This window comes from Cydia strobilella, chromosome 10 (assembly GCF_947568885.1).
Source record: "Cydia strobilella chromosome 10, ilCydStro3.1, whole genome shotgun sequence".
NCBI classification, from domain to species: domain Eukaryota; kingdom Metazoa; phylum Arthropoda; class Insecta; order Lepidoptera; family Tortricidae; genus Cydia; species Cydia strobilella.
Window position 1 is genome coordinate 11,850,854 of NC_086050.1, and position 121,253 is coordinate 11,972,106.

The 121,253-nt window shown below is 37.8% G+C and overlaps 4 protein-coding genes and 1 pseudogene across 7 annotated transcripts; 3 read left to right on the forward strand and 2 right to left on the reverse strand.

Moving 5' to 3' along the window:
* Nucleotides 1-3,460: 3,460 nt before the first annotated feature.
* LOC134744542 (glutamate receptor ionotropic, kainate 2) lies at nt 3,461-33,457 on the forward strand. Of its 3 annotated transcripts, XM_063678361.1 has the most exons (19): nt 3,461-3,762; nt 11,296-11,372; nt 13,869-14,024; nt 15,067-15,251; nt 15,548-15,705; nt 16,259-16,400; nt 17,708-17,875; nt 18,325-18,345; nt 19,566-19,718; nt 21,026-21,244; nt 21,902-22,152; nt 22,245-22,424; nt 22,533-22,664; nt 23,244-23,381; nt 24,205-24,403; nt 25,786-26,017; nt 26,851-26,966; nt 30,540-30,695; nt 32,378-33,457. In XM_063678361.1, exons 2-19 carry the CDS (start codon nt 11,297-11,299, stop codon nt 32,525-32,527), a joined length of 2,832 nt encoding a protein of 943 aa, XP_063534431.1. In that variant the 5' UTR covers nt 3,461-3,762; nt 11,296; the 3' UTR covers nt 32,528-33,457. The 3 variants fall into 3 exon arrangements, with proteins under 3 accessions (XP_063534431.1, XP_063534433.1, XP_063534432.1); XM_063678363.1 differs by lacking the exon at nt 23,244-23,381; XM_063678362.1 differs by lacking the exon at nt 22,533-22,664.
* Nucleotides 33,458-37,438: 3,981 nt separating this feature from the next.
* Nucleotides 37,439-41,921, forward strand: LOC134744944 (uncharacterized protein K02A2.6-like; annotated as a pseudogene).
* An 805-nt stretch (nt 41,922-42,726) lies between these two features.
* On the reverse strand, nt 42,727-55,610 carry LOC134744640 (procathepsin L-like). The gene is made up of 7 exons (XM_063678529.1): nt 55,593-55,610; nt 55,034-55,127; nt 54,651-54,853; nt 54,354-54,501; nt 53,509-53,714; nt 53,049-53,241; nt 42,727-42,962 (listed from the first exon to the last, which is right to left on the reverse strand). The coding sequence occupies exons 2-7, from the start codon at nt 55,118-55,120 to the stop codon at nt 42,801-42,803; spliced, it is 999 nt and encodes a 332-aa protein (XP_063534599.1). The 5' UTR covers nt 55,121-55,127; nt 55,593-55,610; the 3' UTR covers nt 42,727-42,800.
* LOC134744573 (uncharacterized protein K02A2.6-like) lies at nt 47,765-50,035 on the forward strand. The gene has a single exon (XM_063678420.1). The coding sequence runs from the start codon at nt 47,817-47,819 to the stop codon at nt 49,647-49,649; it is 1,833 nt and encodes a 610-aa protein (XP_063534490.1). The 5' UTR covers nt 47,765-47,816; the 3' UTR covers nt 49,650-50,035.
* Nucleotides 55,611-57,101: 1,491 nt separating the features above from the next.
* On the reverse strand, nt 57,102-61,777 carry LOC134744639 (procathepsin L-like). Of its 2 annotated transcripts, none has more exons than XM_063678527.1 (7): nt 61,643-61,777; nt 61,021-61,126; nt 60,325-60,527; nt 58,833-58,971; nt 58,331-58,536; nt 57,678-57,870; nt 57,102-57,280 (listed from the first exon to the last, which is right to left on the reverse strand). In XM_063678527.1, exons 2-7 carry the CDS (start codon nt 61,120-61,122, stop codon nt 57,116-57,118), a joined length of 1,008 nt encoding a protein of 335 aa, XP_063534597.1. In that variant the 5' UTR covers nt 61,123-61,126; nt 61,643-61,777; the 3' UTR covers nt 57,102-57,115. The 2 variants fall into 2 exon arrangements, with proteins under 2 accessions (XP_063534597.1, XP_063534598.1); XM_063678528.1 differs by having other exon boundaries at nt 61,666-61,695.
* Nucleotides 61,778-121,253: the final 59,476 nt, after the last annotated feature.

The following is a 121,253-nucleotide window of genomic DNA, read 5'->3' on the forward strand; positions in this document are numbered from 1 at the left end:
AGAATGGACTTTATACTGTTCTCGTAGTCCTAGTTCTCCGTCTAGTTTAACACAAAGTCAACGCACAGCAGCAACTGCGGGCTACGAAATGGTCGCAGAAATATGTTGAATTTGCTTTGAATTAAAATGATTCTTTTTATTACATCTATTTACTGTAAAAGTAAGACATTGGATATATTAAAGTAATTTAATAATTATCTTTACCTATAATATACAAGAATATTCCGTGCTCAAACATTTATTTTATTTTTTATTTCCCATTACAACGTACTATTCCATTTTTTTATATAATTTAGAAACAATTATCACTCAACATCTGTATCATCTATCTTCTATATATATATTACGCGAGGCCGATTTTTGTTCATCCCATCAGATCTACAGTTATGGTTCGATTTTAATAAATTATAATATAACATGACACGAATCTAATGACATATTATGTCATTAGATTCGTCTCATGCTACAGATTTGCAATAAGCTCTTAGTTTTTTGATTTTTTCCCGAAAAAGTACTAAAATGTTAATTTTAAAAAATGTAACACGTGACCTTTGTTCCGACTTGAGATTGAATTGAATTCAAACCTATATCCAATGTATGTAAGGTATCCAATCCATTCAAATATTTGTTTTGAGACTGTAACATGCATACACCACACTGTCCACACTAAATATTATATTAAAACACCATAAAATTTTATTATTGTGTTTGACAACATGTCAGACATGTGTCATCCACATCGTACTCATCAAAATGACACATGTTTATTTTATTGTTGCTTTGGCACATAGAAGGTAGGATCCTTTAGAAGTAGCGTACCGCGTGCGCCCGTGAGGGACAGAATTTGTAGCCCACCAGGCCACCATAAACCATACAAATCGGTGGGGAAAAGCATCTATATTTACTTCAAAAAGCACGTACGGCGAGGTTTGTTCTTATGAGGATGTTAAATGATGTCGGATCTTTAAGGTAAACGGTCAGCCAATGGGGTTGGCAACTGTCAAAGGTTTGCAGAGATGGCGCCATCATAGCTTGCCCCTTTTTCTATAAGATTTGGCTTAAAGGGCTGGCATCCAGGGCATTAAAAAAACAAAAATTTGACACAATTCTAGGGATTGACAGCTATCTGTTAATTATTTCGACCGGCCAACCCCATTTTCCGCATCGGTCCGCGCCCTTGGTACAGTGCGGCGTGTGTGCTCGATCGTGTGTAAAAGCCGTAACAGACTACCGCACGGCACCGCGATCTTGGTGCGCTACACCCATAAGTGAGAGCGAGAAAGAGAATATCTCGAAAAACCGTATTGGTGCGGTCAAAATATCTCTTTCTCGCTCTAACTTATAGCTGCGTCCTTAACGTATGTACAGTGACAACCTTGCACACTATCGATACGTGCGCCGCACCGCACCAAGGCTGCGGTGAGGTGTGGTAGTCTCTAACGGCTTTTAAGATAGTCTGTTAAATACGGCTATAAAGCGGCTAACACATTACCGCACCGCACCAAGGTCATTGTGTGACGCACCCATAAGTAAGAACGAGAAAGCAATATCTCTTTCTCGCTCTTACTTATAGGTGCATCGCACAATGACCAGTGCGGTGCGGTAATGTGTTAGGCGCTTAAGGTGGGCTGCCGTACGCCGAGAGCGAGAAAGAGATATTTTGACGGTACCAAGGTCGCGGTCCAGTCGTTGTACATACTTTCAAAAAAGTAAATTAAAAAAAAACTAAATTAGGTTCAAGGGCCTGGCACTCTTTAATAGAGAAAGATAGTCTTATTGCGATTCCTATAAGAAAAAAGAGAAAATAGTGCCATGCTTTATCTTTATCACCGACCGGGCATTTTTTCATGGTCGGGTTTGCTATGATGGCATAACCCGACCATGAAAAAATGCCGAATGAAATGGAGGCGATGGCGAAATACCGAAATTTATAAGAGTGAAAGAGAAAAAACCAGCTAAGTGCGAGTCGGACTCGCCCACCGAGGGTTCCGTACTTTTTAGTATTTGTTGTTATAGCGGCAACATAAATACATCATCTGTGAAAATTCAACTGTCTAGCTCACGGTTCGTGAGATACAGCCTGGTGACAGACAGACGGATAGCGGAGTCTTAGTAATAGGGTCCCGTTATTACCCTTTGGGTACGGAACCCTAAAAAGGATTATGCTGCCATACATGAAACTGTCAATACATGAATATGTCTTTCTCTTACTCCTGGTCGCTCGGTTTCATGTCTATAACTACGTGTATTTATATACTAAGTCTATTATTAGGTCAGAGGGTCTACCGCGAAAACCGAAATTCGCAAATTGCGGGGATCTTTCTCTTTTACTCCAATGGAGGCGTAATTAGAGTGACAGAGAAAGATGCCCGCAATTTAATTGAACTTCGATTTTCGCGGTATAGCCCAGACACGGAATGTCACGGAATGTTTGTAAAATGTTTGTAAACTTCTGTCTCATGAATAATAGGAAAAAGAGAATTAAATATAAATTATACTCTAGCCCTATGAAATTTTAGGCATGAGAGCCAAATGACAAGAAGGCATCCTATCCACGAAATCTTGATTTACCGTATCATATCGCGGTCGCGTATCATGATTTTTAGTTTAGAAAGATGCGAAAAGATTTTGCATCAAAACTAACGATCACAAAACATGCTGGTAGGTGCTACGCGACCGAAATATAATACGCTAAAATTATACAAACGTGTCGCCATTTTATAAGAAACTAGCTTTTGCCCGCGACTTCGTCTGCGTGGAATTAGTAATTTGGGTATCTTAATTCTTAAACAAATCTGCTTTTTAATCCATCCTTTTTTCACCCCCAAATTGGTCCACACTATACATTTCCACCCCATTTTTTACACCCTTAAGGGATGATTTATTGATAGTGACAGCCAGTGATTCATCTGAAGACGTCACATTTCCTGATTTCATTAAGCGTTCAGTCTTAGGCTGCCTGTCCACAGGAGCGGAGCGAGGTGGCGGAGCGATGAGCGAGGAAAAATCTCCGCTCTGAAATTTTAATGAAATTCTATTGCTGGATTTTTTCCCGCTTACCGCTCCGCTCCAGTGGACAGGCAACCTAACTTTTAGAACCATACTCTAGCGGCGTGTTGACGCCGCAACGGGTCTCTAGTATTATTATATTACCACTTCATCCACACTTTTACATCACACTCATCACGCGATCTGGGTTCCGGCAAAATATCAGTGTGCCTTGCTCGAAAGAGTGAAGCGTATAGCTGACACGGCACCCTTTTGCTGTTGCTACAATGCACACAGTGCAAGTCATTCCACTATTCCTGTTGGTGTTATGTCTCTAATATTTATAAGATTTTGTATTATATTTTAATCTATTGTGTATTTTGTTAATTGGGTCTGTTTGACTATATTTCTAAATTATGTGTATTTGCAGCAATAAAATAAACGCTTTATCATATATCTATCTATCTATTTGGAAATAATATTTAGTTCCCATGGATGGTGCGCTATAAAGCGTAGGGATCGTACGCAGGCGCGCTAAGGCTTCAGCCCCCGCCCGCCCAGCCAACGCCAGAACTCGCGCGCGGGCGGCCGCCCCACACCGGCCTCGAGCGCACATGAATCGATACCTAACAATCGAGTGCCAGTGTCAAAACACTCAGCGATTCCTCAAAATTCTCAACTGACATTAAAGGATTCTGCCATAATGACCACGAATTATTTTTAATTTTTTTTATTGTGACCAGTGCGTGTTTACAAGTGTTTGCTGAGTTTTAAGTGAGTATTGTTGTAATGGGATTTGTTTTCAATATTTTGAGATCACATTTGATTCTATTAGACTTATCTCTGAATGAAAAATGGAAGGGATGATGCTAACGACGAGACGACGTGACGTATGCATAATATGTTGGAACGTGTATGAAATAAGATCTGGATTTATTTGAATATTCGTTATTGTCATTTACGTTTTCTAAACATTGAAGTATTATACCATTTTATAATACTTGTAACCTTTTGTACTAAATATTAACTTAGATAATAATAATATTAGTAAAGAGCATGTGCCCTACTTAGCAAATCTAACGGTTTGATAATAACATTAATAACAATTAAACTAGTTTTCATAATATTATCTTCGGTTACCGCGATAGTTACTCATGAAATAAAACTATGAAAACGGATTATATCGCGTATATTGAATTTATAATACATCCCGACGTTTCGAACCCTTTACAGCGTTCGTGGTCAACGGGTGACTCCCACTCTCCAGACTGACTCTCCGGGTGGGTCACCCGTTGACCACGAACGCTGTAAAGGGTTCGAAACGTCGGGATGTATTATAAATTCAATATACGCGATATAATCCGTTTTCATAGTTTTATTTCATAAACTAGTTTTCATTTAAAAAAATATAATGTTTATGGACAAACTAGCTTTTGCCCGCGACTTCGTCGTCTGCGTAGAGTTAGTAATATGGGTAGGTTATTTTTTGTCCAATTTGCTTTTTATCGATTTCCCATACAATCTTCCACCCCCCTTTTCACCCTTAAAGGATGATTTCTGGGATAAGAACTACCCTATGTACCCCTACCCCGGGGCTTAAACTGTACCAAATTCCAACTAAATTGTTTCAGCGGTTTAAGCGTGAAGAGGTAACAGACAGACAGACACATTTTCGCATTTATAATATTATTATGGATTACGCTACTTCTGAATCGAATATTATTCGTTTGTTTCTACTGTCATTATTAAAACGGAGCTTTAAATGAATTAGACATTAATTGATAACGCGTTCATTTTTGTGTTATTAAAAGGCAGTTTAAGCGGGAAAATAAAAGAACAACTGATTTGTGTTATGTACTGTTCAGACAGCGCCTATCAACCACAATGGAGTCACGAATTTGGCCTTCTTCGGCCATGTATCTCGTCGTGGTAATGACTCCATAGAGCGTATATTAGTGCGTGAAAAAGTTGAAGGCACCAGGCCATGTGGTAGATTACCAATGAGATGGACAGACCAGATCAAGGCCACAATTAAGGGCTCGGTTCACGAATGTACTCGGAAAGCTACAGTCCGCGACGAATGGCGCCGTAACCAAGATCATCACTCATCGTGAGTCACAATGATGACCACGCCCACTCTCGCAAGAGTGCACCGACTAAGAAGAAGATGTACTGTTAAAAAGTTATTCATTAGGTACAAAAAAAGTCCAGCTGCTCAAACATCTACATATACACTCTTACGCCTTGACAATAGAGTTGCGTTTAGATTATTGAATACCCTGTTCGAATCATTATATGAAGGCAACTGTCATAATCTTAAACATACTGTCCCATTTAATTTGTCAAACTGGAACACCAGTCACAACGCAATGCGCAATGCAACGCCTGACTAGAATGTCTGGAATACCTTGAGAATATTATTGTAGTAAATAAAAGCTTGTATAGACCTGTAGCCATTATAAATATACTATAATAGCAGAGAATATGGAACAATGACCGCAAAAGTTATGCTCTTTTGATAATATGTTATGGTATTAGGCTGCAAATGACGCGTAACAAAAATAGATTAACATAAGCGCTTCCCAACTTACGAAGTTGTGTGTAGTCTTCGAGCAACACCGGCTTCCTACGTACACGTCGGAAGGGAGGAGCCCAAGCGATATCTTAATTAATACTTACCGTACAAATTGTTTTGACATTTTTGCGGGGGGGAAACGTGCACACAGTCGCACTTTTCACTCACTATATACAAAATCCTATTTGTAATGATGATACAAATACAAAGAAAATGACAAACGTCAAAGACAAATCTTGCACACCTTGATCTCTTTTGGTATATGGATGAGTCACAACACACACCGCACTAGTTGTGTGCAAGCCCAGTTGGGCATGTGCTTCGGCAGAGGGGAAATAGTGCGATTGCCGACTCCCTTCCCTGTGTTGCTCGAAGTGTGTAGTATATAAGTCTGTAGTAGAATATCTTCAAACAATTTATTTAGATTTACCTTAGCAAAGCTCTTCAGTTCAAAAATTACTTTGTATCATATGTAAACATATAGCATTAATAATAAGGACACTACAAACATGACTATATATTTGATTTGGTGTGACTTCGATTTGGGTTTCACCAATCATTTACAAATCCGTAGGCTAGGGCTCCCTTTGCACGGGTCAAAAAGGTTTGTGCCCAATTGCTCACAGACTGCCTCCCACAGACTACGCATGCATGCATGGATCGTTAAAGAAAACTTGTATAACCGCGCATAACAACCCTATATTCCATCCGGAAAGCTATTCTAACTTAGGTACAGATGTACGTGATTGCACAAGAATACAGTGTATAATAAAAGGTACCACAGGGTTGTTAAGAATGGTCGGTAGGGGAACGAGATTAGTAATTATAAGACATATTACTTCTATACAAAGCGATTTTGTTATGTTTGACCATACTCTGAGGGTTGAATACGCAAAAAAAAGCTGCTGAGTCATAGTACCTTTCGGCGAAACACATTTCAATGTTTTCTGTGGAACAGCAGATTTTTTGGTTTGCTTTGTAGTAAAAAGCACCTGTTCCACCATCAAAATTTCCAAACAAAAGTTCCAAATCACATGTTCACTATGACATGACCTATGTATTCACTCAGAGTACGTATGGTCGCTGGTCGCCGCATGCAAATAATGTCGATTTCCTGGCAACCTCATACTTTGCATTCTACGAGCGACCCGGAGAGCCGGCAGTGTGTTATTGCGCCACAAGAATCTCTATTAATGTCTCTAATCGATGCGCCGTCTAGAAGGTAATCTGTGGTTGTGCCCGACGTAGATTGATGATCATTGATCGTATTATTACCACCGTACGTTATTATCACCGAGAACAACAATCTTGTTTCCATAATGAAAACAACAGTTCTCTTTATGTCTTGGACTGAATATTTTCTTAAATTACTTTCAGAGGCCGAGCTTTATTTCTATTTATGAAAAGTACATGCTAAATTACATAAGTAGTTTAAAAAATAAATAGATTAGAACACATTCACTGCCAGCGACCCGCCAGGTGGGTTCTCTGTCCGTAGGCGCTTTTCATTATATACGGGTTTTCCCGTATTATCGCCTACGCTACTTAGCTCGCACTGGCATTGAATCCTAAGGCGCTGTCAACGCCCAATGTCCTTGAAATTGATGTTACTTAAGCAGTTTTTAAGAAACACTGTTTTAGTAAAGCAAAAAAAAATGTAAATATTCACTATATTTCAAATGCCGTGGCCGTACTCGATACATGATTGAACGGAATCGACTCGATGGAAAATAATTGCAAAGATTTGTCTTAAAATCACCATTAAACAGTGAGTATATGTCTTTATTTTTAGGGTTCCCTACCCAAAGGGTAAAAACGGGACCCTATTACTAAGACTCCGCTGTCTGTCTGTCACCAGGCTTCTCATAAACCGTTGAAATTTACCTAGACAGTTGAGTAGAAATAATATGAAAATTCCCATTTCTAACACAAAACTAGGGAGTACTTTAAATAGAAATACCCGAATGTCGTATAAAGTAAATACGTGGTAATCTTAAAATATTAGAATCCTACTTTTATATTGGATTTGAGTTTAATAATCACCTTATTGTCTTCAAGGAGCGAATCTTTCTTCTTTGTTTCTGATTACAATTATTTTTGTCTTAAAAACCTACCTATTTACGTTTTGCGAGTGACTGCACTTGATATATGACACCGTAAGATTGTAAACCGTTCAAACTGTTAGTTTACACTCTAACGATGGTTAGGTTACGTTAGTTTGTAATCTTTCTACTGCCAGTTTATAATTTAACTATCTAGCGAGATTGTAAACTGATGGGCGCTTGCAATTTTACGGTGACATACATATAGGTACACAAATGCAACGGAAATTGCTCGAAAATTAAATCTTTCTCTCTTCAGTCAACATCCGTCTCCTCCGCTATTGCGATATAGCAAATTATATTTTCGAAGCTACGCTTACGAGATCTGACCAGTGATACCGGACGATATCGGCCTGTCAGGTGTTCGGAACTGTCAAATTTTTGTTCTAACTCACAGGCTGATATCGTCCGGCGGACTGATAATCAGTGGGCCTCTGTACTTATATTATACCTACAGAACTAGGTTGAGAAAACCACTATCAAAGTATTAAACTATCCGATTTCAGAGCGCATTCAAACTATAAAAACGTACTTATTATTGATTTGTTATCTATTTGTTATGACTCGCAGCTCGCAGCGCATCTCACTCGCAACGGGGTCCCTTTGTTTGACATAATTATTGAAAGTTATAATGTAATGATTGTCATATTATCATTAGTCATAATTCTGAAACCGTTAACTTTTCAGGATTTTCCTCGGGTTATCCTATAGATAGGTTAGGTTAGGTTTGTTTTATGGCAATCCTGAAAAGTTACGCTTTTCTGAGAAAAACCAAATTATGACTAATGATAATATGACAATCATTACATTATGACTCAATAATTATGTCAAACAATAGAGACCCCACTCGCAACAATACAATATAAGCGCAGCTGAACAATGTCAAAAGAAGATCAAATTGATACCAATCTGAAAGTTCGAACCGGCCTCCTAACCTAGCGAAAGTATTCGATATAAAAACAATCGTAACCAAGTAAAAAGAGGGTAAGACATGTCTCTCTTTACGCCTCTCTCGTGTACCTGGTTTTGTATAAAAATTACTGTTTAGGGAGGCAACTATCCCCCGACAGAAACAAAACTACTCATTGAACCATATTATCGAAGTTATCATATTTTATAATTTATAATCATTTATACGGGATTTTTTTTTTTGGGTTCCGTACTCAAAGGGTAAAAACGGGACCCTTTTAATAAGACTCCGCTGCCTGTCTGTCCGTCTGTCACCAGGTTGTATCTCATGAACCGTGATAGTTAGAGAGTTGATATTTTTCACAGATTATGTACTTCTGTTGCCGCTATAACAACAAATACTTACTAAAAACAGAATAAAATAAATATTTAAGTGGGGCTCCCATACAACAAACGTTATTTTTTTGCCGTCTTTTTGCGTAATGGTACAGAACCCTTCGTGCGCAAGTCCGACTCGCACTTGGCCGGTTTTTTCAACCCTAAGCCAAATTTGGCGAGGTGAATATATAGGTCATGCTAACCAACTTTTACTGGGACCAACCCTGAAACGCGAAAAATATTTTGGCTCTCAGACAAAATGTATGAAACAGCGATTCATGAAATCGTTTCTCCCATAGTAAAAATTGCTCAAGTACAAGTATGACTTATATATTCACATCGCAGAATATGGCTGAGGGTTGAAAAAACACCCTGTAAATGATAAACCCATCAAAAACATTACATGTAAAAAGATGCAAGTCTCGCAACGCAGTTCTTCTACTACAAAAAAGTTTTGAGATGTAATGTGAAACCAAGTCGGTTATTTTAGTCAGTGCCAGGGGGTGTTAAAACCGTAACAATATTAGATACCTTTATATTTTTAATACACACATATAATGACTTGGCAATCGCACACAATGCTTTACTTGTACTCGTATGTGTATTGCTCAAACTGCATGTCATTAGGGCTAGCGCTATTGTCAATTAGGATTATTTTAAATCGTTGACGAATTATCCTTATGTCATGGACTATGTAGTCATGCGAGACGTATCAGAGTGGCGACTTAGGAGTGACCGTCCATGTTAGAAACGTACACCAAATGCGCGCCACGCCATCTGGACGCACTCCAAACGCTCCGTGATTGTGCAAAACTACGTCCATTTTTATTCAGTTTGCATGGTGCTGCAACCATAACTATGCCCCTATGTTTGATTTTTTTGTATGAAATATGTTTTCCGCTCCTAATTTTTACAATAATCAAAAAATGTCAAAAAGTATGTAAAAATATTTTCCATAATGTCAATACCCAGGGAGGAAAATGGGGACTACGTCTGTATGGAGAAACGGCCGTCTTCTTTCCTCTTAATGCCGTCAGTCCTTTAAAATGATTTATTTTGTAGTCACGTTCTTGAGACATGACTACGTACGTATTCATGGATAAATAATGTGCAATAATTACTCTGTACAAGTAATGAGAAGCTCTTGAAATGCGCCAACGGTGGATGCTCAATTGCCCTACATTCCCCACCCGACCACAAGTATGCCGCGGCATTTCTAATTGATTTCCTTGAGCACGTGCCGGAGTATTGTACAAGGTACTGCTTTTACGTAGTTCGAAAAAAAACGTAATGTCAAGGAATTTGATTTCTTCACGCGCTTCTATGTTATTTTTAACTGACACGTTCAATAAAGTTGGGCGATAGATAGGTAGATAGACCAAGACAGGGAAACACTATTCATGAGTCTGTTAATGTTGATTTGCCATGCCACCATTATCTACTGACAAAACTGGTTTGTAAGACTAATAAATCACTGGGTACCTCGTCACGTGTAAGACTCCGTGTTGTAAATCCCCCCTTTAGCCTTCAGAGTTCTTCACTGAATTGTATGCCTAAGTGTTTATATAAAAAAACCGGCCAAGTGCGAGTCGGACTCGTGTTCCAAGGGTTCCGTACATTACACAATTTAAATAATGTATATTTTATGTGAAACATGAGTGAAATGTCTTTAAAAAACCCGTAGGGGTCGGATCAAAAACTATGTAATTAAGTCCGACTCACGCTTGACTGCACATTTTTAATGGGTTTTCCTGTGATCTATAGGTACCCCCCAAAAGTTTTCCCGTGTTTAAAATTCATTTGTTTACGTTACATATCTTGTTTTTGGGTCCCTTGTCTTTGGGTCATAAACTTACATATGTATACCAAATTTTAACTTAATTGGTCCAGTAGTTTCGGAGAAAATAGGCTGTGACAGACGGACAGACAGACAGACAGACGCACGAGTGATCCTATAAGGGTTCCGTTTTTTCCTTTTGAGGTACGGAACCCTAAAAATGATTGTTAGATATAGGTACTTTTATCGCATTGGGTTCATCCTGCAATGTTAATTGTATGTGAGGAAACGAAATTAAAAAAATACAGATTATATAGGATATAGAAATTATATAGGATACAGGATTTTCTAACCATACTTCGCAAACTGGCTCATTTGCATTACGCATTTTTTAGACAATAAAAAAGGGCAAATCTAAATTAGGTATATGGCCAACCGATATCATATATCATAGTCTGATTTATGTTTTGTCTAAATTACCCGTTGCCCTCTAAAAGTTAGATCGAGGTGACCATAACTATTGAAAACTATAAGAAATTGAAAAAAATATTACTTTTTTGTTTCAGGATGAGAGGAGCCAAGGCAATTTATCTGATCCTATTTTTTGGTCACCTTTCTGCGTTACCGGATACGATAAGGATTGGTAAGGATTTGACTTGGATATTTCTAGCACGTAGGTATGTTATTAACTTTATACCAGTGTGGCTACCACCAGTCTTATTGGCAATTGTAATGTAATTTGTTCATCAACTGACCGAAAGTAAGTATCTTTTAAATTTGAATAAAACAATATAGGTATATCAATCAAGAAATCAGGCCTGTAATGTTGTAAAATACGTGGGTAGGTACACCAAAAATACTCGATTCATAATTATTACTTCGAGGAACAATAAATCCTTTTATTTAAACACCCTAAAGTAGATGTGATATTCATGAAATACTGTCAAAATTAATTCTTAGAATAAGTACCTAATATAGGTGTAGGTATCCTAATGGTCGATGCTGACATCTGCAATAACGATATGCTGAGATTTCTGTTATGTAGGTCATAGTTATGGTACTTATGGTATAGATGCGCTAGCAACAATATCAACAAATATAGCAATCTCACATCTATGCCGTATATCGACGTGATTGCATACTGTGGCCTAGTTCAATTAAGGGTTTCACCTCGGAATGAGAGATAATAAGCTAGAAACTTGTATATATCTTCGTTATGACGTATTAAAGGTTCTCTTAAAAGTCGACGCATATATCGTGTGTGCGTCAGTAGTTATCATAAGATCATAAGTCATAAAAATCGGGTTTTCGCGGATATCTGAAATACATCATCTGTGAAAATTTCAACTGTCTAGATATCACGGTTCATGAAATACAGCCTGGTGACAGACGGACAGACGGTCGGACAGCGGAGTCTTAGTAATAGGGGTTTTTACCCTTTGGGTACGGAACCCTAATAAAACATGCAAAGCTTTGAAAAATCAGGTCTTTTCTGAAAGTCTATTTCAAATGAACGAAACTTCACAAAAAAGATATGGCTTCCTAGTTAGCGTCCTTGGATAGAGAGATAAATGTATACGTTTTTTTTGGTTAAAAAAGTTATAGATATTCATCCAAACCAAGGTTTACCTAGATTAGGTACCTAGATATTTCCTCTTGTAAATGATCTTGGTTGAGAGCAGACTAAAGTTATGTTAAGTGAATTAGTGAAATAAAAATGCGTTTTTAATATTTTCGTGGCGTAGTATTTTTCAAGTGTTATACTACGACAATGCGAATGCAATTGGGTACCTGTGATCAATGTGGAACTGTAAAAGCTAGTTTGTGTTATGTCGTCTGACAATATTTATTCTTTTTCATATCTCATGCTCTGAAAGTGGGTCGTTGTTGTTCTAAAAAGTGCGCAGAAAGTAATACGTTTCTGCTCTAGTGCAGAAAAGTGGTGTACTCCTCTGCGTCCCCGTCCCCCGAGCAACTGGGTGGAAACAAAATTGAAAAATAGTGTCTTTATTCCCCGCCTGTAATTGTAATGCCGGTAATTGTTCTAATTTTACTAATCCCGCATTAAATCGTTTTTTATCAAAAATTATGTAAGCAGATTGTTAAAATAAATTATTCTTGATTTCTTTTGTTGAATTGTATTTACTCGATTTTATAAGGGGGGAACCAAAAGGAATACACTAAAAATATTTTTTTAAACCTTACGCTTCCGTAAATGAGCAAAGGCAGAATCTTATACAGCCACAGTTAAACGTTTGTACGATATTAAATGGGGTTTTAAAGTTATTTAGCACTGAATATATATTCATGAAAATAAAATAAAATATAAATTAAAATTGCTTATTTTATTCATTAAATTGTTATTTAATATTTAAATTTCTTTAAAAAATACTTTTATTATGTTGCCTAAATGACTGGGATGCCATTGACTATTGGAAGTTTTAGAACTAAAAAATAAAAAATTAAAAAGCTAGAGTCAATCCCGCTGATTTTGATACTAATATAATGAACAAATCATTTTAAAATTACTGCAGTTTGTTGAAATATGTGTGTTTTTATAAATATTGCAATTTAAATGTTTTTCGCTAGGGGTTATTTATCTTCACATATGAAATGTTTATTAGGTACTAAAATTACTGATTTAGCAAAATTGCCTTGTCTTGTTTGGGTTCCTCGCATTCGATATGAAAAGTAGAGTGTTTAACTCGGGTGAAAGGCACCATTTCCGTCTCGGACTATTGGCGCTCTCACTACGTTCGAGCGCCAAACTACCTCGGCAGAAATGGGTGCCTTTCAACCCTTGGTTAACAATCTACTATTACGTATTCTAGCCATCGATTTTGAATCGATGATTCTAGCACAGTCGCGCAGTAGTGAGCACATTAGCGTTATACTAGATCTAGTGATAGTGAGTGATGTTAAATTGAGATTGAATTGACATTTATTTATGTAATTGTAATTGGCTTAAAACTTTGGGCGAAGGTAAGCCAATTTGAAGGACGTTAGCAATGCGCTGAAACGAGATGGTCTTATGCATTTTAACTGAATCCATTAGATGGCTTAACGCATCGCGCGACGCGTCGCTTTGTTACGTTCCCATTAATTAGGATTACGATCATGGTTAACCTATGTGTGGCAGGTGGCCTGTTCCATCCTGAAGATGACAAGCAGGAGGTAGCGTTCCGCTACGCCGTGGAGCGCGTCAACGCAGACCGTGCTATTCTGCCGCGGGCCAAACTGCTTGCGCAGGTTGAGACCATCTCGCCGCAGGACAGCTTCCACGCTTCCAAGAGAGGTAAGTTAGAACCATTTACATATTTAAATACATAACTAATTTTTGTGTGTCGATAATTGCTCGACACGTTGATCTCTATACCGAAGAGCATCAGAGCCGTATGTATTAGCTATCGAAGCAGACAACTGTAGTCGGCTTAGGTACGAGTTTTAATTTTTGTTCAATTACTGGAACAAATAGAACTTAGAGTAAAAATAAATTAGACAATTTTGGTAGGTACGAAACAGAAACATTTACTGTACCTACTTCGTACATATCTAACGAATACCTAGGTATATAAATTGAAAATAATAGAATGAGGGAAATACTCGTAAAATATTGCCACACTTAACGTATAGTGGCCCTTCTATAACTCAGTTATTATGGCAAACGCCATTTCGAGAAGAAAGGTCTAAATATATTTTTCGTTTGAAGGATAGTTTACTCGGGTTTTTCTAAAACGATTGAGGTGCGGGAAAACCGTTTAGCGTAGAAGTAAATTATCTTTGAGACATATCTCTCCCTTAAACATAAAATATAATTTTATGGTATTCTGCTCAGGTTAAACAGGTATTTAGCACAGCAAAACAGATCTAGAATATTTTTGATATACATATATAAAAACCAGGTAAACCCCTACAAGTACTGTTGTTTGTAGGTAAGCATCCAATTTAGCGAGAGGGGTTGACGGGATGACCAACTCTTTCTTTTGAATACAAAGTAGCTCGGGAAACTTTTTATGAGCCTATTTCTTATACAGAAATTTCTGACTAGGTATTTACTCTTTTGCAAAAAGTTATTTCGAGACTTAAGCTCGTCCAATCCAACAGCGAGATTATGAATAAATATATTTTCCGCCATATCATACTTCAATAGGTATCTTCCGAGTTGTTTCACACATTTCATCATTATAATTATAGTTTTTATCAAATATAAATATCAAGAGAAAGAAGTCTGAGTGTAAAAAAGTATCTCCTCATAAGTGATGGCAAAATATACATCCATCATCCAATTTTCTTGAAACTGATCAGCTTATACGCATAAATTAACTTCTTGCTCGCAGTATGTCACCTGCTCCGAAGCGGGGTGGCGGCCATCTTTGGTCCGCAAAGCGCCCCGGCGGCAGCGCACGTGCAGTCTATCTGCGACACCATGGAGCTGCCCCATCTAGAGACCCGATGGGATTATCGCACTCGCCGCGAGTCTTGTCTCGTCAACCTCTATCCGCATCCTGCTGCCTTGAGCCGGGTATGTATGCTCTACACATTCCTGGGACACATGGTGCTACGCCCCTGACCTGGTGGGACTACCGTACGCACCACGAGTCGTGTCTCGTCAACTTCTATCCTCTTCCTGTTACCTTGAGCCTAGTATATATGTCACGTGATGTATGCAACAAATAAATTACTATAGACACAATGTATATGTAGATGCTTAATTGAGATAAGGCGGTGCTTATAATCAGTTTACATCATGATTAGGTATTTTAATTGTAAGATGCCGGACATGATTTTTTCTCATTTCATTTTACTTGTCACTAACAGGCTTATGTGGACCTGGTAAGAGCGTGGGGTTGGAAGTCGTTTACAATCGTGTACGAAAATAGCGACGGTCTAGTTCGGCTTCAGGAGCTACTGAAAGCCCATGGGCCTTTGGAGCTGCCGGTCGCTGTGAGGCAACTGCCGGACTCACATGACTACAGGTACGTAATTAGTTTTTTTTTTACAAATTTGTGACGAACGTATAGACAGATACCAAGGCAATCTGTTTTCGATTATGGAACACTAAAATCTTTCATACGTCAATAACAAACGATTCATATAGGTATTCAGGTAGGTTACAAATAAATATGTATGTGTAATTATTCGGGTAACAAAATTAACTCCGTGAACTGCCAAATAAGTTCAGTAAATGTTGGAACTATGTTAGTTGAAAGTTTTATTACCCCGTGTTTAAGTTGCATATTTCATTAAATAACTATAATTCCTGATAAATTTACGAGCATATTAACTTTATTGCTATAACGACAAAGATAAGTACATGAAACGAAACAACGATTTTGGCATGGTTTTATATAGTATTCTGGATAATTTTCGTGCAAATAATGCGAAATAATTGTGTTTCTGCTATTAAATACTTAAACGGACTTTCGACTCGGATTTTCGACTTTCTTTTTATTTATTATAAAAAATACTACTTATGATTTTTGTTTGCATATTCCTACGAAACTTGAAGTCAATCGTTTATCCAACCAGGCCTCTACTAAAGCAAATCAAGAACTCGGCGGAGTCGCACATAGTGCTAGACTGTGCGACAGACAGGATTCGAGATGTCTTACAGCAAGCACAGCAAATCGGGATGATGTCGGACTACCACAGCTATCTCATCACCTCTCTGGTAATACAGACTGTATTTAAAATAAATTATTTTACACCATGCATGAAATAAAGCACCAAAAGATTAATAGAGAAACGTAGACAGCAGTTATTTTTAGACACCATTTCTATTTTAAAACCCGTATAGAACTATAAAGAGTAGATAATTTGATTGTTACGTCACATGCTAGTGTTTCATATAAATTTCATAGTAGCAAAATCGTGACAGCTTGAAAAAAGAAACTTATTTGACTGGTAGTCAAATACCCTATTGTTTTAACACAATAACTATATACGGGTGACCTAACTAAATACTCATTACACACTCGTGTTTGAAGTATACCTATATGTAGCTTTCCATCAGAGAAGGGTGCTTATGCTTTATCTACAATATGGACGTTTCTATCAGAATTATAACATTTAAAACTTTCGCGTTTTGAACACATATTAAATCACATTTAAAATGGGTCTATCGCGAATTTATTTTCATCATAAACCAAAAGTTGTCTCCACTGAACGCCATTATTATCCTCGAGTTATGCGAGAAGCGATTGAAATCAAGAAGCACCCCAAAAATTTTAATAGGGAAGATGGTTTTAACTTATCGGCAACTTGGGGACCAGTGATCCAAAAGTTAAAGCCAAGGGATCTATCTTCGGATGTGTGCGCGGATGTTGTGTGTTGCGTGTCGGACTATTGACAATAATTAACATTTATGTGTAGTGGGTGGTTTGAAAATGTGATGTCTACCCCAAACTTTTCGTCGGGTAGTCACACAAATCTCTGTTTTGACATTTTGCTGGGACATCAGTTATCCGCGGCCACGACCAGTGAAACCCGGTGTCAGCATGGTTGCATTATTATCACCTGTCACTATGCCTGTCACTTTCGCACTTACATACTTGTTAGAACGTGACAGGCATGGTGACAGGCGATAAAAATGCGACCGTGCTGAGCCCGCTGTGTCGAAACGTCGGTAAATAAAGGTAACAAAATAAATTCGCGATAGACCCGATTTTAAATGTGATTTAATATGTCTATCAGAATTTCTGTTGGAATTTCAGATGGAAACGTCCTGATCCTCCAAGAAGTATTATAGGAAAAATCTCGCCTTACGCTACTCAACGCTGGGGGCGGGATAGCTGACACTTAGCTTAAAACTTTAGTTATCCTATTCACTTCCCAAAAATTGGCGCTACGAGCAAAGTTTTTGGGAAGGAATTTAATTAATTTTAATTTAATTTATTTTTAATTTAATTTTTAATTTAAAAATCCTCTCATATGGGAGAGTAGCTTACAAAATGTTGATACCTTTTATTATTTTAACAGGACTTACATAGCGTTGATTTAGAAGAATTCAAGTACGGTGGAACTAATATAACCTCACTGAGATTGCTAGACCCCGAAAGGGCGGACGTGCAAAGAGTAGTCAGAGACTGGGTCTATGATGAGGCAAGGAAAGGAAGGAAATTGCAACTAGGACATACCTCTGCTAAGGTACATTTCAAAGTTGCTTACTAGCATACATATGAAATAATACATACTGCCCTACCACACACAATAGGTCATTGACAAACTAGTTTTATTTTGGAAGTTGCTGTGCGGTAATATTATAAACAATTGAATAAGCTTTCCGTCCCACTTACTACACTATCAATAAAAATTATGTCAATTTTACTTATAGGTACATACATATAATCACGCCTATTTCCCGGAGGGGTAGGCAGAGACCAATCAATTCAATCAATCAATTTTAATCTCAATTCAATTTAAATCAAATCAATTTAAATCAAGTCAATTTTATTTTATTTTATTTTATTAAATTTACTGAGAGTGTTTGGCCCGCAAATATCAAAGTTAACGGCGTAATAATAAACATGAGCAATTCCTAAAATGAAGCAGACTAAACTTGTTTGGAATAATAATGATACTTGTTCTGTTTACAGGAAAACATGACCTTTACAAAGGTGAGTATACAAGTTCACATGATTATTGTTATTATTCAGAGCCCACTGTGTCCCACTGCTGGGCAAAGGCCTCCTACCTATGAAGGGAGACCTACCTCTGTCACTCAAGCGTAGGCTCATGGATATGTCCGTGCGTGCGGGTTGTCGGCCGCGTATCCCTATCCTATGTTTATCTACTTGGTCTGCAACCCTTCGTTTCCCGGCCTCTATAGTAATGTACTAAGGGCCACTTGCACCATTTACTAACCCGGGGTCAACCGGTTAAACCTTTTTTTTTTTGACGCAGGGGTAAATGCATTTACGCATCTTGCCCCCCGGGAAATGGAGAAGCCCATTTGGGGGGCGGTATGTGGGACTCGCTCCTCCCAAGGCTCCCTCTGCTAGTCAGAGGGAGAGGAGGAGAATACCCACTATCATACCCTGCGGAGTTTCCGTCACCTGCCGTTGACGGGAGGCGCCATGTGATCGCTAGCATTCCACGACGCCTGGTTAAATCTGGAGTTGCCATGGTTACCAGTACAATTTGACACTGGATTAACGGTTTAAATGGTTAACCCCGGATTAGTGGGATGGTGCAAGTGGAGCTAACAAGTTAATTTGTTGTCATCACGGTTGCTCGAAAAAGATCTTACTTCATGCAGGGGCTGTCGTGAATGAATACTCTCGTTTCCAATATTTCACTTACTTCCCCCCTTCTTGCACAATGTACTATTGCCAACCTCAACTCTTTGAAGTAATGTAAAATTATAATTCAACTATGCCCTACTTCCACTCGCTCGCTCGCACGTTCGATTATACTGTTAAATACAAAAAACTCAAATACAAATACAAAAAATTCAAATTTAATATAAAGAAGTACAAAAACATACTTTTTTTCATTATTTTTGCCTACGGCGCGCCGTTTAGTTGGTATAAAATTAAATACTATATTAAAATATTGTAATATTGGGTTTATTTTGCAATGTTATTTTATTCAATGCATATTTTGATCATATAAAAATATCAGAATAAGCAAACCACACATTTGAAATTTAGGTTTGTATGGAGTTTTCAAAACTTCAAGGCCATTGAGCGAGCTGAAAGTGACATCTGAAGTAGATATTTTGAATAGGTACAGATCGTAATTATACGATTATACTAGGCAACTAACACTTGAAATTTGATTTTTTTTTTAGAAAATGACACACCCTAACTAAGTCGAAACGTTTTTTTTTACACAGACGGAGACAGCATTAATGTACGACGCCGTACATTTATTCGCGAAGGCCCTGCACGACTTGGATACGTCACAGCAAATCGACGTGCGACCTCTGTCGTGCGAAGCTGAAGACACATGGCCCCATGGTTACAGTCTCATCAATTATATGAAGATCGTGAGTACCTATTTTTTCTGTATAATTTATATTATTTTTTGTATCAATGAATTATATTAAATATACAACAATGAACGTGAGCTGCCTTTAATTAGGTTTATTTGTAATCATTTTGCTGATTTAACTTTCACTTAGGTATTTTTTCCTCAAACAAGAAACTAAGAATAAATTTACATGGGTCTGTTAGTATTTATGACCGACTTAAAACTTTCAGAACAATTTTATTTCTAACTCGAACATTTCTTCTCGGAAATCAATACCTAGTTGGTTCTCCTAGCTTTCAAATTAAGCATTTAACCGATAAAACGTGCAATTGTACTCAATCTCGTTTCTTTTCATCGTTCAGCAAAATAAATATTCATCCTCGCTATGTAAATGTAACCAAATGGACAGTCTGGTATAGAAAAATGGTACAGTGTGCTTGTTAAATAGTAACTACTAAAACAAACCGCACCGGCAGAAAAGTATAATTAGCACCAGCAATTAAAGTTTTCCACCTACATTTGTACTCGCTTTCGTCTGAATATTAGGCTCCTAAATACCGAATAAAAGCCGGCTAAACAGTGAGATTAAGCATTACTTAGAGTAGAAATTAATTCAACATAAGCTACCTCACTCATGGGCAGTATAAAGGAGACAGGATATATAATTCTCGTTTCGAGTTGAGAATGTAGGGCGGATTAAATAGTGGGTACTAGGATTAGTTGTCCGCATTGTTAGCGAGCTTAGCGACTGTCTGTGTTCTAACGGGGCTACTGGTCATTCATAAATGAGTATCTATACGTTAAAGCTAGAAGATAATAACATACACTGAGCCCACACATTATCATAATATTCATATTTATTACCATGAAACTCGATACTTCACATGTTTAATATAGAAACACCAGTTTTATTGTGCCATCAAAGTTAAACAAAAAAGAATAGCAATGAATAAATATTAACAAAGTATATGCACTGAGATTTAGTGAACCAAGTAGGTTTTAAGACAACCGGCGGACAACACACGCACAAAAACCTACCTAAATTTGTCTTCGGCTTTGTTTAAACCAACCTGCGGCCGTAGCACGGTCGCATTTTTATCACCTGTCAGCTGTCACGTTCTAACAAGCAGGTATGTAAGTGCGAGAGTGACAGGCATGCTGCCACTGCTCGTAACAGCAGTCTACAACCTATTCGCTAGAACGGTATTCACATAAACGTGCAGCGCGAACACAATCCAAAGTTAGTTCAACCAAGTCCGCAACTAAATAGTTGAACAGGCTGCTTAGGCAAGTTTCACAACGCTCGTTTGTTTCAATACACAGGTAGAGATGAAGGGCTTAACCGGAGTTATAAAGTTTGACCATCAAGGATTCAGGAGCGACTTCACTCTCGACATAATAGAACTCACAAGGGACGGCCTCCAGAAAGCCGGTATTTGGAACTCCTCAGAAGGCGTAAACTATACACGATCTTACGGCGAAAATCAGAAGCAGATTGTCGAGATCCTGCAAAACAAAACTCTAATAGTGACGACGATTTTGGTAAGCACGCACCGACATCTATCTTTTGGTAACATTTTAACTACTCTCCTGAGTCCCACAAAACCTAAATTAGCGCACACAACATTTGTGCACACATAGTTGTTAAATCTTAATCGGGCTCCAAGTTTTGCGCGGCGCGCCATATCTTTCATTCTCTTCTAATTTCCTAGCTTTACGCCCCTCTCTTAGGTACAAATGTAGTGCATAATTATTTTCCATCGTATTTTCTCGGAAACGTACGAACGTGTCTTGCTATTTCAGTCAGTCTCGGTACAAAAAGTACTGAGGTTGACTGAAGTAGCATGACAAATACGAACGTTTCCGAGAAAATACGATGGAAAATAATTATGCACTACATCTGTACGTATGTATTTGTCGCAGTAGGATTATTTTCTCGTGCTTACTGATATTTTCTCGTTTAAATACTCAGAAAATATGTACATATTTGCTACACACAAGAATAAAGCTACTTTTAAGGTCGACATATTTACATTGATAACAAAATATTACTTACATTATTTGGTTTCACATTTACATACCTATTCAATATTTATGGTGTAAAGCTACTTTTAAAGTCGACATATTTACTTTGACAACAAAATATTACTTACATTATTTGGTTTCACATTTACATATACTTATTCAATATTTCCATAGAGTTCTCCATATTGTATGCGGAAGGAAGCAAGCGAGAAGTTGACAGGCAATGCGCAATTCGAAGGGTATGCAATCGATCTCATTCATGAGATATCTAAAATTCTGGGCTTCAATTACACATTCAAGCTCGCCCCTGATGGCAGATACGGGTCCTTCAACCGGGAGACTAAAGAATGGGATGGAATGATAAGAGAATTGTTAGAACAACGTGCTGACGTAGCCATTGCGGATCTAACCATTACATACGACAGGTACGTACACGAACATTTACAAAATGTTTGGTACTTTATTCTCACAAAGAAAATATACATTCTACGTTTTACAACCTTTTTTTTTTGAACAGGGAGCAAGTGGTCGACTTCACAATGCCTTTCATGAACCTCGGAATTTCGGTTCTCTACCGCAAACCTATAAAACAACCACCGAACCTGTTTTCGTTTCTCTCGCCATTGTCTCTAGACGTCTGGATTTATATGGCCACCGCATACTTGGGTGTTTCAGTGTTACTGTTTATTTTGGCAAGGTACGTTCTTTCGTTCATGCTAATGCAGTCATTGAATGTATTGTGGAAAACCCCTCTCGTGTAAAGTAACCCTTTTTTATTCGTGTGCTAAATGCGCTAATCCAATAGGTTTACTCCGTACGAATGGCATCAAACGCGGTCGCCGGACGGAGAGAAAATGGAAAATATATTTTCACTCGCTAACTGTCTGTGGTTTGCCATTGGATCTCTAATGCAGCAGAGTTGTGACTTTTTACCCAAGTAAGATAAAAATAACTAATAGAAGAATTGCGCAAAGGCGATTTTGAAAACACATTTGGCACTAAAATGTTTCAAATGTGGTTTTAGTGTCGCTGGAGAATAGTGACCTCAGCGAAATCAATACAGTCTGAATTACGATAAGCTAGGACGGTCGAGAATGACTCGTCCTTTTCCGAGGACTGTTAGGAACATCGGTAACATTTGGGTACTTTTTCAGAGCCCTATTTTGCTATAAAATACGCTCAAACCATCAACAAGATAAGCGAAAGAAAGCTTTGTCATTTGTCAAAGTTGTAAAATGTTAACATGCCAATTTTCTCTAAATCGTAAACTGTACATAACTTGGAATTATGTCTTGAACCAATTGATTCGTAAAAAAAATTCGTAATAGTAAAAGAATGATGCTTCAAGATACAACTTACGTAATTATTTAATTATTGGCTATTTTACGATTTGGACATAATTTTGAACACTTAGCAATTTTACGCCTTTTTCAAATAAATGACGAAGAGGATGAAGAGCAATTGATGGTGAGCGTGAGTAGTGGATAGTCATTAAATGGGCGGTATTTGGGCGCAGGTTCAGCCCGTACGAGTGGGACAGCCCGAGGAACTGTCTTGACGAGCCGCAGGTGCTGGAGAATCAATTCACTCTGTTGAACTCGCTGTGGTTCACTATCGGCTCCTTGATGCAGCAAGGTTCGGATATCGCACCGAAGTAAGTCCCATCTACTACTAACGGTTGGCTACAATTCTGCACCCACAATTTTCAAGTTTCGCATACTGGCACCAAAGGTTTCTAAAGGCATTTCATTCGGTCTTATTCTTGAAAATGATCTAGACGATAACGCAAATCTTCTTTCGTCTTTGTAAATACGGAAATGTAGCCTTCGGTTTCTTCAAAGCTTGGATGAAGAACTCCTTTTCACTAATTAGTTTCAAACCGACCACAAACCCTTTGTGAATTTCAAGCATCGGTAGTCACTGAGTAAGTAAACCTACACCGTCCGATTTAAATAGAGATGTTTCGGTACTTTCGATGAGCTTTGGATTCACAATAGTTAGCTATGGTTTTGAGAATTCAGTTTTTGGATATGGCTCTCCGATAACAGTGCACCAGACAAGATTTCTCTGTGCTTGTGTAGTATCCATAGCTTGCTGCATCAAAATTTAAAGTTAAGTCATAGATAAGTTCGAAGGAACGATGTTACAAGTCTTCAAATTATTTGTTTTAAATTAATGTACCTACCTACATACCTACAACCCATTGCCTTATGAAATATGTAACATCGATCTCAGAAGCTACTGATATTGATTGAGTTTTGAAACTGATTGAAAACACACTTAAGTAATTAGTAGATAAGCTACAAAGATTTTCATTTGAAAGTACACTTCACTACACTTTCAATTCAAGTAGATGCCCAACATGTTCAGACGTTAGTTTAGTGATTTCAGCTGCTATGAACACTTGATTTGATGTAGCGGCACTTAGAAACTTGATAAATCAAAGACTAACTTGTGTTATGTGAATGTATTGCCAGAGCGGTTTCAACAAGAATGGTCGCTGGAATGTGGTGGTTCTTCACTTTGATCATGATATCATCGTATACCGCGAACTTGGCCGCTTTTCTTACCGTCGAGCGAATGGACTCGCCTATTGAGAGCGCGGAGGATCTCGCAAAACAGACAAAAATCAAGTATGGCGCTTTGAAAGGAGGCTCCACCGCTGCTTTCTTCAGGGTAAGATTATTTTTAGCCTACTAGTGAAAAAAATAAAGCTGTACGGCAAAATTAAGTATTTTGCATAATAACTTTTCTTAGTTACGCACCTATTCAACCCGAGTGAAGAATGAGTACTCGTAGAAGCGAGCGTTAATGAAATGTAAACTAGAATTTGCGAAATTTGTTTTTGGCGACTCTTATTCAAATTTACGCGTCTTTGTTCCTGGAGTGACTAGATGATGGATTCTTTAGATAAATCAAGTTACTACTCTTTTAACCCTTTTCTTGGCAAGGCTCAAAATATTTTAAATGTTAATATTTTTTTAGTTTTTGTCACCTACTGACCATAAATGAAAAATTAAAAAATGAAATTTTATTATGTAATAACAATCGTTACAAGTCTGTTTAGTACCATTCTAGACTATAAAAAAAAACATCCAGGGTTTTCTAGCTTCGGAAAATCATATGTATCATATTTAATACAATGCCAATCCCTCGACAAACTAGTTTACTTTTTGGAAGAAAAATGTGGATTTTAATAAAAATATAACATGTTATGCATCGTCATTTAATGTTATTAAACCGCAATGTAAATCATAAAATGACTATATACCGATCTCACAGTCGGTTTGGAACCTCTTAGCCTTCGGAGGGACGTTGGTTCTCGTGCTTGTTCTACCGTCTGTACAATGAGGAATGTTCTAAAGAACTTTTTGATTTGGCGCCAACGTCACGTTTTTGCCACCGCACCTCCCGTCAAAGAAACAAAGCTCAGCCTCACTTTCTTGCCACATGGCAAACCAAAAACAAGCGGGCATCTCGCTCGTTTTTGCCCAGAACGTGCAAGTTGTGGAATGCGCTACCTTCTGAGGTGTGTGCCTTGCACTATGACTTCTGCGCTATGGGTTCTTCAAGAAGCAGGTATTTAGGGTTCTCAAAGGTGGGCAACGCATAAGTGGCTCCTCTGATGTTGCTTATGTCCATGGGCGGCGATGACTGCTTCCCATCAAGCGGCTCGTCTGCTCGTTTGCTTCCTATTACTTAATAAATAAATAAAATATATACCTGTAAAAATAAATTATATCTACGAATACCTGATCACATGGTAGACAATTTTTATCCCGTAGAGATTCAATAAATACGTTAACAAAAATTTGTGTAAAATAGAGAAAGTAAACAAATAATAATAATAAAAAAACTAATAAGGTGTATAGCAGAAATAAAAAAACTTTTTTCCTAGGGAGCATTTTTTGGCATCAATAAAATTTGCCGCGCTACGGTCTACGGCTTAGCAATAAGGCTACAGCGTACGAATATACAGTTTAAATAATATCTATTAGGTACTTTAAAAACAAAGTTCAGTTGCTGATAAATCCCATAATTTAATTTAACTTCAACAGGATTCAAACTTCTCGACTTACCAGCGCATGTGGTCGTTTATGGAGTCTGCGAGGCCGTCAGTGTTCGCGATCACCAACAAGGAGGGTGAGGAGCGTGTGATGCGTGGCAAGGGCGCGTACGCGTATCTGATGGAATCCACGACCATCGAGTACGTGGTCGAGCGCAACTGCGACCTTACGCAGGTCGGCGGCATGCTCGACTCCAAAGGCTACGGGATAGCGATGCCACCTAGTAAGTTTGTGTTCTAAATGGCACTTATCTTATTCCGTGCTTAATTAGCTCCATGCATGAATTTATTTTTATTTTTGGATTCATAATTTATATCGTTGGAACACCGGAAATGATAAAAATACTTTTGTAAACCTTAACATTATTTTATTAAAAAATATTTAAAATGTTGAAAATTTTTGAGCGGTTGAAACGCTTATAATTTTTGGCGCGAATTCGACAGAGCGTGATGACGTCACACGTTGGGCGGCCCAACTGACGTTTGCTACTAATGACACTAATCTGTCGAACGCGTGACGTCACGTGGCGTTTCGAGCGTTTCGCTCACTAGCTTTTCGCGGGCAAATTTTTGTACTTTTTATTTATAATTTTAAGCAATTAAATGGTAATTTAAAAACGGAAATGCATTTGTAACATGATATAACGGTAACAAACATCCGAATAAAACATATTTCTTTCAAATATAAACTTCATGCATGAGGCTAATTATATTTTTCGATATTAAAGCCTAAATGTAATTTATAAAGTACAAGGATAAAATTGTTTCTTATCTCATGATATCATGAATGAAAATCTTGTCATTTCAGCTTTCTGATGCGTTCATGATATTCCAAAGTTTTGGCAAAAATTCGCACTTCATCACTTACATTGGTATTAAATTATCTAGCTATCAAAAATTCTAGTACTTACCTACTATATTTAAATGAAATTAATGGATAGTTTTATTTCATGAAATTAATGGAATTGATTTGTTATATTTCATATTTTCACAAAGGGGCTATCATTAAATTCCATGTTTAAAATTCAAAATAATTTATCTTTGTGTTATTGTCTAGATTCCCCATACCGCACTGCTATCAGTGGTGCTGTTTTAAAACTGCAAGAGGAAGGCAAATTGCATATTCTGAAAACGAAATGGTGGAAAGAAAAACGAGGCGGGGGATCTTGTAGGGTAAGTCGAAACGGTAACTAGGTATAGCTTGAATCTTCTTAAATGATTTTTACGCCAAAGACCCTAATCTGTTAAACTAAAGCCATAGTTTCTTTTGTATGAGCGCGTGGCCATTGTATTTGAGCGCGTGGCCATTGTGTCTCAGCGCATGACGCGGATTCAAACTATAAATTGGGTAAATTATTGGAATTCTAATATCAAATCGAAGTGTGTTTATACTGCAACTGTCATTGGTTTAATTGAGTTTGTAGTTAGAATTGAGTAGATCCAGTTTACACTGCGTCGCCGTCGGCGGAGAGTGCTCTTGCAATTTGAAACTTTGTATCCAAGTCACAAACCCTGGCAACCAGCCTGGTAAAATATCTCCATGTTCAGACTTTTGTAAGCTTTTTGTGCATTTTGATGAATGAATATATATGAATCACATATGGTGATTTTAAAGTATAGGAAACAAAAAACTACTGTGTTATATTATATTTTCCGTGTTTTAAGGTGATGTGCAGAGCAATCATGCTATAGCGCTGCACAAAGAAGCCGTCGCTGCGCGTACAAAAGTCGCCATGTGTTTTTAACCTACTTTACAGGAGACACAAAAAACTGTTTATTTCGATAATTATTGGACATACATGAATCAATATTTTTGTGACAAAAGTATTTGTACTTTAACATACATTAAGGAATTACATGAAAAAATATTTCAGTTTTAATAATATGAAAAAAAAAACTTTTTCATAAATATGTCACATAGCGGGTTTTGTTTGCGTCATAAATAACCTCTAAGTGTCTTACCATTACATGGTTAGGTTTAATTGTTAAGGACCCTATACATTTTTTGTTCTTTATCGTCACATGGCTATTTAATAATATGATGTGAGCGTTCAATAAAACAGAAATAAATGCTATGTAAGTCAATATAATTGAATTTTAATCGTTAATCAATAATCTACGTACTTTTTTATTATAACTATTACTTTATGATCAATTTGTTTCAGTCAATATTTTTTAACTAAATATGTTTACCTAGGTAACTCATTTAAATTGGTTTGATAATTATTTGCCAGCCCAATAACTAATGAAATAATATACATATATACGAAGCAAGGAGAAAAACGATAAAAAACTATTTTTTCTAGTTTTGTAATCAAAATGTTGCCTTTAAAATCTTGAAATGTAAAAAGTCTTATCTCTTTAAGGACTCTCTTCTTCCTGCCCTTATCCCACGTTATGTGGGGTTGGCACAACAAGTTTTTCTCTTCCATTCTCCTCTACCTGTGTCGGCACAACAAGTTTTTCTCTTCCATTCTATCTATCTGGTCACCTCAGCACTCACTCCTTTCTTTCTCATATCCTCTTTCACACAATCCATCCATCGTTTTTTGGGTCTACCATCCGCTCTCCGTCCATCAGCATTCATCCCTAACATTGTTTTGCCTATGTGACATTCATCTTTCCTCATTACATGCCCATACCACGGCGCGAACCTATATACTACTCCTCATCTTCTCCGTTACCGGTGCTACTTTCAAACTTCCCCTTATATACTTATTCAACAGTCAAATATCAGATGACAGTCTTATAATGGACTGTCATTGGTTTTCTCCCGCATTGCTATATTAAGTAAGTAATCACAGTGAAGTTAGGTTGTTTTCAAGATTCAAGTTGTCGAAAATGGGTGATAATTAGAGGCTCTGGTACTCGAAGATGCGCACAGGGAGAGGATCAGGTGCAGGGCCCTAAATGAATTCCCTGCACCCGAAGAACTGCCGAGGACGCGTAAACAAGGGCACGAACGGATGCAGCAAAGCTAGAAGGACGACCTGGAGGACTTTCGCTATGTATCTCATACCATAGAGGCACACTGCAGTCAAGAATGCAATCGTTGGGCCGTAGAGTGTCGCACCATGACGGCGGCTCTTGGATTAGGGAACGTTTCGCTGCGCAACGTATTAATGACTATGTTGGGCAGCGAAAGGAAATGGAACGCAGTTGCCTTGTTCTGCTACACCGTCATTTCAAGGAAGGAGGCCGCGGAAACAGAGCGTAGGAGCTGAAGACGCGCACCCGAAACGGCGCAGACGGCGGTGAAGAAGATGGGCACAATTTGCTGTCCGCCTAAACCCCTAGTAGGGCCAGCGGGCTGTAGGGGTCCGCACTACACGGCGCTACACGATTGGCAGTGGGTCAAGCGTCAATGACTCTCCTTTCCAGCGGTGTGGGTACTCCGGAGTAAGATAAGCCAGGGCCGCTGGAAGGAGTAGAATCTCAGGCATCCCGCACCTCCTTGAAAACGGCCAGAAGGGTGAGCGCCGGAGTGGCTTTTAGTGAGTATATCTCCTTTTCTCCTCTTACTAGGAGAAGATGGTTGCAGGAGGGAGTCCCACATATCCAAATGCCTCCCCAAGCCGGAGGGCCTTTGTCAACAAAAAAAAAGATTATTAAGGAATTTCAAAAAGTTGAGTTTTAAATAATTTCCGAAATAAACCTGCAATCAATTAAAAGTCGGGCTTTTGAAAATATAGGCAAAAATAATTAGCGCGTACTCTTCTTCCTCGCATTATCCAGGCATTTTGCCACGGTTCATGGGACCCTGGGGTCTGCTTGACAACAAAACTAATCCCTAGTTTTTACGAAAGCGACTGCCATCTGACCTTCCAACCCAGATGGGAAACTAGGCCTTATTTGGGATTAGTCCGGTTTCCTCACTATGTTTTCCTTCACCGAAAAGCGACTGGTAAATATCAAATGATACTTCGTACATAAGTTCCGAAAAACTCATTGGTACGAGCGTGGGTTTGAACCTGCGACCTCCGGATTGAAAGTCGCACGCTCTTACAGCTAGGCCACTAGCGCTTCACATGAAATAATCATGTTTAGTAGGGACCTGTATACAACTTGAGGGTAGATAATAGTTTAATATATGGTAGACTCGATTGTTATAAGAAAATCCCGCTATGTATAGTAAAACGCACAGTCTAGAAACATAACATCGACTGCAACTAGTATAAATATATCGCTATGTGCGAGAAACTACATATCGGGAGCAAGCGCATCTAATCATTTTTAAATAAACTTGTAGAAAATATCGCTATGTGTCAAGCATCACATAGCGAGCACACGTCTGTAATTGCTGTTCAAATAAGCTAATGTAGTTATGTGATTTATTCCAGTTAGCGATTATAGGAAGAGCATTCATTGTATGGGCGTCACATACCTACATTTGATAAATCCTTAAATATTGAAATAAGCGCCACGTTGTTTTTGGAGCATATGCGTATAGAAATAAGGTTCAAAATGGCATTAAAACCGAAAAATCGTTAAAAATCACATAGCGACTTTTGTACGCGCAGCGACGAAGCGCTTATTACCGCAAAATATCTTGTTTTTGCTTAATAAAAGTAAAAAAAATGTGTCCATGCACTCACCTGGTACTACTGATTTGTTTTAAAGAAATTAAAAAAATGTATAAATATTTCTTAAATATACTAGATAAAGCGACTACAACAAAAATATGAAACAGAGCATAAGAGCTAGGAAGCTTAACTAGCTAGCTAACAAATCTCTTTCATTTCCTAGGACGAGACATCAAAGTCGTCGTCGACAGCAAACGAGCTGGGTCTCGCTAACGTCGGCGGCGTGTTCGTGGTGCTGATGGGCGGCATGGGAGTGGCGTGTGTCATCGCCGTCTGTGAATTCGTGTGGAAGAGTCGCAAAGTTGCTGTGGATGAACGGGTGAGTTTACGCCGTAATGATCACTTTATGGTATGGTAATGATCACATCAAGGCATGGTGGAACTGGGGAAGTAAGTACCCCCATAATAGCCCCCATATACTACAGCCATAGTAAATTGACACTATAGGTATTTTTAGAAGTGACGTAAATGGCCGAGAATCCAGAGATTGAAACTTGTCTTCGGCATAGTAAATGAGTGCATGGTACCTGTTAAATGTCAGCATCGCACAAGTGACACTGCAAAAGTTACAAGCACCCAAAGTTTACGGTGCTCAGAACAATGCACAGAGCATTCCGAACTGTGGAAATAATAAACAAAAGCACAATTAAGTTAAATTTCGCATTGACACACACGTTACAAACAAGTTATTTTTAACAAGCACGTTACAAATAGGTGTGTTCTAATATAGTTTTACGTTATTGATGTTAGAACTAACATTAACGACTTTTATGGAATTAGGTTAATAATAGGAACTGCGATGTTACGTTTGATTAACTGATAGGCAAATTTTAGGTAGGTACATAGGTGGGTAGGTATTGTTTCTGTAGAAGTATTTTCAGGAAACTAGTATGACTCGTCGTAAAAATATCAAGATGAAGAGAAGATGTTGATGCGTCTAAATCATGCCAAGCCTATCTTTGTATTATACTGATAATGATAATCAACTGTCAATGTCATAATAATATTTACCAACATGTTTGTTTGTTTATTTTAGTTTTACTTTTTAAATTATTTTTCATCGTTAACTTTATTTTGTTTTAGGTTTACTTTTAGTCAGCACATGGGTATATCTTTATGATTTGATAATGGTCTTTGGCTAGCATCTGTGGTTGTGACACCAGTAGAGTAGATTAAGTAGGTATTTTTGTAAATATCTTTTAGTAATATACACGTATGAGCAAGTCAAGTTGCGCTCGAACTTTTTTTATCAGTATACTGTGAAACTTGACACCCAGAGATGGGTAGCACTTTCGACAGGTACTTTTTGGATAGTACGCACTAAAGCAGTATTAGCTAGGTATGCAGTCGTGGTTAATGCTATTTAAGATGTAGTACTTAGTAATATCTGATAATACAGGGTGGAAAAAATTAATGGGCTCTGGAGGGAAAGTGCCTTAAAACCTTAAGTAATATGAGCTATCATTTTACTTAAATGAAACATTCTATTATTTTTAAAAAGAAACAAAACTGCATTTAAAGAATTTTAATGTTTTTTCAATTTCGCTTGTCTAAAAATGTTCTTGTACTAAATATTCGATATTATGAATATTTTTTACGACAGACGAGTGTAAGACCTAATGTTTCTTAGAGAAATGTTATCATTAACATGAACTATATCGACTAGTACAATAAAATAGCGAGTGTTTATTTTTTGGAATTTTTAGTCGGTTCGATTCCCGGGCGAGACAAGCTAATTTAAAAAAATCTTTAAATGGCGTTTTGTTTCTTTTTAAAATTAAAATAATGTTTCCTTTAAGTACAACGAGCTAACTTAAGGCATTTCCCCTCCAAGGCCCATATTTTTTTTCAACACTATATGTATTTTAATATATTATTTATTTCTTTTCCTAATGCCGCCTTACATCGGAACTACAGAAAGAAGAGGTACAATTTTTCTAACTAATATAAATGAGTTTTTTGTAATACATTTGAAACTGTACCGTGGCTTTGTGTGGTCAGGCTTCACTGTGTTCGGAAATGGCTTCGGAGCTGCGGTCGGCGCTCAAGTGTCCAAGCGGCGCGGCGGGGGGCAACTCCTCAGGCCCAAGGGATGGGGCCTCCTCTCCATATCTGCACTATGGCTTTAGCACCAAGAGCCAGCTTCACTAGCGGCCAACATCCGCCTCCTCGTCCCCCAGCGATGTGTAGGCGATCAAGGACTTGCGACAGTGACTGTGACCACCTGATGAGCTAGCACCGTTCTAGTGTGACATAAATGATTCCTTTCTAACTAGCAAGTGTAAGAGGGCATGCTTTATATCAGACACAAATACGGTGTTAATTCGTCTGAATCTTGTAAATATCTAACTCATATCTCGATAGTACGTATTGAATAGCCGTAAGGGTGTAATCAATGTTAACGTGACAATTTTTTTAGCAGAATTGAGAGTCAGACTTTATCATCGTGTAAAAAGTGAAGTAGTTTAATTGAATATGAACTCGTTTGAAACGTTGGTTGTTTTATTTTAGAACGTTAATTTATTGAAATGTTTATAAATGGTTTTTGACTTTTATACGCCAGCGTGGGTAGTAGCGCCTTATAAGGCAAGACCATTTTCACATCCTACAACTTTTGTGTTCGTGTTTAGTGTTTTCTCTAGAGAAAATTGTATTGCTTTCTGTCGGGAAAAGATTCTAAGTAAAATGATATAAACACAAATGTTCTAGCATGTAGACGATCTTGCCTGATTAGAAAATGTTCCTCTATTGATTTAATCGAAATGTTTGAATAAGATTTTGTCTTCAGATAAAGATAATAATGATGTTAGAAGGTCAAGTAAAGTTTTTTTTTATAAAGTGTTGTAAATAGATACAATAATACTGCCATTTTTTGTGAAAATATTTGATACTATAAATGTGGTGTGGATTACACATTAAAAATATGGAATAATGCTCTTTCATCGACTTGTGATAATTAATGTTTATTTACTTATCTTTGCAGATAATAACATTACCTATACGGTTTGTCAGAAAATGACATGCTATAATCTTGATGATAAAATATAATCATAGAGCTATATTTGCCAAAACTTAGGCCAAAAATACGTATGTATTTGCACATTTTTTCACTTTATTGCTTTATAAGTCGATAAAAAACTGTACAGGACTTCACCAAATGTTGGAGTTGAAATAGTAAATAATTATGTGAATTGTTTAAAGTAATTTCATAATCAAACAATTTTGAATTGTATAAATAAACTTCATACCAAATCTTTTTTGTAATTTGGCTTAACTCAGTGCTACGTCGCCATCCGTATGTCGCGGCGGTACACACCTATTCAACTACGGAACCCTAAAAAAGATTGGTGATATGATTATGATACTACATTTATTCATAAATGGTCATACTGGGTTCTAACAAAATTTTTGTCTGAAATTTTATTTTTATTTTCAAAACAGTTTTTTAAGAATTATTATGCTGCCACGATTCATACATTTTACCGGCCATCACAAATCGGACATTGGTGTCGCTCTGAATTAGACCCAAATTAGAAGTAACTTTAGAGATACGTGTATAAAAGGAGCAATATATATATGATTACACATACAATAAAATGACCACTAAATTGAAATAATGTAATAAATTATTAGTGTTACCCGACTTATTAATAAAAGACAGGTTGCGGTTTGAGACTTGATTGAATGAGCAGATAATATTGTAGGTCAATGTACATAAAGAATATAAAGATATAGGTATAAATAACGATTGAGATAAAACAATTTGTAACGAACACACTTAAATCTAACTACCACTACGCAGTTGTCATTAAACTTTAGCCTAATAATTGTGAAACTTTAAAATGAACGCCTAATCAAACAGACGGATCGCAAAGATTTGGTCAATATGGGAAAGTGGTAAAAGCAATTTGATGATCTGCTTAAATTGTGCCAAAAAAACTCTTTGACTAAATTTACTATGTATAATAATAAGTTTGTAAGTTTACGTTTCAACCTCAATTTTAAATTAATAAATACTTTTAATAATGTTTTTAGTTTCATTTTATAATAATAACGATTGAGATAAAACAATTTGTAATGAACAAAAATTGTTTTAGCAACGATAAAACATTTTATACGTCAAATTATCGAATAATTATAATCGTAAAATGAATGTATGTTTATAAAAAAATATATAAAGTAAAGTTGATTGTTGTTGATTACGACCTTACGAGAATATACTACAAAAACAAAACAAAGTTTAGAAAGTTTATCACATGACAATGACAGCTTAATCCCTAGTCTCATAACCAAGAAAATGTGTCTACCTTTTAAACGTTTATACAGCAAACACAAATATTACCAGTAACAGCAAAACACCCTGAAAGTAATTCATAAAGATAATTACTCCCAGATTTCTCTAGTACGCTTGTAACGGCTGAACTAATAAAACTCCTGAATATAAAAATAAGAAATCAGGTAAAGCTAACCCAAGTTTATAGCGCTTTTACTACTTTTATACGATGTAGGTGCGCAAAACTTGTTTCTGTGTTCATTTATACGAGCTCGTAAAAGGTTACCTATCAAATATTGCCTTGTCATGATATAAACAGCCTTTTACTTTATTTTAAGTGCACTGCTACAGGTCGTTACTGTGCTGTTACGTACTGGAAATGCTGTATGAAACCTTTAATTGTTATTTCATTTATTGGTACAGTAAACAATCTAACTGCAAAAAAAGTCACATTACGTTTTGGTTTTCGTGCCATTAAAATATTGTGTCATGTCTACTTCAGCTTTCTCTGTACGAAAAATACGTGATTCATTTTGAATAGTGAAACTTGTCACTACGCCAGTTTGCATAATATATAAATAATCGCCATGTAACTAATGCGGTCTTGTAAGTAGGTACTCTTAATATAGTTAGGTCCACAGAAAAAAACACCAGAAACAAACAGCACAACAAACATCAAACAAAAAAAAACAACAACAAAAAACATACATGATACACATTTTTCCCTATTCGGCACTGTACTGTATTCTGTCTGCAAATACTCGCATTATGTATTTTTCGTACAAAAACTAGATGCAAATTTAAAAACAAAGCTTGCAATGTTTTAATTTGAGCATTGTCTGTAAGGTCCCAGGGGCACAATAGAAGCCCACGTCCCGCCTGAACTGATACGAATGTATGATAGCCCCGGGTGAGAGTGTTCGTTACACTTAGTGATGTGCGTGGAAATATTCCCCTGATTCATCGAAAAGTGGAACATTGAGCATTTTATGCAAGGTCTCAGGGGCACAATAGAAGCATACGTCGCTGAACATGAGAACTACGGGTTCGAGTGTTTATTAACTTCGTAAGTAGTTAAACTAGGGAACAAATCAATTTACTTTATTTAACATTTTTGATTTGTGTTTTTAAGTTTATACCTATGAATTACAAATAGAAATAGATGCCTTCCGGTGACCGAGGCCGGAATCGAACCGGCTTCTTCAACTTACACGGCTAATGTCCTGACCACTAGCCTCGTCCTGCTCAATGTGATTCCTAAAGGACGTATTCCATTTTTAACAAGTTATGAATGAAAAGAGGTTAAAGGTTGAGGTTACATCGAAATTTCTATTTTTTTTTTACTTAAAACGTGAGACAAAGGAAAATCAACTTTACTTTCCAAATCATTATGTACTGTCCGCGCGCGAATTCCGTGCACGGCTGAGGAATGTTAGGAGTCATGACAGAGTGATGGTGACTGGTGTCATTTTGTACTCGTAAGTACGGGCGCGGCGCACACTCCCCCACTTCCTCGACCTCCGAATGCACGGAATTGGCGCGCGGACAGTATGTATAGTATGATGGGCAGGAAGAGGCTACAGGGACACAGGGACAGTACCTGTCCCAAATTCTCGAGTAAGTATGTATTCCTATGCAATCTTTAAAAGGCTAGGCGACTTTGACCAACTCTAAAGGGCGAGCCGTACACGCTTGCCCCTTATATACGAATCCCTTAGGGGCTGCAGTCTATACAACCAGGGAACAAATCAAAATATTTTAATGAATATTATTTGATTTGTGGGCACGTGTGTTTTGTTTTAAGAGCCGTACGATGGGAATATCTTCCCTGGTCTGTAGAATATTCTTGTAGTTTGTAACAATTAAGTAGTCAATGTTCATGACCGTATTCCCAAAAACATATTTTGCAAGATACTAGGAATAGCAAAGTTGCCAAAAATAATACAATACAATACAAATACTCTTTATTGAACACCTCAATGCAGAAAACAATATAATGAGAATACAGTAACAACTCAAGAAGAGGTAAAACAGAGGTAACTCATAACTTTTAGAGACGAATAATTATAATTGTGTTACAAAACAATCCAAAATACTGACCTTTCAAACAAACATTTGAAGCATGAACGTTTAGAAAATTAAGGTCCTCAACAATCGTTCGAGTTGCATAGGTATTCCGGGAACGGCACAGCACTAGTTACACTTCGTATATTTGGTGGGACAAAGGCGTATCTGGCTAGAATGGTCATAGTTAGGCCATTGTCCCACCAAGTTACTACATGTTGTTTTGTCTGAACAGTGTGCTTCATTACACAAGCGTGGATGTTACTCCAATCTCTCATCCAGTCGCAGTTTCAGTGAAACCTGTGATGAGTGTGGTCTCCAATTACGAAGGATTATCCGGGGGCACGCCGTGCCCCCGCCAAGTCGAGTATTATTTATTAATCGTAGGTCTCGCTACTCTGCTTTCAGTTTTAGGGAATTTAAATTTAGATTAAGGTGACAGTCCATTTCCAACTGCCGTTGCGACGTTACTGGTGCGACATTACTACAGCGCGGACTGCTGCTGTTGCGGCGTGCAGTCGCAGCAGCGTTTGTTAGTTGTTTGTCAATGTCATATTGATATATATGCGTCTAGCGTATGCTTGCATGTGTGCGTGGCTGCGCCCACCACGATACCTATACGACAATAAAGCAGTGCATAACTAGCTACCGGTTGTTTCACTTGTGTCCTCGTCTACGTATCTAACAGTGGCGACGAATACCCACATAAAAAAAAAAAAAAAAAGTAACATGTCGACTGGATTATTTGGAATTTTGACCAGTTTTGACCACAATGGACAGGAGTGGAAGACATACAAAAGTCGCCTGACACAGTGGTTTGTGGCAAACGACATCACCGATGTGACAGACGCGACTAAAACAAAGCGGAGAGCTATATTGCTAAGTGCACTCACGGAGGGTACGTACAGACTCGCTGCAGATTTGGTTTTACCTAAGGATGTACAAACGGTGCCCTACGACGATATCATAAATAGTTTGGATACCCATTTCAACCCTAAACAAGTTGGGTTCAGCGAGAGGCATAATTTCTACGCAGCGGTACAACGAGAAGGCGAATCTCACTCGCAGTGGGCCGCGAGACTTCGTGGTCTGACGTCGCTTTGTGCCTTCAATAATGTGGAAGAAACGCTACTCGATCGCTTTATTATGGGAATGAGGGCTTGTTACGAAAAAGAAAAGCTCTACGCGCAAGATTTGGCTGGCCTTACACTTAGCAAAGCTGTGCAGTACGCCGAGAATGTTAGCACAGCGCGTGCAGCTGCCGCCGCCAGCGCGAGCGGAGCTGGCGCATCTGCCGCGGGCGCCGCGGCGCGGGACCCGCTATTAAAGATTTCACGCAGTGCTAGTGCCAAGGGATCGGCCGCTACAAAGAGTAGCCTGTAGAAAAGCCTAAGTGTACCATATGCGGGTATACCAACCACAAGACCGCGGAGTGTCAGTATAGTGATTATGTGTGTAAGAAGTGTAACGTTAAAGGCCATCTACGTAGGGTGTGTCCATCAAAAGTGAATTACGTAGACAATGGAGCCGGAGACGAGGACTTCGGGGACGATGGTGAGGTATTTACTATACGTTCCTTGCGGGGAGAGCCAATGGTAGGCACTGTAACTGTTCGCGGATCAAAATTAAATTTTGAGATAGATACCGGTGCCGCCGTAACTGTAATTTCAAATAATATTTATAAATTATACTTTAAAGATGTGCCATTGGGTCCGTTGCGAAGAAGGCTGGTTACTTATAATGGCGATAACATCGCATGTGTAGGCGTTGTGCGGTTGCCTGTGTGCTACGATGACTACACACATTCGTTAGACATACATGTCGTACGAGACGACGGAGTGTCTCTTCTAGGTAGGGATTTTATATCAGCCTTTCAATTGGAACTTGTACGAGTTAATCACTGTCACCAATTGTCTTCAGTTGAACAGCTACAAAAAAAATTTCCTAGATTATTTTCAAATTCATTAGGCTGTTTCAATAAACACAAAGTCAGGCTGAGACTCAAAGATAACGCGAAACCGGTTTTTATTAAAGCGCGGCCGATCGCATTTGCAATGCGCGATAAGGTAAACAAAGAAATCGACCGGCTAGTACAATTAGGCATTTTAAAACCCGTAGACCATGCCGAGTATGCTTCGCCAATAGTCCCAGTGTTAAAACGGAATGGCAGTGTACGACTGTTTGCGGATTATTCTGTTACTTTAAATAAGCAATTGATAGTCGACCAGTACCCCTTGCCAACAGCAAAAGAATTATTTGCAAAATTATATGGTGGCATTAAATTTACTAAACTCGACTTATCAATGGCTTACAACCAATTTGTTTTAGATGATGAGTCACAGCCGTACACTTGCATAAATACATCTCGGGGACTATATATGTATACTCGTTTGGTGTTGGCCAGCGCGCCGGCCGTGTTCCAGCGCGCCATGGAGGGCGTGCTAGCCGGCATGGAGGGCGTGCTGTGCTTGCTCGACGACGTGCTCGTCACGGGCCACGACGACGCCGAGCACGCGCGCAGGTTAAACGCCGTGCTCAATAGGTTGCAAGACGCAGGATTGACGTTACAACAAGAAAAGTGTGATTTCTATAAAGATGAAGTTAGTTATTTAGGCTATGTTATAGACAAAAACGGCTTACATAAGTCACCCGATAAGGTCGAAGCGATAGTAAAGGCTCCCATTCCGAATAATGTTAGCGAGCTCCAATCATTTTTGGGGTTAGTAAATTATTACAGGAACTTTGTACCAAATGCGTCGTCAATCTTGTGTCCTCTTTATGACCTTTTAAAAAAGGGGTCTAAATGGCAATGGAAGGATGCACACCATACCGCTTACATGGAGATAAAAAAATGTATGGCATCAGATCAGGTTTTGGCTCACTTCAATCCGGGGGCTAAGCTATTTTTGACAGTCGATGCTGGACCCCGGGGCCTTGGTGCGATTTTATCACAACTGGACCCCGGAGGCCAAGAGAGGCCGATTTCTTTTGCCTCAAGGACATTGTCGGTAGCCGAAACACGATACTCACAGCTTCAAAAGGAAGCTACTGCTATTATTTTTGGTGTGCGTCGCTTCCACCAATATTTGTATGGAAAATCAGAGCCGTTCGTCCTTCGCACAGACCATAAACCCCTTGTATCGATTTTTGGACCATATAAGGGTATTCCAGAAGTGACAGCAAATCGCCTCCAAAGATACGCAATATTTTTAAGTGCGTATAATTATTGCATTGAGTATGTGCGAAGTGCTGACAACAGCGCTGATTTTTTGTCTCGCGCTAGTCTCCCGGCGCCGGCGCCGGCACCTGCGCCGACAGACGAGCGCGCGGCCTGCGCGGGCGCGCGGGGCGCGGCGCAGGAATGTGCTGATGATGTCGGCGCGGAACCGTGCGATCGCGCCGCTTATGTACATTTCGTTCTAAGTGGTAGTCTGCCTGTCACCTTCTCGGACGTATGCAAAGAAACCAGTAATGACGTTATTTTAGTTAAGGTACGTAAATATATAATGGAGGGATGGCCAAACAAAGTTAACGATTTACAAATTAAACCTTACCACTTATGTCGAACACAGCTATCATACGAAAACGGATGCATTATGAGGGGTCATAAGGTTGTAATTCCAGACACGTTACGTGAAAAAGTGTTGTCGGAGCTCCATAAATCGCATCTAGGTATAGTGAAGACTAAGGCGGAGGTAAGGTCTAGATTTTGGTTTCCGGGCGTGGACGAAGCAGTAGAACGAATGATAGGGTCTTGCAATATTTGCATACAGATGCGACCAGCGCCAGCCCGAGTCAAGCCCGTTCCGTGGACACCGCCTAAGGAAGCTTGTAGTCGTGTCCATGCCGACTTCCTCGGCCCAATAAATGGTCGAATGTACCTAGTGCTGGTCGACGCGTTTTCCAAGTGGCCAGAAGTGTACGACATGGCCAACACAACTACATCCACCGCCACTATCGATAAATTGTATGAATTTATGTCCAGATTCGGTATACCGCTAACTTTGGTAACGGACAATGGCACAGCTTTTTGTTCCCAAGAATTTCAATCTTTTTGTATCCTTAATGGAATTAAGCATGTCACGTCACCGCCGTACCATGCTGCAAGCAACGGCCAAGCCGAATCATATGTGAAAATAGTTAAAAAAGGAATACGGTCTAGTCTTATGTCGAGCAGTAACGTTAAACAAGCGAAAATGGAACTTTTAAAATATTTGTTTGATTACCGTAATTCGAAACACACTACCACTGGGTTCTCCCCCGCGCAATTAGTCTACGGACGTAAAATGAGGTCACGTATAGATCTATTATCCCCACCCTCACCGCTGCCCTCGTCTGCGGCTCCAAAGTCTGATAAGCCCGATGTTCAGTGCTCACAGGATAATAATAATGTAACTAACCGGAAACAATTCGCAATTGGCACCTTTGTACTCTATACGAAAAATGTAAACAATAATAAAATTACGTGGAGTAAAGGAACGGTAGAAAAGCGAATAGGAAAAGTTATGTATTTAATTAAAGACTGGGATTCTCAAATAAGTTATCGAAAACATGTAAACCAACTAGCATTGTATAAAGGTTACCTGGGAGATGCTAATGTATGGGACTATGACGATCACGATATACTTACGCACTCACCGCCTGCGCCAATTTCTATTTCGTCGTCGCCGCCGCCGCCGCCGCCGCCACCGCCACCGCCGCCGCCGCCGCCGCCGCCGCCGCCAACGCCGCCAACGCCGCCGCCGCCAACGCCACCGCCGCCGCCAACGCCGCCGCCACCGCCGCCTCAACCGTTGATGTTGCCATCGCCTCACCAGAATGAGTCAAGCCATACTCACCCCGTAGAGGAAGACGAGGAAGAGTTTTATGAGGCAGAATCCGACAATAGGCCGCCAACAGGCGAGACACGGAGAGTGAGGCGTCCCCGTCCCAAAATAGATTTTAAAAAATATTACTAAATATTTGAAATTAGGTTAAAATATTAATAGTTTAATAGGTGGAGGGATGATATATATGCGTCTAGCGTATGCTTGCATGTGTGCGTGGCTGCGCCCACCACGATACCTATACGACAATAAAGCAGTGCATAACTAGCTACCGGTTGTTTCACTTGTGTCCTCGTCTACGTATCTAACACATATTATGAATAATGTCAGTGTCAGACGTATAAACAAAAATACTAATTTACATTTGACTCTTAGAAAGTAATTCACTGCAGGATGACAAAGATAAAAGCAAACTTGGCTGTGAGTTGCAAACTATTTTCACGTAGAGGTTGCTTACTTACCCTTTCGATATAATTTTTGAAATGTGGGTACTGGGTGCGGTATACTAACATGTTCCATAATTGAAGACCTTGACCTCCGCGATACAGGCCATGCCTAGTGCGGGGTTCACTGCAATGTGCCTCTGTGAAATTGTGTTCATTGTTAAATAAAGATATTTTTTTAATTCATGAGTTTTGTTGCTAAGTATTTTTTTATCACATCAAATTTCTCATCTAGCCCCGTTTTCCTCTAGGAATATTGATATGGAATCTTTTAAAAGAGATGCGTAATAACCTAATTTAATTAAATTGTTCGACAACGAAACGAGGATAAAACTTTCTGCTATGTTACCAGTTTTTGTGAAGTACGTTTCAGAAAATGCTTGAATGATATTTTGGTATGTTTTGGTTAAGGATGACACGCTAAACCGGGACGGGCCCGGGTCGAGGCGTCCGACATGTTATTTTCTATGACGGTTGATCGGTGATCACGTGGTGCTTTCCATAGAAAACAAGGCGCCGGAAGCTCTGGCCCGGCGCCGGCCCGGTCTAGCGTGAGCCATCCTTTATGGATTGGTTTTTAGTTAAAAAGGCATTTATATTATCTATATTATTGCTGCTCCTACTTACATTGTAATTCATGTAGGAAAATAGTGTGAGTATTTAAATTCATAACATAATTATTTCAAAATTCCAAATTCAATTTTAGACAACTTAAATACGATTAAATAAAACTAAGATTTTTCTGTGATAAGTGATCTTCTAAACTCCATTTGACGGAATTTAGGGGTTAGCAATGTTAGCCGACGATGCTTTTGAAATCAGACAAGGGGATACGAGGCACTGCTGGCTATACCGCAGTTGTTGTCCCGGTTCCGTGCCATCTTGATATATCCATTGCGACCCCATCTCTTGCCCCAGGAGTTCTTCACGATCCAGTAGTCACCTCCGTTCGCGTCCGTGCCGTATCCCACAACTAGAACCTGTGGACATGGGTTAAATTTAATGTGCCATTATCAATTTTGTCACCCTTAAAAAAATCTCCATTGTCTATAGTATCTATCTTTCTATCAGCCAACAATGTCCTTCCTCCTAGGGACTTTCATGTGGTCATATTTGTTCAACTTTGGGTTTCTATCAAGTAGTACTTTGCTGTCGATACATATATTATTATGTGGATTGAAGGGGGCAAAAATGTAAAAACCCAATTTACGTGTAAGGGAGGTATAATAAACTAAATTAAATTCTGAGCCCCTTTGTACCTTGTAACAGAGATTTAAGTGTATGAAATTATAAACTGAAACCGATGCCGTATACTAAAGAAAAAATCACCAAGTCCTCCGGTGGCTTCCCGTAGTTTGACTACCTACTTTAAAAAAGCACAAATGAAAATATTAAATATTAAATGATATTACATTACCGCGAGGTGAAGATTTAAGTGGAAAGTAATAAGTGCTTCGTGAGTGCGGGCCAAGTTATGTTTAATCTACCCACCTATTAAAAAAAAAAAAGTGTTGTTTGGGCATCGAGATGGGGGATTCAAATGATGACGAAGCAGACGTTTATCGGCAGTTTATGATGGAAGTAACAGAGATACACGAACAACCCCAAAATTCGGAGCTGGTATGGGATACCAGTGATATGGGACTGGAAAATACTTTGTTTCCTGAAGAGAACCAAGGGAATAGTGCTGCAGCAAAGAGAGGCCGATCTAGTTCAAAAGAAGAAGATGAGAATGGATTTAGGTTGGTGGAAAAGAGGGGGAAAAGGTTAAGAGTGTTAACATCGCCACCAAAAGATGTAAGGTCAGATAAGGAACAAACACAAAACAATGAAATATATTTTGAGGTTGCAATTACAGCCAAAGAAGCTTTGCCAAAACAGATCGGAATCGCGAGGATTTTGAATAAGGAAAACATCACCGATATAACAAAAGTGATTTATAAGAGTCCCTACAAGATCCTGGTTCGCAGCACAAATGAAATATCTGTGTCAAAACTTATCTCATCTGAGACTTTTAAAGAAAAAGGATGGACGTGCCGGAAAACCGATGAAATAATACAAAATCATGGCATTATCAAGGAAATAGATTTGGATGAAAAAGAAGAGAGTTTAAAAGATATTGTGCAAAGTGAAGTAGAAATTATGGGCATAAAAAGACTGAAGAAGAAAAATCAAGAAGGAAAATGGATTGATAGTGAAACAATTAAAATAACCTTCAAAGGCAAAACTTCACCCCCATATGTATACGTGTATGGGACAAGGATGAAAGTGGAGCCATTTATTTTTCCCGTAACGCAGTGTTCAAAGTGCTGGAAATACGGACATATGAGAGTATTCTGCCCATCAAAAAAAGATGTATGCCCAAAATGTGGTCAAAACCATGAAAATTGTGACACAACAGAGTATACGTGCGTAAACTGCAAAGGTAATCACATGGCGATGTTTAAAAGGTATTGCCCAACATACGAAAGAGAAAGATCAATTAGGGATATTATGTATGAACAAAAATGCTCATATAAAATAGCGCTGTTGAAATATAGTGCGAAAACTCAAAATATCAAATCAACCGAGAGTTATCAGGAAGAACGAGACAAAAACAAAAGTGATGTTAGTAAAAAATCTAGTTAATAAAATAGAAGGTTATTCCGATTCAGTTAAGCAAAGTAATATAACAAAAACCAAGGAAGATGCTGAATCATCGGCCAAACTGACTGGAAAAGGACAAGAAACAAATATTGACACCAAAAGACCTAAAAGGAAAATAGTGAAATCCAATACTAAAGAAAATGGAACTAAAATAACGAACAATGAAGAAAAAGTCATGGAGGTAGATGAGGAAAAAGATAAGGTTACTAGACAGGGAAACAGTACGAAAGATCGAGATAAGAAGCTTCTAGTAAGATTATGGGAAAAGATAAAAGAAATTATATTTGCGGATTGTGAAATTGGAGAGAAGATACAAAACATAATACAGTTAATAGTTATTGAAGCTTTAGATTATTTACGAAAGTATATAAATATGGGTATCCTGATGAAGTTTTTAGGTTCGAATCATAATGGATAGTTACAAACAAAAAACAAACCTGTTAAACATTATACAATGGAACGCAAATAGTCTACGACCGAAAATACACGATTTACAGTTGTTACTAAATAAAGACAGAATACACATAGCTCTTATAAGTGAGACGTGGTTAAGCGAAGAAGACGTTATTAAAGTCAGCGGGTATAACATTGTGAGATTCGACAGGGATGATTCGTACGGCGGTGTCTGTATGTTAATACATAAATCAGTAAAGATTATAGTCACTAACGTGTTCTTACACAATAAAGATATAGAAGTAATAGGAGTTAAGATCCTAAATGTACCAGGCCTTCAATATATTGTTAATTTATACTGCCCACCTCGAATTAACATGACCCAAAATGATTGGGATCAAATTTTTAGTTTGCATAGTACAGAGACTTTGGTTACTGGGGATATCAATGCTCACCATTTATCATGGTCATATAAGACTGATCGAAAAGGAGAAATTGTTTACAAATCAATGTTTGAACATGAATACATATGCATGAACGACGGAAGTCCTACTAGGATCCGATTAGCTAATGGTATCCTACAGCAGTCTTCTCCTGACACAACGTTTGCTTCCCAAGATATTGCTGTTAAAATAAACTGGAAAGCAACCAACGAAACTCTTGGAAGTGACCATATAGTTATTAAAGTAACGTTTGGTTTTAACAGATCTGGAAGCTATAATAAAAAGCGTAATCTTAAGGAAGCGAAGTGGAAGGACTACAGTGAAGACTTAGAAGTAGCTTTTGATAATCCTGGCGAATTTGATACTGTCCAGCTATGTTACGACTATTTCTTGCATAACATAAATGCGGCGGCTGAAAAAGCAATCCCATGGATCAAATACTGTACTGAGCCTAATAGAAAATTTATACCGAAACCATACTGGGACTCTTCTATCTCTAAAGTAGTTGCCGAAAGACGTCTAGCGTTAGCTCAATTAAGGCGAAACCCAACTCCAGACAATTACAATAGATTACAAAACAAAGTGATACAGGCCAAACAAATAATCCAACGTGCACGCTCCAAGAATTGGTCGGAATTTTGCTCGAGCATAGACGAAGAAAGCTCTCCAACTGAAATGTGGCGAAGGATGAGATGGATGAAGGGTAGCCGATCTTCCGGTAGTGGTGTGGATCCCGAAAGAGCCCAAGAACTTCTTCGCTCTCTTACTCCTGATTCAGCTCAAGAAGCACCTCCAGAATTTTCTGAGTGTTCAAATGGAAATTTGGACAGAGAAATTACTTTGGCTGAGCTAGAAAACGTCTTAAGGAAAAAGGACACCGCTCCGGGAATGGATAATATATCCTACTCTATGTTATTTCATCTTCCGACAAAAGCAAAACTATTTTTAGTTCGATTATATAACTGGATTTTACGTGTAGGAGAAGTTCCTAATCAATGGCAACAAGTGAGAGTGTTACCCATAGCAAAACCGGGTCGAGATCCAAACCTTTCTTCTTCTTTACGTCCGATATCGCTTATATCCTGCCCATGTAAAATTTTTCATTTAATTATTATGAGAAGGTTGGAATGGCATTTTGAAAGTAAGTCATTATTTCCGCGTGGTACTACCGGTTTTCGACGTGCACATTCGTGCTTAGATAATTTATCTAGTTTAATAAGTCACATCCAAATTGGATTTTCAAAACAAATTCCAACCTTAGCTTGTTTTGTAGACATTGATAGTGCGTACAATAACGTGAATGTTAAAACTTTAGTTCAGATGTTACATAGTTTAGGCATTGATCGAAGTCTCTGCGTTTACATTTGGAACTTTTTGTCTAATCGTCAATTAGAAATGGCAGGAACTTGTAATCAAGTAAATGTTAGATCCACGAGAATAGGTTTAGCCCAAGAAGATCCTTTGTCGCCTTTACTGTTTAATATTGCCACTATAAATATATGTAGAAATATTCCTAATGTAGCGGTTTCGCAATACGAAGATGATTTTGTGCTGTATACATACCTTGATAACAGTGAAGCAGAGAAAAACTGACTAACCTTTCCACAGATTTAGATAATATTGGCTTGTCACTCTCGGAAGAAAAAACTAAAACATGTATTTTTAAAAGAGGAAGGAAAAGAAAAGAGTTTAAGATAAAAGTGAAAGATAAAATCATCCAAAATGTTAACAAAATTAAGTACCTAGGACTTTGGCTTGATACAGGGTTAAGATGGACTAGTCATATTAGAGAAACTTGCAGTAAAATATACAAATTTCTTAACATTCTAAAGGTTCTGGCTGGAGCATCTTGGGGAGTTCACCAGAAACATCTTCGTAGATTATACATTTCTTTGATTAGAAGCAGGATTGATTACGGGAGCTTTTTGTATGGTACTAGCGCTAAGACCAATTTAATGAAATTGGATGTTCTTCAAAATCAAGCTATGAGAATATGTGGTGGTTTCATTCGAACTACGCCCATTCACGTGATGGAGAGTGAGCTATGCCTACCTCCATTAAATATCCGAAGAGAATGGTTAGCGTTTAGATATGTACTTAAAATTTCTACCATAGATGAAATTAATTTAAAAGGTAAATTACACGAACTAAGTGTGATATATGTACTTGGGGGTAGACGCAACTAGGTATGCAAATATTATGTGGGTAATTGGGCAAGAAAACCAGTTCTGAAATAAACGCCGTTTGAACAACACCGTGTTCCGTTTCTTCACCCTAAACAACCCCTATATACCATATTGGCGACGATTTCGAGTCTACGCGAAGTGTTACAGTGTCATTCCCAACGTAAATATGACCATCGGTAAATTAGAAGTGTTTAATGTTGAGTCGGACAGTTGGTCGACTTACGTGGAGCGGTTGGAACAGTATTTCATTGTCAACGAAACAAAGGAAGAACACAAAGTGCCTACGTTGATAACAGTTATGGGAAATCAAGCCTACGAACTATTAGTAACCCTGTGTACACCCGATAAACCGGCAAGTAAAAAGTTCGCAGATTTAGTGAAAGTGATGAGCGGCCATTTGCAACCAAAACCGAGTTTGTTAGCAGAGCGATACCGGTTTCGTAACAGGAAACAAAGGACGGGCGAATCGGTGGCGGATTTTGTTGCAGAGCTCAAAAAGTTAGCAAAGCATTGCGTCTTTGGGAATGGGCTGACAGAAAGTTTGAGAGATCAGCTAGTGTGTGGGCTTGGTGATGAAACAATACGGCAACGGTTGTTCACCGTAGATGATATTTCGTTTGACCGGGCATTACAAATGGCGGTAGCGATGGAGGCAGCGCAGGCAAACGCAGCAGCAGTAGTGGCGGATGGTCGGGCAAAAGGCTTGGAAGGCAGCCCGAGTACGTCGAGTGGTTGTCATGCGGTATCGGCACAATCATGGCGCGGCAAGAGAGCGATGACGTCATACCGGGCGACAAACAACAACGAGAAGCGGCCGCCTGGCAACAGCGCGTCACAACTTTTGGGGCCCAGGCGCCCGGGCCAGGCACCTCGAGATTGGCGCCGTACCGAACAAACAGCACTACGCACTTCATCGGGGGCGGAATGTAGTGTTTGTGGTAGGCCGCATGACTCATCGAGTTGTAAATTCGCAAACTATGTTTGTCGCGTGTGCAATCAGTCGGGGCACTTGAAAAAGATGTGTCCTAGGTTACAGATAGGCGTTAGTACGCACAAGAATGACGTACGAGACGAAGCAGACAGCGATTACAGCGATGAGGTACAGTTCAATGTTTTCAATGTAAACGATATTTTCCAGTGTAAGCCGTTCATGTTGCCAATAAAATTAGAGGGAAATTTAGTCGAAATGGAAGTTGATACAGGGAGTGCCATTTCTTGTATAAATGGGGACTTGTATTTAAAATTGTTTTCCCATTTACCTTTGCACAGAAGTAATATTGTTATGTGTTATTATACGAATGAGAAAAAGCAACCCTTAGGAAAAATCGTAGTAAATGTCATGTTTAAAAAGGTATGCAAGCCATTGGAATTGTATGTAGTGGATCAAGGCAAAGAACCGTTATTAGGGAGGATGTGGCTACGCGAGTTAGGGTTCAAATTGGATGAGTTGGCATGTCATGACGTCGAGGTCACTGCACGATTTGATTTGAATGAACTTAATTCCAGATACCGTGAAGTATTTGAGGAGGGGCTCGGGCGGTACACGGGTGGCGAGGTGAGTCTGCGGGTGCGTGAGGGCGCGAGGCCCGTGTTCCTGCGCGCGCGACCGCTGGCGTACGCGCTGCGCGAGCCCGTGGAGCGCGCGCTCGATCAGCTGGAGCGCGACGGCGTCATCACGCCGGTGGACTCGTCGGACTGGGCCACGCCGATCGTACCCGTCGTCAAGACGGACGGAACCATTAGGGTATGTGGAGATTTTAAGTCTACGCTTAATAAATGCCTAGAGGTAGATCGTTTTCCATTACCTAGAGTAGAGGATTTGTTAACCAAGCTAAACGGAGGGGAAAAGTTCACCAAAATCGACTTGTCCCAGGCATATGCCCAGTTTGTCCTGGATGAACACTCTAGAGCTTATACCGTTATCAACACGCACCGAGGGTTGTATAGATATAATAGGTTAATTTATGGGTTGTCCTCGAGTCCTGGCATTTTCCAGTGAAGACTGGAACAGATGTTTGCCGATCTTCCCAGAGTAGGGGTGTTCTTAGATGACGTTATCTTAACGGGGACGAACGATCAAGAGCACATAGAAACATTGCATAAAGTGCTAGATAGGTTGCGAAAGTTTGGCTTAAAAATTAAAAAAGAAAAATGCAAATTTTTCGCCTCGTCGGTCACTTATTTAGGGTATGTAGTGGATAAAGAGGGCATCCATACAAATCCGGACAAAATAAAAGCTATCGAGCAAGTACCTACGCCTACTGGTGTAACAGAGTTGCGAGCGTTTTTAGGTATGGTCATGTATTATGCCAAATTCGTTAAAAATATAAGTTCCAGGTTGGCACCTCTTTATGCTTTACTAAGGAAGGGAGTAAAATTTGAGTGGTCCGATAACCAACCACGGAAATACCAGTCAAAATGGCGCCGATGCATTGTCGAGGTTGCCGCGCAAAGGAGATGTTGGGGAGAAACAACCGGAGTGTACTTACATAAATTTTGTTAATGACTTTTTACCTATCACTCACAAACAAGTTTGTGAGGAGGTAAAAAAAGATATATTGTTGAGCAAAATCGTTTTATATTTACAGTCAGGGTGGCCTTCTCACAACTTACATGCCGATTTGCAACCCTATTTCATAAGAAAGAACGAGTTATACTTAGACTCTGGTTGCGTTATGTGGGGTTATAGAATTATTATTCCCCCGGTGCTTAGGGAACAAATCCTTCAGGAACTACATGTAGGACACTTAGGGATAGTAAAAATGAAGGCCGTGGCCCGAAGCTACGTGTGGTGGCCCGGTATCGATGCCGACATCGAGGCGTGCTGCGCGGGGTGTCACACGTGCGCAGCGGAGGCGCCGGCGCCGCCGCGCGCGCCGGTCAAGCCGTGGGAGTACCCCGGGGAGGTATGGACGCGGGTGCATATCGATTTTTTGGGTCCGTGTCATGGTAAAACTTTTTTGATTTTAATAGATGCGTCTTCTAAGTGGATAGAAGCTTTCTTAATGACTACCACTACGGGAGCAGCGGTTTTAAAAGTGCTAAGGGAGATATTTGCACGTTTTGGCGTTCCTAAACAGGTAGTTTCGGACAACGGGCCTCCATTTACTAGCAGGGAGGTGGATACCTTCATGCGATATTATGGTATTACTCATACTTTTACACCAGCGTACCATCCCGCGTCAAATGGAGCCGCCGAGACGGCTGTGAAGTTATGCAAAAGGGCGCTCAAAAAGGCGGTTAGAGATCAAGTAGACGTGGAAGAAGCTCTTCACGAATATTTGATGGCGTATAGGAATACTCCCCACAGCACCACGGGACAAACACCGGCCATGCTTCTCCAAAGGCGGGCATTGCGTTGCCGTTTGGACATGTTACGGCCCGGGCGCGGCCTCGAGCAGCGTGTGGAGGCGGCACAAGAACGGCAGGTGCAGCAGGCGGGGGGTAGAGATAGGGCATTTCGGATAGGAGATCTCGTGTGGTTTAGGGATTACAGCTCGGGGGAGAAATGGCTTAAAGGGAAGGTGGATAGCTTAATAGGTTCTAGGGCGGTGTTAGTGGTAAAGGAAAGCGATTTATCAACTAAGTTTAAGAGGCATGTAGATCAAATTAGAGCGCGATCCCCAGTTTCCGCGTTGGCGTGGCCTTGTCCGATGGACCATCCTGGAATCTCCCAACCACCGATACCACCCGGGCCGTCGTCCGTGCAGAGGCCTCGTCGAAATATACCACCTGTCGATCACTACGGTGATCCTCTTTTATATTAGTGGGTCTGCCACTATTTATTTTTGTATAAGTACTTACCTACCGATTGTATTAAATAACAGTGTAAAATAAATTAAGTATTTAGGTATAGCATAATTTAAGTGTAAGGGTGTGATATATGTACTTGGGGGTAGACGCAACTAGGTATGCAAATATTATGTGGGTAATTGGGCAAGAAAACCAGTTCTGAAATAAACGCCGTATGAACAACACCGTGTTCCGTTTCTTCACCCTAAACAACCCCTGTATACCATACTAAGTAATTTATGTGAAAATAGATATTGGACCAATAAAACCAAACCAATACTAGTAAATGTCAATAATCAACTGGCTCGTGAAGATATTCAAGGATCCCAAAATAATATTCTAGATATGTTCGAGTTAAACATATGGGTATCATATATAAACATTAAATCATGTATTGAATGTCACTTGACAGATATGGATATCCCAAAAAAGATTAATAATAGTGTACTGCTAAGACAGAAGGCATTAGAGGTAATAGGCTTAAAATATAATTCCTTTTATAAATTGTATACAGATGGGTCCAAAACCTCGGTAGGTGTTGGTAGTGCATTCTTCGATCCACAAAGGAAAGTTAATAGACAATTTAAGTTAGCTAAGGAGTCTTGCATAATGAGAGCAGAACTATTGGCAATCGCAAAAGCATTAGTTTATTACAATGAACTTTTGAACCCTCAAGATGTGGTTATTTTATCAGATTCGAGGAGTGCACTACAACACCTGGCTCGATGTGTCTCGGGCAACCGAGGAATGTCGATTGCCTACCAAGCACTGAAAATGATAAACGAGCTGCAACATAAAAATATATGTGTCAAAATTCAATGGATTCCATCACACGTAGGTATTAGAGGTAACGAAATTGTTGATAGTTTTGCACATGAATCCATTCATAAAGGAACAGACCTTGCATGTAAGCCCTATGCAACAGAATTAATACCGAAAATAAGGAACTTATGTTTAGAAAAGTGGAATAAGAAATTCGTAGAAGTTTCTGTTGTAAAGGGTATATGGTATAGTAGTGTTCAAGGACGACCCGGTTGGGTTCCATGGTTTGATGGTGCCAGACTTGCTAGAGGGACGGTAACGTGTGCACTACGTCTGCGTTCGGGACATATTCCGTGTAATACATTTTATCACCTCATGAAAAAAAGAGATACAAACCTGTGTGAGCATTGTAACAGAATAGAAGACCTAGTCCACATATTTATAGAATGCACTAGAGGCCAAGTCGAGCGGAAAAACATTTTAGGAAATATTTTGGACAGCGCATTATCCTTGAATAGCTTGCTTTCTCAACCGCTATCAGAAGGTGCTGAGAAAATGTTTACATATTATAAAAAATATCTGGAACTTAGGTCTGAAGGTTAGTTACACACGTGAACTCCCCTATGAGGCTGGCATCGTCACCACGAGTGTACGGAAGCCTCTATAAAAATTAAGAATAAAAAAAAAAAAAAAAATATTAAATGATTTTGATTTGTTCTCTAAAAGAATATAAAATGTATACGAGTATGTAGGTATGCCATAGCGGATGCGCCGCGAATGAACGATAGGACAGGCCACGGCGAAACTATAAATGTTCCTTTGGATATTCTATGCTTAAGCTTACCGCATGGTTGTGCTTGTTAGGATTGCAATCCTTTTCATAGTATACCCCGTCTCCGTAATGGTGGATTGACGGCAAAGAATTAATGGTTGCTGATATAGGGCCAATAGTTGCCACCGCCTCCTTTAACTTGTTTTCGTCCCTTGGAATTTTTACGTATCCTTTGTTGGTTGCGCCTAAGTTCATGGGGTCATATCTGTAAAGATTAAATATAGGATTTTAATAGTTCTCATGAGTTATGAAGAGTGAGGATAACGCTACTTATATAGCACTATTCTTTAGTATGTGTTTCCTCATGAAAGGAGCAGTTATTCGCAAAGACTAAAGATATCATGGAAACGTTTCTGATACGTTATAATACACCCTCCGGCATTTAGCACCCATTGTTGTGACAGTGGAGGTTGCATCGCTACAGGATAGATGGAATTGGTATGTTGTTAATACAGCCCAAGTATTATTTTACCTGCACTGGCCATTATTCGCTTCATATGGATATGAAGCTTCAGTATTGATCCCGCCATTGTCCTTAATGTACTGGAAAGCATTATTCATCCATCCGCCTCCGCACCCACGACATCTGTAGTTACTCGTGCAATCGATCAAGTTTTGCTCTGATAGAGATATCAAACGATTAGTCTTGATAAAAACTTGGCCCTCAAGAGCCCCCGTCTGTTAAGCAGAAAATATTACATTTGTAAAATACACTTGAATAAATCTGGCAAAAATTAAATTAAGTAGTGTACACCAAAAAAAAAAAAATTGAATTATGATGATAATAATAATGATTCCTTTTAAACTTCCTCATTAGGGTTATATAGTACTTGCAAAACCGTTTTGCATTTGTGTCGATTTTGAGCGCTAGATTGTTTGCAACCGAGAGAAGTTGAAACAATCTTTTTCTCAGTTGACCGCCTTCTATTGTAAGGAAGCTTCGGCCGCAAAATAAAAATATAGTATTTTATACCTCGGCAGTAGGTAGACGCTACTGCTTGTACTCGTATATCATATCAACGCCTCTGCCTCAAAACTCACGCTCCGAGCATGCACGCTCGTAGCTGACGACGACGACCGTCATACATTGGTTAAAATAATTGAGCGTGCATTCCGTGGCCCTCGGGCAGCAGGGGAGACAAAGTACAGGCCTAGCCAAGATGACAGTCGTACATTGACAAACGCCATACGAAAAGAAGAAATGCATTGGGACAACAGATACCACATAATGGAGTCTCAATTACTACAATACTACAATTACTGATCATCCTGGCTGATGGTTAGGCTTCGACACGTCGAAAAAAAACTGGTACTTACGGCGCTGAAGGCCCAGCAGGAGCCGCAGTGTCCCTGCGTCTTAACCGCAGTTACTGCTCCCCTCTCTCGCCAGTCCACGTAATCGGGAAGGTTCGCAAATGATGACATACGAAGGTTGAAAGCTGGTTCGTGTTGTATAAAATTGTCACTAAGGAGAAATCATTAAAATATTATTTGACACCCAGAGGCACATTTTATACAAGTAATAGCTGTTTATCTATCGTTTTTACAATTGCAAAATTCAATTCAAATTGAAAACCTCCTTTTTTGAAGTCCGTTAAAAATACCTCAACTTACTCGATATCGGGGAGAACACCGTACATATTATGCTCAAACTCGTCGTCATCCAAGTCAGAGTACTGGTTCAGCTTGAGTTTGTAGGAAACGAGTCCTTGCTCGAAGCGCATGTTGTGCTGCATAATCTTCAACTGATTTTGAACGTAAATTTGCAAGCGACGCACTTCTTCTACCGCAGACTTATAGCGTTTCTTGTGCTCTAACTAAAATTATAACAGGAGTTCATAAAAGCGATCCAAAACTCTATCTGCGCTATTCTGCGTTGCAATGGAATAAATATCGATATTTTTAGATTTAAAAAATCAAACATGCCAACACATAGACAGATAATCTTGATTTAAGATTTCGTTGGGTATTCACAGTAATTATGAATATTAATTTACCTTGAAATTCCCAAATGATTTCAAGTCATCTAGAAAGACCGCCATCGCCGAGGCCATTACAAATACAAGCAAGAAGGCACACTTCATTGTATTGCTGAAATAATATAATAATTTGAAGCATATTGACAATGTCCAAGACTCGACAATATAATAATAATATATGTTTAAAATATAATAGGTATGTACCAGTAACAAGACGAAAAGTATATACCTACCGTATATATTGAGCTGTAGTGGAATTATGTTATTAGATATGTATCGAATGTAGGTACCTCTTAATGTACTTATTTAGCAAATCACAAGGAAACAGCAATTACCCTAAAAATAATGTGTGAATCTAATGGGTAAGTTAGGTAATTAATAATTAAAATAAAGACCATTTATTTCAACTAATGGTTAGAGACATACCAGGGGTCTCCGCATTAGGCAACGCCTGTATCGCGGGAAACCAATTACAATTTTAATATCAAAACTATAAGTTACAATCAAGTCTAACATTTAGTAAGAAACTACTTACGGTACGGCTAGTACTATGTTATAGACAATTTTCTATACCTACCTACTTGAGTAGTTGTGCCCTCTGACACTGAAATAGTGACCGCTTCGTATCACAACCTACTTATATACATGTTTATTTTAAGTAGGTTCTTATTTGTCTTGTGTTCAGATAAAACACTTATCTTTGGCATTTAAGATTTAGATAATGCATTTGTTTCAAGCATGTGATTTACGATGAATGGAATGACGTGTGAACTGCCAGGCTTTACGTATTGACACTGATTTAGAATGTTAGCAGATTCATAATGTATAAGGAAAATTGTTTGTCTCGTAACGTCTACGTGGAAATGAACTAAAACTGAAACTAATCTATTATATATTTGGCTTGCGGTAGTTGTAAGACAAAAGTCCATTACTAATTTAATATAAATAAGTATGTATATTTTTACACAGATTGACGAGGCTTGGAATCTTTTCTGAAATTTATGGTTTTGTACAAGATTAAAGAATGACACTTCGTTTTCTATGACAAGTGACCGGTGATCACGTGATGACTTCTATAGGAAACGAAGTGTGGGATGCCTCGGCCCGGGCCCCGGGCCATTCTCACGTGATTCATCCTTAAAGGATGAAAAAGGTCCAGGGCCGAGCCGAGGCGATCGACACTTCGTTTTCTATAGAAATCATCACATGATGATCACCCATCGTAAACAATGAAGTGTAAGACTCCCCGGCTTGGACCCGGACCGTTCTAACGTGAGTCATCCTTAAATCGACCAAAATAGCTTAGACTTATATTGACCGTGATACAAAAGGTAATCACGGTCTGTATTCCGATCAATATAAGTCTAGTGAAACTAACCGTGAATCATTCAAAACTCAAAATAGCTTATGAAATATTATCTTCGATCCCCACTTTCATGTTAAATTCTCCATAACCGAATCATCTCAACAACTTTATTTTCGTTTCGATTGATTTACATTCAATTGTAGGCATTTGATGATGACTGTCTTGGGAAGTAGTTGCAGTGGTTTCCCGTTGCCTTCTGCTCCAGGCTTTTCTGGGGTTTATTGGGACCCCAAGGCCGCTGTTGCCTTCCGATCAGTTGCCCGATCGGGTGTGTGGTTATACCGCCGGAGACGCGATTTGGACAGGCACCGATGGACCTCCATCACAAAAACTAGGTGTGGAGCATCCACATCCGCTGATGACCACGATCCTCAGTCATGAGGGAGCGACCACAAAGATAATGATTAATACTAATGTTATAAATAACTATGTAGTTACTCCAAGTCATACCTACTCGCTATAGTGTGCAGCTAGGAAAATGAGGCATAAATACGATATGAATAACTAGTTACATTTTATTCAAGTATTACAAATTGGAATACCAATTTTTTGGTTTTTCGCCTTGTTTCCCAGGGATCTTTTTCCAACAAAAACATCACGTTGAGGTTATATTTAGAATGGAATTGATGTCGCATCCGTGAGACTAAAGTAAATATTTGTCGTACAGAAAAAAAAAAAAGATTTGGCGTAGGTAAAAGGTCGTCCATGAACTACATATTAACTTCCACATAACATTATACAACAGTTGGATAAGAAGCGGCACTAGCGATGCCGCAGTTGTTATTACGGTTGCGCGCCATCTTGATGTAGCCGTCTTTACCCCACCCCTTACTCCAGGAGTTCTTCACGAGCCAATAGTCCCCGCCGTTCGTGTCCGTGCCGTAGCCCACAATCAGGACCTGTCAAAGTTACTCGCGTTAACTTCGCGAGATACTTAAAGGTAACATTTTGATTCAGACTGCACCAGCGTTACGGCTGCAGCAAATGTCAAAAATCAGGATATCAACATTGACTTTGACATTTTCTGCAGCAATGTCGCGCCGCAATACTGAAGCACTGCAATAATGTTGCCGACTTCATTGTTATTCAAAAATCATGAACATTGAAAAGCAACTTCTCTCAAAATGTCTAAATTACAGTATTTATGTACAATGGTGTTACGAGTACCTAAGTAAAGTAGGGCTTCCATTGGGTAATTACGTAATTTCGTAATAACATAATTCCGGATAGCTATTGATCTTTTAATAATTACGTAACTAAAACGAACAATTCCGTAATTAACACTGTTAAGCTTACCCCGTGATTGAGTTTCGAAGACGAGCAATCCTTTTCATAGTACACTCCATCTGCGTAGTGCTGGAATGCGTGGCCTGCGTCTATGGCTACTGCCATAGGTCCAATATTTGCTACGGCCTCCTTCAGTTTGTCTTCATCATTCGGGATCGTCTGGTATCCATTGTTAGTAGCGCCCGAGTTCTTAGCATTATACCTATGGAATCATATTTTTCAATTATTGGTCAACGAAGAACTGAGTGAATGTTGCTAGGTTTTAGGCGGTTGGCCAGCCAGCTCTGCCGTAGAGCTAATAACCGCTGATGTTAATCTGAGGGCCTACTGCGAATATCGAAAAATCGAAAATCATTATCTGCCTTTCTATCGCTCTTGCATATTATATTCGAGCGATAGAGAGGCGGAAAATTCGATGTTGGTGGCAGGCTTTCTGTTTCTCTGGTTCTATAATCTGGAACAAATTCACGAAAAAAAAAACGAAAAGGATCACTTGATCACCGACAAGATGACGCTGGAAATAATGGAAATGAATGAGTACCTACGCTCCTACCTTTAATATATATTTTATTTTAGTGTCGATATTGTACACTTGTACAGTCTATAAGTATTGTAGACTGATAATATAGGCCGCCTTGTTTAATGCATGCTTAGTCTCTTACCTGCATTGGTCATTCTTCGCTTGATAGGGATATGAATCCTCAGTGTCAATCCCACCATTATCCTTAATAAACGAGAAGGCGCTGTTCATCCAACCGCCCTGGCAGCCATGGCATCCATATTTGCCCGCACAGTCGAGTAAGTTTTGCTCCGATAGGGATATCAAGCGATTGTGTTTGATGTAAACCTGGCCTTCGAGAGCGCCCGTCTGTTAACCCAGGAAATTATTTACATGAAGGTAGAAGGCGGACTTTATCGGTACAGATGATACTATCCGACCCAGGATCCGTTAGAGTTTCAAACTTTATATTAAAGTTTTTTTCATAAGACTCCAACTAGACAAAGTCAATGGTAGCTGATCACGAGCTCGTTCTCCTAAGAGTACTATAGGCGGGTAAAAGGATTGAAACATACATCAGAAAGGTGAAGGGTGAAGATAACTGTCATATATTTATTGGATACACTATATACCCACGACTATCAGTACAATTAGGTTTGACTCACGGTACTGAAGGCCCAGCAGGATCCACAACTTCCCTGGTCCTTCACGGCCGTTACTGCCCCCTTTATACGCCAGTCCACGTGATCGGGAAGGTTCGTAGCTGCTCTTGTAACACGGGAACCGTGACTTGTGGAATTGTCGCTAAGGGTTGAACATATATATAGTATAATTAGATTTATTAGGTATTAGTAAATTATACCCACTTGCATAGCTTATCTTTTCACCCAAGTTAAATCAAGATAATATAACTGCTTTAAAAAAGGATTGCGCGAGGTTTCTACAAATTTTAACTTGGGGAAAATATCAATGTATATTTTCGTTAGATTATACTTAAGGGAAGCGCATTTGTCTTGAAAATATATAACGTGACTCGTGAGTCAACTGTTCAGCAGTCATATAATCTGATGTGATGTATTCATAATTACCTAATGTCATTACCGGGTCTAACGGTTTAGATTTGTTTACCAATATCTCAATTGACATTTTGCTGGGACTGACAGCCTTCCGTGACCACAGCTAGTTAATTGCAACCTAGCTGAAACGTCGGAAAAAAGGTCGAAAGAATTAATCGCGTTAGACCCGGTATAACATTAATTACGTGTACAAAACGCGAGAGTTTAAAGTGTTATAATCTGATGTATTGCCAAATAGTCAATCGCCATTAATCAATGTAACGGAAACTTGAACGTGGGTTCACTTTAAACGTAGGTACAAAAATAGATAAACCAGGAAATGTATTAAGAAAACAGCTTGAAATAAGATAAGATAAGTGTATAGTTACTTTTGAGTGATTTGGCGAGCGATCGAAAACTTCTGTATGTCGAGTTTCACATTCGAACTTATCCATATTTGGTGGTTTATCCATATACAATGATTTAAATTTACACGATTTTCACACATTATTATCTACTTTAATGAGACTTAATCGCGTATAATTCTACAGTGTGGAAAAAAAATTATGGGCCCTGGAGAGAAAGTGCCTTAAAACCTTAAGTTAGCTTATTTTACTTATAAAGGAAACATTCTTTTATTTTTAAAAAGAAACAAAACTGCATTCAATTTTTTTTTAATTCGTATAAGACAAAAAATTCAAAAAAATAAACACTCGCTGTTTTATTCTACTAGTCGATACAGTTAATGATAGCATTTCTCCACAAAACATTAGGTCTTCCACTCGTCTGTCGTATAAAATATCCGAATATCATAAATATAATAAAATCATATATTTAGGACAAGAATATTTTTAGATAAGCTAAATTGAAAAAAAAAAAAACTGTGAGTGCAGTTTTGTTTCTTTTTAAAAATAAAAAAATGTTTCCTTTAAGTGAAATGAGCTAACTTAAGATTTTAAGGCAGTTGCCCTCCAGGGCGCATACATTTTTACCACCCTGTATACTTAAGCTTTAAAATTACCTCCAACCCAACGTTTAAGGCATTGTCCCAGTCTCGGAGAAAAATTCAAGTTTTAATGACATTATCGGCAATTTAACTCACTCAGCATGGTAGATGAGACCATTCATGATATTGCTAAATTCTTCATGCTCCATGTCAGAATACTTGTTCACTTTAAGCTTAAAGGTAACCTGTTCTTGATCAAAGAGCTCGTTGTGTTGGACTATCTTGTATTTGTTCAGAGCGTATATTTCCATGCGACGCATTTCTTCTGCCACTGACTTGTAAATCTTATTGTGCGTTAGCTAAAGCAAAATATAAAGTGAAATTTCAATGTTTGAATTTAAAGAATAGGTAAAAAACTCCTTATTAATAAAAATAAGTATACTTTTTTCAAATATTAAGATATAAAGATGGGCCAAATCTTGGAGCCGTCGGGTATAATGCATATGAGATGATTTAAATTAGATTGAATGTACAGCGAGCTGCAAAAGTGCAGCTGTGTGTTTATAAATATCTACTATAATACCTATACTTTTTCATTTCCGAACCAGCACCTGTTTAGGAAAAATACTTTCAACGTAGCAAAATACATTCCTACTTTCACAAATGTAATATTTAGAATTTACTAATGTGAAACAGGAAACATGAAATGATTGGTGGAATACGGCAAGATATCAGTTATACGACATCGGCATCAAGAGTAAAACTGGATATAAGTAAGATGCCTACATATAGAGTTTAGTCCTTAGCACTAAGAGTTCCTGAAGAAATCCATAATATAACAAAAAAAGTTACCTTGAAACCTTCCCACTCCTTTTTGAATAAATCTACCAAGGATATCATAGCCGACGCTGTCGCGATCACAAACAGAAGCAGGGGCAGGATACCACACTTCATTTTGCTTTTAAACAGACATAAAATTAAAGTAGGTAGTTACCTAACTGTAACCTTTAGGAAACCTGAATTTAATCGAAATGACATTTGGAAATGCTTCAGACTACCGTATTTAACAAAGTTAAAAAACAAAGAAGTGAAAATGATCGGTCACCAGAACGATTTTATAAAGATTCCAAAGAAAAAAGACAAGTGAGTACGGCTAAAATAACTTCATTATAATAAATCTTGATTGCAAACTTAGCTGTCCCACTGCCGTTTGTCTAGCTAGATGCTTCGGAAATATACGTATTTGACAATTTAAGTGTGACATAATTACCTAACTACAAGGCGAAAAAAGTTATGTGTAGCGTTGAATGTTAGGTAAAAAATACAGATAAACTAAACACGCTTCTTTCCGTTAAATTATTCTTAAAGTTTAAGTCTCAAGCTAGTGAACTTGCCAATTTTAGTCGCTACATGATTTTCAAGTTCACTCGATAGAAAAACAAATTGAAGCTTCAATTATTTTATATGTACTTACCTAAATAATTGTAAATTACAGACCTGGAGACTTGTGTGGAGTTACACTCCTAAAAGTAATTAATGTATTTGACCACAAGAGTGACCAGTCGGATTCACAGGCAACTTATATATGTTTACCTTTGCCTATTTATCTTTACAACCTAAGCCTAGACAATACTAGTGCAGTTGTATTTATACAATGCCTTGGATAAAGCATTTGCAAATCGTTTGTGATAAATGGTATGACGTGTGAACTCCTACTTAGGCTTCACGTGTTCGTGTAATTTTAATATTTTTGCCAATATTTATTCCTCACGTATAAATCGGGTTCGGACAGCAAATGAAAATAAACGGAATAAACATATTTTTTAGTGGATCACTCAGCTTTCAAGTCGAATATCTGCAACATATTGAGAAATGTTTCACGAGTCTTCGCAATGGCTGCTCAATGAAGAAAGCTCTTCTATAAAACATTAAAAACGTGATTATTAGCCTATATTAAATTGATATGTCGAAACTTCATAGAAAGTACGGAAAATGTATATAAAAAAGATATCAAATATATTTATTTCAAGAAAAAAAAAGTGCTTTAATCTATGTATTTTATTTACATTTGTGTGCAAAATCTCTAACATGAGATTATACTGTGCGCGGTCACTAAACTCGCGTTTTGTTGTTAACATTGAGTAATTTAAAATATAATTACAACTATATTAATTTAGCTAATGGTTATTATTTAAGTTTTTGCCAGTATATTTCCTAGATCCTTTAATAATAAGTATTCTTTAAGAATTTTATTGACTTGCGATGTTTTTCTATTTTCTAATATTTGTAACTAATTCCTTAGGTAATCTATTTAATATATCTGGGAGAATATACCAACAAGTTCTTTTGCCATATACATTATTTGCTTTGGGCATGGAGTACAGTGGTAAGTTCTGGAGTTGACGCAACTTATTAGATCTCTAATTTTTACTGGTGAGTTATTTGGTGAGATTGTTCTTTAATTATTGCTGCGTCAACTTTATCAAATACATTCATGACTTTGCAATAGTCAAACAATAGGGCATCTTCATAGTTCTCTTTGTACTTAATTTTTAGGGTAAAAACGGTTTACCCAAAGGGTAAAAACGGGACCCTATTACTAAGACTCCGCTGTCCGTCTGTCCGTCTGTCTGTCTGTCACCAGGCTGTATCTCATGAACCGTGATAGCTAGACAGTTGAAATTTTCACAGATGATGTATTTCTGTTGCCGCTATAACAACAAATACTAAAAACAGAATAATATAAATATTTAAATGGGGCTCCCATACAACAAACGTGATTTTTTTGCTGTTTTTTCCGTAATGGCACGGAACCCTTCGTGCGCGAGTCCGACTCGCACTTGGCCGGTTTTAATTATTTTATATGGTACTTTGGTTTTAGTTGGATGTCATATATCCTTTGAAGGTAAGTTTTATACGTTCTACCATAACTTGATAATCCATAGCTAATTATCATCGAGTCTGCCAACGCCATATACAGTAGTCTTATTATATTATGCTTAATTTGGCTAGGATTGATCTTAATTTATTACAGACTTTATCTATATGTGGTTCCCAGTTGCATTTGTTGTCAACTGTAAGACCTAAGTATGTATGTTCGTTGACAATTTGCAGGCTTTTGGCAGGCACAGTTTAATATATTTTGTGTTATCGCGCTGAAATGGAAGCAGATGAGTTGTGGCGTGGAAAAATGAGCGTGCGACACATGGCTGGGTAAAACTATTGGCAGTAGGATCGAGTAATGTGGCGTAAAATAGAAGGAGACATTTATAAATTTCAAGAACTCCGTACAGACAACTTGGTCATTTGTTGCATCAATTGCATGATTAGACTTACAACCATATCGGATGGAATATTTAGCACGACTTACAACAATTAACAACAAACGAACCATTTACAAAAGGCTTCTACAATCTACGTATTTGTGTGACTGCGTCCGCGTGTACACGATCTCGCAAACATATTTGTATAGCTAACGCAGCTAGGAAGGAAGGTACAGTGAAACATCGCTAAGTCGATACCCTCTATAAGACGAACACTCGTTAACAGGAACTTACTGACGTTTCCCTTCAGATTCGTGCTACCGAGGTTCCACGAGATTGTGTGAACTCAATCTAAAGATTCTCGATACAAACTGTCAATCTCCTCTCTACCCCCTTACAGGAAGAATTTTCCAAAACTCACTTAAAAACATTTTCGTTCTCGATAAAAAGTTTCTATACTTTTTAACCTCCCTTAGAATTAGAATTATATGAATTTTGAAAAACATTGAAATCACACTTATTTTCTAACGGTGTACCATTCCCAGGAGTTTCAAGTCCCTCCAACAATTTTTGTTCCTGATACAAACTTTTAACCCCTTTACAACCCTATTAGGAGATGAATTTTCAATAGAACTGAAATTACTTTCCTGATTTTTAATTTTGTGTCATCCTACGAATCCCCCTTTTGAACCCTCTTAGGGAAATATTTTTTAATAACGCTGAAATCTCTTTTATGTGTTGTAATATTGTGTCTTCCTACGAAGTTTCAAGTCTTTAACTCACAAAAATGTTCGATCCTGCAACAAATTTTCAGCCCCTTTTTCACATCCTTTTAAAAACGCTGAAATAATATTTTTAATACCGTTGCTCAAAAAGTGCTACTTGGCGTGCGGAAAGTTGGTTTTCGCGAACTAGTGCTTTTTACTTTTCCAATTTTTTTTAATTTATACTTGTTCCAATTCACGACTGATGAGTGTTAATATTTAGTTTCCTTTTAACATCGTAATCTACATAAAAACCTACTGTTAATGTAAGAAAAATACACATATTTCATATTTTATTACTTACTTCTTCACCATTATAAAACGTTTATTCTTTAATATTGAATGTTGAAAAACCGTTCTTAATAAGTTGTCTGAATGGAACGGAATAGCTATGGAAGGTAGAGGTAGGAATAGCTGCCGAAACGCCTGTCAAAGAAGTGAAGTTTTTTCTTACTGCAAGCATGTTTTAAGTTTCCAAAGTTTTTATTCTTTACTTGTTATTTTTATTATTTTTTCGCAACTGTATTACAAAACGTCGTTCGATACACGTGCGGAAATGTCTTTCTTCACTCTTTCTCACATTCATATCTCGGTGAAGTAATGACATACTTCCCGCACTAGCATCGAAATGTACTATTTTGTATTTTAATAAAATGTCTGTTTACGAAGTTTTGTCAATATGTGACGCAACGCATGACAAGCCTATGTTTCTGAGCATACAAACTTCAGGGTCCAGATTTCATAATGCATTGCATACGTTGATTATTATGGCCAGACATCTCCGATTGAAAGTAAGCTCTAAGGAAAAATTCATGGCCTTATGTCTATTACTTTAATTAAATAGGTACTGATGATGCAAATTTGCCTTGTCTTTTTGGTTTCCTCGTATTCGGTATGAATAGTAGATTGTTTAACTTGGGTGCTAGGCACCAAACATCATTTCATCCCTTTGTATCTATTATACTAACTCCAGTTTAGCCTAAAACGATGATCATAATATAAATTCATATAGATTAGTCTAGCATAATTTATAATGTAATTTCATATTATGAGAATACATATCTAATCTAATATATAAATCTAATTTTCCAAAAATAAAAAATTGCCATACAAATGTCGAAATCACACCCTCTTCAAGAATTGACCCTTATGAGGCGAAGGGAAAAAGGGTTCGTTGGCAAATCCCCGCATTAGTAATAACGCTACGCCGTAGCACCTGCTACGGACTCAGCTGTTATATTTGTTTTTCACTTCTTCTACCAAAAGGTCGATTCTCGAACGAAAATTGTATCGGAAGCGGATTGGAACATTTAAATTAAAAAAAATATTACCTTTAGTGCTTTGTATCAAAATGAAAAAAAAAAAATGCGATGGTTTATGGCTCGCTAGGTATCTGTTCGTCTGTCGCAGGCGTTATTTTAACAGGTCCATTTTTAAATTGTACTTTATCAATTGAAAGCTATGTGAAACTACTTAGGCAAGTACCCATACAGGTCCAAAATGAATAACTGTATGTCTGTAACACATATTCATTTTTGCTCTACCGCATATTCTACGAAGTCAGTAATTTCACTGAAACGCATCTTAATTTCGTGAAGCTTTAAAAGCACGCATAGTTTACTTACGGCCCGATTCGAACTTTAAGATACGTCAAATATTACGTCTAGATACGATATGGATTAGATGTCAGTGTCAAAAGTAATATTTGACGAGGGACTTCCGGTTCGAGCGCTATCTTGTTAGTTAACCTCGTGATTAATTCCTTTGTGTTTTGCTCATTGTTTAAAATGTAGTATCGACAGCTTATTCTACAGTAAACTTTAGTTAGTCTACTTTAGTAGTAGTGTGGAGTGAATGGAGAATTAATCTTGAAGCGCGTTTAACCACTGGCACTGGACTGAAGCCATAACTTTAAAAGAATGAATAACTTTGACGTATCTTAAAGTTCGATTCGGGCCGTTAAGACGAAAGTGGAGGACCCGTGCGAAATCAACTTTTCATACAAACGTAGTCCTCATTTTCCTCTCTGGATAATAACAATATAGTTTTTTTTTTACACAATTTGCTGTAAGTATATCAACCACAATAACCACAGCTATGCCCCTACGTTTGATTTTTTCGATTTTTTTTATTATTAAAAGAGTTAGTATTCAAAAATTTGCATAAAATCTGTTTTTGCTCCTAATATTTACAATAATCCAACCGTTAATATAAAAACGTAAAAATATTTTCCATAATGCTAATAATTCAGAGAGGAAAATGGAGACTACGTTTGTATGGAGAAGCGGCCGTCCCCTTTACTCTTAATTAGTCTTTTATATGTGGCGAGCTCTGAACTATCATACGTAATTTCGTTTTCCCAGAAACCTGTGCTCCACAGGAAAGTCATCATTAATAAGATTATTGCAGTATTTTCGTACCCTGGGGCATAATTATGTTGATTCATAATGATGAATGTGCCCCGATATTACATTCCCGAGGGACATATTAAGAGAAATAGGTAATATTTTTATTACCCAGCTTCATAATATTTTTGTTTTCACTTTACTGTCGGAACGAAGGGTAAATAATGTTTGAGGTATCAATATGTGTTATCCGTCTATTTATTTAGCACCCAGATACTTAAATAACGTAAAGGGTTTTGAACTTTGAGTTGTCGTTATATTAGGTTTGGTTCAGGAAGTAATAAACAATAAGGATCACATTTAACACAGAAAATATATACATGTAAAACTGGTACAAATTAAATAAACATTTTCCTTATGAAATTTATTATATTGAAGATTGATGTTTATTTATTTTCCTTATTTTAAAACATAAAAAATAAAGTGCTTCTTTTCAAGATAACAGTTAATATTACTCTCCAAATAACGTAGAAACCTAATTAAATTAAATTGATTATGGTTGGAGAGCCGGCAGTAAAGTTTCGAACCAACGTGATACCGCGATGAGATGCACAATGGTTTCCCATAAAAGTGGTGCTAAGTCCGAATTTGATAGTCTGCCACGGCGGAAATGGCCGAAAGTACAAAAAAGATAGCCACTTCCGGTGCGAAAAAGGGGGGGTCATTTAACCCATCTGATACTGCAATAATAGCTATGGCATCAGTTAGAAATTTACTGGTAGATACAGAAAAGCGAAATCTGCCAGTATGATTCCTGCCGGAAGTGCTTGGCATACGCTCTCAAAGGTGACCATCGGGACCCCTAAATTAACCCATCTGATACCAGCATGAAACCAATTCCAGTCGGTAGATATGAACCTTCTATTCAGGAATATATAAGTCTGCCAGGGCGTTTTCAGCCGAAACACCTTGACATACGAGATTTTGTGGCGCAACATCCGTGGTACCCGTATTTCGGAATTGTACATATTACGGACATTTCAAATACTGCAGGCTTATTAATTTATTACTCTATGCTTATATTTGTATATTATTACGTTATTAATAACATATATTTCTAATTTATTAATATACACAATATAATTTGGGCATTAATTTAATACCTGCTTACGGCTTTGTACTTCTTTGTTTGCCTTATAAAGGTGCTAACAAATTAGCTACCGATATCTTTACAGTTGATAGTACTCGGCTCCTGAAGTATATGTAAGTATGAAACATTATAGGTTTTATGATGTTATTTTGAGAAAATTGGAAATCAAATTTGCTTTGTAAAAAAACTCTGTTAATGAGATAATTAAATGAGACCTCATTGAACAGATTCTAAAACCTCTTTTAAATATAAAACGTAACTGGCCACTTCACGTTGATAAATCAAATGACACGTTGACAATGACATTTAAGACAAACAAGCAGTTAAATACATGATGATTATTTTTTAGATATAATTATAGTTTATTTATTTTGTTCGGTAAATAAAATAAAAATTATGAGAAAATTTCTTAATTTCTGTTAAAAGTTAATTGTTCTAGTGTAAAGTACCATCTCGTAAAATTTCTGTAGCTAATTTGTTAGCACCTTATATATAAATAATAAAATAATTTTAAATTACAATATCCTTTATTTACCAAAATGAACAAAATTATTATTATTACATACTTATTGTAAACGGGTGTGAAAAGACAGGATTTTCAACGTCAAGGACGATTTTTACCAGTAATCCAAATATGAGCATTTTACATCATTTTTAGGGTTCCGTACCCAAAGGGTAAAGACGGGACCCTATTACTAAGACTCCGCTGTCCGTCTGTCCGTCCGTTCCGTCTGTCACCAGGCTGTATCTCATAAACCGTGATAGCTAGACAGTTGAAATTTTCACAGATGATGTATTTCTGTTGTTATTTATAAATATTGGGAGTATTATGGGTACTAGGCGAGGATATACATACATACTTATATAGATAAATATATACTTAAATACATAGATAACAACCATGACTCAGGAATAAATATATGTTTTCATCACACAAATATATGCCCTTATCGGAATTCGAACCCAAGACCATCGGCTTTGCAGGCAGTAAGTAGGCCAGACCGGTCGTCAATAGATTAGTTATCTCAATTTGTAGTGCAATAAAACTAAAAATGCTATTCTTTTTAAGTTTTTGTTATTTTTATAATTATCTTTGGTAATCAGTCTTTCATAATCAACACTTACTAGGAACTCTCTAGTTAGATAATTAAATTAAAAATAAATTAAAATGGCCAAAAGTGCCTACTCTCCATCTTGCCCCCCAGGTATGGTAAGATGGGGGAACCCCTACCGGACAAGATAAGAATGATTCATAGAAATATTATATTTAGGGCCTAAACAAAACTTCAATTTTTGGATATTGGGTCCATCGTCTAATACCTTCTCACGAACTGTTTTACTTTTATTTCTTAAATCGTCTGAGAGACAGAAAATGTGTTTACAGCTAACATGTACCCCATCTTCCCTTTATAACAGCATCCACCGCTTTTTTCTTGGCCTCTAACCACTCTCCTCTATTTGACTTTCTTTTATACTTTTTCACCGTTCTACAAGAGAAGAATAAATAAATTCAAATCCGCAATTCTTCATCAGTTTATCACTTTAAAACTACGGCCGTCAACCCTATCTTGCCCCATGTGCCTAATGAAATTCGAAAGTAAAAAAAAACCGTACTTGAAACCAAACAAGTCCTTAGCTGTTGGCGTGATTGCTGGGCCATAGGAATAAATTAACAGTATATATGTGCTGGTGATAATAAGGAAACAAACGCAAACCAAATAAAACACAAAAACCGGCCAAGTGCGAGTCGCGTTCCGTACCATAATACCATTACGCAAAAAACGGCAAAAAGTCATGTTTGTTGTATGGGAACCCCACTTAAATATTTATTTTATTATGTTTTTAGAATCATTTATGCATCAATTGTGCATTACATGAATGTAATGAATACAGGTGTTATAAACAATTAGTTATAGTTTGTTGTTATAGCGGCAACAGAAATATTTCATCTGTGAAAATGTCATCTGTCTAGCTATCACGGTTGATGAGATACAGGCTGGTGACAGACGGACAGACAGACAGCGGAGTCTTAGTTATAGGGTCCCGTTTTTACCCTTTGGGTACGGAACCCTAGAAATAACAAGGAATATGGCAAAAACAGTTTTGTTGCAAATAAATAATTAACGACACCATTTGTCTAGCCGGTCACTGTGCGAACTGATTGCCATGATGGCGACGCATCGTCATGCACTAAAGGGATTCTGATGGTTGGTCAGTCGTGTCGCCATATAAAGCCGCTACCCCGTCTTACTCGTCTTGCCCCTCTCTCCCCGACATAAGATAGTGATTAGACACACCAAATAGGTGAAAAAACGCCTCAAGCGTAAAAGAAACCACCAAAAATCATTTTATGTCGCATTTCAAGCCTGATTTAGTTATGAATACTAATACCCCCTTATTCGTAAAACTTTACGAGCCTTAATTAGTTAAATTATGTTTTATCCTTTTCTTACAAATACATAAGTCAAAATGACAGACAAAGACAAACGATTCATATAGCTAATTCAATTACTATCCATCATATTAATCACATTATTTAATTTATTTTAACTTAATTTATTATAAATATATGTTATTAATAACGTAATAATATACAAATATAAGCATAGAGTAATAAATTAATAAGCCTGCGGTATTTGAAATGTCCGTAATATGTACAATTCCGAAATCCGTATTTCCGTTATTGGTACCCGTGTACCACGGATGTTGCGCCACAAAATCTCGTATGTCAAGGTGTTTCGGCTGAAAACGCCCTGGCAGACTTATATATTCCTGAATAGAAGGTTCATATCTACCGACTGGAATTGGTTTCATGCTGGTATCAGATGGGTTAATTTAGGGGTCCCGATGGTCACCTTTGAGAGCGTATGCCAAGCACTTCCGGCAGGAATCATACTGGCAGATTTCGCTTTTCTGTATCTACCAGTAAATTTCTAACTGATGCCATAGCTATTATTGCAGTATCAGATGGGTTAAATGACCCCCCCTTTTTCGCACCGGAAGTGGCTATCTTTTTTGTACTTTCGGCCAGTTCCGGCCTGGCAGACTATCAAATTCGGACTTAGCATCACTTTTATGGGAAACCATTGTGCATCTCATCGCGGTATCACGTTGGTTCGAAACTTTACTGCCGGCTCTTCTACCATTAGCATAACATCGACAAAAATGAAAAATAATAAAAAAAACAGCATTTAACAGATTTCATCATCATCATCATCATGTCAGCCGATAGACGTCCACTGCTGGACATAGGCCTCCCCCAAGGCTCGCCACTCCGACCGATCCTGTGCCGCTCGCATCCACCGAATTCCCGCGACCTTCACCAGGTCGTCGCTCCATCTCGTTGGAGGCCTACTAGCAGTTCGTCTTCCGGTACGCGGACGCCACTTCAGAACCTTCCAGCCCCACCGGCCATCAGTTCTGCGAGCAATGTGCCCCGCACACTGCCACTTAAGATTTGCAATTTTGCGAGATATGTCGGTGACCCTAGTTCTACTGCGGGTGTTTAACAGATTTACCTAAAGGGGCCCACAGACTATCAGTCCGCCGGACGATATCGGCCTGTCAGTTGTTCAGAGCTGTCAAATTTTTGTTCTAACTGACAGGCCGATATCGTCCGGCGAACTGATAGTCAGTGGGCCCCTTAATTCGAAACTAAACAAAGACCGGTAGCCTAATCACGACTGCCATGGAGACTATACATCCATAACGACTGCCTTAGCAGTGTCAAACTGACATATTCGCTAACGTCTGCGTAACTTACTTTCTATACATCTCGCTAAGATGCCAGTACGAGCGAGATGCATAGAAAGTAAGTTACGCACACGCTAGCGAATATGTCAGTGTCAAACTGGTAGCCTTATAGGGCTCGCAGACGTATAAATATGTCAATATTAATTTAGACTAAATACTTAAATATCCATATAGGGAAATATCCAAATTAATATTGTCATTAATTTATGCGATGCCTACTGCTCACAAAGCTGGAGGTAGAAGCCTGCTACTCACTGACTTGGTTAAGAGGCCATTTAATGGTTAAATGATCGCATCATAATGATCAACACAATATCTTTTGTTGTTATAGTTTGTCAAAGGACTGTCTCATTTCAAACATAGACAGAGAGAATCATACTATCTTTGTCTTACACTAGTACTAGCACCCAAGGGAAAAGGATGAGTATAGTTTTTTTTGTTCTTATTTACTGACAATTTGGTTTGACCAACTACTTATACATATATCGTGTAAAACTCATATCCATCTGTTAATATGTAACAAGCTTGTGAAATATGTAAACGTTTGGGTGTTATCTTCACTAATGAAGGGTCTGGAGAGGCAGTTATATAAATCAATGTGCCCGCCCTGCGGGACACATGTCCAATATCAAGACCAGCTACAAACACAGCACAAAAGCGATCTTATCTTCTTCTTCGTAAAGTCCAATTTCCAAAGGTGGGAGTAAAACTTTAGTACTAGGTACGTGTAACTTATAGTGATGGTCCGTACACTAAAATATTTTTGATTCACGTAAATATTGCAGTGTAAATATTACTCGTACAACTTAAAACTACAAGATGTAACAAAAATAGTGGGGATCCGTTTAAGGGCATTCGGTACCGTGTTCTGATTAGGTAAAAGTAGAATAAAAAAAAATTTGACGTGAAAAATTGGCTTCGAATTTTGAATGGGCTTTTTGTGGAGGGTTGGCCGACTTGGATGACCTGCCCCGTAGAAAAAAAAAATTGCGACAAAAAAAATTTTTTCTACTTTTTCTAATCAGAACACGATACCGAATATGCCCTTAAACGGATCCTTACTAGTTTTGTTACATACATCCTGTAGGTGTACCTACGTAAATATTTGCTGAAATGGCAATCGTTCGGGAGTTGAGCATTAAAATGTAAATTACACTAATTACAAAGCAAATATTATTATCACCTATAATTTCAGGTTGAATTAGTCTAATGTGGTCCATTCTTCAAACGATATTAGACTAATAATATTAGTCAAAAAAGGTGCAACACTATAGGTAATATTAGTTTTAGAGAGTTGGGCCCCTGAACCACGTCACTTCAGACATGAGTAACATTCGTTGATATATCGTGTGTCAAGGAGCAATGGTCCCACTGTCGTTGTAAATGACTATCGATTTACTCGTGGCCCGACGTGGCGTGGTAGACACCTGAAAAACGCTTATTTTATTAGGGTGCCAAGATGTCTGTTATTGTAATCCGTTTGTTGAATATGTATGAGCTTTAAAGTGAAAGCTGAATAAAATAAAACATTTCATGCAAGGATCGTTGTTTTCGTTTTTGATTTACTGAAACATAAATTAATATTTAGCAGACGCAGCACATTAAATATCAATGATACTGGTAACAATTAAATTTAAATTAAGATCAGCAATAACTCACTTAAAGCGGACATTTCGAAACCAAACAAATAAATACGACTGCCGGGAATAAGAGCTCGTGATTTATTTGCCACAGAGCGTCGGCTGGTGACAGAATGCTGTCGACGACTCGCATGTTGGCAGAATTGCGGTTACGTGTTGATGTAGACATCGAAATAAAAGTTACCTTTAAAATTGAGGTTAATTTATTGGTTTGAAGCAAGGGTTAGACGTCACAATATCGAAGTACCAATTTGAGATGTATTGCGTATGCCACCTGATAACAACATGGTCGAGCAAAAAATATTACACTAACGTTTTAGTGATCCAAAATGAACAAATTACGAAGATAAATAGACATGCCAAGGAAATGTTTGGGAGACCTGGGACTTAGTAGTCGAAACTTAAATAATGCATGGAAATTATGACGTGAATTTTCGTCGCATCTGTCCTACTGATACAATTTTATTTTAGATTCGAATTTTATTGGCGCTGGTCGATTGTCACCTTAGCCACGGCCGTCGAACCGTTGCGGGTCAAAACAGTTACACCATAATTATTTAATTTATATTTGCTATAGAGAAAACGATGACTCAGTCATTTTTGAAAATTGATTTCTCACCCAAATATGCACATCTCGTATAATCCCCTATATGTTCATTATAGACCATTTCAATCAATGTCTCTAGTCAGATAATAAAGGAACAACGTTACGTAGTTATTATTATCACAAATACAAGCCATTGCTTATATTTTATTGCCATTTTAATTACGAAACTTTGCAGCTTATTTTAATTAGCATCCTCGTTAACTTATCCCAAACAAACCGCCATTTAGGTTATCTCTTCTAGTTCATTATGCTTCAACAACGCCTGAGAATTTAAAGTAAAGTAAGTTTAACCTTTGGCGACCTCAATATGATTATTTATACAGCGTGTATTTTTAATGCTACTGCAAAATGAAACGACAGGTTAGGTGTTAGTGCTATATTTTAATGATATTGAAAGAAATTTTAATTTTGAAGAGCTTTGTAAAACGCGTCAGTAAGGGCAACGTTTTTTAATAAAAATAGAAGTATACCTACTAACTTATAGTGATTATACATTGCGAGCTGAACTAATTTGTAGGGAAAATAAAAGTATCAATAGGTGGGGGTTAATTAATACGAGTATAGGTACTAACTATCCGTTGAATAATACCCGCTGTAGGAAGGAGAATAAGATACATGATTTCAGAGCAAGGCACTGATCCGTTGTCCTAATTATAAGTTCCGAGCGGGAACAGGTGTATGAGAGCCCCCAAGCAAGCGTCTGACAGGAGGGACGCGACGGCTAAGGTCGCGTTTTGTTAACGAATGTAACCTGTAATCTCTCTTTCTAAAAACTTTATTTATTAGAAACAGCCGTCTGAGGGCTGTCAATACCGCTATCTTCTGGGTATCCGTTGTTTAACGGACCTTGATAAAAGAGAAGAAGAAGGAGGATTTATGTCAATTATTTTTCCTTGTGTTATACATTAATGACTGTTTATTTACCCTAATTTAAATTATTGTATTGTTATTGTAGTTTTGAATAGGATAATATAGGCTTATTAAATTTACTTTTTACATAGTTAAATTTTGTACTTTAGCGTGTAGTTGCGCTCTCTGGGAAGGGTCTCCACGGAAGACCAGCGTCGAGATCCTTAGGTGGATTCTTGACATTAAGCTGAGTGGAGACCTTTTCAGTGACGCTTAATAATAAGTTGGTTCTGTATGTCTCAAGTAATATTTAAGTTAAATTTAAGCGTTTTTAAATAATTATAAAAAAAATATTAAAAGAAAGGTTAAGAGCAAGTGAGAGACGGAAAGATAAAGCTTATTTAAGCTTATATTGCACTCGCGGACAAAGATGACGGGTCAGTACGAATAATTATAATATCTCCTAAAATAATAGAGCTAGGGGCATGAATGACGGAATGATTTTAGTCGTTTATTTTAGGCTGAAGCAACTAATTGAAAACGTGACATATCACTTGAATACAAAGTATATAAGTAGGTAGGTAAATAATTATGCGCAACGCGACAGGCAAGTGCATTGTTAGATAGATATAATATATAACTTTTTATTGGAACACTTCAGTAAAAGATACAGCTTAAAGAAAAACAACTATTATATAGTCGTTAACGAGGTAACATTCCTATATCGTATTTCGCATTAGGTAAGGCGTGGCTAAAACAAAGCTTCTTTGGCTAGCATCTAAAGCTTAAAGAATGTTATACCGTGAAGTTGGGATTTTGCTTGTTCAATCTTACTTACTTACTTCGTTGGCTCGGCGACCCAAAATGAGACTTGGCCTCAGACACAAGACAATGCCACTTTTCTCGGTCCTGTGCGAACTATCGCCAAGTTCGCGCAGATCCGCCTCCACCATGTCGCACCAGCGATACCTGGGGCGTCCGACAGGACGTCTTACTGCTGGGCTGCTTTTTTCACGTTCCGATCTTCATCAATTCTCTCAAGATGGCCCAACCAACGGAGCGGAAAGGACCGGATGGAAGCTGGATAGTCCTAAGGAACCGTGAGATTGAAGACCTATATATTGGCTGAACCTAACATGATGGGGGAGACTAAAGCTTGTTCAATCTGCGTTGCTAAAACACGATCCACGTTTTCCTCTCGAATTTTAGAATAAGGCTCTGAAAAGGAGCTTTTTAAAGCTTTAACATTTCAGATAAAAGTCGTAAGTATTCGACGGCGGAGCGAATTATTATCGACTCAGTGCTTTGATGTTTGATCAATAGCTTTTCGCGAAAGAAAACTGTTTTCGCTAAGCTAAAGTATCTGGAGGTTGTATGACTTGTCAAAAGTGCTTATTTTTAAGACTACTTGAAATAAATAATTTTTGAGTTTGAGTTTGAGTTCTCAAGTCGGTATTTGTCTGAAATGTTTGCGTTACATTGGAAATTTATTTAAAAAATCAGGCGTACCCTACCCGCTGGTGTTAAGCCCAATAAATAAACGGTGTGCGAAGGTAAACAAATTTAATTACAATTACATTACGCCTCGGTTAGGACACATGCCCGCGGGCAAAACAACTGAAAATGAGATGTCAGCATCAAAAGATCTCTGATGTAAAAGTGTGTAAAAGTAATTGAATATTGAAAACTTTAGATTTAATGATGCAAATGATTCTAGAAAGTTACAATAAATTTTTAAATCTTGAGTTTTATATTATACCTACCATGTATTTTTTTTATTTTATTTACTGCTTAGATATTTTTTTCAGTCTTCAGGGAAAAGTGATACCAGATTATTATACTTAACCCTTGTCTAACCTCGAGGGGTCAACCGCTTTTCGGCTGGTACAACTCAGAACCTTAGGTCTATAATTTTTTCATAATTAAAATAAAGGTTTCGACATTACAAAAGCCCGACCTATATTATAAGAGATTTCGGGTCGCCCCGCGCTCCAAGCGACGATATAAGAGTAGATTGTCCGACTGTCGATATGTCTGATTTTCTATGGTCGCCGTGACCACTATTTGAGCTAAAGTTTAGTATGACAGCAGCTCCCTCGGGCTAGTGAGAACACGAGCTAGGGTTTATTCTCGAATGTGCATTTGATGTACCTATCAGAATTATATCCGAAACGTTTTCTCTTTACGTACTGGAGGGCGCCCTCTAAACGAGATAACGCATCTAGTAAATGTTGATTAGTGATCACAATAAAGCAGTAACAGTCTCACAATGCAAAACATTATTAATGTGCAGATCTACAGCCAACATAATCAAAATAGGAACTTAATTAATAAAATAAATTATTTGTAATAGTTTTCGGTTTAGTAGTCATGATTTGTTGTTAAATGTTATTTAAATAAAATAAAATCAAACATATATACATAAAATACAAAAACCAGACAAGTGCGAGTCGGACTCGCCCACCGAGGGTTCCTATTTGTTGTTAAAGCGGCAACAGAAATACATCATCTGTGAAAATTTTAACTGTCTAGCTATCACGGACAAACAGACAGGCAGACAGACAGAAGGACAGACGGCCAGAGGAGTCTTAGTAATAGGGTCCCGTTTTTACCCTTTGGGTACAGAACCCTAAAAATTAAAATTAAAACCATTTTGACGACACAGTTTTCTGTTGCGTCACCTGTTCCGGTGTAGGATTCGGCAGATTCCCACGGAACCATCGAAACAACACACCCGTCGGCCAGAAGTCGCCAGCAGCAGCGGCCGCGGCACGCACACCACAAAGAACTTGAAGTCCGTAACGCAAATTAATCACATGTCGTATTGACCTATTAAACATTTCTATCCCAATAAATTATTTCACTTGGATTTTCCGAACATGGGCCTTCGTACGAGCGCCATCCCAACTTAGAGCTCGCATTGAAATTATATCCTCGGGGGAGCGTCTCTGTGGTGACACGGTATCAAACCGGTCTTTTGGTATATTTTCGTGTCCTTTGAATGGTGTTTTTTCTGAAATATCCCATATCAATAGTATTATCTACAGAATCAGTATCTCATTGTGTAATTGCATGAGCTCTCCATTATTATGAAACTTTCTCTTGCTTTATATTTCGTTATATTTTTTTATGTTGTGATAAAGTGGTATTTTTTTTTCAGCAGGCAATAACCATTTTTGCGGTCTATATCCCGGTCAATATAAGTCTAGTGAAACTAACCGTGAATCAACTTAATTAACTTAGCGGTTTCACTCACGTATTTTTAGTTGTCGCGCGAGTGACTAAAAATACGTGAGTGAGACCGCTAAGTTAGTTAAGTTAATATATATATATATTTTTTTTTTTTTTATGAAATAGGAGGCAAACGAGCAGACGGATCACCTGATGGAAAGCGATTACCGCCGCCCATGGACACCCGCAACACCAGAGGGGTTGTAAGTGCGTTGCCGGCCTTTAAGATGGGAATACGCTCTTTTCTTGAAGGTTTGAAGGTCATATCGGTCCGGAAATACCGCAATAGTATATGTAATATGCCCCACGATAGTTTAAATTCGATTAACCGTGAATCATTCAAAACTCTAATAACCATTTTGTCAGAGTATTTTTTATAAATATCTCCAATATACCATCCATGAAAAAAATAAAAGAAAAAATATATGCCACAATTTTGGCGTCTTCAACCTCCACAAGTGTTAGAATGTGTCTTTGTAAACTGAAAGAATCTTGTTTTATAGGTAACTGCATAAACGCGCGTGGAACAAGTTTGAATAATAGCATTCAAGGTTACTAGGATTTACTTTACAAAATTATATAAAAGCGCTTTTCCACTGGCTTGTGCTTAATTTGACGCGTGATGGGCAGTTTAATAAACTCTTTTAGTTGGATACGAAAAAAGACCTGAAAATCAAGCGGTAGGTTTTGACCAATCGGATTTTCTGCAAAATAAAATACAGGCGCGAAAATCTTGCTTCATTGAGGCACGTGACGCGTTTAGATAATTTAACACGTACTTATAAAATACCTGAAAACACTACTTAAATTAAAATAGAAATTTTATTTATAATCCGTCGAGCTGATGTCCCTTTAAGGGGCCCACTGATTGTCAGTCCGCCGGAACGATATCGACCTGTCAGCAAGAACAAAAATTTGACAGTTCCGTACAACCAATGAGGATATAATAAGATAGAGCGGTACTGTCATAGTAAATTTTGTAACCACTGTAAATTCACTGCCATCTATCGACATACTTTAAAACTAAAAATGAAGGTTTTTAAAAAAATACGTTAAAATGTATTTAAATATGGATAAATTATTTTTTTATTTGCATTAATTATTTTTATATGATTTTGACCCATGTTCTTTCACTGGTATGCGTTAAAATTATAAATAACAAACGAAACAGTCAACGCCCTCTATACGAGTGTAGGCTAAAACTAGTGGCGCCATCTGATCGAGAGTCAAATTTTCGTGATTTTCGAGGCACGGTTTTTCCTTAGACTGTATCCATCTATTACGGAGTTATATCTATCTTTGGTACAACTGACAGACCGATATCGTCCGGCGAACTGACAATCAGTGGGCTCCATTAGAATGTCATGCTCAAATTTCAATACATGCTTGTAAGAGTATTTACACGAAGATTAACCTATAACCGTCATGTTTTGATCTCTGAAAAAGCTGAAAAGCTGAACGCTGAAAAAGCAGTATACACAATTATACAACACTTACCAAACAAAATAAGTTGCGGCATAGATGAAATCCCTTTAATTCTGATAAAAGCCTGTATAAATGAACTCACATCCCCCATTACCAAATTAATCAAGCAATCCTTCGACGAAAGTAGCTTCCCGGACAAATTGAAGATAGACAAATTAAAACCCATTTTAAAGTAGAACGGAAAAGGTGAAACCCTGCTCAATTTAGACCTAGGTATAGCGCTTCTCCTCGTCATATCAAAGATTGTTTAAAAATGTATGTCAAATAGAATATAAAATTCCTGCTCATTTAAAAACATCTCAGGCATACAACAAATTTACAACAAATCTAAAAAGTAAGCTGGTCGAAAAATTTGTATGAATTTATGGATTATACCTAATTGTTTCTTTTGTTTCTTTTTTATATGTGTGTATTGTGGCAAACGAATAAAAAATGGTTTATTTATCTATTTTGTTATAAGTAATGTAAAAAAACACATTTTAGTTAAGTACCTATTAAATTGATTGTTCCCAATTGTTAATTGTTGTGCTGTTGTTATGTGACTTATTATTATTAGTATTAGTTTCTATGGTAGTATAGTTTAGAGTAAGAGTAATTTATTGTTGTGTTGTATAAAATGTACTTACCTACTGTAATTTTGATAAATAAACGTTTTTATTGTTACCTACTCTTAATATTTATTTTAAGTTATGTTATGCTTGTCGCATATATAAAACTTATATTTGATTTGTTTTTAGCAGGCATTACTTACTAATATTTTTGCGATACCCTACCAGGGTCCATGTGCCTATTTGTTACTATGTAATATAAATATGTACATTGGATACAAATAAAGATCTCTCTATCTCTGTCTTTCTATCTCTAAAGTCAATTATTTACAGCGTCAAATGTTTGCTATATTTTCAATGGAAAGCAATTTGCTTCCTTACGTCAGTGACACACAAAAAGAGAAGAGAAGTCTAAAGCGAGTACCCCGCCTAATAAGTATGAGTAATAATTATGTGAATACGTACTCCTAAGTTTATGATATTATGATATAACGTAATATATAAGTAAATATGAATTATATCCCAGCAGAGAAAGTAGGTACCCACTTTCTCTGCTGGGATATAATTCTGTACTTATTTTTTCATACAATATTATCGAATAATGAATAAAAACCGGCCAAGTGCGAGTCGGACTCGCGTTCCAAGGGTTCCGTAGATTACACAATTTAAACAATGTATTTTTTATGTGAAATGTCTTTAAAAAAGGGTCGTAGGGGTCGGATCAAAAACTAAGTGATTAAGTCCGACTCACGCTTGACTGCACATTTCTAATAGGTTTTCCGGTGATCTAATTTTGTGTATTTTTTTCAAAATTTTTGACCCAGTGTTTTCGGAGATAAAGGGGGGGAATGGTCATTTTTTGCCTATTTTCTTGAATAACTTCTAAACTATTTATCTTAAAATTATAAAAAAAATATATTTGAGATTATCACAATAAGCTCTTTCATTTGATATGTAACACGATATAGTTTCACAAACTTTATTTTTTAATTTTCTCATTTACCTCCCAAACGTGGCCCCCGTGTTCAAAATTAACTTGTTTACGTTACATGTCCATCTTTGGGTTACAAACTTACATATGTGTACCAAATTTCAACTTAATTGGGTTCGGAGAAAATAGGCTGTGACAGACGGACAGACAGACAGACAGACAGACGCACGAGTGATCCTATAAGGGTATCGTTTTTTCCTTTTAGGTACGGAACCCTAAAAACGGAAAGATATATAAGTATCATTATTACAAACCAAAGAAGCTTAAACTTAGCTTAATGCTGAATTATCTACAGCTTTTTAGGACTTAGGATATCTAAGTTAAGCGGCAGACATACAAATATTCAAATAAATATGGCGAAAACATAAAGATTTCTCATTGACTACTCTACGAGTAAAAACCTATTAACATAATAAGGGAAATATCCTGCAGTCTATTAGCGGCACAATGTGAACATACCTTAAGGGTTGCTCTCTGGCACTGTGGATTCAAATATTTCTATTCCATTCATACAACACAAATGAGCTTGAATTTAACCCTCATCTGATGGAGATTGATGAGGGACTAAAGGTAAGGGTTTGTTATAGAAGTCATGTACAGTCACCTACTATAATATTTTTCATAATAAAGCGCGCAATAATATATGACACGCTGTTAGAGCTCTGGAATTAAATGATATAATTTCCAGATGTTATTTCACTGGCTTTCTTGGCATATTATGCACTCACAATACGTAACGCCTTTGCATACGCAGCATTAAGTTGGCTTTCATGTTGTACTAGATAAGTTTCATTGAAGTTAAAACGTAAAAATGAATGAAAAGTGGGTAAATTCACTGTCTCGGGCGAGATACTCGCGACTATGGATCACTAGCCCACCTCTACTACCGCATATAGAGTAACGGCACCAGTCTTGGAACATCTAAGAAAAAAATTGGAGTAAGTATTTTTAATTTTTCACCGACACCTGCAAAATTTCTACCGCTTTATGCGTTAAAAGTTGAATGTCCTATTCGTCCTTTATGTTTTTCATGTATTTAATTATAGATACTGCAATTGGTTTCAATATTATTAGCCAATTAAAAGTACGTGTTTTACCTCTAATCATGGGATGTATGGCGCCATTAAATTTAAAACTAACAAAAATCAATGAAAAATAAAACTTAAGCATTTCTATGGCTCTTGTTTATGGCACAATGTTATCAGTGTTTAAAAACTGATGATAAATAAATATTTTACCATCCCATTACTGGCGCCAGACCCATTATAGGGGTGGTTACTATATCACTAGCCTATTTGTGTGTAGCCTGTGTTGCAAAGTCTGAAGACAAAAGTCTTCAATGCGTCCTACCCGTGATAACATACGGAGCCGAAACGTAGACATTCACGGTAGGACTGGTCCATAAATTCAAAGTCGCTCAGTGCTATGCTCGGAGTCTTTCTGAGGGATCGGATTCGTAATGAAGTCATCCGTCAGAGAACTAAAGTCGTCGACATAGCCCACCGGATTAGCATACTGAAGTGGCAGTGGGCCGGTTATTAGCCAAAGAACCGTTAACCGTTGGGGTAGACGAGGTCTCGAGTGGAGACCGCGTATCGGCAAACGTAGCGTAGGACGCCCTCAGACTAGATGTAGCGATGGCCGTAGCAAGGCGGCTGGCAAGAGCTGGATCAGAGTTCCCGCAAATCGTGCTCAATGACGTGCAATAGGACAGGCCTATGTCCAGCAGTGGACGAGAATAGGATGATGATCATAGCCTATTTGTGGTATCGTTTGCACACGTTTCTAATAATCGAACTTAATCGTTAGACATATTTCAGAATATTTAGATCAGTACGGTTTCACTCACTGTTATTTTTAGTCGCTTTCTAATACTTAATACAAAATATAATTTTTAGGGTTCCGTACCCAAAGGGTAAAAACGGGACCCTATTACTAAGACTCCGCTGTCCGTCTGACCGTCCGTCTGTCTGTCTGTCACCAGGCTGTATCTCATGAACCATGATAGCTAGTTGAAATTTTCACAGATGATGTATTTCTGTTGCCGCTATAACAACAAATACTAAAAACAGAATAATGTAAATATTTAAATGTGGCTCCCATACAACAAACGTGATTTTTTTGCTGTATTTTTCCGTAATGGTACGGAACCCTTCGTGCGCGAGTCCGACTCGCACTTGGCCGGTTTTTTCATTTAGGTGACGATCATACATATTGAACGTTATATCATTCAATCTACAATACATGACGATTTTATTTTTGCAAATTACATAGGGCGCGTAAAATGCATTGCGTTTATCTCATAAAACAACCGCACGCTTAACCGAATAACGAGGCTCATTCAAATAAAATAAAAATATCAACATGATTCAATGTCTCGTGCATCTCTTTCGCGCTGATAAATTGGTGCAAGAGCTACGTACGGAGATTAATATCATATTGGTATTATAACTTAAGATCTAAATGTGCCTCAAGGGAGTCGTATTCGTCTGGTTTCGTACTTTAACAGGAAAGCGCTCCCAAGCGCGATATACGCGACCGTGCTGACATGACGTTAATGAGTTTTCCTTTCACCATTTAGTTTATGTGCGAGTATAAGTGAAATATATACGACAGGAAGATGGGTAAGGCTTATGTGAAAACTATTTTTCGTAGTCACTATCAGATATATCGGAGCGGCCGAGGTGCCCAAAATATCTCAACACGTACTGTAATCCCTTGACAATAGAGGTGTGTTCTGATATTGGTGAGCATTTGGTTGGTATTATATATTAACATAGTTATGGTTATCCTATTATTGACTCTGTCTCACGCTCTGCTACCATGTTAGATTCGGGCGTAAAAGGAAACTATGAGAGTCCATGTGAAGATATATTGTCAAGAGAATAAGCACTGATACAAATTTAGACTATTCAGCAGCAAAGTCGAAAATAATGTAACGGCATCACGCACGCGAACAAAAGCAAACTATTACTGTCAGTTGTTCGGAACTGTCAAATTTTTGTTGTTACGTACAGGTCGATATCGTCCGGCGGACTGATAATCAGTGGGCCCCTTAAAGGGACATCAGCTCGACGGGTTATAAATAAAATTTCAATTTTAGTACTAAGTAGTGTTTTCAGGTATTTTATAATTACGTGTTAAATTGTCTAAACGCGTCACGTGCCTCAATGAAGCAAGATTTTCGCGCCTGTATTTTATTTTGCAGAAAATCCGATTCTACAAAACCTACCGCTTGATTTTCAGGTCTTTTTTCGTATCCAACTAAAAGAGTTTATTAAACTGCCCATCACGCGTCAAATTAAGCACAAGCCAGTGGAAAAGCGCTTTTATATAATTTTGTAAAGTAAATCCTAGTAACCTTGAATGCTAGTCCAATGTTTTTTTCAATATGATTTACATATCGAGTTATTATCGTTTAATGATTTTTAATGTTACGCACATTTGCAAGAAGTTGTTTTTGATAGTTTAATATTAATTTAAAGACTGACTTATAAATATACACCTGAAAAAAATTTCAACTTAAATCTTTTATCATTATCAATATCCAAGTGACCGGAAAAACTCAGAAAAATATTTAGTATTTCCCAGAATGAAACCTATTAGCTGGTTCGATTTGATTTTATGTTTTCGTGAACCATTAGGTATGCCAAATTGGTAATTTCATCGTTTACGAGGCATATAAAATATTCATAAAAATATTGTTAGATGATATTATTTAGGTATTATATTATAAATGTATTACCTATTTGTATATATGTATTTATACGTCCCTCCACTGGCTCTACTGATGGGGCTAGATTATCTGACAGAATAATCTAGTTAGCAGAGTAGACTGTCGTTTTCATCGTGACATCTCCGCTAAATATTTTGAACAAACGAAGTAAATCTGCCAAAATCTAACATGACCTAACATGACATGCAGTTCCAGCGCACTAAAACGGTCCAAATAGTCGTGAAACAGCTCTGAACCGGATGATAAAAATATTGAAAATGTTTGAGTTACAGCAGATTTAAGTCTTCCCATTAATATAAAATTCTGAATGGCCAGACTGCATTGCGGTGCACGTTTTGAACTTTGTCTCGATTTGCATTTAAAGTACCTTTCAACGCGAGCAGTTTGCGGGTGCGGATAACGCCAGTCAATGATATCTAACGTATAGTCTTGGTATATTGGTATGAAACTGTCCTTGACGTATAAGCAACCTTACACGATCTTGGCCATAAGGTGGAATCACACTGGGTCGTTCGTATAATACGGTTGCTGAATCAAAGTTGCCTGGTAACCAACATTTTTGATGAGGTGAATTATAGGTACGTCTTTCGGCTGAGATGATGATGATGAATTACCCAAAATTGACTCGACGCCTTAAACTTTTCCTGGAACAAAAAACGTTCAATAAAAGAAGGCGCGGAACAAAAATTTCACTTAACTAACTTAGCGGTTACACTCACGTGTTTTTAGTCACTCGCGCGACATGTTTCGGAGAGCCTAGGTCTCCATTTTCAAGCACTAACAGTGCCTGAGTGAGTAGCGGTCACATTTATTTAATTTCACATTTATTTAATTCAAGTAAAAATCATGACTCATACAAACAAAGGACAAAGACTGTACTGTACTATATTATATATTTATAATGTTGCGCGTACATAAAATGTTGGTCTATATCATCAACGCGTTTCGAACGCATAGCCTGATATGAATCACCCGGATATACTGCAAATACTGTCGCCATGTTATTTACATCCTCGTGTATTACTACATTGTAAAGATGCCTTTAGCTATTGATCAGGAGAATTGTTTGACTTTCATACGCTTGTGACTTTATAACCATATAAAACTTATAAATGTGCTCTTATTAATAAAAATGAAATAACTTGCAGTCGGCTGCTAATAATGGGGCTACTTGAATACCGTCAATGTGAACAACGCCGATTTTTCCACAATCGTCAAACTAATAATAAAACTACATAGTAATTAACAACCGTCCCGAAGCCGTTTATTTATACGAGGCGGCTGATCCTAATGCGGATTGACGTATGAATACCGCTCTTAGAAACTTCAATACATAATAAATAGGCAACTAAAAATCTAAGCATTACGTAACGCAAACACCTACCTAATGTAAGGCACGCTAAAGCTAGTTTATAATTGTATGAAAATCTACTGACCGCAACTCGTTTTACAGAAGTAAATAGACTAGAAAAATGCGAAATAAAAAAATACTTTGGCGTGCGTATATGAGTAAGAAATAAATAAGAAACAATAATTGGCTCAAATTTGCTTTATTATTTGCTTTACGGATTAAAACGGTTTGTTTTACATCCACTGACAGACGGTATGCCCGTGTCTGAAGTAGGTATAGTTTCTGGATAGTATTTAAGTCCAACATACTTTTGATTTAATTGTCGTAATAACTGCAGTTGCTGTTTGCTACTCGTATATATAAAATAATATTGTTTGGTATCGAATTACTCATTAGTCATTGTGTAACTTGTTTCAACTTAAGTAATCAGTTTTAGTATTTAATACATAATGTCTTTAAGATATTCTTGCATGTGGCCATGTAAAATTGAGCGTGTTACTTAATGTTAAATATCATGTTGCTATATGTGAGACCCTATAATTGGCTCTGTATCACTACTTATGTCGTTATTAGCATAGTTATTGCTGTTGGTTCTCCATGTAAAAATAAAAAATAAACAAAATAAAATAAAAATAAAGCGTGGGTTTTCATTAAAATTTGGTCTCGCGGCCGCCCGCTGACCCGGCGGGTCGCGATTACGGACCCGTCATTAATTCTACCTAAATGTTGTTGGTGTGGCCGCTGGCTAACAAAACGGTCAAACCACAATGCGTTTAAGGTGAGAAATTAATGTAGGTATTTATTTTTATACATTTCCAGTTATTTTTCAGTCCCTGTCTTACTACTGGGTCATACACATTTTATAGCAAACTCGTTCGCGTCTTTCCTAGACATCGCAAATTTAATTGAATCTAAAGCTAATTTTTACGTGGCACCTTTACGCATCCAGTACAACAATGGGGTTCAGGATGCTGTTGGGATTGGGTCGTTTTTGCGGCGCGTCAGGTTACTATGTTCGCGGAGGCGCACACTGACTGCTTCGGTGCGATAATAGGTTAATACGCAATAGAACTGCCTCCTTGATGCGTTGCGTGCGTGACAGTTCCAACAGCCTCGTGCGCCTTGAAATGAAATGAAATGAAATGAAATGAAATATATTTATTGCTAGAACATAGTGTTGTCATACAATCGGTGGTCTTAAAATAAATAGTAGTCCTTATGTTCTACCCTATGATCCCCTATGTTCTTGTGTTAGAGTCACCCGCTTGCGCCTTCTGGAAACACTGGGATGATGTACATAATGGGATCCAGAGGCTTAGTTTATAATTTATTATAATTTAGTATAGGGTTAAATAATATAGGATTAAGGGAATGTACACTGACACTATGGACCTGGTCTGAAATAAAAATATTGTTTGATTGATTTACAGGTAGGATACATTTTTTCAAACTCAAATAAGAAACACGGGATATCTATGTACCAGAGTCGTTAACTTTTATTGTCCACAGAAGTGACCTTTTTCTAAAATGTGTTTGACCCATCTACGCAATGAACTCCTGTGACAACGCGACGTTTGCGTAATCAACAAACGTAGCAATCAACTCGCGTGACCAAGTCCAAACGATTAAAGCGGCTGCTTCTATGCTGTCAGTTAACTAAGCTGAAGCACAATTTCTCATCGGTTTTGTCGTACATGGTGTGGATTTAGCTAGTAAGAATGTAGGTAGGTATCTCTATATTTTTAACTAAATAGTAGTTCAGGTAGGTAGGTACTTGTTTTTCGAAGGCTTTTCCATACACCTCGTTCCTCTATGTATATATATGATTACGCTCGTACGTATTCTTTACCTCGTCGTCGCCGCATGACGTCACATTGCACCAGTTTTCGGCGTTTGGGTTGCCTTGAAGGTACCGTTAGGATTACTGCTGCTGTAGGTAATCGCGCTACAATACTGCTGCAGCAAAACTGTCGACTACATTACTGCAGAAAACGTGAAACTTAATATAAATAACCTGTTTTACGTTTCCTGCAGTAATGCAATAAGCAGCATTACTTGAATAAATTGACTCTCACCTGTTATGTTTAAATACATTATTGTTATGTCGCGTTGTTGCTATCGTCGCTTCAACTAACCGTCTCGTGTGATGCGGAAGGGTCCTGGATTTTCCCCAGGCTACCATCCCCCCACACAGTCCTACCGCTCTAATTGCCCTAGGAGCAATAGAGCCCGTCAGGTAAAAAAAAAAGTCGCTTCAACTAGGACAAAGGCTGAATAAGCCAGTCAATGTCGCCATTTGAGAGTACGCTCTATCTGAAATTTCGCAGCTCAACGGCTGCGGCAGGATTTATGGTGTATCAGTGGGACAATTGCCACTATCGCTCAATTTTATTACCTTGCTGCGGCCGTAACGCGCCGAGACCTAGTTCGCACAACGTTAGGGCACTTTTACTATGTATTTGCATAGCTTCTTAAATGGCTAAGAAGCTTAAAGAGTATTTTGTGTTGCCGTTTGAACTACCTGAGTATTGAAATCGGTTGTGGAATTGTTGCAAAACATATAGCTATTTGGACAAAAAAAATCTCTCAATATAATAGCATCATTGTACATATATCGCTTGTAAATTTTGCACTTTCTCAATCTTTCTGAGATATGTAATTAATGTACTTAAGTAGTTTCTAATATACGAAGGTGGCGCGAATCGTGTAAACAGTCACACATGATATGTAAAAAGGCCATATTAATTTCCTACCTTAACCACATTGAGGTTTGGCCGTTTGGTTAGCAAGCGGCCACGCCAGCAACATTTAGGCGGAATTAATAGCGGGTCCATAATCACGACCCGCCGGGCCAGCAGGCGGGCGCGAGGCCGTTCCAAATTTTAATGAAAACTCATGCGTGATGGATGTAAAACAAACCGTTGTAATCCTGCGTAATTAAATGTATACTAATTATAATGAGGAAAATTTTTACTAAAGCATATTTTACTCTAAGAACAAATTAAATTACTTTCTATGAAAATATTTTATTTTGTGTTATTTAAAGTATAATAAAAAAAGCATTTTACCGAACATAAGTAGTAAGCGGAAATGTTATATATGATAAACTGCAACGCAACGTGTATAGAAAGCCACGCGTTAAAACGTTGAGTATGGATTATACGACTTTCATTAATGCATACATTCTTGCAGTCAGCATCAAAAGTAGCAGATAGCAGAATGATAAAACAACGCGCCAAAAGTATCTATCACCCTAGTTTTGAAATAGAGACATGTCTACACCTACTCATTTCTACTTGGAGAAATTTGTCCGGTCAAGTGATTTTTGCAGATAAACTACACTTGCAATGCAAGTCACCCGGCTGTCCAAGTCCGAGGTCGCTCTAATAAAGGCCGTTTGGCGTGCCTCTTAGACCCCACTCAAGAGACTTCCAGAATGTCTCTGTACGATAAAAAAACAAGACTATACCTACTATCGCTAGTCGCAGGCAACCTAAGGCAACCCAGAATAAAAGCTGGATATTCGGTTACCATAGTTCTTATAGTTCTCGAGGTTACAAATGGAGGTACTATTTGGAGTTGAGTGTTGCCGTGACTATCACCTGTCATTTACCTATATGCCAAAAAATATTTAAACTTATCATTACTAGAAATAATAGGACTTGTACATATTTACGAAGTACCTAACATTTAAAATACGCATACTGTAGATATATTAAAAGCAAACAATATTTCGCGTACAATATATGTATACTGCAATATAGTAATACCTAATATATATATATATTCTGAGTATAATATGTTATGAAAAGACGTGAAAGATGTGTCCCGCCGAGTCCTAATATTGTTTGTAGTTTTTTTGCAATACCGCATACCTCCCTTTCTAGTGCAATCGCAATGTCGCGAATTTTGCCATAAATACGTAGCTCGTAGGTAATAATACCAATTAGTACGATTTGCGATCCGCGACACGCAAATGCTGTTACCGCACGTGTTGCTACTAGATGTAGTGCAGGATGAGCAGAAAAACGAGTACTTAATGTTCACGCGTTGATAGCGCGAGACGTGCTCAATGGAAATTTGAATTGTTTCCCTCAGCGTGAATGGACGCAGGTCGAGTACCTACTTCCATTGCTAGCATAAGCGCGGGCAGGTTAATCTAGTTCAAGGGATTACCAGTATAACGTGACCCGTATAAAATATACGTATTCTGAGAACGCAAACTCGTTAGACACACTTGGTAAGCAACTGGAATGAGGCCTGAACGAAATTGGTTCGAATTAAAATGTTTTCCAGTGCACATTGAACGCGTTATTCCGGTTAACGATCGGTTTTTCCGATTGCTTTGTTGGGCGAGGAATTTCAGTTATGGTGTGAAAAATGTGTATCGGATTTGTGTAGTACGTGGTAAAAGTTTCAGTGAAACCAAAGGCGATGAACAAATTGTCGCAATGGCGAAAGTGGAATGGTTCACGCGAGTGTGAATTTTTGTAGACTTAATATGTTGTCAAGATAAAGGTGACGTGCGGATGTCAACCTGCAGCTGCATGCATTACTGTTGGGGCGTCGTTAGAGCCGCCGCAGTATCTGTCCATGTCCTTGATAAAATTAGTCATGCAATGGACGTCATAATAGCGGCAGTAATGCTGCGGCGAACGTCACTTATTTTATCAAGGAAATTGGCAGATACAGCGGCTGCAATAACGACGGCGTCAAACATTTGACAGTTATACCTATTACGTCTATGCTCTCCAAATGTGTTTAAGTAAAATGTAGGTAGCTAACGAACAAAAATCTCTTTTATTTTTGACGTAGTAGATATTCTGTATTGGTAGATGTCGCTTTACCCCAACGGCGTGTATACATAAGGGAATGAATGGAAAGATTTGCGAGGTCCTCGGAGCCTTTCGTAGCTCAATTGGTTAATAGCAATGCACGGATTGCAGAGGTTGCGGGTTCAAGTCCTGCCGCATGCGTATAAAAAACATTTTTCCTTCAATATAAAAATTTAAACTATCTTTGGTTCAAGTAAACATAAAAAAAATACAGATTGTTCTTGATCGATTCTTCGTTCAAAGCACGTTTATTATTGTTCATGTCAGTAAAATTTGCAGTTCTTATTAACTCGTTTCGTTTCAACTGAAGACAACTCCGTCAGACTACACAATAGTTGGAAGCGAAGTGAAATAGTTTCCAGGCATTAACAGCAGCGTTAGGAAGTCCTGCGGCGGGCGCTAACCGGTCGGAATTTAACTTGTCGGGAATAAGCGCAACTCGCAGGTGCTATACTGTAGGTATAGAACAGTCAGTATCAAATAGATAGTAACAGTAAAAAACAAAAACATATAACTATAACAAATCAATAATTGATTACTTACCGAAGTTCAAAAACCGCTGCCGCGTGTGATAAAATAATCTTTAAAAAACCAACTTCATAAAACAGTAAAATTAATTACAACCTTAGTTCATGTCATAACAATTACAATTACCCCAAGACCTTAAAATACATGTCGTGGAGGAGTTCCATTCCAGTTTCACGAGCGAACGCTACGAGCAGTTCCATTTCCCAAAATAGCACTGTTTAAATGGTTGAATAATTCTTGCTTTTTAGATAAAAGTAAATAACTCGCTATAAGTATGCTTACATATAAGATTTAAGGAGTTCCCTCAATTCTTTATAGAATCTATAATCAGAAGTCAACCTTGACATAAATGTTGCTCATAACATAATTTGCTGAAAAATCTTAACGAAGAAGACATATTGCCAAACTTGAAATACGTGTCTTTGAGGTTTTCCGTTCTGGTCTTTATCAGAAGTTCCCCTTGATGAAAATATAAAAATCACTAGGTGTACATGTATGCCTATAACATTTGAGGAGTTCCCTCGATTCGTCATATATATGACATGACGATGGGATATCCCATCATCAGAAATAAATTTTGACAGAAATATGTTTATATATCGGTTGAAAAATTACGGAGTTCTGAAGTAACAAACAATAAAAAAAATGAAAAATAAAAAACATACAATTGAATTGAGAACCTGCTCCGTTTGGATTTTTTAAGCTGGTTAAAAAACAACACACCAATTTACATAAACACTACATATTTCAACATTTGGTTAGTCTTACGTAATCGTTTTGCAGAGAACACAGCTTTTACTTGTCACAAGACTTACGAATCTTACGATACTGTTTCTCCAAATAATTTGTAGAATTGTGTATTTGGAATCTTATTAAAATATGGACCTTAATTGAGAATGTTCCTTCTAATTTCGCGAAGGTCTCTGTTTTAGCTTGGGCAAAAATGCTTTCGGATGTCCGGATGTTCTCCTCTATTACAGTTCGCAATTCTCAACCAATTCTCGGTGAAAACTTTGTGAGCAGGTTCGATGATTAGATAAAAAAATTGTTAAATCAGATTTGGGAATTTTTTTTAAATGGAGGAGCCATGGGGGTTCGCGAGGTCTGCAGCTCACAGATCCACTGTGTACCTATTTGGGATTATATTGTTTATTTATTTCGTGCTATAATTAATAAGGTTAGCGTTTTGTCGTTTAGATTATATCGGTATCTAGCGGGGGTCCCTTAAATTAATTACACTTCTAAATTTTCTATGACCAGGAACAAGGCAAACCGTGACAAACAAGAAGTTTTGGGAAGACACAACTTGACAAATGATCATCTGCTAAACTTGTACTGAAACAGTTTTAAAGTTAGTGCAACTACATAATCGTAATTATTTTACTAAATGACTAGGTAAGTACCTAATCATTTTACTTCGCCAAGGTTAGGTAGGTAGGGATAATACCAATTTGTATCTACCGACTACCTACCTAAAAATACTGTGGTATGTAATTTTTATATGAAAGTGACAATCCGATCAAATTGTATAAGAAAGTTTATAAAATATTACTCGTGAACGTGCGGCTGAGTAAGTTTTTGTACTGACTCGATACTCGTTTTCTCAAAAATGATATGATATGATATGGTATTTATTTATTTCATAATATTACATTACATTATAAATTATTATATCAAATATAGATATAAGAATTAATATTATGATCGTCAAGAGTACATTATGCACGTGCAATGTAGGCACGTAAAGCAAGTCCAGACAACGACTAATTGATTGAACGTATTACGGTACGGTTTCAATATTAAAGCAACCAGCTCAAAATAGGCGATACCCAATTAATTCCTCATTCGCAAAAGGAAACATTCAGAGGCTTGTGCGTTAGAAGTTCCCTTTCCGCTTACAAACGGCATACCCGAGGGGATTCATTTCGACATAGCTTTTGGCAGTGCTCTGTTCACGACGAGCCAATTTCACACAACAATACTTGGCCCACGTTGTCAAAGTCTTCCCTGGAATCACCTTGGGACGGGTTTGCTTTTGTACTTTGCATTACTGATAAATGCTTTATTCCATACCTTTACAAATTCAGTGTACGTTAAACAGGAATAATTTTCACCGTTGTTCTAATTGAGTGACTAAAGCGATACGATGTGATCCTTACAATAGTTTCGTAAAATGTAACTATCAGGGTATCATCGCAGTATCATGTAACTATAAGGCCTAAGTCGGTCAGAAATAGCTCTATGTAAATCCATGTCATAAGAACGCGAACCTCGGGCTCGGATGACGATTGACCAGTAACTTTGAAGTATGAAACGTCACCTGCTAAAACCGATTATGCGAATCATAAGCTCTAAGAGCCACCCCACACTAGCATCTTTTGAGCGTCGGCGTCTAGTCAGCGCTATGGAAAATGGCGTCGCTGCGCAGTTGCGTCAACGCTGCGTCAAGCAGCAGCCATAAAGTTGTCTAGACACCGACGGGAGACGCTAGTGTAGGGTGGCCGTAACCGCCCAGAGATCATTCAATGGACATTTTAAGTGTTCCGTACCCAAAGGGTAAAAACGGGACCCTATTACTAAGACTCCGCTGTCTGTCTGTCTGTCTGTCCGTCTGTCCGTCTGTCCGTCTGTCACCAGGCGGTATCTAATGAACCGTGATAGATAGACAGTTGAAATTATCACAGATGATGTATTTCTGTTGCCGCTATAACAACAAATACTAAAAATAGAATAATATAAATATTTAAGTGTGGCTCCCATATAACAAACGTGATTTTTTTGCCGTTTTTTGCGTAATGGTACGGAACCCTTCGTGCGCGAGTCCGAATACGGTTTGGCCGGTTTTTATACGATGGATGCCCAGTAGGCATCTTTGAATCATAGTGTTTTTTTTCCAAATTCAAGATGAAACCTTTAAAAGCCTGTAAAAATTGTACCAGCAATTTATGTAAATACACAGAAATGTAGTATTTCTTTTCCGTACCCAGATATATTAATTTTGATAAGAGTAGGTACCTAATCAGGAAAGATTACCAAGTTTCACTTAGCAGCATTGATATTAATAGTTAGCTCTTTACTGGTCTCAATCAGCGATCGGATACGGAAACACTAAGCGTCGGGCCAAATCATCAATGAAGAGAGGAATACCACCATTTCCCGGCTGACCCTCCGCCTCTTTTAAGTCCCACGTTAAACCCAACGGGAACAAATAATGTTTGAAGGCCTCAGATAAATGGCGACCGGTTTCATTTGCAGATCTATCCCTCTTACGTTAATCAAGATACTTATTCCTCTAGCGGATGTGGCTTCTCAACGCGAAATGTGTAATCAATCAATTCATTGCTCTGCTGCTCATAAACCAGAGACGGCGTATGAATAGAAAAATTACCAGGAATAAGTAACTAACTAGCAAACAAAGATTTTATTTTATTTTTTAGACCCCAAAACCTCTTAGCCTCTAGGACGAAAAGCAAAGCAGCTCAACAGCAAATTGCTTTTTTTTATATGAGCTTTAGGAAAATAAATGATGCTCAGTAGGCATTTGCAAAAAAAAAACTTAGGCTCCTTGGGAACCTCCATTGTGCTTAGAGTTTACTTGGTCGCCCACGGCTTGTTAAGTTAATTAATCTTCACAGGTTTCGCAACAATATTTAAATAACATTACTAGCCTTTGCTCGCAACTTCGTCCATGTAGAACTGTTAACCGCACTCCCGTACAAACTTTTACTTCATTTTCCAGGTTTTCCTCAAAAAGTAATTTTCATATTAAACCAAGTTGTAAACTGGACCGAATTGTATCCAAATCTGTTAACGAATAAAAGTAAGATCGGGTAAGATCGGATGGAGGATAAGATCGTATAATCGCAATTTCTTCCAAAATAGTAGTTATTTCATCACTAGCAATACAATGTACTCGTATGTCGCCATTTCATCCCGCCCTCTTGCCACATTGTAGTAACCGCTCAGTCGTGTGTGTTACGGCCGTTTGAAAAATAAAGTGCGAAAAAGTTAAAATTGGAAAAGACCGGATTTTTTCAACGCATGCAACTTATTCTCCGTTGCTTTAGAGTTCAAATTAGCAATTAGTCCGATCTTAGTACTAAGAGGGTTTTTCGGTTTGGCTTCTTAAAAATGTAATTCAACTCTGAGTGTAGATTACTCTTAAACTAATTAGGGGCATTACATGAATTTTATAATAAAAGTTTGTTTTCTTTTTTATCATTTGTAATACTTATATTTTTTTGTGACCGCCTTGCAACTCGCCGAAAAATAGTCCGGTCTTTGTAACTTTAAACACCTTCACGCACGCCGTCAGGGCCGTCCCGAGACATGTTGTAATAAAATACTCGTATCGTTTGCTGTATTCGGGATCTGACATCCTTATTCCCTGAGGCGAGAGCTTGCGATACCTTCATTCTGACACGGACTTATGCAAATAAAGCGGGAATCGATTAACAATTTATTTTAAACTTTAAGCTGGTACCGATTGTGTATTTACAATATATATGGGATATTTTAAAAGAAAATTGCAAGAGAAAATATAACAGAAACGTAGGTCATATGAGTGAAGTAGCACAATACGAGTGTTAAAGTATGTTTTAAGGCTTGGTAGTTATTTTATCTACGCGTATGGTATGACTCACTGGTATGACATGCGTCTTTACACACGTGAAGTGAAGGATAAACTGGGGGATAAACTTAGAGAATGTCTTTGCGATTTTGGAGTTGCCATTAACATGCGAAAACAAAATATTTTAATATTAAGTATATGATCCCATTTTAGTCTTTTCACTACTTATTAGGTACATAATAATTTGGTTTTTTTAATACCGTCAACTTTAAACTTTATGCTTAGAGATATGACGTCATTAATATTGTAGTTGAACGTGTTTAAGACACACCGAGGACACTTTAAAACACATTTTAACTTAACACAGAATCATAATAAATAATTTATCACGAAAATAGAAGAAAAGGTGTGATAAATGAAGGCAAGGAACTCGAGACGACTGCCTAAAGGCCAATTTGGACCCGGGATCTTTACCCTAACTGGCTTAACTGCTATTATGTGTAAAATATCTGGCCGCACACCACCCCTTTTCTATTCTGCGTTTTCTTATAATCGAAAAGTTATAAATGTCTTTATCGTATTCAGGATAATATTAAATGTCACTCCTGCTTAATGTTAAGATGTTTAGTTTTTCTTTACTAGTTATTATAAAATCCTCAAAGAATAACAACTTTAACATTTATTTGAGAAAATAGGCTACAAGGGCACTTTTACCCGTCATAATGCATTTTACATACAAGCAATAAAAATAAATCATCAACAATTAAATATAAAATGCAATTACAAATATCAATTCAATCAAATTTTAAATTTACTAAGAGATATATAAAGTCTCTACATGTCAAATTACACAAAAACATACTATAATAATTCTTTAGAGGTGTTAATGTCTCTAAGTGTCAAAACAAAAAATAACTAGTTTATCAAACTATCTTAAGATTCTTGTGATATTTTCTTGTTTATTGAATAAATAAAAAACAATAACAAAACTTATAAACTATTATTAAAATTAACCTATAAACCTAAAAACAAATTAAAACTAACAAAAATAAATTAAACTACGAACTAAACAAACTAAACTAAAACTACCTAAAAAGTCCTATAAACAAAAAATTGGCCCCAGGTCTGTGCCGTCCGGTAGGGTGCCCAGAAGGCTGGCGGCGTTGCCGCGCTGAACGGCAACGCCGATGCGTTGGGCGAGGTATGCTCCAGCCTTCCGGTCACCCGTTGCGTCTATTATATCTTAAGATTCTTAAGAGATGTATAGGGTCTCCAAGAGTTGAAGTCCTGTATAGGTAAAATATGAATTAAAAGAAAATAAACTAACAAACAAGAACCGAATGAGGTGTCTCTCGTCAATGAGGGCTACCGTTTTTGTGCTCACCAGTTGGCGCCACTGCAGATGTAGGTCCAGAAAAACAGATCTCAAAATTCTTCTATGCCTATTTTTATAAAAGCAATACGTTCTAATATACACAAAGGTATTTTAATGTCTAAATGTGTCATTTTTTCAACCTGTTTAATTTTGCATAATATATTTTAGTTGTCACGTTTTTTAAAGCACTAACATTTATTAAGCTTTATCTATTGTTTACCATGATTAATCAAAGATGGACAAAGATTTACAGTTATGAATAAGGAGTGAAAATTCCCGATAAAAAAGCTTGAAACCCTCCAAACTTCTATGCATTTGACATTTTGAGAGACGTTAATCTACACTAGCGCCCGTAGCAGCGAAATTAAACGCGGTAGCCCTCATTCCACTCAAAAATTAAGATACAAATACTCGTAAGCCCGTGTAAGTTTGACCATACCAGTCTTCTGAAACAGCACCGAGAGTTCACGAGCATGACGTCTTCTTCTTGACCATTATTATTCTGGAGATTTAAAACCATGACACCTATTTATCGTCATGGAAATTGTTTGCAAAAATCCAAAATAAATTCAACCAAAACTTACAGCAAAAAACAACCTTTCACTATAAGTTAAGTATAAACGCATTTCTCCATTGCGTCGTGGGTTATTTTTGTCTTGGAAAACAAAAAACAAAACTGTGCCGTAATTCGAGTGATTTGTGTATGTAGCATTTCTTCATAGGTACATGTAGTTGTATATAGATAGATACTTCTCACGCTGCTATACGATATCTTGAACGTTTACTATACAATTTTTATGATATGAAAGTATGAATAATAAAGCGAGTGTCGTCAGAAATACGCTTGCAAAAGGCTTTCAAAGTAAATGGCAATAAAAATACCCGCATAAATATTTATGCATAAATAATGCCCATATTCCTTTCATTCTTTTGAATCTATTCATAAAGGCGTATTTAGGCTATTATTCAAATAATGGTCCATTTTTGTGTTTTATTATTAGGATAATGTAAAGAAGATGCTTGGCTTGCCGAAAATAATTTGAGTTTCCTTTTACAATATTACAATAATATAAAGTGATGCTTTGAAACTCATCAATTTACGATTTAAAAAATCCAAAAAATTTGACCTATTAGTTTAAGGAAATGATGCAGTAAGTCAAATTGAACGTGCTTATCTACGTGCTCATAACATGCCATGTATAAAACAGCGATATGTTAGCTAACAATTTTACGCGACACTTACGAGTACTATCTACATTAAAAATGCGTAAATATTTACGCCACATCGCGGGAAAACCGACGGTCTAACTCACAAGTCGTACTTAAAACACAATATTGCCACATTTACGAGTACGCCAACTTTTTTACAGTATCAAACAGTGTCACATCCAATCCATACCGCAAATGGTGTTAAAGGGAGAATAAAATAGTTATTGGCATATTGTAAGACAGTAAAGGATATCCTCCAAGCACATGTGTAACGAAAATTACACACAGTCATGTTTTTTCACCGTCCCTTGCGAATGAGGTACAACACGAGTCCTAAAATAACAATGGTTTGTGTTCTGGTTAGTAAGTTATACTGGGCGTTTTCCGCAATTCGACAACCATTGTGCCTATTTTGCGTGAAAACGAGGTAGCACTACTCTAACCCCCCGCCAAACGTAGCAGTGTATTCAGGTTGCTAAATGCCTCCTTTAGTGTGCACGGAGTTCCTAGGTATTGGTTCCTGTATATTTCGATACCTGTTGTGTTTACAGTCTAGTAGAATATGTTTTGCTGTTTCCTCTTCTTCCATACACGCTCTGCGCATGGGGCTGTCTGTTTTACCTATATTATGTAGGTGTTTGTTTAGTGTGTTATGTCCTGTAATTAATCCTATTATTTTATGTCTAGGTGTTTTCCCTTGTATTTTGGTGAGCTTGTAGTTTTGTTCCGGTAGAATTTCTTTGGTCTGCCTACATGTGTGCTCAGTACTTATTGTGCAGCTGTTTATGGTGTTGGTCTAGCTGGTTTTGTATGTAGGATACTGGTAGGGGTATGATGGGTTCGGGTCGTTGTGCCGGTGTTTCTGAACCTTTCCTGACCAGTTCATCCGCTGCATCGTTTCCTCTTGATCCACTGTGCCCCTTTTTCCATTGTACTGTTACTTTGTTCTCACTTCAGTAAAGCTTCGATGACATTCGAGTATGAGTTCTGATGTAAGTTTGTCGCTACATAGTGCCTGTAGTACCGATTTACTGTCTGACAGTATTATGAGCACACTTTGAGAATGGCTGCTGTCGAGTTTTCGGGAGAGAATATTGATAGACTCCAAGCGGTACTTTCGAATCAATTATTTTATTAGGTGTCGGATTTTTACTTAGCGATTTCAGTGTTATACCTATTTGCAGTATAAGTCGTAGATAATATTTTTACGTTCCCACTTAATTTGAACTATATGTAGCATCTCTAAGACTCTCGCTGTAGCATTTAAGCACTTGAAAATTAATTTAAACTCGTAACGCGTATGCTACTAAAGTGTAAGCATTAAAGTAGTTTTGTCCTGAAATGGCTACATGCCTACATACAAATATATTTAAAAGAAAGATAGAATGCCTAAGTATATGCACGTACTTACAGCATCTACCTCTGCGGCTTTTAAATTACTCGTTTTGCCCAAAAGCTGTAAAAATCAGGGGTCTAAAAATCGTTACACACCATAGTCATTACTGTAATTAAAATCGTGCCTTCGCATAACCAAAGCAGTACGAGGTCCTTAACTGGCCCTTTAGTATTAAGTAAATTAAATTACCTCGAAATAAATGAGATCCACATCGCGTTTTGTTAATGTAGCAAGTATTTACGCGATATAATTTGGGCATTAAAAGCAATTCTATTAACACTTTTACGGTCCGTGCATTAAATATGTAATGCACCGTCCAATTAAATCTGTCACGTCTACGTGACGTCAGAAATGGACATCCCTGTAAGCTTATGCATCATATATAATGCACGTACGTATCGACCGATGTCATTGTTGAAAGCGAGGGACAGTAAAAGTGTAAAAGGATGAATACCGTTATACCTACCTGCCGAATCTGTGTCGAACATGAGCATCGGTCGGCGCTTGATCAGTAAGCTTATTATATACCTATTTGACAAGGCGTGTATTTGAGCGTTAATCGAGAGACTGTCGAATTTCGTAAAGAATACAATTAAGTAAAAGTTTTGCCTACAAATTGTTAACAAATTATAATTATAAGTATCGACATCAAAATACGTACTTCATCAAAAAGTTTGTTGCAATGTGCAAAATATTTCTTTTCGCAATTTATGTACAAAACCTTGTTTAATAAATCTCACATTTAGTATAACCCTACCATTATATGAGTACCTAATTTGTTTACTTACTTACTGAGGGTAAGACTATAACTACATAGTCACATTATTTTTACGCGACTATCTCAGTTTCGCCACGTCCTAAACCGAGTCACCCTTTAACCACAACGGCGGAACAAATGTAGAGGAAAACTGTTACAGCAAATGATAAATGTACGTAATTAATCTTTACTCGAGTACTATCAGTAGCCATTGTTACTAGATATATGCCCAACCCGCTCGTGAATCATTTAAAAACTAGTGTAAAAACGAGTGCAAAATTCTCATCTCTGGATGCGGGCCAAGCGGTCAACACCACGAACTCAGCTCATAAAACAAGTTTTTTCAGCGGACTTCTTAATACGAGCATCGGTTTCGTTATAATAGCATCTATAGGTATAAAATAATGAGTGCCACTCGACATAGGCATGAGAACTATATATTTTGTTTTTATTAACGGACGTTAGTTAAATTACAGGCAACCGGCCCTATATTTTTTTACATAGACTGCCAAGTCAGGCTTAAAAAAGACCCTAATGTAACCAATTTAATCACACATTGCTGCTATCCTGAACAATCACACAGGCCTTTGCGTCTATTGCAGACGATTTATGCATTGCTATTTAGACAGCGGGTTTGGTGGCTGTGAAGGCCGATGCGTGAGCGGCACGACCTCACACATTTTTGCTAATGCCACCTGAGGTTCCAGTCCCGGTTTGCTTTCTGCGACACCTCCAACAACCACAATGCTCCTAATATAATATATATATTCTTCCATGAAATCAGCTGAATTTTCTGAATAATCTTCTGTTTTGCAATATAGCTATACCTATTATTTTTATATAGAGAACTTGGGTTCAGACTTGGGTCATCCGAACAAATTGAAAGTTAAGGCAGCCTGCGGCTTGTCTGTACAGTGTTCATTTCAGGTACATTATTTTGGTAAACAATAGTATATTCTGAAGAAAATAATTTCAAATATAAAATATCTACTACTTAATACAAAGCTCATGGAGCCATAGCAAAGTTACATTTTATTGGAAATTTTTGAACAAATTATCAAATATGGGTAAAGCAGGTACTTATAGATTATTTCATAAATAGTTTATTATAGCTAACGGGCATACATAGATATCATGAGATTCATGAGTTTAAATTGAGTAAATGAGAAGACTGCTAGGCTCAAATGGGACTGGGCCGGTCACGTCTGCCGCATGCATCCAGACAGATGGGCTAGCATAGCTACCAAATGGATGCCAGAAGAGGGGCGCGGACCCGGCAGGCCCAGACGGAGATGGCGGGACGACCTAGACACCTTTCTCAACAACTGGCTGGAGGAGGCACTATATCGGGAGTCGTGGAAGACAAGGGGAGAGGCCTTTGCCCAGCAGTGGGACACCATAATAGGCTAGTAAAAAAAAAAAAGATTTAAAACCTCTTTTTTTTTATTTTTTATTTTATATATTCTAATTTACAACTTAATTACTAAACATTTATATTCTCGCCAAACTGTTACGTTTGATGGCGAGATGCGCTCAGTTTTTATACACTTATCCAATTAAACTAGTTTTATAATTTAAACTATCAGTTTCATTAGCCATAATATACTTATACAAACTATTGTTCAAAAACAAATAAAAAAAAATAAAAAAAATGGCAAACAATGTAAACAAATATGTCAGTATGCGTTTCCATTTGACATATACCCTAAAAAATTTACGCGGGTGATTTTCACTGAAATATTAATAATTAACAAATTTGTTTGTTTACATTATTTTCCACTATCTAATTAGGTCCAACTTATAATCGTGATAAATTGAGAAGATGTTCTTTTAATCTAGTTTTTAACATGGACTTGCTTAATTTAGGACTGTCTTAGTAAGCTAATTTTATTTAATATTTTTGGTACCATGTACTTTGAGCTTCTTTTGCCATAATAGTTTTTAACTTTCGGCTGCACTAGCTTTTTTTCTCTCACACTCCTTGTATTATATTTATTGTTAATTAATAATTTGTACTTTTCACTATAATAATGCTCTAAACCTATGAGGTATGTGACTTTCTTATCTACAGGCAAAACTTTACACATGGGAAATAGTTTATCATAATCATTTTGACAATCTTGCTTAACTTTTTTACTCACTAGGAATTTAATTAGCCTTGTTTGCAGATTTCTTATATCTCTAATATATGTTATGAATGTTCGCCCGTATACAACTAGACCATAACTAATAAGTGAATTCTTTGCTCTGGATAAGTTCTGCTCATAATTAAGTATCATCGTTTATTTATTAATTTGCTTGTTTTATTTACTTTCAGCATCGCTGTTCGATTTCAGCAGATGCAAATTTATTATTTTTCTCAGGTAAACAATTTCGGCCTCCAAACATGTTCAATTAATGGGTCTGCACTAGCCTTTGTGCCGAGATTTTTATTGGAATTGCTTTGAAATCTTGTTCCGATTTAGTGCTCATGTAAAAAGCGTACCTACACGTGAGATATTCTAAAATCTTTTATTTAAAATTAAAATGTCGAGAGTTCTGACAAAATCATCGTTTCAGAATTTTGAAATTTCCCTGGAATAAAATTTTGTCGCATTTAAGTAAAAAACTCTCTTAATTACGATAAATTAGCCGCTGATTGTGTTACCTTTACTTCAAAGTTTGTGATTTGTTTCGTTTTCTTTTCTTTATCGAGGTGTGCAATAAAGAGTAATGTATTATATTAGCCTTCAAAACAGTGTACCAATAATTAGTAGTCTTGTATTTTTTTCCCAGTTTGCTTGAATCTACAGTATCTACACTGTTTATTAATTTGCCGATTCCGATAATTTGTAACTATTCGACGATACTATAAAAAGCGATCACGAACGTAATAACACAGTATTGTGGTTATTACCAAATACTATAACGTTTTGTATTTTCTAACGACCTTATAACATTATATTGAGCAGGCACTCTGAAACAACAAAATAAATGTGGGTTAGAACGATTTCGAAGCCGGATTCTAATTTAAGAACTTGTTACGGGTTTGATCTTGTTTTGACACGACCTTGAAGAGCAGCATTGGTGCATGCGAAATGAAGTGAAAGTCGATGCGCTCCAATCCCAAGGACAATCGTCAAGGTCGTGTCAAAACCAGTTGAGACCCATACCAAATTGTTAAATTTGAATTGACTTCCCAATCTACATACAGTAAGAGCAGAGATTCGTGATTTGGCATGAGAAAAAATCCCTGCAAATAGCATACGATACGATAAAAGCGTATCGATTGTTATGTTAGGTACGGCTGTTTTTGATGTACCCTTTTAGTACGAGTAATAACTGCGTTTGATCCGCTATGCTTTTATCTGTTCCGAAAAGCTTCAAACGTACGGAAACATATGTTTAGAAGGATAGCATATTTATGCTTTTACTGACTGATAAACCCTGGTTGTTGGCTTCTGGTTATAAATATACTTAGGTGCTTACCTTTTTAATATTTTCTCAAATAAATAGCATCATTACGTATGCATATAATATCGTTTTTTTTTTTATTGGCTCGTTATTTCAGACATACTTATTAATATTTCACGTGATGTAGGCTGATACTATTGATCTTTAACACCGTAAGTAGCTATGTAACATAATAAACGTAGATCAGAATCCCAAGTGTAGGAAAAATCATCGGATTCAAAACTATTTCTTCTCAACGCCGCAAAAATAGCTATCTAGTATCTAGGTAAAACCTAGGGAGATTTGACTTATCCTCAGGACGTTGTTTTCGTTGAATTTCGATTGCACTCCGATGTTTCGGAAGCTCTCTTTCCTGCCGGTCGAACGCAAATCGATGTGTTCACTGAATGCACGGTTTACCGATGCATTACCCTATGTTTCTTAAGACAGAAAGTGTAGGAATTTTGAACAAAGGCCAGGTTTGTTTGACATTTACCTACTTTTTAGGGTTCCGTAACCAAAGGGTAAAAACGAGGCCCTATTACTTAGACTCCACTGTCTGTCTCTGTCTGTCTGTCGAACGCCCGCCCGCCCGTCCGTCCGTCCGTCTGTCTGTCTGCCTGCCTGTCTGTCTGTCTGTCTGTCCGTCCGTCCGTCTTTCACCAGGCTGTATCTCATGTACCGTGCTGGACAGTTGAAATTTCTACAGATGATGTATTTCTTTTCCCGCTATAACAACAAATACTAAAAACACAATAAAAGTTAAATGGGGCTCCCATACAACAAACGTGATTTTTTTGCCGTTTTTTGCCTAACGGTACGGAACCCTTCGTGCGCGAGTCCGACTCGCACTTGGCCGGTTTTTTTGACATGATTTTTATAAGAACAGGTAAAAAGGTAATAAAAATGTAAAGAATAAAATATTTATTCTGCAAAGAGGTGAAATGCGTAGTCGTCAACGTTTTTATTTAAAGTTAGGTACATAATTGTGGTATTTTCTATAAAAAGGGACCTTATTGTCGATGGCGCTTACGCCATTATTAACGATGCTCCGATAATAATGCCGCGCGGCGCTGTGCAGCGTTCAGAGAAAATGCCCCAATTTGCAATTATTTAAAATGATGATTACCAAAGAATAGAATAGAATAGAAGATGCTTTATTAAAAAACGCTTAATTTAAACTTAACTAATAACACTGACATAGATTGCTGGTTATAAAGCGTTCCTGAAATGGTCTCCACTCAGCTTCATGTCAGAACCTATGAGGCCCCCGACGCTGGTCTTCCGTGGAAACCCTTCCGAGAGAGCGCAACAAATACAACTTAAATATAATACAACACCTATACAAATTAAATATAATTTTAGTTAAATTATTAAAACCATTGATCCACATTATAAATATAAAATGTAAGCTGGTTTATATACTTAATTTTATTTAACTAACGGTTTTTTATTGCCTTTGGAAACAATTTTCAAGTGTCAAGTTCAAGAAAAAAATGTTTCTCTTATTTCGCTGTATACTGCAGCATCTTGACATTTGAGCCAAGTCCGCTAGTTTCCGACTAAGTACCCTTTTGAAGTCACATGTTACCACTCTGGCTGGCAGGTAGCCAACGCTCTCTTTGTGACGGTCAAGCATGATACTCCCTGTAATACCATACACTTAAAACCTCCTACCTTATATACCTATAACCCAAGAACCCATAGAACCCAAGTACTAACCTAAATCGTAAGGAACCCTAAAAGCGACCGTTACAGACAGACATACTTAAGACATACACACATACACGTATGGACCTATATAGAACATGTATCCAATTACAGTCGCAAAAATGTCCCTGGTAGCGTCTGCAATAATTGGTACAGTTACATAACGACTTCAATTAGGTTTTATATGTATAAAACCTACACACACGTGTGTGTGTGTAAAATGCAAGTAAAATGTGTGAATGTGTGTACATTCACACATTTTGAAGTTGTGAATCGTATATGTATACGGCTCACAACTTCAAATGTGTGAATATCTTTTATCAAAATATCTTGACTTATACGAAAGCTTTTATGCAAACCTAAACTACCTACACATGCTCGAGATAATTCCAGTCGCGTGTTGATAGATCACAAATTCAGTAGCTACATACGAGTATAAGATAGTGTTAAGGCGCTAAGTATGAATTTACATGTTCATTAGGAGACCATTCGCATCTCCTAGAGTGGCTTGTAACTCAACGCAACTCAATTTCCTTGCACTCAAACGTTTTACCACCCCACGAGGGTGTGGGGGCTGTCTCATTTCCGCATTATAAAGCACTTACGTTTCTAACAAGTATTATTAATGTACGTTTTGCTGATTTCGGGTCCTTAACCTTGTAGGGCCTCAATCATATTCTACTTATATTGCATAGTATTTAGATCAGTACGGTTTCACTCACTATTGTTTTTAACCGTACTGATATAAATATTTTGAAATATGTCTCACGATATTTTAATTTCGGATATTGCATAGTGTTTGAACTCGTTAGTGTAATGTACCTCCTACATACACTAGCACTACTTGTTATAACTTCTTTGAAAACCATTACAAACACCATATTAATACATCATGAATGGACTTATACTCAACTTGATTGCCTGCGTGCCATATCAGTAGCACAAATCGTGATGTGATTCGACAGGCCATTAATAATTACGTATATTATAATTGGTGAAAAATTATGAGAATATTGGACACATTAGGTATATGGTGGCCACTTCACGCATCAAATAGGCCCGCTTCTTGTATCAAATGACTTGATATCTAATGTAGGTATACATTTACTTATTAAGTTGTTTGATGAAAGTGTATTTCAGTTAACTATTACACCAAAATGGCTCAAGAGTTTCACCGACTGGCTGTTAAATGCGTTCAAATTACGGGCCCGTTTCTATATTAAATAATTTCCCTGAAAGCACTTAGTTGTAATGCGGGCTATCTGCGACTAGCCGTGCCATTGCGATCTTCGACGTGCAATTACTGTGAGCATTGAAATCGTAGGTGCTTGCGGTATTTGGGAGTTCTGTTGGGAGAAACAGGGCTGAATTGCGAGAATATCGAGGTTCAAAACGTGAGATATTGAGCAAATATTTGATTTAACATAATGTAGTACAGTGTGGTTAGACCTCCCAACCTCTTTCTTGGCAATGTAAATATCTTACAAGATACATAATTTTACACACTCTTTTTTCATTAATTCTAACAGCTTTTTCTACCAGGTGCAAACAAGGGTTGAACTCACGTTTTTTTTTAATTTGCCAAGAAAAGGGTTAAGATAAGATTGAACGATGATCAAAATTATTATGTGTTTATCGGTACATTCATGTTTCGTAGTCGTAAGACATGAGTATGTTTTTTAGGAATACTTGGCTAAAATTTATCTTAAATACATATTATTTGGGCTCTTGGTGTAAAATGATAGAAATTCTGTTATGACTCCAATCCAAACAATCATAACATAAATCATCAAATTTGATTATGTTTCACCGAGTTGCAAACATATCTCGAACCCCATAACTCGCACGAATGGAGAGCAATTGTTTTATGGCTTTTGTTCAAAAAAGGAATATCAAGATCTTTTCGAATGTCGGAAGCTTTTTCCGGTTCAATGCCTTGCCAGTTGTGGCGTTGGCGTCGATTTGATTGTTCAAGTTTTGTAGGTATGTTGTTGGTATAAAATATGAATTCATTGTTTCTTAATAAACCGATAAATAGGTAATATGTATACAGGAACACGCTCGTGTAATCGCGTAACCAATGTATCCATGTGATTATACTCATTGAATAACGTAATTTCGATATCAGGCGACCTATAGCCAAGGTGACAATCGCTATTGCTTCGCCATCGAATCGCTTTGTCGTCGTATCGTCTCTCTATCACTCTTCCATATTAGTGTGACAGTGACAGTTGCGTTTCGTTCGCTACGGAGCGTTAGCGATTGGCATGTTGTCTACGGGGCCAGTTTGGATTAATCGCCCGGTTTTCCGATTACAACCTTTATAAATTTTGTTAATTATTAAAACGTATTTTCGCGTAACTATATAAAGCGTTTTTACTTTCGTAAAATCCAATTTCCAAGAAAAAAAACATATTGTCTAGAAATTGAATGGTTTGAAGAGTAGCTTCCAAGGGCCCCCAGCGCTCAATTACCTGGAATCCTGGCGAAGCACAATCTAGATTAATATGCTGGCCATTTTTTATTCCTAGTGCTCAGCATAAGTATGCCATTCTGACCGCTTGCCAAAAGCGAGCGAGTTGAGCGATAAAATGAACCAGCACGGGAAAGCTTCTGGGTCTCTGTTCACATACCTATAAAGGTCGCAATAAACAGGAACAAATATTAAAGGAAAAGCAAGCGTGAATTTTAAATTACCTACATACACACAAAGCGGAGCGATGCGGCGCGGGGTGAATCAATCCTTTGATACCTAAGAAGTGTCCTACGTGGGCGATCTCGTTGCGAACGCGAACGCCGTAGGCCCGCCGCGCCGGGCCCTTCGCTTCGCGTTCGCGAGTTGTTCGCTTACGTAAGATGCAGCGTTAGATTTTAGGGTTCCCTACCTCAAAAGGAAAAAACGGAAACCCTATAGGATCACTGTGTTGTCCGTCCGTCTGACCCTTTATTTTATTACACATTCACTATATTTATTAACATGAACAATTGAACAAATAATATTAGTTTACTAACGCCACAGTAGGTACTTACCTCTAGTGGCTTTGATTAAATTTCTGTTTCATTTGATACTGACGAATGACCGTATTAGAATTGGGATACGTGTCTGTGGGAGTATCTGAGTGCGGTTTCTGTACGTAACTAACTGTACGTATTCGCCTGGTTTAAAAACTACTTCCGATAGGCTATTTTTGTACTTCAATCTATTTTTAACCGGGTCTCTATTGTTTCCCATAATTTGGTTTTTCTCAGAAAGGCCTAACTTTTGAGGATTGCCATAAAACAAACCTAACCTAACCTATCTATAGGATAACCTTACGATAACCTTGATAAGTTAATGGTTGCAGAATTATGACTAACGATAATCTGACAATTTACATTATGACTTTCAATAATTATGTCAAACAACGGGATCCCATTTTCAACCACTTGTTAGCATCTAATAAAGTTAAAATTTTACTAAGGTACCTATATAAAATTTGACTTAGGTACATAAGTTTGGTGACAAAGCAAAAAAAGTATTGTTCACACGCTACCTTGACAAATCTTATGATAGCACTAATTGATTTTCTATCCACAAAGAACAACCATTGCGCACGAAATTTCCACCACCACAAAAATTGAATGTCCGTATCCAGTAATTGAATTTTATTATTTGACCTGAAGCACGTTCGTGATACGAATACTTTAGTACCTAGGTATGGACTGAATCTTCGTCTAAAAGAGAGAGCTATATCTAAAATCGTCAACGTCCTTACTAAAGAACCATCTTGAACTTAAATCTAATTTGTTACTTGAATCTCAGCTTGAATTTGTTTATATCTACCCTTCTCAGACATTATTCACTTAAAATTCTTGCCAAATTTTGAGGCAAGTAAGTTGATACCTATTAAGTATGAAAAATTATTCTGCAGCTAAACACTTTGCAACACAAGCTTTGTAAAAAATTTAATATACGAAGGATAACTGACTCTGTCTTATGAAAGTAGAGACTAGAAAATGGCAGTAAATAAAAAAAAAAACTTATGGCTAAGCCGTTGAAATGATTTATAACTGAACAAAATTGTACCTATGCACCTCACACTATGAAGAACGAGTAACGTAACGTGTAACTTAATCTTACGTATACTCTACTAACTCCAAATTAAATAGTCGCTGAAAAAAGGAAAATCAGTCGTATTCTCGGAAAAGGTTACTATGTAGGTTGCACATTCACATCAAGTATCAACATTACTACGGCGTACTAATCTAAGAAATATCATATCGCGCATAAGTAGGCAAGTACATTGCTTTCGTATTGAAAATCTTTCCCCTCTCAAGAAGGCTTGTGTTGTGGGTACTCAGGCAACGATATATAATATACATACATAGAAAACATCCATGACTCAGGAACAAATATCTGTGCTCATCACACAAATAAATGCCCTTACCGGGACTCGAACCCATCGGCTTCATAGGGTATGGTCACTACCCATCTAGGCCAGACCGGTCGTCAAATCAATTATAAATAAATAAATAAATATTATAGGACAATTTTACACAAATCGAATTATAATAATTTTTTATTATCATGATTTACACGAAAACTTTGAAAAATAACGCAATATTGTCCTCAACTGACACAACAAATAAGTGGTGATTTGACATGTAGGTATATTATTGGTGCCATTTAAAAGCTTAAATAAACCTCAGTATCGATTTTCATTATACAGTCTAGGTAGTCTTTACTCGGTATCCGTAACCAAAGTTCAAGCTCCTTTCTTTTTAGACGTTCAGTAATAAATTAAAGAGTTTATGGAAGTTAAGTAATAACATAAATAGTTCTCAATAACTGGGATTTGGATTGGACAAAAATTTCCAATTAGCATGCACTCCTTGTATAAAAAATGGTGAGTGTCGTGGAATAAGTATTCGGTTGGAACCAAGTTAAGAAACGCTGGTGACGTGTAATGTTCATTTTCATGCTCATGCTTACGGTCATGGTCATGTTTTTGTCCTGTCCTGTCCTGTCCTTGTCCTTGCATATATCGCACTAGTATGGCTTGTGATGCCAATATCAAACATTTGCATCTATCGCACTGGTATGGTCTGTGACGGCAAAATTGTTTGCGGCTTAAATTTTTTTTCGCCTAGCCCCCACCCATAAGAAACTTCCTGCCAAAAGTGTCATGGAAAAACCAGGTTTTTGTGTCATTTGCAATTTTTTACACACTCGTGACTAAGAGAGCCCTAAATTACATTCCAGAAAGTAGAAGGGGCAGAGGCCGGCTCCTTACGACATGGATAAGCACAGTGTCGAAAGATTTGAGGACCCTATGGTCATTTGCATCATGGTATGGCGAAAAAGCCATACCATGATGCAAAATAGAGAAGAATGGCGCAAAATGATATGGAGAGCCGACCCCAAAACCTAAGGATACGGGTTAAGGCTAGGATGGTTAACGCGCACGTAAGTACTTATGTAATATTTTTGATTTCACTCATCATCATCAAACTTCAGGTCCAGGTGCTTATTTTGTGGATTTTAGCTGATGTCTGACTTGTAACTATTGCATGTTTCATGTTTTTGTATCAGAATTAGATTAAGTGAAATTAAAATAATTTTAAGAAGTAAATTAAACTATATTACTTAAATATTTTACAACCAATATGTAGTACTTCTAGCGCAGCGAGCATTTGTGTTATGTAATGTACATTCTCGTGTTTTGTTATTTTTGTTATTTTTAATCGTTACATAATGTAACTCAATGGATGACTATTTATCAGTACGGTTTTTACTAAAAACCGTACTGATAAATATTTTGAAATATGTCTCACGATAGTTTAAGTGCGATCAATGGATGACTGTTATTGGCCTTGTTTTATGTAAACATAATTATGTCTTAGTTATATTTACGGCTGTTGTTATCCTTAATACCAATTTAAAAAAAAAACAGTAAACATCGCTGTCACGTCGGAACTGATGCGTAGCTCGCGTGTGAGAATAAATATTAGTGGCTCTTTCATGCCACTTCTTTTTGTCTTTGTTTTGGCGCTTTTAACTTTGTCAATAAACAGACATGTTTAGCTGAAGTAAAGACTTGAAGACTCCATTTAGAAGATTTTTTTGGTAATGAGTTCGTCTTGAAAGGAGTTTCGGTAAAAATCGTTCTTTTGACGAATTCAATTTGAAGTTTCAATGACGCCCCAGACGGAGTGTTGGGGCGAGCGGGTAAAATGAAGCGGGCTATTACTTTTTGTAATGGCATGCGAAGTATTGCAAAGTATGAATGATTTATTTTGACTCAAATTATCTTCACAGTAGGTCGAGCACATGATTGGCGCGACAGTATCTCGCCGCGAGATAGACTACCCGTCTTTTACTAACTGTATGAATTATATAGGGACGGGTAGTTTATGTCGCGGCGAGATACTCTCGCGCCAATCATGTGCTAGCCCGGCTGGTTCGGGAAACAATTTTACGGTTATTACGTTTTGAACGGCCGTCGAAAAAGACTCCTAGTAAAGGATTGAAACGTGTTAAGTGACTAAAAAAACCTTTACTGACACCAATCTAAAAACATATTTCATGCGATGGAGTTTCACAGGAAAATTCTATTTATTATCTGTCAGTTTGAGAGAAAATCTTCTGAAATAATCCACATAAAAATTCACGAACTTACTACGTAGTTTGCTCTATACATAAGATTCAATATAAGTATGTTCGTTGCTGGAGAAATGAATCGCGTCGCGAACACTGGAGGCAGCTTTGCTGACGACTTCACTGCACAAAACTTAAAGGCACACACGGAGCGGTGCGGGTGCGACTCGCGGCGGCGGTACACAAGGCTAATTTTGTATTAATGAACTATCTGAGACTCGAATTAATAATTTGAATCCTCACGAATGTTAAGCAGTCAACAACATCTTTCGTTTAAAGTGGCTACAGACTACTAGTTCTAATACGTATCATCAGGGTACATAAATCGTGGGATTTTCTCACATGCGCGTGATGCGCGTCGAGAATCGCAACGATTATGTGCCAAACGTGCGGTGATACCACTGTGTTCTGATAAATCATAAGCTAAACAGCGCAACGCTGGGAATTGCATAGCCGCACCGCTCCGTATATTTTAATCCGAACAACTTGCACACGTCTTTGACAGTGCGACCTTTGACTTTGGTTTATTAAAAAATTGTACCAGCAACTGCTGTTTCTTTGAAGTTTTGTACTGCAGTTTGTAAACTAAGAGTATACATATTATTTAAAAATATGCATTTATTCACAAAATTGTTGTATAAGTTTTAAAGTTCTGGACATTGAAAATAGCTAGCATTTTTGAGAGCAAAGTTGTAGATTAGAGTTTTGAATGATTCACAACAACAACAACAAGTGTGAATGCGACCGTTGGTAACGTTGAAAGTGAACGCAGCCGACGAGCAAGAATGAGGGTAGACAGAGCGCTGTCTACACAACTTTGACACCCACCCGCTATCTTCAGTCACCCGTGAACATGATGCATGTAACTGCGTCGAAATATCGGGAGCTCACAAATAATACAAAAGGTAATCACGGTCTATATCCCGGTCAATATAAGTCTAGTGAAAGTTGTAGATAGTTAGGTACATTAATATACCGGTAATTTGTTACTTAGTTAGAAAAGCGCCGATCGAAAATTAAATAATTTATATGGAAATGCTGATGTGACCCCGATGTATGATGTGTGTAATTCCGATATATTTTCACTTCTCGATGGCGTTTGGCGATTAACGGTTGTCATGACTATGAGGCCCACGAGCGCGTCATACATTTTGGGCGCTTCCTTGTGCAAGATATTATAATGTTACAGGCGACTGTACTCATTGACGTAGTTAACCTCAGAGGAATACAAATGACTTGGTAAATAACCCAAGTCGGTTATTCAGGACATACATCAATGTTTAAAAAGCAATCGGAAACCGTTCCCGTAACAAATGAGTATCGCTCGGTGATTTGTCTTTGAAATAACTTTGTGAAGCACAAGGGAACCATTCTATTCACGTGCTATTCACCTACCGAGCAGCGGAGTGTGTGCGCGGCAGTGGCGCCACCAGATGGCTATGGGTTACATTCATTGAACTGTATTATTACCAGGCATCGTAAACTACGAGCGAAATCCATTGAAATGACGTACTTTTACTTGACTTGACTAAGTAACAACCCTAGTACTTCAATGGATTTCGCTCGCAGTTTACGATGCCTGATTATACTACGTATAGAACCGGCACAAAAAACCAGTAATTTGCGCCATGGGCTGTTGTTGTTTTGACAACAAACCATAGAAGCGGTGCGTGAATCTCGCGACCTAAACGCGTAAGCGCCATAGTTTGTTAGTTACTATCTTAATAACTATGTTAGTGGCAAAATAAAAAAAATAAAAATTAAAACTAATTATATTATCCACGCGATATAGTATATCTATTGCCAGGGGCAAGCAAGGCAGACAACCTGTCCTACTGCCAATCCCCTCTTCAACTCAGTAGCGAGTGAGCAGAGAGTCAAGGCGCTCTGCCAACTCCTTCAGAAGGCCGTTGCTGCTGCCTCGCATACGTTTCAGCAGTGATCCAATTATTTTTCTCCTGATGGCAAAAAAGTCATCTGTACGCGCCTCTGCAAACATTCTGGATGCACTGCAATGTCTCGGCAGCCGCAACAACATTCTGAGGATGTATATGCCTCTTGCTCTGGCAGGTCTGTCAGCAATCAGCATGCCTGTTAAAGTTATGCTATCAAAATCGTTGCAGACTTTTCTTGGTCTAACTCTAGAAACGTTTAGATTGAGAATTTGAATTATCCGCGATAATGCAACCAATGGGAATAAGCGCTTAGAGTTATTATTCATAATATTATTCGCGTTCGCGAGTTGTTCGCTTACGTAAGACGCTGCGATAGGGTGTTTTTGCCCCTTTGGCTACGGGACCAAATAAAATCATATCACAGTTAACATTTTTGACGCGTTGAACATGATCATTGATGTAGTCCTATCTTTGCATCATAATATGTAATATGTATATTATACTACATAGCTAACACAGCTTGAAAACCTTGTTCTAAGTACAAGGATTTCTCTATTTTCTGTAATACCTAACCTTATATCTTGCAGATTGGAGCAAAATGCCAGAACTTTACGTAACTCGATTCCTAGTCGAAACGATTCATTAAAGCTTAAATAGATGTTTTCGAGCTCTGTTTTGGACGGGAGAATTTTGCGACTTCCAGTGGAAACTTGAATAACAGTTACAAAGTAAATATATGTATTAAACCGGGTCACTCACGTGTATAAAGTCGATGATTGCTCGACATGTTTCGCTCCATAACGAGGAGCGGAGCGAGGAGGAGGAGGATTTTCAAAGAGCGCCGTGTTAATATATTTAATATGTCAGTGCCTCACGGAAGTTTTGTTATTAAAACAGTTACCAAGTTCGGTTTGCTTAGGTTTTATTCTGAGAACACAGATGGCCTTGCCTCAAATAAGAAGACGCATACGGTATCTTTTACCTGAGGTATTATTGTGTCAATACCATCGTAATATCAATGATTTGAAATATCTGTGGTTTAAATGTAAATTAATGCAAGGTGTAAGTTTTGGGGACCTTTGAGCCAGGTACAATGCGGGGTGAGTTATTTTAGGAATTATACACGGTGGCAAAAAAATAAGTGCATTCCCGTTGTCAGGGAGCTTTTGAAATTATACTGAGCAATTTTTACTATGGGACATGGGACCAACTACGAAATCGCAGTCCTCTGTGATCTGTAGACCTGACAAACTCTCATGGCTCTACAATTATATTATAAAAGACTAAATCAAATAAGAATAACATAATTATAACTCACAAAATTTAAGGATAATAGGTTGAAAGATGCAATATGTAGATGATAATTGCCAAACATTAAGTAAGTGTTTTATTTGTAAATATAGGTACAATTACAGTGGTGGTCAGTTTATATAATTATGTACAGTTTCACTATATTTTACCAAACGGCGTACAAAAACATTGAACTTAATACTAGAAACTATAAACTATCATGCTCAACAAGTACGAGTTTGTAATCCTACTTACAGCTATGACAAATCAATAATGAATATCAGGTACATAGTTTATAAGGATTGTAGATGTCAAAATATAAAATATAGATTTCTATTATTATTTGTATCTCATATAAACTCACGGGTATATACATCCCGGTCATTTGATAGGCGTGCGTGGGGATACAGATCCAACACGTAGAGGCCCTTTGGAGAAGTTTGCTGTTATGTAATACACCTGCTAGAACCCATTCACGGTTACAAATAGATACCCGTAAATCGGTTCCAACAGGCGTAGGGGCTATTATAAACACAGTGGAAAAGAGTGCCGGTTATGGTGTTGAAATTTGGCTGGTCAAAAGATTGGGCTATTGCTGAGAGGTCCGGGCACCTGCCATAACAATGTTGTACACGTTATCGAGGCAGGCGGTGACTCGCCGCTGACTAGATGGGCCCCTGAAACTGCCGTCGTGAAGACGACCAGGAGCAACACCGGTGTGAGCGGCTCAGGGGTGTCGAGAGGTGTGCGCCGCTTTCTACCCAGTGGCTGTTACCAGCCAGTGGCTGTTACCAGCCACTGTGCCAACTCGCGTCTTATGCATCTTTCACTTCCACCCCTGGAGCATATAGCTCTAGCGACTCCTCTCTGGACAGCCAATGAAGGCAAGCCAGAGCTGAGAGTCCTGCGGGTCCCCTTGGGGTCCACTCCGACCGACGAAGACACGCCGGAGACGGAGACCCTGACCGACTCTCGGGAGCACTCGGGTCCGTGAGGTCGTTACTCCCCAACAGCTCGCCACAAGCTGCCCTGCGGGCCTATTATTATTATTATTAATATTAGATGCCTATTAAAAAGATAAAACAAATTGCCATAATACACATTATTCTAAGTCATCATTTAAATAATCTGCAATGGAATAACAGCATTTATGAATCAATAATGTCATTAGCTTATTTTTTAATTCTAGTATACTTAGTGACTTAAAATTAGTCGGCAAATTATTATATATTTTACTGGCCAAGTAGTACACGCTTTTTCGCAACAATGATGTTTTTGCAGGAATTGTGCAAAGATTGTGTATATGCGTGTTTCTCAGATTTCTATGAGAAATATCAGCATGTTTTTTGAACAAACTTGCCTTGTTTTTTTACAAACATTATTACTTCAAAAATGAAAAGCGAGGGCATCGTCAAAAATTTTAATTCCTTGAAATACGGTACGCAACTGTCGGGTGTTTTGATTCCACACATTGCCCTAATGCACCTCTTTTGTGCCTTAAAAACTAATTCTCTATTTGTGGAATTTCCCCAAACGATAATACCATACCGCAACTTTGAAGCTACAAAACCATGATATGCTACTAAAACTGCGTGAGGGCTTGCTTTTTTGGCTAATATATGTAGGGCGTAGGCATACTGACTAAGTTTTTTGCACATTTCCTCCGTATGGGCTTTCCATTATAAAGCATTTTTGCTCAAGCTGCAACGGAGGCGATTCTCTCGCGGTTCGGGCTCGCTTTGTCCATGTGTATTACTCGTATTCCTTCAAAACCTAGCATCAATGACTGTTCCCAATGAGGTTCTCTCTTCATTTACAACAGCCCTCCAGCAACTGCAACGCGTCTTCGACACAATGACACGAGAGATGACCGCGTTCACTACATCGCTCAACAACACCTCTGAGGACGTGGCATCTTTTCGAAATGAAATCTCAGAAATGAAAAGCCAGCTGAAAGAGCTAGATTTTTGTAAATCTGAAGTAAAAAATCTTCGCACTGAAGTGGTCGAGCTGCGCCAAGAAATAGAATACAAGGAACAGCGCCATCTACTGAAGGATGTCGAAATTTTAGGTCTAACAGAACACAATAGCGAAAACTTACAACAAGTAATTCACACAATGTGCGCCAAGTTGGGTGTCGAACTGGACCCTCGTGACGTGGACGACGTGCGGCGCGTGGGCCTTCGCGGCGGTGGCGTGGGCAGCGTCGAGCGGCCACGACCCGTCGTGCTGACGCTGACGCGGCGCGCCCCGCGTGACCAGATCCTGCGCGCCGCCAGAGTACACGCGGGCTCACCACTGATATGCTGGAAGTTCCGGGAAGCTCTCGTCGCGTGTACATAAACGAACACCTCACAAAGGCTAACAGGGTTCTTTTCAGTAAAGCCCGACACGCAGGAGCTCAACTAAACTTTAAATTCACTTGGACCTCAAACGGTACCATTTATATGCGTCGCTCCGAAATTAGCTCAATAGTACGAATTTCATCGGAAGCAGTGTTGGAAAAACTATACAAGGGACCTGCATCTAATAGTCAACACGCGCCGTTTCAAGGGCTGCCTAATTGATTGCGGTTTGATAATATGTTTAACCCTAATGTACGCCACTTTTTTACATATTATTAATTATAATTTAGATTTTTATATAAATACTAGGTTTCTTTCTTATGGATCTCAAAAATATCTGTCTCGTGCAATACTTTATCATAGTAGTCTGTTTCTGTGGAAACTTTTTGTTACACTAAGCCTTTACTTTTTAACTAGTTGTATGTTTGTTGCTATTTTTTACTCGATGTCATACATAACACACACATTTTTTATACTTATCACGCTAAATGTTTTTAACCTAGTCCTATACGAACCTAGTTCTATTTATAAATGACCAAAAAAATAAATTTAAAATTAGGACTTCTCAATGCAGGCTCTCTAGGGACTAATCATAACGAATTTATAGTTGCAGTTCAAGAGCGTAATATAGACATAATGGCTATAAATGAATCCTGGCTTCGGGAAGGGGAAGAGGGGCGGGCACCTGTCTTGCCGAACTATAGCCTGCGCCACGTCCCACGGCCTCGCTCGGTGCGCGAACGCGGTGGCGGCGTCGGCTTTTACATCAGGAAAGGCATTACTGCGCGGCGCTGTGCTCATCCCTCTGACTCCGTAGTTGAACAAATGTGGCTTAAGTTATCTATTAAAGGTGTAGTTTTACTTCTAGGAACAGCTTACCGGCCACCATGGTTAGACATTGATACTTTTATAGATTCACTAACTGAAACTATTTCCTCATTCTCTAGTTATGACTATATTACGTTAATGGGAGATTTTAATGTTAATTTGTTAAATAAAGACCGAAATTGTACTAAACTCACTCAATTTTTAAACTATTTAAATTTTACACAATATGTTAATGAGCCAACTCACTTTACAAGTCATAGCAGTACATTGATAGATTTGATTTGTAGCAACATTGCCGTTTTAAACACTCAAGTAGACTATATACCTACTCTTAGTCACCATGCATTCCTAACTTGTGAACTAAATATAAAGAAAATTAAACCTGTGCCTCAGCAAGTTATTCTAAGACCACTAAAAGATATTGATTTACTAATATTTAACAGATCTCTTGAATATATTCAATGGGACAATATCATTTCACTATCAACCGTAAATGATATGGTCAATTCTTTTAATAGCATAGTTTTATCTCTGTTCGACTTATATGCACCTCAAAAACTGGTTATTATCAGAGAAAGAAGCTATCCTTGGATAACACATACGATTAGGGAAATGATGCGCCTGCGTGATCAGGCTCATAATAGGTTTAGGGCATCTGGATTAGATGAACATAAAAAATACTACACTGATTTAAAAAGCTGCGTCAACAAAGCTCTATTTAATGAAACACGGGCTTATTTCAACCAAAATATTAACCATAATGCTAGTAACTCTCGGTCTCTATGGAACAATCTTAAACGTACCGTGAAAATAACTCATAACTCTCAGAACCATGAAATTCCTACTCATTTACGTGACCCAGATCTTATTAATTCACATTTCCTCCAAGTTCCAGGCAGTCCTGTAGCTCCACAACCATATCAGGCTTACTTTGAATCCAACCACTATCATACTTCATCATTTAGGTTAGAGCCAGTAGATGAGATCTCTGTGCTTAAAATAATCAGATCACTTAAATCCTCTGCTCTGGGTGATGACGGTATTAACTTAGATATGCTACTTCTAACTCTTCCTCGTTCACTTGGTACAATAACTGTAATAATAAATAAATCCATAACATCATCAGTCTTCCCCGATGCCTGGAAAGTGGCTTTGGTAACGCCTCTTCCTAAAAAAAAAATATCACTAGTTTTAAAGATTTGCGACCAATAAGCATTCTTCCTTGTATATCTAAAATATTGGAACGCATTGTATACACACAGTTATATGCTTTTCTTGAAAGAAATCAAATTCTTCCTATTCAACAATCTGGGTTTCGTAAATCGCGTAGTACGGCAACTGCACTTCTTGATGTAGTAGACAATATACTATCTGCACAGGATATGGGCAGGGGAACTATAATGACACTTCTTGATTTCTCACGTGCCTTTGATGCTATTAATACAAAATTATTGTTATCCAAAATGAAATACTATGGCGTTGAACCAGACTCAATTAAATGGTTTTCGAGTTATCTTAATCGTCGAACGCAAGTTATCAAACTTACAGATAATAACGGTATGTTTTTGAAATCCAAACCATCTATTTTATCTAGAGGAGTGCCACAGGGGTCGATCTTAGGCCCGCTTTTATTTATCCTATATACAGCTGATGTCCGTGATGTAATAAAACATAGTAACTTCCACATATACGCAGACGATATCCAAATCTACATCCCATGTGATCCTGCTAATGTGGCTGTAGCAGTTGCCAAAATAAATGAAGACTTAGATAACATAACAACTTGGTCATCATCGAACTCTTTAGTACTTAATCCTAATAAATCAAAAGTTATGATTTTTGGCTCCAAGCATCAAATAATACAAATAGATAACCATAAACCTATCATTTCCATTTCAGGCGAAGAAATAGATCGTGTTTCTGAATCGCGTAATCTAGGTGTTATAATGGATGAATGTCTTCGTTTTGAAAGTCACATAGCAGATATTGCCCGAAACTCATTTTATAGACTTAAGGTCCTCTATAGAATCCGTGATTTTCTTAGCGTAGACCTTCGAGTCAACCTTTGTGATACGCTAATACTCTCAAAGTTTGATTACGCGGACGTGGTTTATGGACCACGGTTGTTAGCTAGAACTGAACGTATTATACAAAGAGTCCAGAATGCATGTGCACGTTACTGTTTTAGAATCCCTCCACGAACGCACGTGACACCTTACTTAAATTCATCAGGCATTCTTAAAATGACTTACAGAAGAGAACTTCATCTATCTTCCTTGTTGTTTGGAGTATTAAAGTTTTCAAAACCCGAGTACCTCTTCCAAAAGTTCACCTGGCGTTCAAACACTTCTATGAAATATGGTCTTAGATCGGTCAACAACAAATTAGTAACTTTTCATTACTGCACCTCCGCATTTCGAGGTAGTTTTAAATACACAGCAACTAAGTGCTGGAATAATATACCTCCGCCATTAAAGATATTAAATTCTCTTAAAAGTTTTAAAACACAGCTTAAGCGACACCTTCTTCAGATTCAAAATGAACTACCTCTTGGCGGTAGAGCAA

Excerpts from the sequence above, each read along its gene's own strand:
- LOC134744639 (XM_063678527.1), bottom strand. The coding sequence starts at position 61,122 with ATGAAGTGTGGTATCCTGCCCCTGCTTCTGTTTGTGATCGCGACAGCG. Across the intron at positions 58,537-58,832 it reads CCTGCTGGGCCTTCAGTACC|ACGGGCGCTCTCGAAGGCCA; the intron begins GTGAGTCAAACC and ends CTGGGTTAACAG. Across the intron at positions 57,871-58,330 it reads GCGAAGAATGACCAATGCAG|GTATAATGCTAAGAACTCGG; the intron begins GTAAGAGACTAA and ends ATGATTCCATAG.
- LOC134744640 (XM_063678529.1), bottom strand. The coding sequence starts at position 55,120 with ATGAAGTGTGCCTTCTTGCTTGTATTTGTAATGGCCTCGGCGATGGCG. Across the intron at positions 54,502-54,650 it reads GGTGTTCTCCCCGATATCGA|TGACAATTTTATACAACACG; the intron begins GTAAGTTGAGGT and ends ATTTCTCCTTAG. Across the intron at positions 53,242-53,508 it reads GCGAATAATGGCCAGTGCAG|ATATGACCCCATGAACTTAG; the intron begins GTAAAATAATAC and ends TAATCTTTACAG.
- LOC134744542 (XM_063678361.1), top strand. The coding sequence starts at position 11,297 with ATGAGAGGAGCCAAGGCAATTTATCTGATCCTATTTTTTGGTCACCTT. Across the intron at positions 26,018-26,850 it reads CGGGATAGCGATGCCACCTA|ATTCCCCATACCGCACTGCT; the intron begins GTAAGTTTGTGT and ends GTTATTGTCTAG. Across the intron at positions 30,696-32,377 it reads AAGTTGCTGTGGATGAACGG|GCTTCACTGTGTTCGGAAAT; the intron begins GTGAGTTTACGC and ends TTGTGTGGTCAG.
- LOC134744573 (XM_063678420.1), top strand. The coding sequence starts at position 47,817 with ATGACCATCGGTAAATTAGAAGTGTTTAATGTTGAGTCGGACAGTTGG.